This window comes from Pinus tabuliformis, chromosome 7 (genome assembly GCF_031772625.1).
Source record: "Pinus tabuliformis cultivar Carrire ecotype Pingquan chromosome 7, CPIR1, whole genome shotgun sequence".
Classification (NCBI taxonomy): Eukaryota; Viridiplantae; Streptophyta; class Pinopsida; order Pinales; family Pinaceae; genus Pinus; species Pinus tabuliformis.
The window spans coordinates 1,293,298,980-1,293,443,158 of NC_142293.1; positions in this window are offsets into that span (position 1 = coordinate 1,293,298,980).

The window sequence follows — 144,179 nt, forward strand, 5'->3', positions numbered from 1 at the left end:
TCCATTTACTTTACAATTTTCTTTCTACAATTATGATTCTACATAGCAATTTTCTCTTTGAAGAGCATGTTTTGAATATTCTCTAGTATAAATATGAGTTATGGCCACACTCGTTGACATTTTATTCTGACATAGTGCTTTCTATAAATTTCCAAAAATATTCTTTCAACTTTTCTATTACATTTAGTGTTGTGTTGTTGCTTTAAGCGAAATTTAATATTTGGCAATGATTTGACATTCTAGACATATATCTCTTAATAATAGAATACTACAATGCAAAGTTTCACTCAACACAACAACTTGCTTCCACACAGTTAAAGCTTTAGATAAGGAATATCATACTTAAAAAAAAAACTATAAATTAAATTAAATTAAATAAGTTCTAATATTGTTGAGTAAATTTGTTTTTAATGCCTATCTCTTGAATCTAAACATTTTGTGAACTAGTTGCTATTTACAAATTGAACTACAAGAAATATTTTGAATTCAAAACCACTTGACTATATCGATATTATGATAAAGATTTTATTTGTATTCAACCATATTCTTTGATACTTTGTTTAATATCTCATATTGCGTTATTGATCAAAATAAAAATTAACATCATTGTTAACTGCAATTCATTTGAGTTAAGATTTGATTAAATCATTTAAGCGTGAATTGTGAATGCATCCAATGATGCGAAAATTGAATTTTCCAATTTAGAACATTCCCAATAGTATTAGCAATAAAAGATTTTAGTACGAGGTGCGGATTTACAGATAAAAAATATTTCTATGTACAATGAACTTCCTTCGTACAAACAAAGCTTTTGTTTAATGAAATGTGGTTTTGTACATAGTTTTTTATTCATTTTGCATAACTTTTACTCAATTGACTACTGATATGCATTATATATAACTAAATTATTAGAAGTAATACTAGTAACAAAAATGTTTTGTATGATGTTTATGCGCTCAAAGATATATGAAGGTGTCTTTTTTGTTCTAAAATTACATGATGACCTACGTTTTACTAAATTGAGTGTTGATATGCATTATTTTTAACTGAAATATTAGCTTTAATATTAGTGGTTAGTGAAAAATGTACAAATCCGTACAAAGAGCTTCCATAAGAGCCTAAACAAAAAAATATTCAAAAATAAGCATTATTTACACTTCAAAATATTAGAGAGAACTTCACATGCGCATCCATATATAGCGTGTTCGAAGGAAGCTATAAAACCATCGTTTGGCAGAGCAAGCATGGGATAAGAGAATTATGCACCTTCAAATAATGTAAACCTATGCACAATGAAACTTGAATGACATAAAGCACTTACATGTTAATTGGTGGAGACATGTTAATTGATGGAGTAACCGTTAAAATCTCCTAGTCGAGGCATGACATTTATATAAATCCTTATTTTCAAATGAAAATCTAAATTTAACTTCCTAAAAAAAACCACATGCACGCTAAAACAGAATTTTGCATTATGTTATGCCTTGTTCTACTAAAGAATAAAATCTAGCAATATAATTACAAACTGTGACATGCCACCTAGGCGCTTCTCCTTTTTGGAATTATTTTCGAGTTTTATTTTACATGCAAGTTTCCAAAGTTATATTCTGTTGTGCAGAGGAAGCATGTGTGGAGAAATTTTTGTAGAGGTTGTTATTCAAAGGAAGTGTGTGCAAAGAACAAATTCTCACTATGTGGAAATATTTTTGTCAAGAGAATCAATTAATAAGCGGTAGAGGTAAGGACTATGTTGTATCATATCTCATCATTATATTTATTATCTTTTTAATGTTATTATTAGTAGCATGTGTAAAATCGAATGTTAATGACTATTAAAGGGTTTCATAGAGTGTTGTTTTCATTGTTGTTCTAATAGTGTGAAGTGTGAGGACATGCGAACCCCATTTAATTAGTTGTAGAGACATGGGGATATGAATCATTTATTGCTAAAATGTTAGGAACAATATCATATAAGTTCAAGAGTTTCCTTGGTCTTATTCCGAACACCAAATATATATTGTTTAATACTAAAATATTAGTAATAGAAACCTTTAGTGCGAAGTGCATCATTCTGCACATTTAAATCTTCCTCCACACAATGGCCTTCTTATGAACTTCAAGGCAAATTCCTTATTTGAAACATATTTAAAGATCCCAACATAAGCATAAATATATATCATGTGCAGATGAAGCTTTGGAGAGATCATTATGATGAACAAGAAGAGTGGAACAAACATATTCTGACACATAAATGTGGACAAAATATGCATTCACAATCCCACCCACATTCAACATTAATTCTATTTTTGTACATACTCTTAAATAGAAGTAGTTATAACTAAAATATGAGCAATAATATTATTAGTTAGTACAATGTGCAAATATCCACCCGTACAAAAGTTTGAAGAAACAAATATTCAAAATATTTACAATCAAAATATTGGCAATAACTTTGCATATGTCAATGGTTTACTAAAATAGCTACTTGTTCTAGTATACTCTATTCATGCGTTGAGACGAAAATGTGGGAAAAATGTGGATCCCACATAATTATTTGTATACACAAACAAATACACAATATTTATTGTACATTCAACGCTTCCTTCGCATAATGAAATTTATTTGTGCTTCCATACAAATTAAAATATTATTAATAAGATAAGCGGGGGTGGGGGGGTAACGATAGACTACAGAAGTCATTTTGCAGAGATACTATTACAAATTTCTAGATCTCATATTGTATGAATGTTTACAGAGGATGGGGTATGTGCAGGAGAATGAAGAATATTATCATGTTTCGTTGTACAGATATTTTACTGTGCGGATTACGAAGTTTGTGTGGACGAGCAGTTGCGTATGGCTTTTGATTTTAGAGCTGTGTATCTTTGAAGAATGATTGATATTGTTAGTTTCCATTGTGTGGGGTGGTCCATAGGTTATTTTTCCAACGTTCTAATTTTCGTAGGCCATGCATCGTTGATCTGCCTTATTAGATATAATCAATTAATTAAAAATCTAAGGATAGACAATGCTATTGAGAAAATATGTCTTATTTCATAGTGATTAAATTATTAAAAATAATAAAACTTTTGTGCTAGGTGAGGCAATCTACACATTGAAATTTTCCTCCACACAATACAACTCATCCTCACTTCCACTCATATGAATAATGATTTACAATTAAACTATTATCAACAATATAAGCATGAAGTATCCATTTTAATAAAAAAACCTTTAATGCGAACATAGGCTGCAAATATTTATGCAAACAAAATAAATTAAATAGAAATAGAGACAGTAATAATTATACAATGAAAGCTTGAAAGCTTCTTTTGCATGATGGGGTTTATAATTATTATATAGGGAAGGAGTTGTGTGGGGATCGTTATTCATGTGTGGAGGTTATGTAGAGAAAAAATTCATGTGCGGGAATTGTGCGAGATCAGGAAAATGTAGACGATCCTTTTAATTATAATGTGTTTTGATATTGGTTTTAGTTCAGTTGGTTGAATGTAGAAGTGCATATAATGGAAGATTGAGAATTTAAACAACAAAATGACTAGTTGTGTGGACAAAGCTTTGCAGATCCAAAATAAGATGTTGCAAGGTCATTTTTGTTGTGCATCACTAAGAAGCTCATATACAAATTAATAAATGTATGCTAATATGTTATGTTTGTATTTGATGTCACACCAAAGCATTACACAAATATCTTAAGCACAAGATCCATGGTAGAGTTATCCTCTTCTATTCACAATGTTGATTCACTAATCCACCTGTGTTGACTAATGGTAGATGATGTAGCATAATATGCTATAGATTATAGTATATGTTATATTGTTAGATGTGATTAAAATCAAGTGTGAATCTTGCATTAACGATTAATCTTTGTCAATTTCTGATTCCCATTTTCTAGTTTCTTACCTCATGAACTTGTTTTGTAAGGCTCATTATGAGGAAAAGTGCATATTCTCCTCATTGTTATCCTTTAACAATAAATAATTTCAATTTAATTTATTTTAACTAAAACAAATAATAATATTGGACACGAGAGAAAATGGTTACTAATTGTGTGAAATAAGTTGTGTGGAAATGACAATAACGAGAAAATGCAAGTGAGAAAACATTCTTGAATAAGGATTTAATAACGTATATACAAGAAAACAAAGGCAAAAAGAATAAGAAAATGAAAGTGTGAAAAACACTCTCTAATAAGGATTACATTCTTGAAAAAGTATTTAATAACGTATATACAAGAAAACAAAGGAAAAAGTAATGAGAAAATGAAAGTGTGATAAAAACTCTCGAATAAGGATTTAGTAACGTTTATACGAGAAAACGACTAGTTGTACAAAGAAAGCTAACAGAAACACATCTTCCTCTGCACAATACAACTCATTGACTCTTCTGCACATATGCCTAACTATTTACAATTGAAATATAATGAATAATTGTTTGAAGCTATTCATATTATTTTATTATTGGAAACTGAATACATCATTACTGAGAAAACAACTAATAACTTCTATGCAAGATATCTAGCCTATTTTGCGGAAGCGAGAAACTTGGCCTATTGTGTGGAACTTACAACATTCTGCGAAGCTTATACTCCCTATTGTGCGGAACGTAGGTCATTATGCGAAGTATTATCCTATTGTGAAGAACTTAGTTCATTGTGCAGAGCTTATAGCCTATTGTGTGGAACTTAGCTGGTTGTGCAAAGCTATTATTTTATTTTATTATTGGAAAAAGAATAGGTCATTACTTTCATTATTGAAAAACAAATACATCATTACCAAGAAAACAACTAATAACTTTTGTGTGGGAAACTTAGCCTATTGTGGGAAACTTAGCTCATTGTGCAAAGATTATAGCCTATTTCCTATTGAGGGGAACTTATCTCATTGTGCAAATATTATAGTCCATTGCATGGAACTTATCTCATTGTATGGAGCTATTTATTTTGTTTTATTATTAGAAAATGAATATGTGATTACCAAGAAAATATTATGCAAAAAAAACAATTAAATAATAGTAGAGGCAGGGACTATGCAATAGATCAATTAAATCTTATACCTTGTTAAATTATTTTCATATACATCAGAAAATAAACCCTAGAAAATAAGAAACACGTATAAAACATCTATACAATTTACATATAAAAAAATAAATGTTTTAGTATTAATATTTTAAACTTTTTAATATAAAATTATAAAATTTAAATGGAAAAATAATTATTTGAATACATTTTTTTTCCTATTTAAAGTGATAGGGTGAATTTCGAAGATAGAGTGATTTAGGGTGATACCAATTGGGTGAATGGACGCCTACTAGGTGGTAATTAATAGAAGGAATGGTTGCAGAGGGAGAAGGAATAGTGAATTACATTATCACTCATCTGCTTTATCTTGTGGACATTTCTTCACCATGATTGAGAAATAATTGATATCCTAGGTGAATTATGAGATTGCATGGGCGTGGTGTTTAAAAATATATGCAAACAGTGTGAAAAGTTGAACTAAACCAGAATTCATGAGATATGTGGGAAGTTTTCGTTTCTTGTGTTACTTCTTTTTTTTTCTTTCTATAGGATGGGCTTCCATAATGTTACACATTGTCAAGTGGGGAGAGACATATTTTCTTTTTCTTAGATGGGATGGTCATTGGTAAGGAGAAAGATCATTTTAATTTATTTAGTACTTAGTGGTGTCTATGTATTATGTGGTATTCGGATTGTAGTATTGATAGCTATCAAATTATAGATCTTGATTTGATTTAAGGCAATTAGATTTGAAGGGAGGGGTTTGTTAGTGTAAGTAAATGAAAATGTAAAAAAGAAACAAAAAAAAAATGTACTTAGGATCAATGTGAATAAAGGTGAATGCCTTAGGCTAGTAGAAATGCAAATTAGAAAGTTCCTCAACAAAAAAAATAGAGCTAAAGTAGAGGCCATGATTTAAGAGAAAGTCCATTGTAGTTTTTATAGATTAACTAAGTTGAAAGTGGAAACAATTGAAAAATTGCTTAAAAACATTATGATAACCTGTGCATTGAAAATTATGATAGCATTTCCATTAACATTGTTTATGCTAGCTTCTCCAGTTAGAATCCAAATAAAAGCTTTCCCAAAACATAAAACATTAATACTTCAAAATAATAAAACCTTTATAATATAATAAAAAAAATTATTTTGCTAGTAGTACTAGAGAATTAAACACAAATAAATTGAACTTTATAAAGAAAAAATATAAATCCTCTAAATAATATAAAGACTAATTAAATTTAAAAATCAAATTAAAACTCAGTGACCACTCAATTATTCTACCTTTTAATAACATAACAATAAGGAAATGAAAACTCACAACCCAATACTGATCTATTTTTTTATTCCTATCTTGAAATATTTTTAAATTAAATAATTATTTTGCACGTTATCATGGTATTAATAATATATTTTATAAATTATTTTTATTATTTTATATAATAATAAATTGTAATATAGATAATTATATTAATAATTTTGATGTTAAATATTTTTAATAAAATTACATATTAAAACTACCTATTATATATATTATTAATAAATAAAAATAATAATAATATATATAACTAATATCAAAATCCACATAAGATTCTATCTAATTTAATCCGAAGTTATGTGAAGTCAAAGTTACCCTTCACATATCTTCCAAACAATTTACATGAAAAGGTAAAAGAAAATACAATAGTGATACCTTGATTACAAACCTGATTACATATGAAAACATTGAGGTTGCACAGTATGGAAAAGGAGTTAAAAAATATTTAAACATAACATAAACCTCATAATGGTGAACATGTAACTAAACCATCAAGAAAAATACATCACCATAGCGTGTAAAACAACCCTGAAGAACATTACAGGAAGAAAACTACTAGTCAAAGCATGACATTTATATAGATTCTTATTTTCAAATGAAAAACTAAATTTAACTTCCTATAAAAAACCACATGGACGTTAAAACATAATTTTGCATTATGTTATCCCTTGTTCTACTAAACAATAAAATCCAACGATATAATAACAAACTGTGACATGCCAACTAGGCGCTTCTCCTTTTCTGTTGTGCAGAGGAAGCATGTGTGGAGGAATTTGTGGAGAGGTGACTATTCAAAGGAAGTGTGTGCAGAGAACAAATTATCACTGTGTGGAAATATTTGCGCCAAGAGAATCAATTAATAAGTAGTAGAGGTAGGGAGTATGTTGTATCATATCTCATCATTATATTTATTATCTTTTTAATGTTATTATCAGTAGTGTGTGTAAAATCGAATGTTAATGACTATTAAAGGGTTTCATAGAGTGTGGTTTTCATTGTTGTTCTAATAGTGTGATGTGCGAGGACATGCGAACCCCACTTAATTAGTTGTAGAGACATGGGGACATGCATTATTTATTACTAAAATGTTAGCAACAATATTGTATAAGTTCAAGAGTTTCATCGGTATTATTGCGAACACCAAATATATATTGTTTAATACAAAAATATTAGCAATAGAAACCTTTAGTGCGAAGCGCATCATTCTGCACATTTAAGTCTTCCTCCACATGATAGCCTTCTTATGAACTTCAAGGCAAATTCCTTATTTGAAACATATTTAAAGATCCCAACATAAGCATAAAGATATATCATGTGCACACGAAGCTTTGGAGACATCATTATGATGAACAACAAGAGTGGAACAGACATAGTCTAACACATAAATGTGGGCAGAATATGCATTCACAATCCCGCACACATTAAATATTAATTCTATTTTTGTACATACTCTTAAATAGAAGTAGTTATAACTAAAATATGAGCAATAATATTATTAGTTAGTACAACGTGCAAATATCCGCCTATACAAAATCTTGAAGAAACAAATATTCGAAATATTTACAATCAAAATATTAGCAATAACTTTGTATGTGTCAATGGGTTACTAAAAAAGCTACTTGTTCTAGCATACTATATCCATGCGTTGAGACAAAAATGTGGGCAAAATGTGAATCCCACTTAATTAGTTGTAGACACAAACAAATACACAGTATTTATTGTACATTGAACGCTTCCTCTGCATAATGAATTTTCTTTGCACTTCCACATAAATTAAAATATTATTAATAAGATAAGCGAGGGTGGGGGGGCAGGGGGAGCGCGACGACAGACTATACAAGTCATTTTGCAGAGATACTATTACAAATTTCTAGATCGCATATTGTATGAATGTTTATAGAGGACGGGGTATGTGTAGGAGAACGAACAATATTATCATGTTTCATTGTGGAGATATTTTAGTGTACGGATTACAAACTTTGTGTGGAAGAGCAGTTGCATAGGGCATTTGATTTTAGAGCTATGTACCTTTGAAGAACGATTAATATTGTTAGTTTCCATTGTGTGCGGTGGTCCATAGGTGATTGTTCCAATGTTCTAATTTTCTTAGGCCATGCAGCCTTGATCTGCCTTATCAGATATAATCAATTAAATAAAAATCTAAGGATAGACAATGCTATTGAGAAAATATGTCTTATTTAATAGTGATTAAAATATTAAAAATAATAAGCCTTTTGTGCTAAGTGAGGCAATCTACACATTGAAAGTTTCCTCCACACAATACAACTCATCCTCACTTCCACTCATATGACTAATGATTTTCAATTAAACTATTATCACTAATATAAGCATAAAGTATCCATTTCAATAAAAAACATTTAATGCAAACATAGGCTGCAAATATTTAGGCAAATAGAATCAATTAAATAGAAATAGAGACAATAATAATTATACGATGAAAACTTGAAAGCTTCTTCTGCATGATGGGTATTTTAATTATTATAGAGGGAAGGAGTTGTGTGGGGATCATTATTCATGTGTGGAGGTTATGTAGAGAAAAAATTCATATGTGGGATTTCTGCGGGATCAGGAAAATGCAGACGATCCTTTTAATTATAATGTGCTTTGATATTGGTTTTAATTCAGTTGGTTGAATGCAGAAGTGCATATAATGGAATATTGAGAACTTAAAAAAAATTGACTAGTTGTGCAGACAAAGCTTTGCAGACCCGAAATAAGATGTTGCAAGGTCATTTTTGTTGTGCATCACTAAGAAGCTCATATACAAATTAATAAATGTATGCTAATCTATTATGTTTGTATTTTATGTCACAACAAAGAAATACACAAATAGCTTAACTACAAGATCCATGGTAGAGTTATCCTCTTCTATTCATAGTGTTGATTCACTAATCCACATGTGTTGACTAATGGTAGATGATGTAACAGGATATGCTATAGATTATAGTACATGTTATACTGCTAGATATGATTAAAATGAAATGTGAATCTTGCATTAATGATTCACCTTTGTCGATTTTTTATTCGCATTTTCTAGTTTCTTACCTCATGAACTTGTTTTGTAAGGCTCATTATGAGGACAAGTGCATATGCTCCTCATTGTTATCCTTTAAGAATAAATAATTTCACTTTAATTTATTTTAAGTACAACAGATTATAATTATGGACACAAGAGAAAACAATTACTAATTGTGCGAAAGAAGTTGTGCGGAAATGACAATAACGAGAAAATGCAAGTGAAAAAAACATTCTTGAATAAGGATTTAATAACGTATAGACAAGAAAACAAAGGAAAAAATAATAAGAAAATAAAAGTGAGAAAAACACTCTCGAATAAGGGTTACATTCTTGAATAAGGATTCAATAACGTGTATACAAAAAAACAAAGGAAAAAATAATGAGAAAATGAAAGTGCGATAAACACTCTCGAATAAGGATTTACTAGCATTTATATGAGAAAACGACTAGTTGTATGGAGAAGGCTATCCATAAACACATCTTCCTCTGCACAATGCAACTCATTGACTCTTTTGCACACATGCCTAATTATTTACAATTGAAATATAATCAATAATTGTGCGAAGCTATTTATATTATTTTATTATTGGAAAATGAATACATCATTACTGAGAAAACAACTAATAACTTCTATGCGAGATATTTAGCCTATTTTGCAGAAGCGAGAAACTTGGCCTATTGTGTGGAACTTAGCTCATTGTGTAAAGCTATTATTTTATTTTATTATTGGAAAAAGAATAGGTCATTACTTTTATTATTGAAAAAGGAATACATCATTACCAAGAAAGCAACTAATAACTTTTGTGCGAGAAACTAAGCCTATTGTGGGAAACTTAGCTCATTTTGCAGAGATTATAGCCTATTGAGGGGAACTTATCTCATTTTGCAAAGCTTATAGCCCATTGCATGGAACTTAGCTCATTGTATGGAGCTATTTATTTTGTTTTATTATTGGAAAATTAATATGTGATTACAGAGAAAATATTATGCAAAAAAATCAATTAAAGTAGTAGAGGCATGGACTATGCAATAAATCAATTAAATCTTATACCTTGTTAAATTATTTTCTTATACATAAGAAAATAAATCCCTAAAAAATGAGAAACACTTATAAAACATCTACACAATTTACATATTAAAAAATAAATATTTTAATATTAATATTTTAAACTTTTTAATATAAAATTATAAAATTTAAATGAAAAATTAATTATCTGAATACATTTTTTTCCCATTTAAAGTGATAGGGTGAATTTCAAAGATAGAGTGATTTAGGGTGATACCGATTGGGTGAATGGACATCTCCTAGGTGGTAATTAATAGAAAGAATGGTTGCAGAGGGAGAAGGAATAATGAATTACATTATCACTCATCTCTTTCATCTTGTGTACATTTCTTCACCATGCTTGAGAAATAATTGATATCCTAGGTGAATTATGAGATTGCATGGACATGGTGTTTAAAAAACTATGCAAACAATGTGAAAAGTTGAAGTAAACCAAAATTCATGAGATATGTGGGAAGTGTTTGTTTCTTGTGTTAATTCTTTTTTTTCTCTCTCTCTAGGATGGGCTTCCATAATGTTGGACATTGTCAAGTGAGGAGAGACATATTTTTTTTTCTTAGATGGGATACTAATGTCAAGTGGGGAGGGACATATTTTCTTTTTCTTAGATGGAATGGTCATTAGTAAGGAGAAACATCATTTTAAATTATTTAGTACTTAGTGGTGTCTATGTGTTATGTGGTATTTGGATTGTAGTATTGATAACTATCAAACTATAGATCTTGATTTGATTTAAGGCAATTAGATTTGGACGGAGCGGTTTGTTAGTGTAAGTAAATGAAAATCTAGTTAAAAAAGCATAAATTATATGTACTTAGTATCAATGTGAATAAAGGTGAATGTCTTAGGTGGGTAGAAATGCAAATTAGAAAGTTCCTCAACAAAAAAAATATAGCTAAAGTAGAGGCCATGATTTAGGAGAAAGTCCATAGTAGTTTTTATAGATTAACTAAATTCAAAGTGGAAACAATTGAAAAATTGCTTAAAAAAATTATGATGACCTCTGCATTGAAACTTATGATAGCATTTCCATTAACATTGTTTATGCTAACTTCTCCAATTAAAATCCAGATAAAACTTTCCCAAAATATAAAACATTAATACTTCAAAATAATAAAACCTTTATAATATAATAAAAAAATTTATTTAATTAAATTTAAAAATCAAATTAAAACTCAATGACCACTCAACTATTCTACCTTTTAATAACATAACAGTAAGGAAATGAAAACTCACAACGCAATACTAATCTATTTGAAATATTTTCAAATTAAATAATGATTTCGCAAGTTATCATTGTATTAATAATATATTTTATAAATTATTTTTATTATTTTATATAATAATAAATTATAATATAGATAATTATATACCTCATGGCCCACTGAACTGGGATGAAGACGAACGGAGGGTATCACATTATTGTCAATTGCTCGAGCACATATTAAATCTTAGTTATTTTGTTCACTTTCGGCCATTGGTCCATCGCCACGTTCAATTTTAAAGGACATGTTACAGTTATGGTATATTTCTAATGTTAAGAGGCTGAAACGTTTTAAACATCTCGGTTTTCGTTCACTTTCAAATGATTTATCGCATTCAATTTAGACCTAGCTTGACACTCGATGCCATTTTTGATATATTTTTTAATACGACGGGTATACGGTTTATTTTAATATATTTGTAGCAATTAAAAATAATGTATATAGTTAGACTGCTGAAATAAAAATAATGAATATATTTTCTACGCAACACGTTAACAAGTTATATGGTACTATGTGGTTTTAGATAAGGGATTTTTAGTCATGATTATAATGGGAATTGATTTGATTTCCAATATTATTTTAGTTGAATAAGATTTTAATATATATTTTTTTCTAAAGTTGTCAAACTAGTTGTTAAGAGTTCTTCTGATTAGTTAAAAATCTAATTTTCTCAAATATAAGGAAATAAATGAATGATCCAATACTTTGGAGGCATCGTCTAGAAGTGAAAGTACATTTTTTATGGACCAATTAATTTTTTTTTTTTGGTATTTTTTTTTTAAATAAAGTTAAAATTCACTAGTAAGAATTAATGATAATTACTTTTATTCTTCATTAATTGTTAAATTATGACAAATTTTAATACTATATAAATTAGATATATAAAAATGCTCAAGGAGAACTTTTGATGCAGGAGCATCTGGTTAACAGGGCAATGGTTTCCGAAAAGGACAGAGGACACGGTTTGATGGATCGGCAGTAGAACTGCCTTGGTTATTTCTTTTTTTTTACTGTTGTTACTATTAACTATGTAATGTACTTTTTAAATTGCCAGAACCAAAGAAAAACAATATTGTTATAGTTTTACTTTTAATTAGGAACAATAGCGACTAGGTAGCATTCCTTTGTTTGAAAACAACCATATTACGGTTGAAAAATACAAAGAAAGACAGAATGTATCAATTAACTGTAGGCAACCGCAAAAGGACCAACTATAGAGACTAACGATATAACTGAAAACAGTTACCAAATGAACAACTGTTTTGTAGACAGAATTACAAAAGGGTGGAAGGAACCATTATGAGGGTTCGACTTCGTGTAAACAAACAGGAGCAGAGATAACAAAGAAATAAACATTCTGTGCATCTATTTACTTTGTGTTCAAACTGTGTAATCGTGCAAACAAACATAATAAACAAGACTGTCAAGTAAAGTGTGTTACAGGTGTCGCATTCAGGAAAGTGATAACGCACTGGAGGAAGAACCGAAGTCGAGTTCACACAACCGAAACCATAGGTATGTGAGATAAAACACAGGCCTTGTCGTTTTACAAAGCAACAAAATCATATAAATAAGCCATATAGCCGAACAAGCAAATTATACATACAAAACCCTTGTTACAAGTTTTCATTACATACTGTCTACAATAGAAAAACGATTTAGGACCACAGACAGGTCGCTAACCTACAGTGAATAAGAACCAATCTACACCAAGGCTCAATATTATAATTACAGCGAGAAAATAACGAAAGGAAGACTTAAGAAAAGAACAGTCTAAGGTCTGCACACAAGTCCGACATTGGAAGTCGAAGCAACCTAAGAAGCAGCTACCAAACACCAAGGGGAAAGAACTACCCGGGTTTGCATACTGTCGAGAGCATGATAATGGTAGCCATGCATAGCCCCACCTGCAAGAAGATGTGCAGAGAAGATTAGTCAGGGTGGCATCATAATCAGTGAAAGAAAGACAAGGGAAATTCTTCAGGAAGGAAAAAGAAAACAAAACCGAAATCGAGCTTACCTGCTCATGGCACCAGAACCTCCAGCCAACCTAGAAGGAATACCTACCCACGATGGAACCGTGACATTAGCAAGAGAAAAAGGAGAATACAAAGGAATCTGGCATAGAACTCCACCTTACCAAGTTTGCATGCGGAGTTTCCAGCTGAGGACGCCGCCACCGAACCATCAAGAATAGAGAGGAGGAGTCAAACCAGTTTCAAAGGAGCACGACAGTTCCAGGAGAACCCATTGACAACAGAAAGGAAGCAAAAACCAATCATATACAGGCGCCAATAAATTGTGTAGAGACAGAACCCTGAAGAGCTAAAAACGACTAAAGCCAAACCAGAACAATCTTTGAAAATCTAACTGAGCAGCAACGTTTTCGAAACTCACCAGCACAAGCATAAGACGCCGGAAGAATAGGAAATGTCAGGCATATAGCCGCAACCATAGTTGGAAGAGCGACTGGGCATTGAAATAGCAGACCATACAGCCTAGGGACGGAGAGAATCGCACCCCAAAGGCATCGACTGAAGGTCGCAGAGCTCGTAGAGCAAAGGAGGAACAACATCAACCGTAAATAGCAAAAGTGAGGGGGCGTGAAGGGTCGAGAACCCTAAAACCCAAAACCTTGCGGATTTTCCGAGGCGGACAGCTGTTGAGCGGATGGAGAGTTGAGGTACTGCCTCATTAAATGGGATCTACAAAGTACCGATCTCGAATTGAATTGCACAGATAAACAATCAACCAACACATTATTACATTTCGCCACCTATTATTACACCTCAGCTGACAGATAGCGGGACCACGTGGGCTGGCCCCATCAAGTGGTATCAGAGCAACTTTGTTGAGAAGCAATGGAAGCGCCAAGACGTGGACGTGGGAGAGGTGTACGCCGAGGAGCAGATGAAGGATTGAGAGAACAGATCAGAGTTCTTAGAGCTCATTTGGAAGCAGTGGAGGCGGGCAGGCGAAGAGACCCGGAACTTGGAGATGATAGTGAGGAGGGAGCAGTAACTGCTACAGACGGGTCAGAGGAAGAAGCCCCAGAATTGAGGCTGCTGCGGTCAGTTTTATTAGCTAGCAGCAAACCCAAAACAGAGATCTCCAACTACAATGGCAGTCTGTCCGCAGATGTCCTGTTGGACTGGATCAGCGAACTAGATAAGTATTTCGAAAATGAGGAAGTCAGTGAGGATAAAAGAGTTAGATTCACTGCAACTAAATTAAAAGGGCACTCCCTCTTATGGTGGGATAGTGTCCAAGCGGACAGAAAACGAATGAACAAACTGCCGATACGAAAATGGCCATGGATGGTGGCAAAACTGAAGGGCAGATTCCTGCCGAAAGACTACCAGGTTGAACTTTATCGGCGAGTACAGAATCTAAGGCAGAAAGGTATGACTATCAAAGAGTACACAGAGGAGTTTTACCGAGTAAATCTACGTGCTGGTTATACAGATGACACTCGAGAAAAAACAGCGAGGTATGTGAATGGCCTGAGGATGGAAATATTGGACCAAATCAACATTCTCTCTCCCCGGAATATTGAAGAAGCCTTTCAGAGTGTTGTAAAGGCTGAGGAGAAAATCAACAGAAAACAGAACAATAGGAGAGGGAGATGAAACGGCAGAGGACGAGGACAGTCCTATGGCAGAGGAAGAACTGCCGTGAATAGTGAGGAAGGCAGCAGTTCCAGAGCTTCTGGGGCAGCAGAGAAAGGAGAAAGCACCAGGGGAGGTCGGTCATATCAGCGAGGATGAGGGAATGGCCACTGAAGAGGGACTAATGTCCAGTGCTATAGGTGCCATAAGTGGGGTCACAAATCCTTTGAATCCCCAGAGATGGAACAGACTGGCCAGAGGGGAACACTTGTTGCGCAGACTGAGGAAGCTGAAGCACAACCCCGGGAAGTAGAAAACATGGCGGAAATAGGGGAAGCTTTGAAACCAGCTAAGGAGGTGGCTGAACAGACTCAACGAAAAGCACTATTCCAGACAGTTTGTAAATCACATGGAAAGTGCTGTAAATTGATAATAGACATCGGAAGTACGGATAATTTGGTTGCCACCGAAATGGTGGAAAAGCTGGGACTGAAGCGACTCAAACACCCTACACCATACAGGGTGTCGTGGCTGCAGAAAGGCCACCAGCTATTAGTAGATGAACAGTGTGAAGTCGAATTTTGCATTGGCAAATACCACGACAAGGTGGTCTGTGATATTATGCCAATGGATGTGTGCCATATACTGCTGGGAATACCATGGCAGTATGACCGAAAATTGACACACGATGGAAAGACAAATTGCTATAAATTTACAAAGGATGGGATCAAACACATGCGTGTACCTATCAAAGAGGAGGATGTAGTGGAACCGAGGGGAACAAAGGCATTGTTAATTGAAGGAAAACAGTTTGTGAAACAGATTGAGGAAAATGAGGTCAATTTTGCAGTTGTGAGGAGGATGAAGCCAGTGTTGCTGAACTTGGAAAAATCAGAACTGCCTAAAGAAATACAGGAGCTGTTGGAAGAATTCCAAGACATTGTGGTTGATGAGTTACCTGATAAATTGCCTCCCAAAAGGAGTATCAGCCATCACATTGATTTTATACCAGGAGCAAGCTTGCCAAACAAGGGAGCGTACAAGATGAGTCCAAAGGATAATGAAGAAGTACGCAAACAAGTGCAGGAGTTGTTGGATAAGGGACTGATCAGAGAAAGTTTGATCCCCTGTGCAGTACCAACAGTACTTGCACCTAAGAAGGGTGGAGAATGGCGAATGTGTACAGATTCACGGGCCATTAACAAAATCACGATTCGGTATAGATTTCCCTTACCCAGGATGGATGACATGATGGATTGTCTTAGTGGAGCAGCTTATTTTACAAAGATCGATCTGAAGAGTGGTTATCATCAGATCAGAATTAGGGAAGGAGATGAGTGGAAAACAACATTCAAGACCAATGAAGGACTGTATGAATGGCTGGTCATGCCATTCGGGTTGAGTAATGCTCCCAGTACTTTTATGAGGCTGATGAATGAGATGTTGAAAGAATTTATTGGTAAGTTCGTGATAGTTTATCTGGACGATATTTTAATTTTTAGCAAAATTAAAAGAGAGCATCTTCAGCATATTCGAAGGGTGTTCGAGAAGTTGCAGCAGAACAAGCTGCTAATAAATTTGAAGAAATGCACTTTCCTGCAGAAGGAGCTGATTTATCTGGGATCTGTAGTAGCAGAAAATTAATTGAAGATGGACCCAGAAAAGATTGCAGCAATTATAAGTTGGCCGTCACTGAAAAGTTTATTTGAGGTACGTAGTTTTCACGGTCTAGCAAGTTTTATCGAAAATTTATTAAAAATTTCAGTGAAATCTGCGCACCAATGTTGGAAACCATCAAAAAGGCCAGCCAACCTTTTTGTTGGACCAAGGCAGCAGAAAATAGCTTCCAACTTTTGAGGCGGAAGATAACGGAGAGGTCGATCTTGAGACTGCCCGACTTTAATAAACCTTTTCAGGTTCGATGTGATGCAAGTGGAACAGCTATTGGCGCTGTGCTCAGCCAAGAGGACAGACTAGTGGCATTTTTTAGTGAAAAACTAAATGAGAGTCGGCAGAAGTATTCCTCATATGACAAGGAATTTTATGCAGTGGTCCAAGCCTTAAAACACTGGAGACACTACCTACTAGGCAATGAGTTCGTCTTGTTTTCCGATAATTCAGCATGTAATATGTAATGTAGCAACACAAGCTAAACCATAAGCATGCCAAGTGGGTAGAATACCTGCAGAGTTTTACTTTTGTGCTAAAACACATAAGTGGGCAAGCCGAAAAAGTGGCAGATGCTTTGAGCCGAAGAGCCTTGCTCTTACAGGAAAGTAGCATAAAGGTGATGGGATTTGAATATCTGAAGGATTTGTACCAGATGGACATGGATTTCAAGGAAGCTTTGGAAGCTTGCCAAAATCCCGTATTGAGGAACACAAGCCCATGGCTAGATTATAATTTACAGGAGGGATTATTGTTTCGAGGTGGGCAACTATGTATTCCGGACTGTTCGATGAGGGAAAATCTAGTAAGGGAAAAACATAGTGGTGGACTGGCGGGACATTTTGGCATCAACAAAACTTTGGACCAGCTCGGGCATTTCTATTATTGGCCTAAAATGAACCGGGACGTGCAGAGATATGTAACCAGGTGTAAAGTCTGCCAACTGTCGAAAGGACACAGCCAAAATACTGGACTTTACGCACCCCTACCTGTTCCAAGCAGGCTGTGGGATTCAGTCAGCATTGACTTTGTCCTAGGATTGCCTAGAACGCAGCAGGGATATGATTCAGTGATGGTGGTGGTAGAGAGATTTTCAAAGATGGCTCATTTCATTCCTTGCCGAAAAACTAGTGACGCCATGTATGTGGCACATCTGTTTTTCACAGAAGTTGTTAGATTACATGGCTTACCCAATACTATTGTTTCAGACAGGGATGTGAAGTTCACAGAATATTTTTGGCGCACCCTGTGGAAAAGGTTGGGCACGCAATTAAATTTCAGCTCTGCGTATCATCCGCAGACTGATGGACAAACGGAAGTGGTGAACAGGAGCTTGGGAAATTTATTACGAAGTTTGACTGGCAAAAATTCACGATTATGGGATAGAGCTCTTGCCCAGGCAGAATTCGCTTATAACGATTCGCCCAATCGTAGCACCAGATTTAGCCCATTTCAGATTTTGTATGGGATGCATCCTCGGGGAATACATGAATTGCGAGATTTTGGAAATCTGGAGCGGAGAAGCGCGGATGGGGAAGATTTTGCTGAAGCAATGAGCGAGCTCCATGAAAAAGTTAAATTGAGATTGCAGGACAGCACACAGAAATACAAACAGCAAGCAGACACAAAGCGACGAGAGGTGCATTTTGAAGTTGGGGACGAGGTCCTTGTGCACTTGCGCCGGGAACGGTTTCCTAAGGGCACATACAACAAATTGGAGTATAAGAAAATCGGTCCATGCAAAATTTTGCGAAAGTTTTCAGCCAACGCTTATGAAATTCAGTTGCCACCTGACATAGGCATATCACCTATATTCAACGTGGCAGACCTGTTCCCATATCATGCCCAAGCGGAAGATGATGGTATGGTACAGCCAGAACGGGACACCCAGTTGGAGAGCAGTCCTTGGAAGAAGCAGTTACCTTCGGCCCGGACCCATGAAATTGAGGGAATCCTCAGCACCCAGGTAGCCAAGAAAATGCGCAGGAAAGAATATTTGCGTTACCTCGTCAAGTGGAGAGACCGTCCAATAGAGGATAGCTCATGGCTCGACGCGACGCAGATACAAAAGGATAGCTATTCGGTGGAGGAACTCATGGAACGGAGCCATGAACTTCTTTTACCCCGGGAGCCTGATGCAGGAGCATCTGGTTAACAGGGCAGTGGTTTCCGAAAAGGACAGAGGACACGGTTTGATGGATCGGCAGTAGAACTGCCTTGGTTATTTCTATTTTTTACTGTTTTTATTATTAACTATGTAATGTACTTTTTAAATTGCCAGAACCAAAGAAAAACAATAATGTTATAGTTTTACTTTTAATTAGGAACAATAGCGACTAGGTAGCATTCCTGTGTTTGAAAACAACCATATTACGGTTGAAAAATACAAAGAAAGACAGAATGTATCAATTAACTGTAGGCAACCACAAAAGGACCAACTGTAGAGACTAACGATATAACTGACAACAGTTAGCAAATGAACAACTGTTTTGTAGATAGAATTACAAAAGGGCGGAAGGAACCATTATGAGGGTTCGACTTCGTGTAAACAAACAAGAGCAGAGATAATAAAGAAATAAACATTCTATGCATCTATTTACTTTGTGTTCAAACTATGTAATCGTGCAAACAAACATAATAAGCAAGACTGTCAAGTAAAGTGTGTTACAGGTGTCGCATTCAGGAAAGTGATAACGCGCTGGAGGAAGAACCGAAGTCGAGTTCACACAACCGAAACCACATGTATGTGAGATAAAACACAGGCCTTGTTGTTTTACAAAGCAACAAAATCATATAAATAAGCCATATAGCCGAACAAGCAAATTATACATACAAAACCCCTGTTACAAGTTTCCATTACATACTCTCTGCAATAGAAAAACGATTTAGGACCACAGACAGGTCGCTAACCTACAGTGAATAAGAACCAATCTACACCAAGGCTCAATATTATAATTACAGCCAGAAAATAACGAAAGGCCGACTTAAGAAAAGAACAGTCTAAGGTCTGCACGCAAGTCCGACATTGGAAGTCGAAGCAACCTAAGAAGCAGCTACCAAACACCAAGGGGAAAGAACTCCCAGGTTTGCAGACTGCTGAGAGCATGATAATGGTAGCCATGCATAGCCCCACCTGCAAGAAGATGTGCAGAGAAGATTAGTCAGGGTGGCATCATAATCAGTGAAAGAAAGACAAGGGAATTTCTTTAGGAAGGAAAAAGAAAACAAAACCGAAATCGAGCTTACCTGCTCATGGCACCAGAACCTCCAGCCAACCCAGAAGGAATACCTGCCCACGAAGGAATCGTGACATTAGCAAGAGAAAAAGGAGAATACAAAGGAATCTGGCATAGAACTCCAACTTACCAAGTTTGCATGCGGAGTTTCCAGCTGAGGACGCCGCCACCGAACCATCAAGAACAGAGAGGAGGAGTCGAACCAGTTTTAGAGGAGCACGACAGTTCCAGGAGAACCCATTGAGAACAGAAAGGAAGCGAAAACCAATCATATACAGGCGCCAATAAATTGTGTAGAGACAGAACCCTGAAGAGCTAAAAACGACTAAAGCCAAACCAGAACAATCTTTGAAAATCTAACCGAGCAGCAACGTTTTCGAAACTCACCAGCACAAGCATAAGACGCCGGAAGAACAGGCAATGTCAGGCATATAGCCGCAACCATAGTTGGAAGAGCAACTGGGCATCGAAACAGCAGACCATACAGCCTAGGGACGGAGAGAATCGCACCCCAAAGGCATCGACTGAAGGTCGCAGGCTCGTAGAGCAAAGGAGGAACAACATCAACCGTAAACAGCAAAAGTGAGGGGGCGCGAAGGGTCGAGAACACTAAAACCCAAAACCTTGTGGATTTTCCGAGGCGGACAGCTGTTGAGCGGATGGAGAGTTGAGGTACTGCCTCATTAAACCAAATCTACAAAGTACCGATCCCGAATTGAATTGCACAGATAAACAATCAACCAACACATTATTACATTTCGCCACCTATTATTACACCTCAGCTGACAGATAGCCAGACCACGTGGGTTGGCCCCATCAACTTTCATGCTACAACCGTAGCCACCAACTGAAATGCTTTCACCATGAAACCACACTCTGCCAACAGTTTAGTTGGCATATCATATTGTGTAATGCCCCTCCCCAGCATAATTATTCCTTGACTTTATTATCACAAATTTGATAATTTTGTTTACTATGAGACCCACGAAATTTTGGTCTAAGACTCAGGAAAAGGGAGGCCGAAAATCGTTTTGACGATGGGCGTGGGGGCCACACTCACTTGAAATATGCATTACCTTAGAAGGGAGGTTTATCAACCATTTACCTTGAAATATTCATTACCTTATAAGGGAGGTTTCTCAACCATTTCCCCTTTTACCTGACTATCACAAGATATTTATCCAAAGAATTAAATGGAGGATAAGAAACCTATTTACCCATATATTAACCCATTTACATTTACATTTGAACTTTTACATTCATCAACTTTCACCTTTTGACTTTTACAAAATTCAAACTAGAAACTCTAAAAAATTACACAGTGAAAATTTTAATTAAAATCTCAAAAAATTGCAAAATTGTGGCGCCGAGTTTGAGGCCATGTTTAGGTGCCATTCTGAAGTCAATACTGAAATATGAAAGAACGGTAAACTATAACTATCTATCTGGTTTCCATAACATCTTGAATTTTTTAAAATGACCCATGGGATGGCCTCCAAAAACTCATTCTCCCGATGTGTCTCGAGAAGGGTCGCACCAAGCCCAGAATGGTAGCACCAACTAGCAAAAGGGTCCAATTTGTGCAATTTTATTCCTTCTTTGATAGTGGTGGGCCATGTGCCTCAACATTTGATTTTCCATGTTAGCCTTGTCAAGAAACTTCTCTAGATGGCCATTGACTTTTCCTTAGCCAATATTCCCTGTCTTCATTGATTTCCATAGAAATTCTACCTTCAATACTCAAATACTCGTTCAGTAGGTTCTGGTCTCTTTCTTTTTGTAATTCCATTTTGGGATTTTGAAATACTTATTACATATAAAAACATAAAATTACATTTGAAATCAAAATTTATTGAAGAAAATTGCTTATTACCACTCCTCCTTTGTGGATTTTATACATGAATTGATAATTTTAGTGACCTTGAATCCCTAATGACCTAATCGAGACACTGAACTGAATGAGATCATGATGGTGATGACTGAAACGATGATGATAGTCTCTTAATGATGTTACACTTAGCTGAGTGATGAAAGTGAGCAGCATGTGAAATTATTGAGAGAGTAGAAATAACGCTAAACACACTAACCTGTGACCAAATTTTATTTTGAAAACCTAGTGACATGATACAATTTGACTTTGAGACCCCTAAGAAAACATGGTAAAAGCATATTTGGTCATTAGTGACAGGAAGAACTCAATGAAACTAAGAAGGGGGAGGGATTGCAATGGGGTTTTTAGAGACCTCGTGCTCTGGTGTACGAGTGGGATGAGAATCCACAGGTAGAGGCGCGGTGGACTAAGTACGAGAAGCTTATAGTTCGCAAAGCACTTGAAGTGTATCACGAAAATATTCGAGACAGGAACAATTATGAGAATGATGTTCATAATTACCACAGAAAGGATAGGGGTGATCTATGCATATTTATCAATTCTTCTTGGCTCTCTAGTAAGGTGGAATGGAGGCATGACCAACAACATCACATAAAGTGAATTGAGGAATAGACTTTGACAACTTAGGAGGAGCTAGACTTGTTGAGGCTCTAGCATGTATGATTTCTTAAGACATTCAATTAGTGATGGCAAGCTCCCAACTTGCTTCCTCCTCAATATCACTGAAAAACGATTGAAAATCTGATCAATATGGTCATGAGTGTACCCAACAAGAAGAAAACCAACTTTTACCTTTTGAAAAATTCTCAATTCAACAAGCATGTTTAGATATCCAAAAAAAACCTGATTTTTGTTTTCACGGCAAGTGTTGTCCAATTGTAGATACAGAACTTCAGAAAGATTACTATACCAATGAGAAATCACATCATGAATTATGATTATGGTCAAATTTGCATCATTATGAATATTTGGAGCTATGAACTACTCCCTTGGCAACATTTTCCCATTGAAGACCATACAACCGACCAAGTGAAACTGAATAAAATTTTCCTCCTGTAAATTTTTGGGTGTGCAAACAAAATGCGGTAAAAGTGTTTTTTTCTGGTCCATACCATCAATTATCAAAACCAAATATTTATTTGGATTGTCATAACACTTCTTTCGATGCTTGTACAACAGCGCAAATATTTATTAGGATTATCATAACACTTCTTTCGATTCTTTTACAACTTCTTCCTTTCGTTTGTTTGTTGTTCGCGATGCTCCTGAAGTTCTTTGACAATTAAATCTACAGAACATAAAAAAAATTCATTAAGAAATAATTTTTTATAGTTGATGACTTACAATTTTAAAAGTTAAAGCTATGAATGCTTACCTCTTCCCTAAGAAAACAATGGTAATGGTGAATGTGTGGGCTATAGGAAGGGATCCCAGTGTGTGGGAAGATGCTTCGGAATTCGAGCCAGAGAGATTCATGGAGGAGGAACATGTGAATTTAGTAGATCAATCAGACTTCCATACGATACCGTTTGGGGCATGAAGGAGAGGAGGCCCAGGGGTCCCCATGGCTATTCCCACAATTGAACTCGAAGTGGCTCAGCTGATGCACATTTTTGACTCGACAGTTGAAGGTGATCCATTGCTGTTGGATATGATGGAATTGTGTGGGCTGATGATTCGAAGGCAAGTTCCGCTGTGTGCATATCCAGGATTAAGGGTCGGCTTTCCACTATAGTCCAACGATGAAGTCTAAGAAGAGGTGAGGTACTGTGCAGCTTCCTATGGAGCGAGTTTCCTATTTTCGCTAGTACGCTACAACCTATTTAGGTTCGCTAGTTATATTATTTTCGTTGCATGTTATCCTAATTTAGTGATATTCTACTTTCACTAGCAATGCTTTCGCTACATGTTACTCTACTTTACCTTATGGTAATTACATTATAATCATGGTAATTATGGTACTTTACCTTATTTGGTGATTGAGATTGTTAGCATAGAATTTGGAAGGTTAATAATATACCTAGCTATCGGTAATTTTTTAATTTTTTTTAATTATGGTGAATCACTAATTTTTTGGATTAATCTAAAGGAAGGCCAGGATCCATTTTTTTTGTTTACTAATCTAAAGGAAGTCCAGAATCCAATTTTCTTTTTCTTTTTTGAAATGAAGAGTATATTTCTTGAACCAAAATCATAACAAATAATATACTTAATATACTCCAATGAGATTTAAACAACAATTTATTAATTTTACTTATCACCTAACTAAACTTACCCTTAAACTAGATATCACCGTTAAGCCACGTATCACATAATGGGTGTGTATTTGTGGCATACCAATGTACTTCAACACTTGTAACATCCTCATTTTCTGTAAAGACCTTAATATCCTTAGCAACCCAGAATGGATGGCCATTAGGATCTCCATCATCTAGCACTGCAATCATGCAACCCTCCTTAATATCTTGTAATGAACTGCTGTAAAGGTCTTCCATGGCTTCACGTTGTGCACGAGATCTTTTGGAACCAATATACATCTCTCTTTCCTCTGCCTGTGAAGAATTAATACCTTGAGCTTGTTGTTGTTCAACAATGTTTATTTCCTCATGTTCATTCAACAAATTTTATGTCCAAATAAATGGATTTTTCAAAGGTATATCTTCATTTGTTGTTGTTGAAATCATATCACTTTGATTATTGAAAAATGACTCCCACCAAACTGAATCAGCAATGTCAAAGTACTCATATGTATATCTAATACACTTTTTAATTTCTTCTAGTCAATCAAAATAATTTATATCTCTATTTTGTCTCTGTGCATTCTGAACTTCACCAACTGATTGTAATAACAATATTTTTGATGCAAATATTGGATGATCTGGAATGAACTTCAAAAATTTCAAACCTGATGATGGTGCCCATTCTGCGGTAGTTGAATACTTCTTGCCCCATATTAGTGTTTTCCCATCAATTCTTTTGATACGAAATTGATGTTTGAAGCTAATGTCATTAAGTTGTTCAATGAATTCCCCTCACCATATGATCCCAGAATAAACCTTCGCATGTCAACAATTTCTTCTAACACTTCAAACGTAGGCTCTAGCATGTATGATTTCTTAAGACATTCAATTAGTGATGGCAAGCTCCCAACTTTCTTCCTCCTCAATATCACTGAAAAACGACTGAACATCTGATCAATATGGTCATGACTGTGCCCAACAAGAAGGAAACCAGCCTTTACCTTTTGAAAAATTCTCAATTCAACAAGCATGTTTAGATATCCAAAAACAACCTGATTTTTGTTTTCACGGCAACTTTTTTCCAATTGTAGATACAGAACTTCAGGAAGATTACCATACCAATGAGAAATCACATCATGAATTTTGCATGCTTTTATTCATTGACAAATATCTCTTCCTTCTTTCTAATGCGAATTTGAAATCCATATGTTTCAAGCAATTTTTTTGGAAACATTCACTTGAAATGAGAGCGCTGATAGAACTTCTTCTCGTCAGATATTTTTCTCTACCCCTTGTATAACTAGAACATCTTGCATTGATACGAAAAGGTCTGCTCCTACTCCTCGATACAATATTTCTTGGCAACATCTCCATCATTGGATCATCATTTGTATAAGGATTTTCATCATCATTAAGTGGAATGTTATCCACACTATGATCAGCTCTCCTTTTCAAATATTGACTTGGAGGATATTCTTCATCTTCCCCTTCTTGAGTGCTACTGTCATAGTCCTTAGAATTGAGATTGAATGGAAAATTTGACTCGATGTTTAATGGATATTCTTCCTTATGTGCATTGTCAGTGCTGCTCTCATAGTCCATAGAATTAGGACTACGTCGAAAATGTGACTGTTTACTTATTGAAGATGCTACATCATGTCCTTTGTCACTGCTACCTTTATACTCATTAGTATGAGGACTAAGTGCATCATCCTGTCCTTCATCACTGCTGCTCTCATAGTCCTTAGAATTAGGTCTAAGAGGACACTGTGACACTCCATTCTTTTGAAATTCATCATCACACTCTTCATGAATGTTGCTCTCATAGTCCTTATAATTAGGACTAAGTGGACACCGTGACACTCCAATATTTTGAAATTCATCCTGCTCTTCATCACTGTTGCTTTCGTAGTCCTTAGAATTAGGACTAACTGGACAGCGTGACACTCCATACTTTTGAAAATCATCATCATGCTCGTCATCACTACTGCTCTCATAGTCCTTATAATTAGGACTAAGTGGACACTTTGACACTCCATTCTTTTGAAATTCATTATCACGTTCTTCATCACTGCTGCTCTCATAGTCCTTAGAATTAGGACTAAGTGGACACCGTGACACTCCATTATTTTGAAATTTTCCATCATGCTCTTCAAAGTTGCTGCTCTCATAGTCCTCATAATTAGGACTAAGTGGACACTGTGACACTCCATTCTTTTAAACTTTCTTAGCATCTAAATCTACCCTAGGCTGAAGGAAGGCAAAATTCAGGGTAACCACAAACCACGCTCAGTCTGGTAGCTAGCCCTACCAGAAGAGGAGAGGGCTCTCTCCGAGTCACGCTCAGTGAATAGATAAGAAAAAACGGTTTGAGATGACTTACAATGAAATATTGATCTTAGGCTAGTAAGTGAATATGGATACAAGAAATGATTTTTATGAATGACTGAGCTTCTGGGATGGTATGGGACCAACGGTTACCAATGAACAGAGAATTTAATACAAAGGCACAGATTACTTCGTGAGGCAAGGCAGGTAGAAAGTGTAGCAATTTAGTTTGGAATAACGTGGAATGGAGAGATTTCCGAGGAGTGTGAAAATGTCATAGGAACATGAATCCTTTTCAACAAAAGAAGAACATTGAACATGAAATTTTCCCACGGGCAGAGCAATAAAATTGAATTCTACCTAATCTCACTCAGAAAATTTCACTGGAAATGAACATGAATTGAATTATGAAACATAACGAAATACATATGAAAACATAAGAGACACATTTGCTACACTCACAACCATAAGAAGCTCATGAAACAGATCCGCTGCCTTTCATTAATTCTCTGTCAAAAATACACAGTGAAGAAACATAGTTTCTTTCCCACAGTCTCCCAGAAGTTACCAACTAACCAACCCTTTGCAAATAGCTTACATAAATTATATAGAATGTGCCATGAATAGATAGAACACCCAAGGGTTGGGGAGTTACTCGAATCATTACAAACTGGAGATGAAGATCGAACCATCAGCTATAGGTGCAGTGCTACAAACATGACATTTGGCTTAGGTGACCGTTTTCCTTCCTTCGCCAATTGGATAGAAGTCCATCTAAAAATAAAATGTTTTAAATGCCACCTTTGGTGCCAAGAAACCGAAGTGTAGATGAGTGGGCCCACTTGGAGAAGTCGCGAATCAGAATTTCGCGAAACGGAAGCAAATTTAGCAATTTTTCCTCTCTGCCCTGCGCCATTTTCTCTGTACGCCGCGCTACTTTGGGTCCTGTTTTGGGGCACTTGCAGGTGTAAAAAATGTGCTCAAGTGGGATTTTTGGAAAGGCTTTCCTATATAGTTTCTAACCCAACTAGAATTTATGAATTTGGTGCTCATTTTCCCCTCCAAATCTTCATTCTCCCAAGACTGCTTCATGTGTGTCAAAAAAGGGGCAGAGAAGCAATTTTTGGGTGTTTTTGACCTCTTGGAGACTCAAATCTTGCCCAAATTTCTTGTCTGGGCACCAGTAGTCGTGATTTTCCATGCTGAATCAAAAAATGCAAACCATTCCTCATTTGGAGCTCTAGATTTTTAGCACCCCGCCATAAGGAGAAAAACCCTGTATTTTGCCCAAAAATTTGTCATGTGACCAAAAGTTCCCCAAATTTCTTGAAATTTGGGCTGGAGGTTCTCTATGGGGTGTTATGATGGGCCAAGGAAGCCTCAGCCAAGATTTGAAGCTGATCTTGCTCTTTTTCCTCTTTTTCCTTTCTTGTTGCTTTTCCCAATTTCGCCTTCAAACTCTTTATTCCGGCCTTGGCGCTCATGCTTCGTGTCCTGTAATGATGAGCCATGTGTCTCAAAAAGGAAAGGTCATGATCAGCGTTGTCTAGCAGCCTCTCCAAGTGCATGTTCACTCTCTCGAGATGGGCCTCCCGATCCTCATTTATTTCTTGCTCTAATGATGTGAGCTCAACTCTTCTCCTTCTAGCAGCTTGGCAATGCTCACGAATGTTTTGCAGCTCCATAATCACCTGCCGATCCTCTAGCTATCTATTTCTCTACTCAAGGTACTTCATGTTCCACTTGGTCCTCTCCAAGTCAAGGGATAATGCCTCAAACTCTGATTGCTGCTCCTGGATGATCTTTGTAAGCTCTACATTTGTTGGTTCTGTATCTGTCTCATCATCATGGAGGAGAACAAATTCGGTATGTCGTTCACGTGATGGCCCTTCCTCCTGCACTAGCTACCTACCCTTGCCCTGCTCTTATGATGTCGATGTCGGAAGCGAGGCCCCTTCCACCCCGGGTGGAGATAACACTTGCTTTTCCGCTGCAAACAAATGTCTACTACTTCTCTGATAGGTGATGAATACTGGCATAGTAGCAGTCTCGTGGTGCTCATACTGATGTGAGGGACCACCTATCTCATGCTCTGCCTCTGATACTACCTGTGGAGTGCTGAAGAGGTCATGGGAGATGAAGTCGTCCCAAGCAATACCCTGCAATCCCAATTGATGATCCACCAAAATTGATATAAGAGCAAAGTGATATGCATTGTGGAGCTGCTGCTAAGGGGTCTTATGCTGCATGAAATTTTTCATCCTCTCTATGTTCCCGAAAATGAAAAATGGGAGGTTCATCATCCGCACCCTGGTAAAGTGCATGAGCAACCTAATGTGATAAGCATAAAGATGAGAAAACCTCCCCTCACAACTGAAGTACTTCATGATCAATTTCATGAGTGGAGCATACTCATCTCTCAAAAACCTGAATGGGAAAACTCTCGTGAGCTGACTCAAACAACTGGCCTTAATGGAAGGCTCATAATGATGCCTCTCCACCTTCTTCTTCTTATGCCACTATTCTCCAACATTTTGTATGCCTGTTGCCACTGATATGGCTTCGGGTGTTAATTTGAATGTGACCCCAGCCAAGATAGACTGGCCTCCATGTAGGTGAAGTGAAAAAAGACGGGCCAACTCATGATGAACTCTGACATTTGCCACCGTTTGACAAAATTCAAAACATGCTAGGTGTTGGAAACATGACATAGAAAGAGGGCATGCCTGCAACTCAGTGAGGGTGTTTGGCTCATCTCTAACATGCTTTCCACTCCTATGATGTCTCATAGGGGCCTGTTCTCCTGAAGCTGTATCACTGTGGGTATCCACCTCATACTCTGATGAAACCTCAGATGCCATGACTGTTGTTTATAAACTGAATTTAGGCTGCCCTTTTGATGATGGTGAAAGCTAGGCTGTTTTGATAATATGCCACCAATGGGACAATGAAACAAGGGAATATTAGGAGGGGAATAATATAATGGGAACAGGGGTTATAGGGAGAATTTTATTTACGGACATGTAGGGGGTTTGGGTATTTTTGATAGGGTAGGGTTTGGTTTTTTTGGCAAGGTAGGGTTTTAGGGTTTGTATTGAGTAATGGGAGGAGGGATAAGGGAATATGAGTTTGGTAGTGTTAGGGTAGTGATAGTAGGAAGAATGCAATAGGGGAATAAGGAACATGCGTAGGGAAGGGAAAATACCTTGGCAGCAATAACACTGTTATACAACCCTAGCAAGATGATTCCTTGGTGTGTTTTTGTGGTTGCTTTGAGAAATTTTTGCATTCAATCACAGGCATGAAACCATCATATCTTTACCAAATTTGATTCACAAGTGAGTTTAGGTATCCTACCTTGCAATTAGAGTGTCTTCACAAAAAAATTGGGTGAGTTTGGAAATTTCTGGGCGCTTTGTCTCTGTGTGCCACGCGCAAAGCCCAGTGTGTCGCGCTCCGGGTGTGCGCCACGCTAGTTATAATTTAACACTATAGGCGGGCTCTGTGTGTGGTGTGCCCTTGCCTGTGTGCGTCGTGCACACTGAAACCTCCTCAAACTGCTCCAAATCACGCAATTTCTCACTCAAACAGTTTGAAATGTTCTCCCAAGCACTTGTTTGCACAATGACTTGGATTCATGATGGAATTTGTGTATATAGGCTTGGAGGTCATGTTTTAAATTTGCTTTTTTAAAAATCCCACTTTCTAATGTCCTGTTTGGCACCTTTTTCACTGATTTTAATACAACACTGATTTTCACTTTTTCTCTGAATTTTTGGCTCAAACGATGAAATTTTCGACACTTTTTGCGAGGATTGCATGACAGAGAATTTGGACACCGAAACCATGACTGCACCTGAAGAAATCAACTGTATACCCCTTTTGAAATTTTTTTCACCAATAGCACTGTTGGACTTTTCCTCAAAATAGAGTTTTGAAGAAAAGTCGAAGTTTATCAATATGATGATGAAACTCTGCAGATCATTACTTTGCAAGAACATCACTCTGGCCTGCATGGCTTTACTGGACATATTTAAAGATCAAATTGATCAATCCCTAGACCTAATGACCAAAAATGACTTTTTTCCATTAAAGGACCAGACCTTGACTGTTATGGACTTTTTTTATTATTTGACACAAAGACATAAGCCAGCAGGAGACAGACATGAGGGGAGATGACTAGCATGACCTTCTCCGTCAGATCATGGCATGCCCCTAGCGGAATGCAGCTGAGTGAATGGAGCGAGACACCTAAAAATGAAATGCATAAAGAGTTTTGATTTTTAATGGAGGACTGACCAGACCGACTCTAACAAACTTCACCATCATGCTCTTCAAAACTGTTGTTGTCATAGTCGTTAGAATTGGGACTAAGTGGACATCGTGACACTCCATTCTTTTGAACTTCACCATCATCCTCTTCATCATTGCTGCTTTCATAGTCCTTAGAATTAGGACTAAGTGGAACCTGTGACTCTTTATTTATTTGAAATTCTCCATCCCTTCTTTCATCAGTGTTGCTCTCATAGTCCTTAGAATTAGGACTAAGTGGAAGAATTGACTTTCTATTCATAGTGAAAGAATTCCTGCTATATTCATCAATATGAATAGAGTTGTTACGCGATGAAGATGTTGATGGTGTATAAATCGAAACTTCACTATCAGAGCAATCCATCCCTTTCAAATAGAAGATGTTGAATGATACAAATGGAGAGTCTCCTAAAGATATTATATAGCTTAAAGAATGAAATTTTCCCTCCAAAAAGTTTCACGAAAACGTTTCCTTCCAAAAATTTTCGTGAAAATATTTCCGTCGAAAAAGTTTGTTGGATTTATTTACTTTCATTATTTTATTCCACAATTTATTGAAAAATGTAAACTAAATTTTTTTATGAAATAAATCATTAAAATTAAAACTATAAACTACAACTTCTACATTAATTATTTTAATAGTTAAAGTATATAATATTTAGTAAACAATTGATTTTTTTTATATATAATATATTCTAGAATAAATTAATCCAACATTCAACCCATTGTAAAAAAATTCTACAATATTCGCTTTATATAATTTTAAAACAAATTATCCCACATTAACCGTACGATAAAACATCTCCGTAATTTCACTTATATATTAAATTTCATTATTACTATTACTCACATCACATCCACATTTTCTGAAGTTCGTTGAAAGACTCAAGAATTTGTGGAACACCTACATTGCTATCAACAACATATTCAATGAAGAATTCTCGCAATTGAAAGGTAAGTTAAATTTTTTCCTTGAAAATTTTCATGTTAAATTACTTTAATGAAGAAGAATTTTTTTTTAAATTAATAATTTTTCTGAGCCAAAATAACATTCACGTCCATCGTAAGAATGGTGGGCGCGATCAAACTCAATCGCCCAATAGTCGTGGGTGGGCCGCTGTGGTGTTGCAGGGTAGGCAGGGAGGTTGGGCGAACGAGTGGGGTGTGAGGGCGGTGGGGGCTTTGGGGGCGGCTCGACGGCTTGCCTATCTGTCGTGGGGATTGGGTGATTCTGATAATCGCCCAACCCCCGTGATGGGTGGGCGAGCTGCCGGGTTGGGCAGCGCAACCCGACTAGGCCCCTATCAAGTTCCCCCCTTCCTGACAACCTCACCCTCTTCACCCACACCCTAGCCCCCTAACCCACTCCCTTACCCCTCACACCTCACCACCCTCCCCTACCCTTCCTACCCGCCCCCCCTTCACCTCTCCCGCTACCCAGTTCCCCTTCACCCTCCCTCACTACCCTACCTGCCCCCTCTCACCTCACCACCCTCCCCGCTCCCACTAACCGCCCCCTCACCATCCCACCCCCTCACCATCCCACCCCCACACCTCACCTTACCTAACCCCACACCCTCAGTAGCCTACCCGCCCTCCCTCACCTCTCCCACTACCCTCCACTCCCCTATCCGCCCCCTCACCTCAACACCCTACCCACCCCTCACCTCCCCCCACCCCACCCTCTCACCACCCTACCTACCCCCCCCCACCTCTCCCCCTACCCTTCACCCCCTCACCACCCTCCCTCCCCCCCGGCCTCACCTTACGTCACCGCCCCCCCTCACCTCACCCTCGTCCCTACCCACTCCCCCTCACCTCTCCCCCTACCCATGCACCCCCCCACCTTTGCCCCCATCCAGCACTCGCCTACGGGGCTCCCTGCCTAGCGCCTGTGCCTGCCCACAGGCCTCCCTCACCTGGCGCCTGTGCCTACACACGGGCCTCCCCCACCTGGCACCTATGCCAGCCCACGGGCCTCCCCTACCTGGCGCTCGCCCACAGGCCTACGCCACCTAGCGCTTGTGCCTACACACGGGTCTCCCCACCTGGTGCCCACCCATGGGCCTCCCCCACCCAACGCTCGCGCTCGGGCCCACCCACCACCCGGCACTAGCCCCTCTGCTCCACACCCAGCGCCCACGCCAGGCCCCCACCTGGCACCCGCGCCTGTGCCCGCTCCACACCCAGAGCCCTCCCTTCTGCTCCCCACCCGTGCCTGCCCCACACTTGGCGCCCGCACCACACTAGGTGCCCACGCCCGCTCCCGACCCGACACCCTCCTCTCCGCTCCCCACCTGGCCCCCACTGCCCCTGCCCATGGCCTCTGCCTCTACCCCCATCCATGGCCCGCCTCCCCGCGGTCGAGCGGGCAGGCGAGCCACCAGGGTGGCGGGCCGAGGCTAGTGCCACCCTGACAGCCGCCCCCCTTCCTGACTGGTGGCCGGGTGATCGCAGGAATCACCCGGGCACCAGTCAGGCGGGGGGCGGGCCACCGTGGTGGCGCCGGCCTCGGGAATTGCCCAGCCACTAGTTGGGTGGGGGAGTGGGCCGTCCAGGTAGTGCCGACAACTAGTTAGGCAAGGGGGCGGGCCGCCAGGGTGCAGCGGCGAAGGTGGGAAGCCAGGGTGGCGCCAACCTCATAATCGGCCGACCACCAGTTAGGCGGGGGGTCGGGTCACTGGGGTGGCACCGGCCTCGGCCAGGCGATTCCATGTTATAGAAGAGCTCCCTAAGTTTACTTGTCCTTTCCTTGCCACAAAGAATTCGTTTATGTCACTCTAATGCATGGAATAATAACGCTCAAAGAAATAGCATGAGGGTAGAATCAATCTCCAAAAGCCAATCCCTTGCTCACGGATGACTCCAAATATATAGATGTGAGAGGTAATTCATGAATTCTCATCCATTTACCAATCTAGGATTGAGATAAAAAAGTGATGGGAGGATGAGCTCAAGGGATAGGATGGCGATTTATACGAGGTGGAATCAAATATTATTTGAATTTTTATCCAAGGTAAATGGTTGAAACAACCTTAGGAAGCTTTTGGAAGAGGAAGCTTTGAGATTCTTTTTATTTTTCCCAAATTTTTAGAATCAGTGCAACCCAAGAATGAGCAACATACTATTGGTTAGCACCGCTGTAGAGAGAGTCAAACTAGTAGTCAACTTTGGTCCCTAAAGTGCCAAGGTGCGTTGGGACTTAAAAGATGAGGAATTAAGCAGTTATGAGCAGAAACTAGGAATTTAGCAGAGTCATGCATAGGGATTTGAGTAGGGATGATGACAATACTGTGAAGGATATGAATTAATCCCATTTAAAGGCCTATTGACCAGATGTGACAAAATAGCCTATAACACCTGGTATATTGGAAGACATTGACAATAACGAAGAAGTTCTACTATTGGCTGAATATGAAGATAGAGGTGGAATATTTTTTCGTTAGATGTTTGGATTGTCAATAGGTAAAGGCAGAGTGTAAGCATCTAAGTGGGTTACGACAACTGATTTTGATTCTAGAGTGGAAATGGGACATCATTTCTATGGATTTCAACATAGCTTTTCGAAGGACATCTAGAAAAGAGGATTCTATCATGGTTGTATTGGACATCTTTACTAAGGTGGCTCACTTCATTCTAATAAAGTCTACTCATTTAGCCAGTGACATATCATAGGTCATCATCACGATGATAATGATGTTTCACGGTACTCCAACAAAGTTTATGTCAGCGAAATATGCTAAGTTCACTTATAGTTTATGGAAAGAGTTGTTTGCAGCTTTGGGTACAAAGTTGGCCTTCAAAAAAACTCATCATTTGCTAGAAAATGGACAGATAGAGAGGGTCAACGTGATTTTAGATGACATGTTTAGAATGTATGTTATGCATCAACAGTGGAAGTGGAAAGAGTATCTTCCACTGGTTAAGTTTTCTTACAATAATGTGTATAATGAGTCACTGAGGATGAGTTTATTTGAGACACTTTATGGGCGGAGTTGTAATACTCCCATAAGTTAAAGTGATGTAGTGAACCAAGTGTTGATAGGATCAGACATGTTGGCAGAGATGGAACATGAAATTCAAGTTATAAAGAAGAATTTAAAGGTGGCATAGGACAAGTAGAAGAGCTATGCAAATATCACAGGGTATTTAAGGATTTTCAGGTTGGGGAAAAGATGTACTTGCGTAGCAAGCCCAAAAAAATCCCCTTGAGGATCGGGTCATGTGCGATTTTTTTACCTAAATATTATGGGAATTTTGAGATCCCTGAGACGATTGGACAAGTGGCCCTCTAACTTGGACTAACTCTGATAGTGAAATTCAATGGTGTTTTCCATGTTTCATTGCTTAAAATATATGTGAAAGATGTTGATCATGTGATTTATTTTTCTATATTACATGTGGATCCATAAGGATAATTCCATCTGTGACCTCTGTCGATTTTGCAATGAAAACAACTCATACTCCAAAATCGAGCAAGTTAAAGTGCATTGGAAGCACTTTCGCCTTGATGAAGCTACATGGGAGATGGTTGATCAAATGCAGGCTATGTATCCTTCTCTCTTCACTGGTTGAGTGGATGTCTTTTGGTAGATGTTTTGGTGTTGGGTTCTAGTGATGTGTATATATGCATATGTTTGATGTAAATATTGCATTGAGCTTGGTTAAAAAGCTCTAATAAGTGGTATGGTTGTAATGTTGTCATGTTGGTTATGCTGGTTTGCTTTTCAGGAGATGGTTCATTGTAAATATTGCATCAATCTAAGTTATAAAGCTCCATGGGTAGTATGTTTTTGTTTTTTTGTGGCCTTGTAGGTTATAGGTGTCACTGAACACTGAGGATGGTGTTCCCCCAAAGGGGAGGGTTCTATAACAACCCTAGTTAAAAATCCATGTAATAAAGTTAATAAAGAAAAAATAAGACCAAGGTCATGGGATAGAGATTTGAAGTTGAATTTGGGTAAAAACATTCTAGAGGGGTGTTCATTTGGTTTATTATGGCTAAGGAAATTGACAAAGGAAATGGAAAAGGCTTTGAAAAGGAAAAGAGGAATTTATTGACATTTTATTTATGAAAATAAAGGAAATTGGGCGAAAAGGAAGGTGAAAGTTAACATGTTGTATATGAATATGAAATTTAAGAAAATGATGAAAATTGAAGAAAATAGAGTCCTCATTAATGAAAAGGCTTATGAGGTCTAGTTCACAACATTTTTCAGCACAACCTTTTCTTAGTTAGTTTTGGGATCTCTCTCTCTCATACTCTTGCACACATAGAGCCTTCTTGGAACACTATAACATTGGACAAAGGAAGGCAAATGAAGGAAAATAAGGAAAAATAAAGAAAGGATCAAGAAAGGAAGAGTTGGATCAAGTGGCTACAATGGATTACTTTGCAAGTATTGAGTTCCATGTATGATTTCCTTGCTAGTTTTGGCATGCATGGTATATGCATGTGTGTATTTGGTTATCTTGTTTTCATTGACATGGGTTTATCTAGGTGTGACAATATTTTTTACCCTTGCCTTTCCATTTCCTAATATCCATAGTGTGATGGTGTTATTTCATTTGGTTGAGCTAGATTTCTGAATGGTTTTGGAACTGGGTGAGGTGATATCAGGAAAATTCCCAACAGCCTAAGAATCCCTTGACTGATAATGTTGGGATACACAGTAAAGCATGAGGGTCAAGACAGGACAATTCCTCAAGGTATTGGTGAATAAATATGGATACATTCATGCTTTTTTAGGTCCTAGTGATCCCTTAACCGATAATGGCGGGATTGCGGTAAATCTTGGTAGTGTATGTCTATTGTTTGCACTAGGAATCCCTTGACCAACAATGGAGGGGTTGTAGTAAATCTTAGTTGTATAGATGAGGATTTCATTCCTAGGAATCCCTTGTCAAGTAATGGACGGATAAATGGTAAAGCCTAAGGAAGCCCTGGTTTTTCTGTTGTGAGTCCCATATTCACGCTTAGAATATAGCACGCGTGTGATTAGCTGAAAGAAATATTTGGTTCAGCCGAATCTATGGTCAGGTGGTATGTGGAAGTCCTTTACTTGGTCGAAATTTTCATATGTTAATAAAAACTATTTTCCTCTTGTATTTAATGAATATTTATACTTGTTATTATGTGTCTTTGATTATTGTTATATAACTGTTATTATTCTGGTTATATGTTGGTTGTAAGCACAACTTTATGGCAGGCTTTATTTATGAATCTCATCATGTTTGGATTAGTAAATGAATGTATGACCTAATAGATGATAATGCGACCATTGTGAGAGGGTATCAGACATTCTTGATGATTCTTAGATAATAATGAGATCCCTATGTTCAGATATGTAATTATGACATGTAGATTACATGTTCATAATGTGTATGACCGAATGAATCTCATGGTTAGGGATGATTAGGGAAGCTTATAATCTAAGTTTTGTATGGAAATCATTTTCCCTGTGTCATTTCACATTTCTCATAGTTTCATTAAGTTTTGGGCAGTGGTCTAGAGACTAGCGGTGAAAACATGGCACAAATCCTGTGGTTGCAAGCACAGAATTAGATGAAAAAGACAGAAGTATCTCCCTTCTAGTCTTATTCATGTTATTTTAGGGACACAATCAAATTTATTCAATGTTGTGCCAACATTTGGGAGTCTAATACATTAAAAAAGAGGATTAAATCAATGTTTGGGCACCTAGGAGGGTGGTTTAGCCCTTGGGGGTCGTGTAGCACCTGATGGAAGTTAGTCAGGTTTTGGTTTTGTCGATTCCACTTCCTTAAGGTGATATAGTAGGTTTATTCATGTCATAGAAAACCTTCATCACATATTTACCCCAGTGGACAAGTGAACTTGGGTAAGTGTGGGAGGAGGGTCTTACATAGGTTGTAACGAATATCTAGAAGAATTCACTTGATATCCTCCTGAACTGCAAAAAATGTGTAGTTATCAACCCACTTGTCACGGATAACCATACTTAGTAGTGTTTCCGTTTTTCAATTTAGAGAGATGGAATGAAGGAAGTGAAGCCTATGCTTCCAAAATTTCCCTAGATCAGGAACTAACTTGAGGTTGCTTCCATCAATCTCAAAATCATAAAAATATATGTGATCCTCAAATTCCTTTGCCTCTAGATGGAGAATTTCACTCCTCACTTCAGGAGGAATTTATTCAAATTGGTTCGCCACTGACTCCAATCGAAACAAACGCCAACGATGACAAGAAGATTAACCAAGTGCACCACCATGCTGACTGGGCAATATTTGCCAAGGGGCCATGATTAAATAGGAAATAGGGTAATGGAGGAGATAGACTGAGGTCGAAGGTAAGAAGTTAGGGATATGTCATATTAAGTGTGAAGAAAAATCCTGAATAGAGAGATCATCATCCACTACGTGAAGTAAAAAGGATAGCATATTCAGTTGAGGGGAGGGATATAAAGAGATGGCACCAGATTTGAACAAAAATACAAACCCTAACTCCCAGTAAACCAAAATTTTTGAGAGACGGAGACAAATGGATCCTAGATACCTCGAGCCTACTTTGAAAGTAAACAAACAATGAAAAATATCAAAAACAGATGGAAAAGTTACCTAGTTAACAGATTCTAGAAACCAAAACTAGAAAATTGAAATACATTCCAGCAGAATCAGAGAGTTGAGGTGACGAGATGGGTAACACAACCACCACTTTGAAAGAAGGACCATAACTCATCTTATGTAGAAAGAGAATGAAAAACGTTGGCCACTATGTAATCTCACATAACTATGGAGAAGACTCTGTATTATGGAGAAAGAGCACGAAAAAATTGACCCTTGTGTAATCATAGAGAACTATTGAGAAGGTACCAGACAAGTAAGTACTTAGACAGTGATCAAGAGTGAAAATAAGAAAGAGAATTTCGAGGAAATGAATCTCCCACTATGTCTGAAAAGACTAGCCCATGCATCTAGGAACAACGTGACAGTTTGAAGCCCTCCTCAAGAATACAGAGAGCGTAGCAATGCTTCCACCCTAAGAAGTTTCCCATGCATTTGTAATCAGGCATGGACATGATAGGACGAATCCTTTAAGTGATAAAACCAGAGTATTTGAGATCCATGGAGGGATAGGTGTATGGCCATACACACTATTTAACAAGCACAAGGTACCCAAAAATCATAGGCTCGTGAATGAGATTTTTAAATCTTGTGTTAGGAACTCCTCCATGCACAACCAATCTGCCATAAGAAAGCCAAGCCATTGCAACTTCTAAGGGATGAAACCTCATGGAGAAAACAATATCGTACTCAACAATATATGTGACCACCTATGCACATTTAAACCGACGATATCGAGGTAGGTGATCCCAAGTCTATGAACAATAAATTTTCCATGCAAGGACTAAGCTGTGACACGTGGATAACATGGCTCTCATTCCCAGTGTCACTAACCCTTTCACAATTAACATCCACATCATACATCCCCATTATATTCTCATTTGGGTTCATGGCTCAACTCTGGCAATGGTACCTCCTTGCAACTTTACCTCTCTAACACTTGCATGAAAACCAATATTTATAGCCAAAGAGACATAAGTTAAAGAAATATTTAATGCCCTATCCAAATCCTCTTTACTCCTCCAATGATAGCTTTTGAATTTAAAAAAGCTTGCAATATTTCACGCTCATTTTTTGAATTTGAAAAAACTTTCAACCTTCATAAATAATTTTTGAATTTGTAGGCCAACATTTATTATGAGCTCTGTAATATCTTTATGGATGAATGGGAGGGAATTTGGGGATGGTGTTACTCATCACTGGTTGATAACATGAAAGGATTTTTTGATGGGTGTGTTTTAGGTATTTTTTGTTCTCTATGTTGCTCAGCCATGTGTTATGTGTATTATGTTCTCTCCATTGCACAATGGTGTAAACAATGACATAACTATCTCACTCTGATGGATGATATTTGGCGTGTTTTATTTTGGTGATGGAAGGATTCAGTGACAAGGTCATGATAATTTACTGCTAGGTTTAAGCTCATACTAAATAAGGATAAAATGTGATTAATAATTCATGGGTAGGAGGTTTATTGATCGGTATGGTATATAATTGTCAAAAAAATTTACTGAAAGAGTAAAGAGGGTTGGGATAGGGCATTAAATATTTCTTTATGTCTCTTCACTTGTAAATATTGGTTGTCGTGCAACTGCGAGTGTGAGAGCAGTAAATTTGCAAGGAGCTTCCGCTGCCAAAGTTGATCTATGAACCTAGCCAGGAATACAATGGAGATGTATGGATGTGGATGTTAATCATTCCATTTACTAATATAATGATTGGCTTAGTGCATGGTTGTTAAGAATTTTCATGTTTTCTATGCAAGGCTTTGGGATTCTAACCATCGGTGTAGTGGCCATTATCGTTTGGAAATTCTTAACAACCATGCACTAACACAATCATTGGATTATTGCATGGCACGATTAACATCGACATCAATACATCTCCATTATATTCCGTATTAGGTTCATGACTTGACTTCGACAATGGCAGCTCCTTACAAATTTACCGCTTTGACACCCGCAGTTGCACGAAAATTGATATTTACATCCAAAGAGACATAAGTTAAAGAAATATGTAATGCTTGACCCCAACCCTCTTTAACCCTTCAGGGATAATGTTTGAATTTGAAAAAGCTTTCAATCTTTAGCGCTCACTTTTTGAATTTGAATAAACTTTCAACATTCCTCACTCATTTTTGAACTTGCAGGCTAGAAGTGACTATGAGCTCTGTAATATACTTATGGATGAATGCGAATGAATTTGGGGATGGTGTTACTCAGCACTGGTTGATAACATGGAAGGTGTTAGGGTCCAACCCTAACCCCCTTATTTATTGTAATAGGATCGAGTCATAGCTATAGTTAACTAAAGAGTCAATAAAACCCATATTAATAATTGTAAGTGGTTAACCCGCATTTAATGAAGGGACCACAGTTAGTTGTAAATGGGCCATGGTATTAGATATATGGTATTAATAAGAACCATGGTAATGCCCCATGGTATTGCATGTATGAATCATATATAAAGGATAGAGACTCCCCTCGAGGAGCACCATGTCCTATTTTGTCATTGAGCTCAGCTCTATTAGAGTTTGCCCCCTCGAAGAGGAAAGTAACATTGCTTTCTGAATAATAAAATACTTGCTGTTATTTCTCATTGTTCTATGTTTTGGGTATATTTCTTTGCATATTTAGTATTCTGGTATCGTCTTGTAGGTTAATAAAGTGGTATCAGAGTGCTTTCTAGGGCAGGTGGGATCTCCAATTTTTAGCAATTTTTTTTTTTGGAAAGTGACGTGTTCCAACGTCTTTAAACCACAGGATCAGTCGTTCAATGCATAAACCTATGGATTTGGGGAGGCATGCACGCAGGAAATACAAGAGGTCGTCACGCTTGTTGGACTCCCTTGTAACCCCTATGGGTACCCCTTTGAGTAGTAGCAAATTAGACATAACTACGCACTGACTATCTTCCAAGTACCTTCTGGGTATATCGAAAACCCCCTAGCTCCCTTGAAACCTCGCCATAGATAAACCGTCGGCCATCTTACTATTACAGTACATTGAGAACAACACTTGGATAGATTTCTCGCACGTACAATAGGGTAGTCGGGTTGTACGGCTAAGGGTATGGTTGATCCTCCTTCGTTACTGCCCTGAAAAATTGGGCCGAGTACTATTGTCAAACCCTTATGTATATTGCGATCTGTAGCACCTGACACACTTGGAGACCATAGTTCCCTTCTCTATCTCTGGATCACACATAATATTTAGCAGAACATATCTTTCAAGTGGGGTTTTGTCGCAGCAGCAGCAATCAGTTCTGCCATTAATATCTATTAGATTAGCCATTCAGATCTATCAGATCCATCAGATTTGCAGTAGTAATCAGTTCCACCATCCAAATCTATCAAATCAGCCTTTCAGGTCTCTTAGATCCATCAGATCTGCCATTCATATATGACTAATTGTGTGGGTTCCTATACCTAGGCATGATTTTCGCAGGACTTTGGGTAGCATTTACATTTCTAGGATTCAACTACTACAGTATTCCTAAGCAAGGAGTAAAACTTCGTTTGGAGTAAAAAAAAAGAAAATGAGTTTGATACCCCCTGGGGCGCTCATTTGTGACTTAGCCCTTAAGAATTAGGTTGACGAGCTGAGCAAGGAGGTACCATTCAACAACTGCCAAAAATTTCGGGCGGTCCCAAATTTCAAGCACATCGAATTGGTGCATGGTACAAACTAGAGCTCAAGCTATGGCCAATGAGAGGATTGACAACCTTGAATCACAATTGCAAGATGTCATCTTCTAGCTGAAGACCTTAAATGAAACACTCTCTAAGGGTAAGGTGGAGGAATGCACAGAGGCAGCTATTTGCAATGTAAACATTGATGGCGAGTCTAGCTAGTCTCTTCACCTCTTTGGCATGCACCAACACTCCCATCCATGACCACCCAAGCTGGACATGTATAAATTTGATGGCTCTCACCTACCCACATGGATAGCACAAATGGAGCAATATTTCACACTTAATTACATCCTGGATGATGCGACTCAACTTAGTGTGGGTATCATGTACTTTGACAATGAAAGATGGCAATGGTGGCAATGGCATCAACGTTGCTATGGAAGGCTAGACAAGAACAATGAATGAATATATTGTAGCCTTTGAACCCTTATCTTTCCGCACTGGAGGTCTACACGATGAGCTCTACGTGGAATGTTTTATCAGTGGTCTCAAAGAAGGCATACAAGCCCACGTCCAACTACACCACCCTAGCTCATGGTTTCATGCTTGTAGGATAGCTTGTGAAGTAGAACGTGCATTAGCGTCCCAGTCCAATCGCCCAAATTTCATCGCCAAGGGTCACCCCACACAGGCTCAAAGCACTGCCCAAACTCTCAAGGTTCAAAAGGTGTCACCAGTAGAAATGGCGGAAAGGAGAAAGCAAGGTTTGTGTTAGTACTGTGATGAGAAATACTGCTCCGGTCATAAGTGCAAGGAGCCCAAATTATTTCAAATTGATGCTATTGATCACAGTTCATCAGAGGAAGCCCCACCACTCGAGGAACTAGAGGAGGAAGAAGAGCACATCCAACAGGACAATGTACCTGAAGAACCAGTTATCTCGTTGCATGCTTTAGCAAGGATTTCTTCTCCCCAAATTCTCAAAATCAGAGGTTTTATTAAGCATCGCCCAGTAGTACTCTTGATTGATAGTGGCAGTACACATAATTTTATCCATCAAAGAGTTGCAGAAGCAGTGCATTGTTTTTTCTGAGCAGTTTCTAACTTCCAGGTCCAAATTGCTAATGGGGGGACAATGAAATGTGAAGGCCATTGTGAAAATGTCAAACCTAAAATGGGGGATTATCAGTTAAATTCCCACATGTTTGCCATACACATCAGAGGGTGCAACATCGTCCTAGGTGCTGAATGGCTTCGCACACTTGGCCCAATCACAATGGATTTCTAGGAGTTCTATATGAGCTTTAAGCACAACAACCACACACATACCCTCCGCGGACTCCAGGCGGGATCTCCCTCTATCATCAGCTCACATCGGATGGAAAAATTGTTAAAAAATGGCCACCATCAAGTTATAGCCCAACTTAATGCCATCCAAGCCTTCGAGCCCAATTCTCTTCATATTCATCCTGAGATGCAACAGATCTTAAACAACCATCTGCTAGTCTTTGACAAGCCTCATGAGCTTCCACCCTCGAGAGGGGAACATGATCATAGCATTACTTTGGTCCCAGGGGCCCAACCACCAAATGTGCACCCATATAAATATTTTTTCACCCAAAAGAATGAAATTGAAAAAATAATCAAGGAACTCTTGGAAGAAGGCATCATTCATCCCGGCATTTGTCCTTATTCATCACTGGTGGTAATGGTGCTCAAAAAAGATGGGGAATGGTGTATGTGTCCAGACTTCAGGGCCCTCAATAAGTTTACGGTCAAAGATAAATTTACCATCTCAGTTGTCGATGATTTGCTGGATGAACTAAATGGGGCTCAATTCTTTTCTAAGCTTGACCTTCGTTGAGGCTACCACCAAATTCGTATGAAATAAGTAGACATTCCAAAGACTACTTTCCGAACTCATGAAGGCCATTATGATTTCCTGGTCATGCCATTTGGTCTTTGTAATGCCCCATCCACTTTTCAGAGCCTTATGAACCACCTGCTCAAACCATATCTCAGAAAATTTGTCCTTGTTTTCTTTGATCACATCCTCATCTACAGTCGCACATGGGCTACACATCTTCAGCATGTAGATCTGCTCTTGCAACTGCTCCACCAACATATATTATTGGTCAAGATGTCCAAGTGCTCTATTGGCATGGAAGAAGTTGAGTATTTGGGCCACATTGTGGGGCGTGAAGGTGTCAGGGTGGACCCCAAAAAGATCCAGGAAATGCACGACTGGCCTCAACCAAAGACCTTGAAGAGCTTGAGAGGATTTTTGGCTCTCATAGGCTACTATCACAAATTTGTCCGCAATTATGGTCGCATTGCTAGGCCCCTCACTCAACTCCTCAAGAAAAATTCATTCCTTTGGAATGATGAAGCACAAAAAGCCTTTATAGCTCTCAAACATGCCATGTGTTCCACTCTAGTCTTAGCACTACCCGACTTCACCAAATCTTTTGTGATTGAATGTGATGCTTCTGGTATGGGTATTTGGGTGGTCTTAATGCAGGAAGGTCGACCCTTGGCCTTCACGAGCCAACAACTAAGTGGGAAGAATCTAGGACAATCTACCTATGAGAAGGAGATGATGGCCATCTTACATGCAATAGATACCTGGCGACAATACTTATTGGGGTGACGTTTCCAAATCCGCATAGACCATCAAAGCCTTAAATATTTTTTGGAGGAACACCTATCCTCACCACAACAAGATAAATGGCTCGCCAAAATGCTGGGATATGATTATGAGATAATTTACAAGAAAGGGCATGAAAATATTGTAGCAGATGCGTTATCCCGCCAATTTGAGGAGGAAAGTACCCTGCTCGCAATTTCCCTTCCCATTCCAGAATGGATTGAAGAGGCTCGCAAGGAATGGTTTTCACATCCCCAACTCTCCCAACTCATTAATCATTGCAGGCGAATCCAGATTCCATAGAGGGTTGCTCGTGGAAGGATGAGATTCTTTGCTACAAGGACAGAGTCGTAATATCACCAACATCCACCCTCAAAAGCCGCATTTTGGTGGAGTTGCACTCATCTCCCACTACAGGACATTCAGGCTTTCAGAAGACATATGATTGCACTCGAAGATCATTTTTTTGGATGGGAATGAAAAAGGACATTCTTAATTTTTTAGCTGAATGCGACGTCTTTTTGCACCATAAAGGAGAAACAGTCAAATCCCTAGGCACCTTACAACCATTGCCCATTCCGACCTTAATCTGGACGAAGGTTTCTATGGAGGTCTTCCAAAGTCAGGAAATAGGTCATTCATCATGGTGGTTGTGGACTCACTTTCTAAGTATGGTCATTTTTGTGCCCTACCCCACCCTTTTACACTTTCTAAGTATGGTCAATCCTTCATGGATTAGATCTTCAAATTGCATGGCATGCCCACTTCCATTGTGTCTGATCGTGACCTGATCTTCACCAGTAACTTTTGGCATGAAATCTTCCGGCTACGAGGTACCCAACTACAACTTAGTACTACATATCATCCACAAACTGATGGTCAAACTAAAGCAACTAGCAAATGTCTAGAGACCTATCTTAGGTGTTTCACCTCAGAAAGACAACATCTCTAGGTACAGTGGTTACCTCTAGCTGAATGGTTGTATAACACCAACTATCATGCCACCACCAAAATGACTCCATATGAAGCAGTTTATGGTCAACTCCCTCCTTCCCCTACCTCTTATATCAAGGGATACTCGAAGGTACAAGCAGTGGATCAACTCCTATAGAACTGCACAACCATGTTGGCCCACCTTAGAGAGAATCTTCATCAAGCCCAAAACCGCATGAAGCAACAGGTAGTTCAAAATCACTTAGAATGCCAATTTCAAGAAGGGGATCAGGTATTGTTTAGGCTGAACCATATAAGCAAACATCACTCAAAGACAACGTTTGTCAGAAATTATCTCCAAAATTCTATGGACCATATCAACTACTTCAGCGCATTGGAGAAGTCGCCTACAAGCTAGCTTTGCCACCCACTGCAAAAATCCATCCAGTCTTCCATGTCTCATGCCTCAAGAAAGTGATTGGGAACAATTGCAGAATTCAAACCAGTCTTCTTGAAGTGGATGAAGAAGGGTCAATCTAGCTCCAACTTGAATAGGTTCTTGACACACGAGAATGACACCTGCGTGGCCACATAATCAAGGAAGTCCTCGTCAAGTGGAAAGACACCTCTCTGGAAGATGCAACTTGGGAACCAGCCACTATCCTTCAGCAGTTTCCACAACTTCAGCCTTGAGGACAAGGTTATTCTTACGGGGGAGGGCATGCTACAGTCCAACCCTAATCCCGTTATTTATTGTAATAAGATCGAGTCATAGTTATAGTTAAGTAAAGAGTCAATAAAGCCCATATTAATAATTGTAAGTGGTTAACCCACATTTAATGAAGAGACCACAATTAGTTGCAAATGGGCCATGGTATTAGATAGATGGTATTAATAAGAACCATGGTATTGCCCCATGGTATTGCATGTATGAATCATATATAAAGGATAGAGACTCCCCTCGAGGAGCATCGTGTCTTATTTTGTCATTGAGCTCAACTCTATTAGAGGTTTCCCCCTCGAAAAGGCAAGTGAACATTGCTTTCTGAATAATAAAATACTTGCTATTATTTCTCATTGTTCTATGTTCTGGGTATATTTCTTCGCATATTTGGTATTCTGGTATCATCTTGCAGGTTAAGAGCATAACAGAAGGATTTTATGATGGGCATCTTTTAGGTGCTTTCTGTTCTCTTCGTTGCTCACTCATGTGTTGTGTGTATTCTATTCTCTCCTTTGCTCAATGTTGTAAACAATGACATGACTAGTTCACTTTGGTGGATGACCTTTTGCCTGATTAATTATGGTGATGGAAGGATTTAGTGACAAAGTCATGGTAATTTACTTCTAGGTTTAAGCTCATACTTAACTAGGGAAAAAAATGTGATTAACAATTCATGGGTAGTAGTTTTATTTATCAGTATGGTATATAATTTTCATTTTGTGAGTGAGATACTTATTCAATTTCTAAATAGAATATCATTTCCATTTTGTTCCACAAGTTGTTTCCATTTTTATAAATTATTTGGTAAGATATTAACTTTCTCAGATTTATCAATCTGCCCCTGAAAACAAGTTGTTATCAACATATTATTTAGATAAGTTCATGGTCATTACATAAATGAATATTTTTTATATATTTTTTATAATTTTTTTTCATATTATATTTTTCCTAATTTATTTATTCGAGATAAAAGTTGTTATGGCCGATCAATCAAGCTCATAACCAATTTAGTGTATGAGCAATTATATATTTTAAAATACTTGATTTGATTCATGCATAGTAACTTGTATCAGAACCATGGACGACGATGGTCTAAGTTTTATTTTCTCATATAAAAGGATATGCTAAATGAAAATCAATTTAAGCAATCAAATTTGGAATTAATACCTTGTCTTTATTGGTTGTGCTATTTCTTGATACAAACTGTGCAAAAAAAAGACACATCAAACATTTTAAGTATGCACTTTGGTCAAAGACAATGGAGATTAAAAGGAAAATGGCCGAAAAGAGTGAAAAAAGGAAGAATATTTCTTATATGTGTGTGGGGTTGATAGAAGAATGAAAAAAAAAGAGTGAAATAATTTGAATAATATGGTTTGGAAATTTGACTATATATATATATATATATATATATATATATAAAATAATAAATATAAAAACAAAATAAATTCTTAAAACATATAAGAAGAAATGAATTAAAAGATAATTCTAACATCTCACCTCAAATAGAGTGAAAAGTCAAGGAAAGATAATTAATGACATAAAATTTACTTAAATCTAAAATTAAGAAAGTAAAGAATAATAAGGATAAAGAATTAAAAGTAGTAAAAGTGAAAATAATAAGTAATAAAAAAATAAGAAGGAGATATAAAATAGTTTAGATTTAATAAATTAAAGGATAATAAGCTGATAAAGAATTAAAAATAGTGAGAGTGAAGATAATAAGTAATAGAAAAATAAAAAGGAGATATACAATAGTCAAAAAATAAGGGAAAGGGGATCGAAAAGGGAGGATAAAGGAGAATAAAATTAAAGAAACATTAAGAGAATAAAGAGAAAAGAAAGAAGAAAAAAGAAAAAAAAGAAATGAAAAAAGAAAGATTAAAAAAGAAGGAATATTATTGAAAATTTAATTAATAATAGTTTTTCCAAATTGATTTAGTTTTTAAGTATTTTTAAAACAACTAAAATTTAAAGATATTTTCAATTTAAATCACTTTCAATATAATATGAATGGGAACATAGAATTAAAAAGCTAAAATTTTAATTTTTAAGTAGATATGACAATTAGATTTAATTTACATTTATGAATATTATATTAGATTGTAGTGTATTTATTTGTATTTTAAGATATTTTTTATTTTATTTTATATGTATGATATTTTTCAAAATAATTGTTGACATTAAGTGGAGTAGGTAAAAGTGTAATTTCAATTTAATAACAAATCATAAATTAAGAATTAAGTTTAATATTATTGTCAAGCAAATGATTTAAAATGTCATGATTTTGAAAAAGTTTAGATTAGTATAAGAAAATAAGAGTGAAATTTAATTTTAATGTGTAAAAGGTTTATGTAGTCGAAAATAATTGGTAAATCGATGTCTTGTTAAGGAACCTTTTGTGTGATGGTGAACATTCAAAATTATGTGGTAGTGCCAAGTTTTTGATGAAACAAAGTAGTCCTATTATTTTCATGTAACAGACCATAAAACCATCCTACTTAGGCTTGTAAGAAAAAGTAAAATATTCCCTAAAGTTCAAGAATGTATAACAAATAAAGATAATAATAATTCTTTCTAAATACTCTAAATAACTCAATTAGTAATAATACAATTCAATATATAATAAAAAAATAGAATAATTAAATATATATTTACATTTTTTAAATAATACACAAACCATTGAAATAAATAAATATTATTAAATTGATTGAAAGAAGTATGAGATAAGATTTTATACAAAAGTCATGAATGAGTAATAAACGATTTTCTTACACCACTCCATATGCTTAACATTGTCTAAGGTATAGAAATAAATTTATATAAGTTTAAATGGTTTTTTAAAATTTGTATAATTTTTAAGGGGCTTTAAAATCTATATTCTTTTGGATTTTTATAAAACATTCAATCAGGCATAGAAAAATAAACGTTTTATAGTAATTTATTCTAATTCCATATTTATCTTAAAATTTAATTTTTAGATTTATTAATATTGAAGGTTATCTTTTTATGTCAATGGTGATCTTATGATTAAGTTTTGTTTTTCTCTCTACAATTGATATAGAAGGGTGAGGAATCATTATTGAAGCAAAGGTCTTTTGTTGCCTAGTGCATGAGATAGAGACTAAAACTATTTTGTTGAGGTTACATGGCATAGTAGTAAATGAGCACTAAAATACTAGTATTTATTGAAAGGTATGATATCTAAAAATCTTAGAAATGTATTACAAGAAAATTGCACAAAAAAACCATGCAAATAATTAAAATGGAGTTAAATACAAATGTATTGATATATTCTTGGCTCCACTTCTACCTGAACTCAAGTTTTATAAACCATGACCCCATGCATTCTTATTAAAATAGAAATTAAACTTATTGCTTGACATTTAAGTTGACTTGTGAAGAATACAATTTTGTAGTAAATATCTATTTCAATTCCAAATCACTCTTCCTAAATTATACATTAATAGAGGTACAATGGTAAGAAATACAAAGACATATAACCTTAAACTATTTAATTTTGTAATTTCAAGTGCTTGAAAGAAACGAGGGCCTTGATTTTATTGCAGATGAATCAATGATTTTTTTTTCTAATATGTTTTAAGGTCTAAACAATTTTTCAAAGTGACCTTGATTCATAAATTTCCATAGATATTTCACTAGATAGTTCATCACAATAGATCCAATAAAATTATACTTAAAAATCTGAAATCTATACTACGAAGGTCATTTTATTTAGACTTCTAAATTTATTTATTGTTTTCATACATCCAATATGTAAAATATATAAAATAGGGAACATGTAAAAATACAATCCCTTAGCACCATAATAGCACAAGATGTTATCACCAAAAAATGATCACCTAGCCATTTCTAACTAGGTTGATCGAAATACACCATGTAGGATTAATTTTACCATAGTAAAATCACTTCTAGTGTGAAAAATAAATTAGTAGACCACTTTTATTAAATTATTTTTGGATGAAAAAAAAAACATGAGAATGATTAGATAAATCCTTATTTTTTAATTTTTCTCTAAGAATAATTATTAGACCATTGTTTAAATAATTATTCCTTGTCACATTTGACGAAATCCCCTAAGAATCATTAAATAAAACATTCAACAAGGCATAGAAAAATAAAGGTTTTATATTAATTTATTCTAATTCCATATTTATCTTAAAATTAAATTTTTAGATTTATTAATATTGAAGGTTATCTTTTAATGTAAATGGTGATCTTATGATTAAGTTTTGTTTTTCCCTCTACAATTGATATAGAAGGGTGAGGAATCATTATTGGAGAAAAAGTTTTTTGTTGCCAAGTGCATGAGATAGAGACTAAAACTATTTTGTTGAGGTTACATGGCATAGTAGTAAATGAGCACTAAAATACTAGTATTTATTAAAAAGTATGATATCAAAAAATTTAGAAATGTATTACAAGAAAATTACATAGAGAAACCATGCAAATAATTAAAATGGATTTGAATACAAATGTATTGATATATTCTTGGCTCCACTTCTACTTGAACTCAAGTTTTAGAAACCATGACCCCATGCACTCTTATTATAATAGAAATTAAAATTATTGCTTCATGTTGAAATCGACTTGTGAAGAATACAATTTTGTAGTAAATATCTATGTCAATTCCAATCACTCTTCCTAAATTATACATTAGTAGAAGTACAATGGTAAGAAATAGAAAGACATATTATGTTAAACTATTTAATTTTGTAAATTTAAGTGCTTGAAAGAAACGAAGGTCTTAATTTTATTGCAGATGAATCAATGATTTTTTTTTCCTAATATGTTTTAAGGTCTAAACCATTTTTCAAAGTGACCTTGATCCATAAATTTCCATAGATATTTCACTAGATAGTTCATCACAATAGATCCGAGAAAATTATACTTAAAAATTTGAAATCTATACTATGAGGGTTATTATATTTAGACTTCTAAATTTATTCATTGTTTTCATACATCCAATATGTAAAATATATAAAAAAAGGGAACATGTAAAAATACAATCCCTTAGCACAATAATAGCACAAGATGTTATCACCAAAAAATGATCACCTAGCCATTTCTAACTAGGTGGATCGAAATACACCATGTAGGATTAATTTTACCATAGTAAAATCACTTCCATTGTGAAAAATAAATTAGTAGACCACTTTTATTAAATTATTTTCAGATGAAAAAAAAACCATGAGAATGATTAGAGAAATCCTTATTTATTTAATTTTCTCTAAGAATAATTATTAAATCATCGTTTAAATAATTATTCCTTGTCACATTTGATGAAATCCCCTAGGAATAGTTAAATAAATCACTATTTATTTATTATTCATTATTTCTATCATTGGAATAATTGTTAAATCACTATTTAATAAGTGTTTCAATTTCACACCATTCTTAATCCTCACGAAATAATTAATAAATTATTTTATTTGTTTATTATTTCTAAATAAAGATATTTGACAATTTTAAATATCTTTACCCTCTCCAAAAAATACAATAAAGTATTAGTAATGGTTACATCTTGATTTGGTCAATATTTTTTTATTATTCTCCCTTTTTTAGATTAATTCAATACTTTGTTATAAATAGGAGGGTTTTCCATTCATTTTTCACCATGATCATTATTGTTGTCACCATTATCGTCTCTTTTCTTTTAAGCTCCCATTTGAGTTCTCCACATTGTCTTGGGTTTTTCACACATTGATAGGGAACGTTGATTACTGAAGCATCAAGGACATCAAAGGACCCATCCCACGAAGGGGGATTTGCAGACCCTTTTTGTAGATATCCTTCACAAGGTGTTATCAATAAAGATATATTCAATTAGAAGTCTTTCTATTTGGGTTATTACATTGGATAAATATTGACTACTTTTTGATATTGTGGATTGTAGATTTTTTTTTGGTAGGTTTTACACTTTTTCTTGCAGTTCTGAATCATAAGAAGCCACAAATTTTTGTTAGGGTCATTTCTAACCTAGTGACTTAAGTGAAGTGTTTTTGGTAGACCTTCCAAGAAACTTCACACTAAAAAATGGCGACTCCAGTGATGTAATAATAATGTTGTCTGGTGATTGAAGTTTCAGTAAATTTCAGGGTTCTCTAAAACTATTTTTAGCCTCTCAATTTCTATTTATAGTATTATTTCCCATTTTGTCAAATTTTTCGATTCTGGTGCTTTAAGTTTCTTTCCACAAGTCACATGTACCAATCAAGCAGTAGATGGAAAAATTTGTGCGAGATCTACTGACCGAGGGACTAGGGAGAAAAACACATTTTTGAGCCCCTGATCTACATTCCAGAGCACACTATTTGGCCCAAAAGCTTTGTTTTATAGTGTTTCAGGTGAGTACTTGCATTTTGGTATTTTTCTTGAAATTTTTTAGATTTTTTTTCAAATTTGCTGAGAGTGTTGTCTGTAAACTGGGAAGGGTACTTCACCTCTATTTTTAGTCTCCCCTAGGCCTAGATACACTCATTTTTCTCTTTGAGGAAGGAAAAATCTGCTTAGGGTTTAGACTACACCTCCACATTGTTACGAAGATATTGCCTGAGTGAGGAGTCTAGGGTTTCAACATTTTCAACCACTAATTTTTAGAGTCTGATCCATTACTTTTCAAAACTTTTGGATAGGTTTATTTCACCTTTTATCCCTTTATATTTTTGCTTTTTACTTTCCCCCTTAGGATCCCCTTGAGCATCCTAGGTTTTAAGAGTTTCACACCTATCCTTGCAACATTTTTCACCTCTGATTTTTGTTGTTTGTTTGCACCATTTACAACATATTAGTGCCTCTAGATCTTAGTCCCTTGACATTAGATATTTTAGGCCTTTTAATGTGTCTTTGAGTAGATTGTTTCCCTCTCTTTCTTATCTACTTGATAGACTTTGTGTGTGGCGTTTTGTGTTCTTGATTGGTTTTTTTATTTTTTGTGATTTTCAGATTTATTTATAGTATTTCAGCAACACATGGCATCATAAAACTTTCTCAATTAACTCATACAATTGACACATTATTTTCACACACTCACACCCTAAGTGAATGTGAGCTTGGTTAACACTGCCAAGTCTGGATTTGAAACTCAACAAAAATAGATTAAGCCCACTTGGGCACCAGGGAAAAACAATATTTCTAGTGTACATGTAGGATTGGTGGGATAGGTTTCCAACAACATCCATCGATCTCTTACATTGAGACATAGATGTTAGCATATTAGGGAGCTCAAAATTAGTCACCATCCCATGGTCCAAAGCCATAGTTCATCAGAAACCTGATTTAGAGTGGGTTAGGCTAGGTCATTGTGTGAGCAATTCTCCTCTAGACTACCCAACCTTTAGTAGGGAATCCCATGCGTTGGTTGACTACGAAGAAGCTCAAGAATCAACCACCCCTATGGAACAAAGGTAACCGTAGTGACCAATCTAAGGAAAATACCTTATAGGACTAGTTGTGGGAAGCAGTTAGTTCTCTACCTTACCTTTCTTTAGACAACCCTGCTTACGAGGATGAGATTCTATCAAGTAAGAAGTTCTTTGGAAGGTCATCTAAAATAATAAATTTTGGATTGTTTGAGGATTTAAACCACCTATAGGCTAGAGGTATTTTTATTTGATAGGACGCGTTTTCTTGTATTAGAGTAACATCATTAATATAGTTAGTTTAAACTTGGAACCATTGCACTAGGAGTTTGATTGTTTTGTGTTGCTCTTTTATTCCTATCATCACCCTTTAGTCCTTAGATCCATAATTTTCTTGACATCATTATGCTCCCTAGGCATTTTTCAGGGTGACTTCGATGTCTTCACTCTCAGTTCTCGTTAGGACATATTACTCCTCCTCATTGAGTTAAAGCACATCGTCCTAGTCCTTCATTGATTAATGATTGTGATGTCAATTCTACTAATTCGTCCAATTCCTCCTTTAATTTAGAATATGATCAACCTCATACCACCACCATGTTAGGCACCAACATGGGTGTGGGAAACCAGGGGGTAACCTATGTACCAACCAATGTAACCCCACCAGCGGAACCCCCACCAATGTGGTCACTCCTACTCCAATGCTTCATTTTACGACTAGTTTGAGTCTCCCTAATTTCAGCCAGCTCATTAGTGATCCCCTTCTCTATGATCCCACTTGGACAATTATTCTTACTAAACTTCCTTATTACATCTCTAATTTTGAATGTAATCATAGAGAACATCCCATTAATTAGGTTCTCTCATTCCACATGTCCATCCATCTTCATTTTTTCCAATGCATGCTTACTAGAGGAGCTACTAAGTGGTATGTTGATCAATCCAGAGCGACTCATTCCACTTTTGCAACTGTTGCCAAATATTTTCTTGCCTATTTCCAGTCACCCCTCTGTTATGACACTGGTACCAAATTTTTTACTTTTTTCCTTCAAACTTCTGCCATTCACCTATGCCACCATTCTCAAGAATGTCGTAGAAGGAGGAGCATTTGTAGAGCTCCTACATTCGAAGACCGTGTCTATATGAATTAGTTCCTTAGATCACTTTTAGCCCCCATTTCTAAAGATATCAAGTCACACTTCCCCTAGTCTGAGGAAGAAGTGTTGAAATGTGGCAACAAGAATATTCCAATTTAATTTGTCCTTGAATTAAATTGTGAATTAAAATCGAATTTAGTCTTAACAACTACTTGGAATTAATTAATTAATTTATTTTAAATTAATTAGTTGGAGAAATTCAAGTTAGAAGTCTTTTTGAAGTCATGCAAGAGTTATCCCTTAAATTAAGGAGATAAGATTGAGTTATATTTGAGTTGTAATAAGTTAACTCAGTTTATTGAGTTAAGTCCAGTTAAATTAGTTCCAAACTGTTTGAGGAACTAATAGTGAGTTAATAGTCAGTTGATGCATTAATGCACTAAAATAGTGCTACTCCAGTTAATTGAAGATTCCCTCATTAGAAACTCATCCATTTCTATTATGAGAAAGACCTAGTTGATATTAATGTTCAAGGATAGTGTACTATCAGTTGCATGTGTTTTCTCATGGTGGAAACTCATGCATGCAGTCAAGGATTCATCCTTGAGTACTGCACTATTTTGGAGGCTTGTTTTTCCACCTGTTAATAGGCCAATCATCCACAAGGAACAACGCAAGGAAATAGGAGCTTGGAGGGTAGAGAGGAAGGCTTTAGAGAAGCCAAGATTGCCTATGAGCATATGTGAGGACTGTACTGAGAGCTGGCTAGCTGTGAGAGCTAAGGCTTTGTATAATTCTTATGTATTTCCACCATGTATGATAGTAAAATAGTGTGGGGTTTTATCTAAGACTTTGCCCAAAGTATTTTCATGTGTATTGTGCCATTGATTCTTATTCTTCTAGTTATATTGTTCAGCTCGATATTTAAGCTTCTGCAAATTGATAGTAGAAGTAGGCTATAGTAATCTACTTTGATTTATATTGCATTATCGGGTTAACCTATCATAGATTTTATACATGGTATCAAAGTTGTGAATAGTATACTAAGAAGAGAATTCAAAGTTTGAAGTTTGGGGTTGTAGGTGTAAATCGTATTCATAGCATAATTCAAGGTTGGCCAATGGCATTCTGTGGCTTGAGACTCAAGTATTCCTTGGAAGGTAGCTTGAATTACATAGCATGGAAAGGTAGAATGGAGGTTGTATTAGAAGAAAATGTCTTGAAGGAATTCATTGCTCAAGAAATCCCAAAGCCAGCTTCAACTAATGCACAATAGTTGGTTGAGTGGAAGAAGTGTGTGGCAAAGGCGAGACAGATCATCCTTAAGGGAATCCAAAACCATATTGTCATGAGTCTCCATGGGAATGATACACCATTTTGGATGTGGAAGACATTGAAGAACCGCTACCAAAATAATAGTGACCAGAGGAAATTGGCACTCAAGGATAAGCTTCGAAGAATCAAGATGGAGAAGGGCGATACTATTTCCACATATCTGAACAAGCTCACCACCTAAAGAGATGAGCTTGGTAGTGTGGGAATAACTACTGCCAATGATGATATGGTGAGCCTCGCTCTCCTTGGCCTTCCAAAGAGTTGGAATAGCTACCGGGACTCTGTGAATGGAAGGGAGAAACTGGCGGATTGGGAATGACAGTGGTTGGATCTTATGCAGGAGGAGATCAGTAGGAGCACACGAGATGGTTCTTCATCCAAGTATGATGATGAATAAAATTTGGCCTTAGCAAGTAAGGCAAGGAAAGGGAAGGGGAAGGCTTCCCATTTCAAATCTAATTCTTCTCATGGAAGGAAGAAGGGTGACATGTCTAAAGTAACATGATTTAATTGTCACAAGATGGGACATTATATGACTAATTGCCCATCGAAGAAGTCCAAGAAGGGATCCTCGCCAAGATCGGAAGGTGAGGCATTAGCCTCTCAGTGATGGGTTGTGTCTGGTATCTTGGCAGTGGAGCCTCATTCCACATGATCGGTGATAAAAAAAATATTCAGTGCCTTAGAGGAGAAAGACCTCAAGATGAGTATAGAGATGGGTGACGACGGAAGGTATAGTGTTTCAGGAGTGGGCACAATTTCTTTTTAGATGGAGCATGGAGCTCCTCTCACCTTGACAAATGTGATGTATGTGCTTCGACTGAAGAAGAATATGGTATCAGTTGCGATGTTGGAGGAGAAAGGCTGCGATGTTGTCTTCAATAAAGGAAAGGCATTCCTAAGAGACATAGCCACGAATCTGACCAAGAGGATAGGGATTCAGGTGAAGAATCTCTATAAACTAGAGGTAGATGATTGTGCAACATTGAGTACGAAAATAGAACTGGTGCAAAGCTAAGACATTGGTAAGTTTTGGCACAGGCGGTTGGGGAATTTGCATCATGGGGTTTTGAAGATAATGCAACAGATATCTACAGGACATTCCAAGGATAAAATTCAGCAAGTTGACACATGTAAAGGTTGTACCTTGAGAAAGTACACCAAGTATTACTTTCATGATCGAGACAGTCAAGTAGAGGCTATGTTAGATCAAGTTCATACAAATTTGTGTGGACCATTCTCGACGACATCCACAGTGAAGAAAAGGTATTATGTGAACTTCATTGATGGCTATTCCCGTAAATGCTGGATTTATTTCATGTAGAAGGAGGACAAAACTTTCACAAAGTTTTGTGAGTTCAAAGCTTTGGTCGAGAAAGAGTCAGGGAAGAAGATCAAGGCCTTAAGAAGTGACAATGGTGGAGAATATGTCCCTCAAGAGTTTAAGGACTTTTGTGTAGTGGAAGGAATTAAAAGAGAGTTGACGACACCTCATAACCCACAACAGAAAGGCATGGCCCAGAGGAAGAATAGAACTATTGTAGGGGCAACATAGGCAATGTAGCATGACCAAGGCCTACCACTTCACTTGTGGACTGAGGCATGCAACACAATGGTCTATTTGCCAAACAGAAGCCCACATAGCATACTTGGGATGAAGAAACTAGAGGAAGCTTTCTCTAGTAAGAGACCAAATGTGGGTAACTTCAGGATCTTTGGCTCATCGGTATATTTCCATGTGACAAAGGATGCGCGGAAGGAGCTTGAGCCAACAACAAAGTTGGGGATATTACTGGGGAACACTGATAAACCTCACTACTATCGGGTGTAGTTGCCTACCTGTCAGAGGATAGTGGTTCACAGAGATCTCAAGTTTGATGAGTAGAAGGCCATGTGAGTTTCCCTTGAGATGGATCTCCAACTACATGTTGTGGAGGATCTATTGGTTCCTAAGGAGGAGGAGCCTTAGACTGATGCAGAGCAGCTGCAGGTAGAGTTTCTAGGAGTGGAGACATCTACTCAAGTAGGGTCTTCCAGAGTTCGATGGAAGCGCACAAGAGAAGCTAACAGATTGTAGGAGGATGCGAGAGAGAATGTGGTACCACCATCTTCTCAGCGCAGATAGAGGAGGTCACCTGAGAAGTACAATGGATACATGGCCCTTTCCAGGGAATGTGTTGAGAATGAGCCATCTTATTTTGAGGAAGCAGTGCAACTGCTGATTTGGGTTGATGCTATGATGGAGGAGTATGACTCCATAGTTTGTAATAGTGTTTGGGACGTCTTTCTGAGACCAGAGAACAAGTAAGTTGTGAGTTCCCATTGGCTTTACAAGGTAAAGAAAGCTATTGATGGTAGTGTGGAGAAGCATAAGGCAAGATTTGTTACCTTTGGATTTTCACAAGTCGACATGATTGCCTATGATGAGACCTTTTCTCCTCTCACAAGGTGCTCATCTATCAAATCTATGTTGGCACTATCATCACAGATGAGTTGGAAGATCCATTAGATGGATGTGAAGACTGCATTCCTCAATGGCCAGATTGAAGAAGAGGTGTACATAGAGCAGCCGGAAGGTTTTGAGACCTTCGATCGTGAGTCACATGTGTGCCTACTGAAGAGAGCATTATATGGGCTGAAGCAAGCACCTTGTGTTTGGTACACCATGATAGACAACTACTTCACCAGGTTGGGCTTCACAAAGAGTGAAGTGGATGCAAACCTGTACCACATCGTGGTGAAACGTAAGATGTTGATCATTGTAACTTATGTTGATGATCTCATATTGACTGGTGATGATCAATTGATCGTGTCTTGTAAGAAGGACCTTACAAGAGAATTCAAGATGAAAGACATGGGTTTCATGCATTACATCCTTGGCATGGAAGTGTGGAAGAAGGATGGGGAGTTGTTTGTGTCTCAGGGCAAGTATGCCAACGAGATACTTAGGAGATTCCACATGGAGAAGTGCAAGCCCATGTAGACTCCTCTAGTAGGTAACTACAGGAAGGAGGTTGCTACTTCAAGGTAAGTCATAGAGGCTACTATGTACAGGCAACTTGTGGGTTCACTGATGTACTTAATGAACACACGACCAGATTTATGCTATGCAGTGAACCAACTGAGTCAAGTGATGGTTCAACCTACCAAGATGTTTTGGAAGGTGGCAAACCATGTATTGCGATACCTCAAAGGCACATCTCAGTATGGAAAAAGGTACAGATGGACAAAGGGAATGAAGCTACAGGGATTCACTGATGTAGGTTGGGCAAGGAGTCCATCAGATGAGAAGAGCACATCAGGAGGGATTTTCAACCTTAGGTCAGCGGCAGTTTCTTAGTACAACAGGAAACAGAGGCTGGTTGCACTCAGCTCGGCAGAGGCAGAATACATGGATGCAAGTGAGGCAACATGTGAGGCCATTTGGATGTGGAAAATCCTAGTTGGTTTGGTTGTTCAGAGGATGGATCCAACTGTGATCTATTGTGATAATCGGAGTTGTATCAAACTCTCTGAGAAACCAACATTTCATGATAGGGCCAAGCACATCGACATCTAGTATCATCATCTCAACAATTGTGTAGCAAGGAGGATCATGTTGCTACAACATATTTTGACAGAGGAGCAAGATGCTGACATTTTGACAAAGGAATTGTCAAAGTGTAAATTCAAGTTCCATAGAGACAAGAGTGGGGTGGCAGATAATCCCTTTCTTGTTGAGAGGGAGTGTTGAAATATGGCAACAAGAATATTCCAATTTAATTTATCCTTGAATTAAATTGTGAATTAAAATAGAATTTAGTCTTAACAACTAGTTAGAAATAATTAATTAATTTATTTTAAATTAATTAGTTGGAGAAATTCAAGTTAGAGGTCTTTCTGAAGTCATGCAAGAGTTATCCCTTAAATTAAGGAGACAAGATTGAGTTATATTTGAGTTGCAATTAGTTAAATTAGTTTACTCGGTTAATTCTAGTTAAATTAGTTCCAAACTACTTGAGGAACTAATAGTGAGTTAATAGTAAGTTGATGCATTAATTCTCTCAACTAGTGCTACTCCAGTTAACTGAAGATTCCCTCATCAGAAACTCATCCATGTCTATTGTGAGAAAGACCTAGTTGAGATTAATGTTCAAGGACATTGTACTATCAGTTGCACGTGTTTTGTCATGGAGAAAACTCATGCATGCAGTCAAGGATTCATCCTTGAGGATTGTGCAGTTTTGAAGGCTTGTGTTTCCTCTTGGTAATAGGCTAATCATCCACAAGGAACAACGCAAGGAAATATGATCTTGGAGGGCGTAGAGGAAGGCTAGAGAGAAGCCAAGTTTACCTGTGAGCATCTGTGAGGATTGTAATGAGATCTGGCTAGTTGTGAGAGCTAAGGCTTTGTATAATTCATATGTATTTCCACCATGTATGATAATACAATAGTGTGGGATTTTATCTGAGACTTTCCCCAAAGTATTTTCATGTGTATTGTGCCATTGATTCTTCTTCTTCTAGTTATATTGTTCAACTCGGTCTTTAAGTTTCTGCAAATTGATAGTAAAAGTAGGTTATAGTATTCTTCTTTGATTTATATTGGATTATCAAGTTAACCTATCATACATTTTCTACAAGATGTGATCCAAGTAGACTTAAAACTTTATGTGATATATACCCAAACAGATTATGGTTTTATTATCATCCTTGATATGCCTCGACCTAGTGTTGTTGATGCACTGAGAGCATCTCTTTCCATTGATGGCATAATTGGAACCATTTCACACCCTCAACCATATTCTCCATCTCTGATCAGTTATGCTCCATATCAAGGAGGGATGAGTTCCTCTTACATTTATCCCTCCCCCAATCCTCCACATGGAAACTCTTATCCAGGTCCAAACATGGCATATGCATATCCCCATCCACATCAATAGAGACCAGGGCCAATTGTTGCATCACCTATTTATCCCAATGTTCCCCATATCCTTATTACCTGTATGCACCATCTAGTGCTCCAGTCCCTCAGGCACAAGCGCCACATCCCCCCATGCATGCTCCCCCTCTTCCACAACCAAAAATGCCTCCACAAGTTTAAGCATATGCTCATTAGAGTAGACCCAATCCCCCTAACCCCAAGAAAAGAACAAGGGGAAGGGTAATAGAAACCAACAATCTCAAGTAATCAAGGTAGCCAAGGTCCTCTACCCAATGCACCTCAAGGTCCTTAGCTCAATCCTACAACTCAGCAATAGCGAAAACACCCAAGAAAAACAAGGGCCCTCGTATGGATAAACCTTGTTCTTGTTGCGATGTATATGGCCATTATACTCATGAGTGTCCCACTTTACCTCAGATGTTTCAACTATGGGAAGGTCAACCAGCTACTTTTCAAGGACCACATCCCATCGCTCCTCCTCCCCCTCCTGCTTCATTTCAAAGGGTAGTGCTTACCAATACTTTTCCTCACCAAGGATACATTGTTTCCCAACCTATGACAAGTTGGGTTTCTCAACCCACTCCACCACCTGGTGGTATCTCAACCCACTCCACCACCTGGTAACCATGATTATTAGATAATTATGATGAATTATGATGAGGTTAATACTGAGCAAGTCAACCTTCAGACTCAATCGTGCCAATACAATAAGCCATCTGAAAAGTAAGCAACTGAGTTCCAACCGAACGTTTACACTAATCCTCTATCATCATCCACTGGTACCTTATAGATCCCTCAACATAAATTTGACATTATTCCCAAGATCCCCAAAGGTCCATTATGTCGAAATGCTTCTTCTACTAAAGGTTCCCATACCTATAGCATAGTAGATGACTTGGCACAGTCTATTCTTGCCATATCAACACTAGAGGTTCTCAAGATGTGACCATCCCAACGGAGAGCTCCACTCTCTACTTTGGGTGTCATGGATCCCCAAGACGATTATATGATTATCTTTCATGTTGACAAGTTGGAAAATTCTACACTACCTTCATCTATTGCTTTTCAAATACCAATCTCCATTGAAAATGCCACTATTCAATGTTGTATCATAGATGAAGGTGCCTCCACCTTTGTGATGGCTGCTAGTGTTTGGAAGAAACTTGGCTTCCCCAGACCTTTCGCCATCCACCATCACTCTGCGTGCTTGGGACAATAATCCTTCACAACCCCTTGGCTTATATCACAATAGTCCAATCACAGTTGTTGGGAAGACCATCTCTATTGACATTGAAGTCATCAATGCTCCCTTATATTATAAGATTCTTTTGGTTCATAGTTATACCTATGCTATGTTAGAGATAACATCTGTGGTTCACCATAAGATGTCATTCCCCATACTGGAAATATCGTCACCGTTTATTAGTTGACGTATTATGATCCCAAAGCCCAGACATCACCTTAGTCCAACATCTCTTCTGTGATAGATAATAAGACTATCTCATCCCTCATTAATGTCTATCTGGAGTCTACACAGATTCCACTTTGCTTGGTGCTTATCATGGTCCAAAACTACTCCTTTTGAGCCTATCTCATCCAGTTCTTTCATGCTCCAATCATCACAGTCTGCCCATAAATGGTCTGTTATTCCTTCATAGTGACCAACGCCTCCACAACCTATTATTCCTAAATCAACCCAAACTTCTAGTAATACTCCTCAAGGGTCATTTCCTTCTACTAGTATCTCTCCTAATCCTCCCCCTCCCACCTTGGAACCATTCCCCCAAGCCTTAACCAACTCTAGGATATTATCCTTCTAGTCAGATATTGTTCTTATTCCCCCTTGGAGTTTATTCTAGACCTGTCATGGCCACGTTAAGTTTTCCTAACATTACCTTGGGTATCCCACAAACACTCCCCCAAATCAAGTCAAACCTGACACTACTTTGACCACGGTCCAAACTATTGTTCCTACCCATTTCTTTGCTTCAGTTCCACACCAACCTCAACTAGAACCTACTGTTGTTGCGAAAGCAATAAGCAAGTGGGACAAAGTCGAGAAAAAGGAAACCAAAGAAAATATCAATGTAAACTTTGAAACGGGAACTGATACTGTTACTCGTTTCGTAGAGATAGCAAACAAGTGACCTGATTTTGAAAAGGGGTGATGCAGAACACACATGTTTTTGTTAGAACATAGTTTTTGACACTTTAATATTTTTTATGTACATTACGTTTTAGAATGGTAGTGATTTTCATCCTGATTTGAAAAAGAGGGTATTCTACATCAGATCCTTTTTTTAAAAGACCTGTTTTTTGGCTTTAGATTTTCTAATGTATAGAATGTAAATAATTATTTTGTAAATTTGATAATTTTTGAAGTGGTCGTTTTTTTCATATTTTATTTTTTTTATTTTATTTTTTTTATTTTTTTTGTAGTGAGGTTTTTATTGTTTTGTATTTTTAAATTATAAGGTCGATATTTTGAATTTTCAATATTCTACATATTTATACATCCTTCATTAATTTTTCAATCCACATGAAATAATTGTTTCTAAAAAACAATATTTTTTAACAATGGATATAAAAATAACTATTTTTAACATAAATATAACAAAAGGACTACACATTTGGATAACTTTTTGCTAGAATTGACATGTCAAAACCACAATTTTTATCGGAAAATTTTAACTAAAAATGGTTAAGTAAAGTTTTTTTATGAATTTCTTGTCAAAAAAATAATAATAATCACCTTTTTTTCAAAAATTAATGATTAAATTAAAAATCAATGAGAAAATCACATATTACAAATATTGAACGCATAACAACCCTAATTGAGTGTTTATTCTTCCCATAAAATGTCAAAGTCAAAACATTGCAAAGCTTGATTTCCAAGCATAGCTTAAATTTAATCAACAATGTCACTTAATCCAAACTCTTCGTGCTCTAGAGTTTCATCATTGTCTTCTTCCACAATATTTTCTGCTTCCTTTTTCTCATCTTCCTCTTCTAATGGATCTTTGATGTCTGTGAATCTCCCAATGTATGTCTTTCCAAACATTCCATGTAATGGTGGTTGGGGTTCCTTTGCCTTTTTTGCCACATGTGATTCACTAAAGTCCCCTTTCTTCAACCCAATTTCTTGCATTGCATCTGCAAGAAATTGAAGAGAATTAATTATTTTCTGAATGAAATTGCACTGTACTGGATCTTTTTCAATTGCAATGCAATTTATTCCCTTTTTAGGGCAACATTCTAGTGTTGTACCTAATTATCGAGCACAAAAGAAATATTGAACTAAATTAGTACAATGACATATTAATTGAAAAATAACATGTTGAAATTCAATTCCATATAATAAAACTTACCTGAACCAGAAAATAAATCCAGAACCTAATCTCCTTCATTTGAACATATGTCTATAAGATAGTTAATCAATAATTGTGGTTTTTGATAAATGTTAACTATCTCTTCTTTTGCTTCTTTGTCTTCATATTTTAGTTTTCTCACAATAGCATCATAATTCAGTATTTGGCTATGACTCTTTCCGTCTACCCGATTAAAAATCATGGACATATGGCTATCATCTTTTGCCCAACTATCAATATGAATGAACTCACAATCATTTATGAATTGTTCATCTTCATTGTTAAGAATATTTGACTTTTTCGTATAACATGAAACAGTAAAAGTTCAATTAACTTGAACATAAATTAATTTTTCAACATTAATCAAATATACATTTTAAACGTCTTACCATGTAAGCTACATCCTTGAATTTGTTTTCCCTTTGAAGCTTGACAATATCATTGCCAATTGTGTGTCTAAATGAAATGTCACAAATCTCCATAATGGTGATGAAATGACTTCTACAAATCCGTCAACCACTTTACTAAGAGCTTGATAAGTATAAGGGTCACTATCATAGTCAATGTTTGGAATATTGAAACCATGGGGAATATCTGCAATGACTAGGGCATAATCCCTTTTAGGTATGAGTTTAACAATGTCTTCACAGTCGCCTTGTATTACTTGATATTGAATGGTGTCCAGCCCATTCCAAATGAAATGATTAAGAGTTGGATCAAGTTCAACATTCTTAATACATTGCTTCCTCCGTCTTTCGATCTTTATTTTTTCAATAAAGGTTTTGAAACTATCTAGCATTCCATTATCATCCTTCCTCATCTTTTATAAAATAAACAAATATATGTGTAAGTTATAAATTAAAAATAGTACACAAATGAATAAAAATGAATGTATAAATCAAGGTACCTTTTTAAATGCAAGATAAAAAGCTTTTAATGTTGATCTAGAACTTGAATCTGGATAGTTGCGTACAACATCATCCCAACTATCTTCATTCAACAATCTAACCACTTGTTGTTGAATTTTCCTGTAAACTTTGTTACTGCATAGATAAAGTAACAAAAAGTTATTTGTATAACAAATATTGCTAAGAGCAACATGTTTTATTTAAAAGATAAATATAATCTAGAAATAAATAAAAATAATTCAACAAACTTACTTTTGAAATTCTTCAGACATTTCCTCCAATGATAATTCCCCTGACTTCGCACAAGATAATATTGCTTTGATAATTTTCTCATCTTCAACTCCTTGCATCGCACTCCAAGGTGTGATAGTCATATCATCTGGAAGCTGCTTCATTTCAGGAGATGATTTATTTTTGCTACATATCAATGGCTTAGACTTTTTGACCCTCTGGTTTTTAATTGCAATGTCTTCCCACATGCTAAAAATCTCATCAATCAACTTCCAAACATCTCCAGTTATAAATGCCAATTGGAAAATTTTATCAACGCCTCTGAATAAATCACTATTTTTGTTGCTGTTTCCACCATTTGAATTGGTTTGCTCTTCAATTTGATAGCCTATTTCCATACAACATTCCTTTCAGAAATCTGCAATAACATTTATCCTATCCCCACTACATTTTTCTTGAAATTCACTATGAATAAGTCTAACCCTTTGGATGAAAGTCATAGACATCCTATATTCATTATCTGAATTATGATCCCATGCCACTAACTTTGCTTATGTATCTGATAAACCAACATGAATGATACGTTTCATTGTTTCAAAACATGGGTTATTAGGATATTCCTCCACCAATTGTCTTTGAGCTTCTACAAAATGTTTCCCCCCAAGCACATAATATTTTATTCAAAACATTTTGACTTATCAAATGCTTCCTTGTTGGGAACTTGAAGTGGATCAACAAGAAGCACATAACTAACCACATGAGCATATGGATTGTACCTCATCAATGTCTTCAAGTTTTGAACATGCAGATGATGTGGATTTCTGACTTGATATTGACATTGTTCTTCACTTGCCTTATAGGTTTGTCTGACATTAAGCTAAAATGTACAACCACAATCAATTAAATTTCTCTTTGTCAAATTCTCTCGAATGGAATTTTGTTTTGTTTTGATAATGCTATCATCTAAATCATCTCTTGGTGTAATGATTTCTCTGCTTTATTTTGAAGATTCACTAGGTTCTTGACTACTGGTAATGACTACATCAAAATCTTCAACTTTACTTTTCTTCGTCATAAAATTCTAAACAAATTTATTCTTGGGAATTTTTACTTTTGGTCCTTTACAGCTGTTCTTAGTTCCAATGTCATCTTCAGTAATGGCAACATATGCTTCACTGTTAGTTTCAACTTCATTGTCCCCAAAAGTAACTTGTTTACCCTTGCTAGATTTATCCACCAGAGGCCTTTTTTTCTGATTCTTTGGATGTAGTTTTGTAGCATCATAAATTACTACAGTTTGCTTGTTTTCCATATCTTCTTCTGACACTAAGTAAAAATAGCTAACAACTTTCATGATATCATGCTCTATGAAATGAATGCCTCCCAACCTAATTGAACAACTTTCAACAAAATTCTGCTAAACAAAATATCATATGTCAATAAAAACAAAGCTAAAAAAAATATAGCGAGACACTTTCAAGAACGCAAAATACAAATATAAATAACAATACTTACAATGTTTTGTGTTATCTCATTTACGATTTGTTTACACAACTTTGTAGATACCTCTCTCGTGTCATACAATGAATCTGATAGTCGGTATTTAATCCTTTCATGTGACTTGGGAGCTTTTCTAAGTATGTAAACAACTTCAGTGTCCGATACCGAATACATATCTATGACTCTTCCCATCACCTCAAAAATTCCACATAGATACATCAATATATAGATACATATTCACATTTCTTCTTTCTCTTTCTTTCACATACTAGATTCTTGATGGAAATTTCACCTCTTTTGAATTCTTCCAGTCTAAAATTATCCTCTTATCACTTGAGGAACTTGAAATATTTGTAGTCATGAGCTTAGGTGGAGTTCGTTCGCCAATGTTTCTTGAAGATGCACCTTTAAGTGTCTTTGGTCTAGAAAGATTCACTGGAATTTTCTTTGATGCCATTTTCCTGAAAAATAGAAACACATAAATTAATAAATAACAAAAACATAATAACTTAAATTAACAACAAAAACATATCATAAACTTCTTATTTGTATAATCAGAATCCCCCAGCTACCCCTAACGGGTGGGTGGGCAGGTCGGTTGGCGAACGGGAGGTCGGGTGAGGGACGGTGGGGTGGGGTGGCCAGCCAAGCAGGTGAGGGTGGGCAGGGTCGACAGCCAGGCTAGGTGGGTGTAGGTGAGAGGGGCGCGATTGTGTGGGTGCGTAGGCAGTGGGTGGAGGCGAGTGTGTGGGGGGCGGCCCCCAACCTCCCCATCCTCAGTCACACCCTCACTCACCCTCCCCACACCTTTCTCCACCTTCCTCAACCCCTCCGCCTCCCCCTCCCCCTAACCCACACTCCCCTCCCTCACCTACCCATCTCCCACACCCCCTTCCCCACCCTCTTCTCCCATCCCTATCCCACCCACACCCCCTTCCTCTCCCTACTCGCCCTACCTTCCCCTCACCCACAACCCCTTCCTTCCCCTACGCCCCCTAACCCCATCTCCTTCCCCTCCCCCCTCACTTACGCCCCCTAACCCTCCCTTCCCCTTCCCACCCCCTTCCTCTCCCTACTCGCCCTACCTTCCCCTCACCCACACCCCCTTCCTACGTCCCTCCCCCTCCCCTACGCCCCCTAACCCCATCCCCTTCCCCTTCCCACCCCCCTAACCACCCCCCCTCTACCCTCGCCCCTAACCCTTCCCCCTACGCTAGCCCCTCCCCTCTACCCTTGTCCCTAACCCTTCCCCCTACCCTAGCCCCTCCCTCCCCTGCCCGTCTCCCCAACCTAACCCACCCCTCCCCCTAACCCCCCCTACATTAACTCCCCACTCGCCCTAACCCCCCCTCCCCTCTACCCTTGCCCTACAGTAACCCCCCTAACCCTCCCCTCCCCTTAACCCCCCTAACCCTTTACCCATGCCCTACCCTAACCCCCCTCCCCCTAACCCTCCTCTATCCTCCCCTCGCCCTCCCCTAACCCCCCTAACCCTCCCCTCCCCTTAACCCCCCTAACCCTCTACCCTCCCCCTACCCTAACCCCCTCCCCAACCCCCCTAGCCCTACCCTAACCTCCCCCTTCCCTCCCCTTACCCTCACCCTACCCTAATCCCCCCCTCCCCCTAACCCTCCCCTCCCCATAACCCCCCTAACCCTCTACCCTCGTCCTACCCTAACCCCCCCTCCCCCTAACCCTCCCCTCCTCATAACCCCCTTAACCCTCTACCCTCGTCCTACCCTAACCCCCCCGTCCCCCTAAACCCCCTAACCCCCCCTCCTCTTAACCGCCTAACCCTCTACCCTCGCCCTACCCTAACTCCCCCCTCCCCCTAACCCTCCCCTCCCCTTACCCCCATAACCCTTCCATAACCCCCCGCCCCAAACCTCCCATCCCCTCCACTAACCCCCCTAACGCCCCCCTCCCCTAACCCCCCTAACCCTCCCATTGCCTTAACCCCACTAAACTTCTATCCTCGGCCTACCCTAACCCTCCCCTTCCCCTCCCCCTAACCCTCTACCCTCGGCCTATCATAACCCTCCCCTCCTCCTCCCCCTTACCCTCCCCTCCCATTACCCCCATAACCCTACCCTAACCCCCCCCCTTCGCCCTCCCCTAACCCCCCCCTCACGCCTCCCCTCTACCCTCCCCCTCACCCCTACCTGCCCTACCCTAAACCCGCCCTCCCCTCTACCCTCCCCATGCCCTACCCTAAGCCCCCACTAATCCCCCACCTACACCCACCCGGTTCCTGTACCCACCCACGGGCCTCCCCACTCGGCACTTGCCCATGGGCCTCCCCCACTCGGCGCTCGCGCCCGCCCACGGGCCTCCCCCACCCGGTGACCATGCTCGTGCCTGCCCCTCCTCCCCTTACCCCCATAACCCTACCCTAATCCCCCCCTTGACCCTCCCCTAACCCCCCCCATGCCTCCCCTCTACCCTCCCCCTCACCCCTACTTGCCCTACCCTAACCCCCCCCTCATCCCCTACATGCGCCCACCCATGGGCGTCCCCCACCCTGTTCATGTGCCCACCCATGGGCCTCCCCACCCATCACCTACCCACGGGCCTCCCCCACCCGGCGCCCACGCCCGTGCCTGCCCCGCACCCGACGCCTACGCCCACACCCGCTCCCCACCCGACGCCCTCCCCTCCGCTCCCCACTTAGCGCTCGCACCCACCCCCCACCCAGCACCCGCGCCTGCACCCGCTCCGCACCCGGTTCCCGTGCCCGCACATGCGCCCGCTCCCCACTCGGCACCCTCCCCTTCGTTCCTCGCCCGCGCCTACCCCCCACCCGGCACCCGCGCCCGTGCCCACTCCCCACCCGGTGCCCTCCCCTCCGCTGCCCACTCGGCCCCCACCCACGGACCTCCCCCACCCTAGCGCTCGCCACCAGTCGGGCGGGGGGGGGCGTTGGGGTGGCGTGGCTCTCGGCTGGTGCCACCCTGGCGGCAGGAGCCCCCGCCCGACTAGTGGCCGGGTGATTCCGAGAATTGAGGCTCTAACATTTATCCCTCCATTACTAGACAAGGGATTCGTAGGCATGAAATCCTCATCTATACAACTAAGATTTACCACAATCCCTCAAGTGTTGGTCAAGGGATTCCTAGTGCAAACAATAAACATACACTACCAAGATTTACGGCAATCCCGCCATTACCGGTCAAGGGATCACTAGGACCTAAAGAAGCATGAGTGTATCCATATTTATTCACCAATACCTTAAGGAATTGTCTTGTCTTGACCCTCATGCTTTATTGTGTATCCCAACATTATCGGTCAAGGGATTCTTAGGTTGTTGGGAATTTTCCTGAGACCACCTCACCCAGTTCCAAAACCATCCAAAAATCTAGCTCAACCAAATGAAAGAACCCCATCACACTATGGATATTAGGAAATTGAAAGGTAAGGTTAAAAACAATTGTCACGCCTAGATAAACCCATGTTAATGAAAACAAGATAACCAAATACACACATGCATATACCATGCATGCCAAAACTAGCAAGGAAATCATACATGGAACTCAATACTTGCAAAGTAATCCCATTGTAGCCACTTGATCCAACTCTTCCTTTCTTGATCCTTTCTTTATTTTGCCTTCTTGCCCTTCATTTGCCTTCCTTTTTCAAATGTTAGAGTGTTCCAAGAATGCTCTAAGTGTGCAAGAGTATGAGAGAGAGAGATCCCAAAACTAACTAAGAAAAGATTGTGCTGAAAAATGTTGTGAACTAGTCGTCATAAGAATTTTCATTAATGAGGACCCTATTTTCTTCAATTTTCATTATTTTCTTAAATTTCATATTCATATACAACATGTTACCTTTCACCTTCCTTTTCTCCCAATTTCCTTTATTTTCATAAATAAAATGTCATTAAATTCCTCTTTTCCTTTTCAAAGCATTTTCGATTTCCTTTACCAATTTCCTTAGCCATAATAAACCAAATGAACACCCCTCTAGAATGTTTTTACCAACATTCAACTTCAAATCTCTGTCCCATGACCTTGGTCTTATTTTTCCTTTATTAACGTTATTACATGAATTTTTAACTAGGGTTGTTATAGAACCATCCCCTTTGGGGGAACACCATCCTCAGTGTTCAATGACACCTATAACCTGCAAGACCACTGAAAAACCAAAACATACCACCCATGGAGCTTTGTAATTTAGATTGATGCAATATTTACAATGAACCATCTCTTGAAAAGCAAACTAGCATAACCAACATGACAACATTACAACCATACCACGTATTAGAGCTTTATAACAAAACTCGACACAATATTTACATCAAACATATGCATATATACACATAACCAAAACAAAACACCAAAACATCTACCAAAAGACATCCACTCAACCAGTGAATAGAGAAGGATACATAGCCTGCATTTTATCAGCCATCTCCCATGTAGCTTCATCAGGGCCAAAGTGCTTCCAATGCACTTTAACTTGCTTGATTTTGGAGTATGAGTTGTTTTCATTGCAAAATCCACAGAGGTTCCAGCTGGAATTATCCTTATGGATCCACATGCAATATAGAAAGATAAATCACATCATCAACATCTTTCACATATATTTTAAGCAATGAAACATGGAAAACATCACTGACTTTCACTATCGGAGTTAGTCCAAGTTAGTAGTCCACTTGTCCAATCCTCTGAGGGATCTCAAAATGGCCATAATATTTAGGTAAAAAAATCGCACATGACCCAATCCTCAAGGGGATTATTTTGGGCTTGATACGCAAGTACATCTTTTCCCCAACCTGAAAATCCTTAAATACCCTACGATGATCTGCATAGATCTTCTACTTTCCATATGCAACCTTTAGATTATTCCTTATAACTTGCATTTCATGTTCTATCTCTACCAACATGTCTGATCCTATCAACACCTTGTTCACTACATCACTTTAACTTATGGGAGTATTACAACTCCACCCATAAAGTGTCTCAAACAAGCTCATCCTCAGGGACTCCTAATACCCATTATTGTAAGAAAACTTAACCAGTGGAAGATACTCTCTCCACTTCCGTTGTTGATGAATAACATACATTCTAAACATGTCATCTAAAATCATGTTGACCCTCCCTATTTGTCCATTTTCTAGCAAATGATGAGTTTTTTTGAAGGCCAACTTTGTACCCAAACCTGCAAAAATCTCTTTCCATAACCTATAAGTGAACTTAGCATATTTCGCTAACATAAACTTTGTCAGAATACCATGAAACATCATTATCACCCTGATGATGACCTATGCTACCTCACTGGTTAAATGAGTAGACTTTACTGGAATGAAGTGAGCTACCTTAGTAAAGATGTCCAATACAACCATGATAGAATCGACTTTTCTAGATGTCCTCGGAAAAGCTATGTTGAAATCCATAGAAATGACCTCCCATTTCCAATCTATAATCAAAATCAGTTGTAGTAACCCACTTAGATGTTTACACTCTACCTTTACCTATTGACAATCCAAACATCTAATGTCACAATATTCCACCTCTTTCTTCAGATTCAACCAATAGTAGAACTTCTTCGCTACTGTCAATGTCTTCCAATATACCAGGTGTTATAGGCCATTTTGCCACATCTGGTCAATAGGCCTTTAAATGGGATTAATTCATATCCTTCACAATATTGTCATCATCCCTACTAAAATCCCTATGCATGACTCTGCTAAATCCCTTAGTTTCTTCTCATAACTACTTAGTTCCTCATCTTTTAAGTCCCAACGGACCCTAGCCCTTTAGGGACCAATGTTGACTACTAGCTTGACTCTCTCTACAGTAGCGCTGACCACCAGTAGGTTGCTTAGTCTTGGGGTTGCACTGATTCTAAAAATTTGGGAAAAATAAAAAGAATCTCAAAGCTTCCTCTTCTAGAAGCTTCCTAAGGTTGTTTCAACCATTTACCTTGGATAAAAATTCAAACCATATTTGATTCCACCTTGTATAAATTGCCATCCTATCCCTTGAGCTCATCCTCCCATCAATTTTTTATCTCAATCCTCGATTGGTAAATGGATAAGAATTCATGGACTACCTCTCACATCTATATATTTAGAGTCATCCATGAGCAAGGGATTGGCTTTTGGAGATTGATTCTACCCTCACGCTATTGCTTTGAGAGTCATTATTACGGTGACATAAAGGCATGCTTTGTGGCAAGGAAAGGAGAAGTAAACTTAGGGAGCTCTTCTATAATATCAACTCCTAGTACCTTCTCCTCCAACTACATGTACAGTTGAACAACAGGTTGGCCCTTATGTTAGTGGTATTGCTTACCTTCAAAAGCCTAACTCTCCTAATGTTACGTACACTCCGCAAGAGTGGCAGTTTCCTCTATCATCCCCTCCTCCTTTAGTAGGGGGCAACCTATTATTGGTATACCTCAAATTGTTGCTCAACCTTATCTAAATCCTCCTTATCCTAGAATGGCTGCTAATTTTTAGAAACCCACTTTTACCTTACAACCTAGTTTGATTGTGGATCCATTTTGAATTATCAAGTTGCGTTGTCCATATATCAAAATATTACTTATCAATGCACACCTCTATAAGCTAGAATTCATGTAAGAAAACCTTTACAAGTTGTAACTGTGACTCAATCTATTTTCTTGGTATCTGGTACCCTCCAAGTTCCACTTACCCAGCCTTTACAAGGTATCTTAAAGTCTTAATCAATTGGACAAGGTGTTCCTCAAATTCTGGTAGGAAAGATTACTTATAGTATGGCACAACCACCACTGAATCCACCTTATGTTAAGATGATGTAAATCCCATGGGGCAATAGTATCAACCTTATCAGGGTATTCTTCAAGTTCCCTATGAAGGCTAGCATGTCCAAACCCATCCTCTCCAGCATTTGCAACATCATATTGGAGTTGGAGAACAAGGTTATGTGTATGTTGGTCATTATAATCCTCCTTATTATTGTGCCTAGGTTCCTCTTTATCATAACCCTCCCACTCATGGAGCGTAGATACCTATTGATAAGGTTATTCCATCTTATTCAGGTTATCGTCCACCAGATTTTAACAGGCAATTACCATTTTTGGCGACTCTCGAATTTCCTTATTTGACTCATCTCACCAATGATCCTATTGTTCATTCATGTTGGTGGCCGATTACTCCTACAAAATTTCCTTTTGATATCCCAGAATTCAATGGGAACCCTAGAGAAGACCCATCGATGCATGTCATGACTTATCATATGTGGTGTTCATCAAACTCCCTTAACGATGATTCGATAAAGTTACGTATTTTCCAACGTACTCTTACCAGTACAATAGTTAAATGGTATAATGAATTACCAAGAGATTCGTTTAACAATTTTAGTGTCCCGGCTACCACCTTCCTCACACATTTCCAATTTTCCATCATATACAAAAGTGGAGCAAAAATTATGACCAACTTCAAACAATTTGATTCCACTAACATCTCTGATCATATTCATGAGTGGAGATGTCACTGTCGGTTGGTTAAGACACACGTTCTAAATAAATTGCTAGCGTAATTGTTTACTAAGTCTTTGTTGGCTCCTATAACATGAGACATAGGAAAGGGTGGAGTTTTAATCGAAGAGAAAGTAATTGCTTGTACCACTACTTGGATCTTGTTTATACCTAATCTGGCATGATTTATGATAAGATACCAAACTCTCTTCGACCTTTCAATATTATTCCTCGAGCTCCTAGCAAATAATCTCATGTTTTTTATGGCATGATTGGTTCTACCAGTTCGCAATCAATGAGTAAACCATCTGGTACTGCTCTTGCTGAAACTACCCAAATCCCTTCGTCCAATACTCCTGCAACTTCTTCTTCTAAGATCAATGTCATTCATTCTAATAAAGGTAAATCTCAACAGCAACTAGGAAGTAAGAAGAAAGGAAAAGGTAACAAGAAGAAAGATTCTCCTCCACAAGATAAACAAAAAAATCAATCTTCTAATGAGAAACAAAAACCTCATTACGCATTCCTGATTTATAATGAGGAACACTTCACTCGTGATTGTCCTCACCAAGTAGAATGAACCAATTTCTGAAGTCTTCTACTTCACTTGACATGTTGAAAGATTCGTTTCCAAATTAGGAAACTCATTTGGTTGCTCGGGAACCTACGTCCTCTAACTCAATTTCGATGCTTTCTTCTGATAAATCAAAAACTGATGTTATGGTGGCTACCCATAATAAATACTATGGTGATTTGAATCCCTCAAACGGTTAGGCTACTGATCAACCTACTAATTTGGCCACAACTACTTCGGATCCTGATCTTCTTATGATCCCTACGTAATTGACTATTAAGTTTTTGAACATTGTTATTCATAAATATGTTTTCAACCCTCGCGTGAGAGTTTCTTAGAATTATAGCGTAGTTGAGGAATTGGCTTAGTCCCCATCATCAATGTCTACTCCTAAGGTGTTGCAAAATTTCCCCACCTAGAAAAAAAGGATTTTCTTTCCACGATTAGTTGCATCAATCCTTCGAATTCCAACCTAGTCGTTTTCAATCATGAGAACTATACACCTATACTTATAGCTCAATTAGCATTTATGATGTAGGTTGTCATCCACGGTAAGAACATTCATCATTCTATTATGGATGATGGAGCCTCTACTTACATCATATCTTTGTCTTGCTAGAATGAAATTAGTTCTCCTCAATTGAGACAATCGCCCGCCACCTTGACAGATTTTGACGGAAGAATGTATAAACCTTGTGGGATTTTGACTTCTTTAAAGTAGAATTGGAACATAAATATGTATCCATAGAATTTTAAGTTATTGATGGACCACTAGATTATAATCTTCTAGTGGGTTGCACCTAGGTTTATGCCATGGCTACTATCATTTCAACTTATTTCTAGATGATTGTCTTTCCTCATAAAGGCGACATAGTAGCCATCGATCAACTGATTTTTTTTCCTCCAATTCTCCTATGACTGGAAGTGTCCATCTAGTAGGGTAAACTCTATGCCCATATCAGCATGTCGGGTTTCTATTTCTTAAGGATTCCTCTCTCATGGGAACCTTTTCTCTTTCACCTTCTCTAATTCTTGATAGCTCCTCTTTGGTTGCATATATCAATATGATATCCTCTTCTACTATTCCAACTGATCCTTGAATAGTACCAGATGAAACTAACATCAATACTTTTGGTGACTGTATGCCTCTTAGCCGCATCGAGCTTGATTATGAAGCCATTCATTTAGCTTGTATGACTCATTTTTATTTAGTCTCTTTAATCAATTAGGTCAATTGCTCATTGGATTACGGCACGTCTTCCTATTCTTTCTCTCATGAATTCCCTACAGATGAGAGCATCATGGAGATCATGATGCCAGACGATGCATCATGGGATGATCATCACCATTGTTCCTCCTTGTTAGATCCCATAAAGGATAATCCTTATGACTTTTATCAACCTAATATCGCTGAGCTCACTACGAATTATGCTTCCATTCAAGAAGTTAATTTAGAGAAGAACCTATCGAATACTGAAGAAACCATCCCTCTTGACATCTCAATTAAAATTGGCATAGTCAAGAATTTACATATAGATGTGTCTTTCTCCCCGAATGAGATTAAGACTTACAAAGGTCTATTTCAGGAGTTTCAAGATGTATTTTCCTAGTCTTACGAGGAAATGTCACGGATCGATCCAAAAATTGAGGTTCAGGAAATAAAAATGTATCTCGATGCTAAACCATTCTGATAGTGCCTTCGTCTGATCTATCTTAAGAAGGATATTGCTATTAAGTCTAAGATTGAAAAAATTCTATGTGTTGCTTTCATTTATCTAGTTCCTTTGACTAATTGGGTGTCAAATATTGTTCTTGTCATGAATAAATAGGGAAAAATTCGCGTATGTGTCGATTATCGAGACATAAATCATGCTTGTATTAAGGATAACTATCCCAACCCATTCATTAGCAATATTGTTGAGGACTGTGCTGGTTGTGAAATCTATTCATTCATGGTTGGATTTTCTAGCTATAATCAGATAAAAATTCTCCCAGCGGATCAACATAAACTACATTTATTTGTCCTTCCGGTTGAAGAATGTTCGGGCCACATTTTAGAGGGTGATGGAATGCACCTTCCATGATATCAAATATATCATGCAACCTTATCTAGACGATCTTTGTGGTCACTCAAAACAATAGGTTGATCACCCAATGCAACTTAGAGCCATTTTATTATGATGTATACATTACAATATTCGATCAAATTGTCACAAATGTGTATTTTATGTTATCTCTCATTGAGTTCTCAGATTTGTGCTTTCAAAACTTGAAATAGATATCAATCCTTTGAAATTTTAGGCGATCATATATCTGCCTACATCTTATTCCCTCCTTCAGCTCGAAGGACTCCAAGGGAAGGCTAACATTCTAAGGAGGTTTGTCCCTATCTATGCTGAGTTGAAAAATGATTCACTTGCTTGTTAAAGAAAGCGGTTCCCTTACATTGGGACGATGATGATCAAATGACATTTGATGCCTTGAAATATGTACTGATTCGAGCATCTCTCTTATATCTCCTGGATGACCAGCACAATTATTTCCTATATTTGTCCATTGTAGTTACAACCATCATCATGGTATTGGTCCAAGAGGATGATATAAGGATTGAACATCCCATTACTACTTGATTCAGAATATCAATGATATCGAAATTAATTACACTCATGTTGAGAAGTTAGCTTTCGAGGATGTTAAATTTTTTCAAAGATTCTACCATTATATATTGCTCAAAAAAACTATGGTCATTTTGGGTTTCAACCCTATGACATACATTTTTTCATGTAAATTTCTATGGGGAAAGTACTCCGAATGTATCTTCATCCTAGAAGTGTTTGAATTGGAAATAATCAAATCCAAGTCAAAGAAATCATTAGTTTGCGCTGAGATGATCTGTGACCTTCCCACTGGTTGTTCTGAATCCATGTCCGAAAATTCAATCTGAGAGGAGTCATTGTTTTCTATTTCATCATCTGACCCTTGATATGGATATATCCTTGTGTGCCTCTAGAGCCAGACTTTCTGGTCTAATACCTCTCACTCTGAGCATGGACATATTAAATATCAAGACAAACATTATATAATCATTGGCAACACCCTCTATCATCATGGTATCAATACAATTTTCTGAAGGTTCCTAACCCATGAGGAGGCCAAGAAAGCCCTTAATGAATGCCACTCAGGGGAATTTGGTGGTAATTTATTTGGTTATGCTACCACACAGAAGATCCTATGTGATGGTTACTTTTGGCCTACCATTTTCACAATTGTAATCTCATTGTCCAAAGTTTCATTCATGCCAGATGTTCTAAGGCAAGACCCATGCTCCACCCTAATCTGAATTTAACTAGGAATGCAAGAAATGATAGATACAACCATAAATATAGCGATGCAGAAGAAATAAACTTCCTTTAATTAATATCCAATAATGAAATATGCTTATAAACAGTATGTAAATGATACTAGCTCGGCGATGGTAGCTTATATTTGAGAATAGATGTGGTGGCTACATGGCTCGAAACTACATCACAATAAGGCTCAAGGGCCTTTTTATTATTGAACAATAAGATCAAATCCTAAACAACCAAAACCCTAATCCGAGGATGTGTAACACCAAGATTTTATGGGCCCCGTTGGGGTTAGTTGGGCAGCTAACTTCCCAGGGTCGTAACTTGGTCATATTATGTCCATTTGATGCTCATGATACCCCATTGGAACGATTCCTCCGAGGAATAAGGTGAAAAAAATGATTAATTAAAATACGTTGGCAGTATATTGCAAAAAAAATGTTGTTTAGGGCCTCAAAATAGCCGCAGAAGTTTAGGACCCGAAAAACTGCTAAAAATAGTAAACTATGCTACAATTAAGGGAACTGAAAAACTAAAAGAAACAATGGTGGGGGTCCAGGTGGAATTGGAGGGTGGCCACCAATATCCACCTAGATCGCGCCCTTACCTATGCATAATGTTATTGTTTTAGGTCATTTTTCGAAATGGGGCATTGATTTCATGACATGTAACCCTCACTCAATTGCGGGGTATGGCTATATCATTGCAACGATTGATTACTTTACCAAATGGGTTGAGTCGATGCCTACATTTGACAATACCAACAAAACATCTGCATATTTCTTTCTCAACCATGTCATCACATGGTTTGGTGTTACACAAGCCATAATTACAGATCATCGAAATAATTTTAGGAATCATATGATGACCAAACTGACTTCTAATATGGGACTTTCCCATGGAATTGGAGGGTGGCCACCAATATCCACCTAGATCACGCCCTTACCTATGCATAATGTTATTGTTTTAGGTCATTTTTCGAAATGGGGTATTGATTTCATGACATGTAACCCTCACTCGATTGCGGGGTATGGCTATATCATTGCAACGATTGATTACTTTACCAAATGGGTTGAGTTGATGCCTACATTTGACAATACCAACAAAACATCTGCATATTTCTTTCTCAACCATGTCATCACATGGTTTGGTGTTACACAAGCCATAATTACAGATCATCGAAATAATTTTAGGAATCATATGATGACCAAACTGACTTCTAATATGGGACTTTCCCATGAAGGTTCCACTCCCTACTATCCACAAGTAGATGGACAAGTTAAGGCTATTAATAAGGTTCTTAAAACTATGATTCAATGCATGATAGGGGTCCATGAATCAGACTCAAATTTGCTTATTTTTTTTGCCTTCTGGGCATATCGAACCTACGTTAGGACTACTACTAGATTTACAATGTCTTAGATCGTTTATGGTGTGGAAGATATCCTTATATAATGTGAGATTATGTCATTGAAACCGGGTATACAACTTCTTCCTGCCACTTATCTAGAAGAGGAATTTCTTTTACACCTCATGCACTTAGATGAGAGATGGCATGATGTCACTTTAGCTAATGAAGCTCATAAGATATGTATCAAGGCACAATATGACAAGAGTGTCAAGCCTCACATCTTCTTAGATGGAGACCTTGTGTTGCTTTATGAACAAGAGTATGATAAATTAGGTTTAGGAAATTTCGAGCCAATGTGGATAGGCCCATATAGTTTCAAATGTATTCTTGCGAAATGGGCCCATGAGATAATATATTTTTATGGAGTTCCACTAGCATAGCCTAGAAATGGCTTGTACCTTAAAAAATACTATGCTTTATTTTTCATAGTACAATGTGTACATGATAAATATAGGTGTGTTGAGTGTGTTTACAGTGTTTCCCTTCAGAATTTCCTTTGGCTTCGTTTAATCCCGTTTACATTTGGGTTTCATATTTCAGCATCCTTGGAGCCATTTGTTAGTTATGCTGAGGATGCTACTCATAGTACTCAGAACCTATCTTTCACAGCATGGACCATATTCACTCGAGAGGATGAGTTAGTGAGTATATAAGGTATTTTCTCACTCACTTTACCAATAACATCATTGAGTATAGTGTGGTGATTAAACTACTACCTAATGATATTTCACATGGTATATGTCATATAGTCATCTGGTTGAACTCACAAATTGTAGTACTACATTTCAATAATGTCTACTCAATTAGAAGTCCAACTATGCTTTGCATGTTCTTCAGGGTTCACCTTCTAGAAATACACATTGATTACATCCATTATCAACACATTTCTAGAAATCTAAATACATTGGCAAATGCATTAGCTAATCATGTTTTAAATAGACATTTCTGACACATGTAAATAATTTCAATACACATCACATCAATTTAAAATAATAATAGGAATGTAGGAAACACTAAAGATAGATACATGTTTATATATAATGTTTGATTTTACAAAATTTGTGCCCGAAACAAATATGGCCACATGAACTACCGTATCTAAAATTATACATGCAAATATGGAAGTATACCTCCTAGTAGACTAATCATAGTGCTCATGATAACATGCCACTGCATGAGCTATCTTGCATCGTAGTTGATTGATACACCCTAGCACTCCAATAGTATGTCAGTGTAATCACATAAGAAGTTTTTTGACCAAGGTTTCATCTATACCATGTGTCAATCCCTCCATATGATGTTCTACCTCTGCGAGGGTATTTGATATGTTGAGATCTTGTAGGACTTCCCATCCTACTACAACAACTTGTACTGGTGTTGGTGCCAATTGTAGGTCTCCTACTTGTTGGATATATGACATACCTATAGGTCCAATATTTGCATGTACAAATCAATGTTTGTCTCATAAACAAAAAAAATAAAAATACATTGTAAATATTAAAATAAAAAATTTGTCAAAATATCTTACCTATAACACCCCATTTCTCCCCCTCAAGAAGTGCGAAAAGGTAAAAGAAAATACAATATTGGTACCTTAATTACAAATGTGATTACATATCGAAACATTGTGGCTGTAGAGTGTGGATTCTCACTTAGTGAAAATTAATTCAAAAATATTTAAACATAACGCAAATCTTATAATGGCAAACATGTAACAAAATCGTGAAGCAAAATACATAGCCGTAACATGTAAAACAACCCTCAAGAACATCACAGGAAGAAAACTACCACCCAACAGTAAAGTTGGTGAACCTTGTAATCTATACAATTTATTTAAACATAATTAAAATCTCAGAATGACCATAATGTTTAACATAACCAGCCAACACAAACATTTCCACAACACATCATTAAGAAAAGAAAAAAAATTGATGTTAGCCAACAATGAAGCTGGCAGATAATCACGAAATCTAGTTGCTAAATTTCTATCGCCCAAGCAATAGGGTCCCTCCCTATCACCCACACATTCACCGTTAACATTGATTTCTTTGGTATATGATATCCATGGTTCCTCATCAAAAGTTCCTTGCAGGCTGTTTGTCTGTGTCAGGTGACGTCATCACTAAAGCATCCATTCACAATGCATTGTTTCTATGACGATTCCGTTTGGATTTTTTCAAATATTCCATGGTCGTCCTTACCAACGCACAAGAACTAACGTTCACGTCCTATCTTTGAATATGATCTCATAATTAATCTTTAAAAAAAATTGTTTGGACTACTAGCGCAGATTGTTGGTGTAAATCCACACGTTTTAGATTAAATTGGAGCTTGAGATAATTACAAATGAGATCTATTATTGTAAATAGTCAATAAGAGCTAGAGTATTTTTGATTTTTTTTTGAAATCCAGTTGTATCAAATCAGATATATTAACTTTTAGAGTCAATAAGAGCTATATCTGGTGAAACTGTGGAATCCATTGTTTCCAAATGAGGTTTTACTCACCAGCTATAAAAAATTGAATCCTTTCGAAATTATATAACACATTTGAATTTTAATTACACAATTTTAAAAATATAGTACCATTTGAGTCAATGTGTCATATGCATTGTTGTTACCACCCTTATTAATGTGCAAGTTACAATTTTATATAAATTTGAAGTCATGGGTTGTTAGAATTTAAAAGAAGTGATGTGTTTGGCTTTTTTTCATTGTCTTTAATATCATTTGTTTTTATGAAGATATTTACAACTAAGTGTTTTGTTTATAGGTAGAATTTTATAGACTAGTTTGAAGGGGTGTTGTATGCAATTTTTTCAAGAGGATGTTTATAATTTATAGGAATAGAAAATATTCAATTAAGTGTTTCATTTATATTTAGAATTTAAATGAGTTTGAAGGAGTGTTGAATGTAATTTTTTAAAGACGGTTTGAAATTCTAAATAATTTATATTATGTGAAAAATGAAACAAAAAGATAGATAAAGAAATGCACTATACAAATTACTAATATGATAAAATCCCAACTCTTTATAAAATAGTTAAATATTGTAAAAGTTGAAAAGAAGCTGAAAAATGGTTTTTTTAATGCAAAGAAAAATCCCTTAAGATCCAAAACCCTAACCTTATGAGGCAATTCATTAAAAACTTATAAGCATAAATCAAGCACTCTTATTAATCAAATTCCTAATGCTCTTAGGTAAATATTTGATGTTTAAGTATATATGAATAAAAAAATCTTATTAATCAAATTCCCAACACTCTTAGGAAAATATTTAATGTTTAAACCATGTAGGAATAGATATGGTCATTTACAAATGAGAGTGACGAAAGCCCCTCTTGTGGCCTTCTTATTTTTCCCAAGATCCTTCTTCCACTACATGAATTTGATTTAAGTGAAAACCTCTTGTACCATCACCTCTAAGTCAACATACCTATCCTTAAATCTACCTCCCCCAGATGATGGGACACCTCTTCCATATTCTTTTCTTTAACCCAAATTATTTATCTCTATCTCGTTTATGATATAAACATACACAATTAAAAAGACAATAAGCTATCACCACAAGGGATTTTGCTTGAACTAAGGCTGGTCGGGAGGCAAACCCCAACTCGAGGTCAAAGGTCGAGCCATTTGATGGAAAGGAAGAGGAGGAAAGACACAAAAAACACACACACATTGTGACTCTTTTATTTATCACACAAAACTTGATGTTAAACTTTTTCAATTAGCAACTTGCCCAAAATAACTTAACATGCACACACACTAAATTTGGACTTCTCCAAATATAACCTAAACTCTACCCAACTAACAGTTAACTAATTTAAGTCACACTCTAAATATGGACCGCTCTTAACTCACCTTATCTCTTCATGCATCACTCAACTTGGATCATGCATTATTTTCTTTGGTATGTCATATCTTGTCGCAACTTCGATAGATTCATGAGGAACTGATGACATCCCTACTAGATATAATCGTAGCATCTCTCTCACCACATTGTGAAGGTACTTCAAGATTGTCACATCAGAATAGTTCACTTTGCATTGTTTTCCAATGACCGATTCGATTTCTTCCTGCAATCTCTTCATTACATGTGGATGTCTAAGAAACTCGTTCATTGCCAATTCTAACATAGTGGCCATTGACTTAGTTCTAGTGGTGAACATATCCTGACAAATTCATACAAATTCAATTCATTTTCATATCAGTAAAAGGAAATTATGTGGATTGATTGAATCTTAGGAATTGGAAAAATGAAAGAGGGAATGAGACCCCAAAGACTTACAAAAATAAATTTCTTGATGGTTTCCCTTATCAGTTTTGCATCTCTGTTATCACTTTGAATTTGAAGAAGGATGTCAACGAAGCCTTCACTATTATTTCCTGCTTTTGTACCCTCCACCTGGTCATCTGAGGTCGAGTCCATGCAATGGTTCTCTATCACTTTCTCAGTGAATGCATTGAATATTTTTTTGGCCTCCTTCATGCATCAATTCATACCTTGAAAATCAATCCAATCCAAATAACGAATAAATTCTCCAATGTTAAAAGCTCCAACTGCATCTTCCACTTCTAACAAAAAATCTCTAAATCCTTTTCCATTTCTACCCAGATCATCATTAGAAAATTTCTTCCTCACCATTATTCACCAAATTATGTTGGTGGTGAGTGTAAAGAAAGCCTTCCCGACATTCACGCCAATTGCGCCACTCTGAATCTCCTCCCAAATGGAATGGATCATGACTAATACTTCTTCCTCTCACACTCCCTCGAAGGAGTCAACTCTTTTGGCACTCAACAATTCTATTAGGTACATTTCTTTCATTTGTTTCCAATAATCTCCATACGGAGTCAATATGACACCCTTGAATTGTACGATAAGTATTTTCTAGCTATTGCTAGTAGCCGACTGGGAAAGACCAAATCATGTGTTTTATAAAACTTCTTAGTCATCTTAGAAGATGAAGGGACTATGGCCCAGAAAGAACCTAGGAAGAGAGACATGATGGGGCCATAATTGTCCATGTAATTTTTGAGAGCACGCGGAGGAGGTAGACCCAATTAATTAATATTCCCAATTATTGGCTAAGGATAGGGCATTGTAGGAAACTTACTGCCCTTTCTTCCTCTCTTGTGCTGCAAGATCCATTAGAAGGAAACAAGAGTTGTGAATCCAATCATTTTTCCGTTTAATATTGTAGATAGAGTCAGATTTTGAACCAACTCGTTAGGAAACGTGTCGAACCGTCTGGAATGAATATTGATATAAGGAAATATTAGCATTCTTCAAATCTAATAAAATCTCAATAAAACACAAAGCTTGTGATGAAGGGTAACACAAATTTCAAAACTCTTTCATGCTTCATGCACCCAACACGCTACTTTCACAAATAAAAAACGACTGAGATGACCTGCACCATCAGTTGAAAGAAAAAAATAATTTTCTAGTATAAATTGGAGAAGTGCACTGAGCATGACTATATCCACAGAGCGGCTATCCTGAAATGCTTGTGCATATTCGGAAACAAAAGCATGCTCTTTGGTTGTTCCCAAAGCTTTATCGATAATTTATCCAAATAAGAAATATATTGATTATGCAAAGGAAGCTATATGTCAATGTTTAGCAACATGCTTTACTGTCAATAAAACAATTAATTAAAGGACTTTATTACTAGATTAAATGTAGAAGGTTTTGGCATTTTTTGAGTGATTGATTTGCATTGTGCTTGAACATGATATTTATGTATTGAATCGTAAATAAAAAATCAAATTATCAAATTAAGAAAGTAAATAATTTTCCAAATTGGAGAAATAATGTTTAAATTTCGAGATTTATTTCACCATCTACCTCTAACATTTACTTTGAAAATTTCAGTTGATATTTATTCAAAGTGTCAAATGTGTCAATAAATCAGATCTAAATCCGGTAACGACTAGGAAAGAATCACGGTGATGACTTCTGGAATCATACTATTAATCATCATTAATGGTTTTAGTAAGAGAAAACCCTTGTTAGAGCTGAAAAACTCACTCAGAAGATTGTGGAAATTCTATTAGGATTTTTGCCAAATCCTACAGAAACTAATTTTTTTGGAAACTTTGTGGCCTCAATAGACAATTAGCGTTGTTAGTATCAAAATAAAACAAATCCTCAATGATTTACCAATGGGGGTAGCTCAATAACTAATTTAATATGATATAGAAATAGTGAAACATGTCTACACATGATATTCATTTATCTATTAACAATTACCGTTGGCAGTTCCAAAGCTAATTGTCACAATTGTCATGAATTTTTTCTATTATTATTGCATATATGCATCTAGCCATTTTGACAACATTTATGAGTATCAAGAAATTGTTGGCAGATTCTGGGAAATTGAAGCAAAATAATGCATTAGAAAACCTTTTAGAATGTAGTATTCGTACACAATGGTCTTATATTGTATTTCAATTTATGTTTGCATGACATGTATTTCGATGATATTAAATCAACAAAAATATGTGTAGTTAGTGGAGGAGATGGTTTTGCAATATCGATATTTATTTCTATTTTTTCCCATAAATATTGGATTTGATATTTTCAATTGCTATTTATTAGGTGTCATATTTGGTAGTTGACACATGAAAAATAGCAACAACTGTTAAGTATTGGAAACGAATATAAGTAGAATTTAAATGAATCAAGCTATTTGCAATTGTACAATCAACGAAGTGATATTCGAATCCGACAATGAGAAGGAACAAATACATCAAAATTTTCTTTAGCAAATATTTTCTTGGTCTCAGTTCTCAACGGATTTAGCAGTATTCAACAATTCATTTTCTCAATTACCCAGGTTATTTCACAATTCTCTCTATAAAACATTTCTTTTTGTGCATAATTGTTTTCGGGATTTATATTTTCTCATTATGCATTTTACGAACATAGGAACTCTATCATTTGTCTATAAATTTTTTAGGGGTTTTCATTTTCTCTTTTCATCTTATCAATTCACTATTGCTTTCTCTTTCTCCTCTGGTATGTGCATTTTCTTTTCCCTAACAACTTAAATTGCATGTGAAGAAAGAACCAGTGCATTTTTGCATGTCATAATCTATAAGAAAATATGTTTACACAACACATGGTTTATTAAATTTGTAGGAAACCAAGTATTAAATATCAACAACGGACGCCCAAATAACTGTTGAGACAAAACAAAAACAAAAAACACAAAATATTGCACAACAATTTTCACCTTCCACACCCAATGTTGTCCATGACTCAAGCAAAAAATAAACTTGGTTCTAGAAAATTGGTTATTGGTAAGTGAGCAAGTAATCAATAGGAGCAAGATTATTTTCACAAATTATTTCCAAAAAAAACAAGTATAGTTCAAACACTAAACTCCGAAAGTGTCATCAATAGAGAAAGCATTGAATAGGCTATAGATGTAAAAAGTTGATAGTAGTGAACAACCTAACTAGATTGTTATTTTTTTAGTGGAAAATAAAAAGATAATGGAGCAAATTTTAGAAGAGGAAATTATTTTCAATGAACATCCCATCACATTGAAAAATGCAAAGTATGACAACACGAGTAAAAAATTGATAGTTGAAAAGGTAAATCTTGAAAATGAAAAGGTTATTATTCAGGAACATGTGGATATTGATCTGTCTGAAATTGATATGATAGGGCTCATGGTATTGCAACATTTTACCAATGATGTAACTACTCAAAGTGTTACCAATGTTCTTGGAGAAAGTCATATGTTGAAAAAGAAATTAAAAAAACAAAAACACATTGAAAATCCAACTCCTCAGTTAATGACTCCACTGGAAATATGATCACCCTGATCATCAAGTCATGTTGTTGCAACACCACAAACATTCCACAAGGCTATGAATATGTGTAATGTAGTGGACACATATATCCTTGAGAATATAAGTGAAATATTAGAAATTATTGAAGATTCCTAGCAAGAAGTTCTCGATTTAATGCATTTCCAAGAGAAAATAACGAAATTTATGGACTAATTTAATAGTAATATTAGAGAAAATAGGCAATTCGTTGACAATGAATTAAATAATTTTAAGCATAGGCTAGCAATACTCTCTGATTTTGAAAAGCAAAACCAACAGTTACCAAGTGTTGAACAAGTGAAGCAGTTGGAAACTCAATGGGCGGGAAGGGTCACTACACTTGAGAATTTCAAATATAATTGTAGTGAGATATCCAAAAGGATATATGATGCTTATTTAAAGGAAATGAACATTATAAAAGGCTTAAAGGGCCTGGGCATGCTACATGATTCTAAGTATGATTTCAATTTTAGGAGAAAAAATAGACAATGGTAGCAGAGTCTAATAACATCATTTATTTAAATTAAAAAAATTGGCACCTGGCTAATTACCTTTTCCATCTTCAATAAGTAGAATACTAAGTTGGGTGTCAACATGTAGGAAGAAACTAGAGAAATTGAAAAATAGATTTTCACCAAAAACCTGAAGATGGAAGTCATAGTTTCCCTAGATGAGGACTACATTAAAACAATGATCACCATATTTCTTCAATGAGTTGTTGACTCGTAATACATCTTACAAATTATTTTCCTGTAGCTATAGATATTGTTCAAGGAAACATAAAACCAATTTCTGCTATGACAAATCCATTTACTTTACAATTTTCTTTCGACAATTATGATTCTACATAGCAATTTTGTCTTTGAAGAGCATGTTTTGAATATTCTCTAGTATAAATATGAGTTATGGCCACACTCGTTGACATTTCATTCTGACATAGTGCTTTCTATAAATTTCCAAAAATATGCTTTCAACTTTTCTATTACATTTAGTGTTGTGTTGTTGCTTTAAACGAAATTTAACATTTGGCAATGATTTGACATTCTAGACATATATCTCTTAATAATAGAATACTACAATGAAAAGTTTCACTCAACATAACAACTTGATTCCGCACAGTTAAAGCTTTACATAAGGAATATCGTACTTAAAAAAAAACTATAAACAAAAAAATCATAGATATAAATTAAATTAAATAAGTTCTAATATTGTTGAGAAAAATTGTTTTTAATGCCTATCTCTTGAATTTAAACATTTTGTGAACTAGTTGTTATTTACAAATTGAACTGCAAGAAATATTTTGAATTCAAAAACACTTTACTATATCAATTTTATGATAAAGATTTTATTTGTATTCAACCATATGCTTTGATACTTTGTTTTATATCTCATATTGCGTTATTGATCAAAATAAAAATTAACATCATTGTTAACTGCAATTCGTTTGAGTTAAGATTTGATTAAATCATTTAAGTGTGAATTGTGAATGCATCCAATGATGTGAAAATTGAATTTTCCAATTTAGAATATTACCAATAGTATTAGCAATAAAAGATTTTAGTGCGAGGTGCGGATTTTCACATAAAAAATATTTCTATGTACAATGAACTTCCTTCGTACAAACAAAGCTTTTGCTTAATGAAATGTGGTTTTGTACATAATTTTTTATGCCTTTTGCATAACTTTTACTCAATTGACTACTAATATGCATTATATATAACTAAAGTATTAGAAGTAATACTAGTAACAAAAATGTTTTGTATGATGTTTATGCACTCAAAGATATATGAAGGTGTCTTTTTTGTTCTAAAATTACTTGACGACCTATGTTTTACTCAATTGAGTGTTGATATGCATTATTTTTAACTGAAATATTAGATGTAATATTAGCGGTTAGTGCAAAATGTAAAAATCCGCACAAAGAGCTTCCATAAGAGCCTAAACAAAAAAATATTCAAAAATAAGCATTATTTACACTTAAAAATATTAGCGAGAACTTCACATGCACATCCATATATAGCGTGTTTGAAGGAAGATATACAACCATCGTTTGGCGGAGCAAGCATGGGATAAGAGAATTATGCACCTTCAAATAATATAAACCTATGCAGAATGAAACTTGAATGACATGATGTTATGAAACCAGCTCAAGAAAAGATAGAAAAGATAGATCAACGCCTTAGAATTCAGCCTCTTCGAGGGGGCAACCTCCTTTACATTACATAAATGAACAATTCTTGGATGATACAAATGACAAAACCTCCTTTCTATATATAGGAGTCTAAGGAGTCACAATATAATCCAGCCGACCTAACAATAATAATATAAAGCCACAAAAATAACAATAGAGGGATTCTATGGGGCAGAGAAATAACAATATGGGGGTAATAGGGGCACAACAATATAAATAAGGGGTATAACTACAATAGTAATGGGGTAATCACTAGTATTATAGGGACCCAACATGCCCCTCTCCTTCAAAAAAGTGTTGTCCTCAACGCTTGAGTAGTTCTGGATACTTCTGCATAAAATTCTCATCCTCCCATGTGGAATCTTCAACGGATAAGTTCTTCCACTTGATAAGATACTCTGAAATTGATCGATTTCGTAGATGTCGAGTTCTTGTTTCTGTGACTGCTTCTGGTTCCAATATAATTTTTCCTTCCTCATCAAGTTCTGGCAATATTGTTTGAATTGGGAGCTTGTCACCTATAACCTTCTTTAAACATGAAACATGGAAGACTGGGTGCAATCGAGAAGCTACAGGAAGCTCCAATTTGTATGCCATAGTACCAATTTTTTGCAACACCTTGTACGGACCATAATATTTTGGTGATAATTTGTTATCCTTCTTAGCTTGCTTTAGGGACATTTGCTTATATGGTTGTAGCCGTAGGAATACCCAATCACCTACATCAAAACTTCTTTCACTGCAATGTTGATCTACCTGTTGTTTCATTCTATTTTGTGCCAACACGAGGTTATCCTTTAAGAGTTGGAGGAGTTGTTGTTGATGTTTGATGTGATGTTCCACTGCCTGAACCTTAGAATTTTCTCTTAAATATGATGTGACGGATGGTGGTTGATACCCATAAAGTGCCATAAATTGGGTCATTTTTGTTGCTGTATGGAAGGAAGTGTTATACCACCATTCAGCCAGAGGCAACCATTTGACCCATTGTGCATATTTATCAGATACAAAGCAACGAAGATATCCTTCCAAACATTTGTTTACTATCTCAGTTTGCCCATCAGATTGAGGATGATAAGATGAGCTATGAGCTAACTAAGTACCAAGACAAGCAAATAATTTTGTCCAAAAATTTCCAATGAAAATGGGATCTCTGTCACTTACAATAATCTTTGGGTTTCCATGTAGCTTTTGAATTGTTTCCATAAATGCAGTAGAAACTGTACTGGCTTTAAATGGATGTGATAATGCACAAAAGTGTGCATACTTGGTAAGTCTGTCAACTACCACCATCATGACACTCTTTCCCTCAGACTTGGGTAAACCTGTGATAAAATCCATTGAAACCTCCTCCCAATGTTGGCTTGGAATGGATAAAGGTTGTAATAGACCCGATGTCTTAATTGTTTCAACTTTATTTTGCTGGCAAACCAAACATTCCGCCACAAACTTTTGAATATCTGATTTAAGGCCATCCCAAAAAAATTCCTTCTTAACCCTGTGGTAGGTTTTTAAAAATCCTGAGTACCCTCCTAAGGGAGGAGTGTGCAATTCCATAAGAATCTTTTGTTTTAGCTGGTAATTATTACAGAGGTATAAGCAATCTTTGTACCATAACGAATCATTTTTCCAGCTAAATGTATCAGAAGTACTGGAATCTTGTTGTAGCTTTCAAATAAGTTCCCACACTTCTTCGTCATTCTTCCATTCCTTCCTTGCTTCATTTATCCAATCTGGTTGGATAATAGAAATTGCACACAACAATGCTTCCACATCCTGTTCCTTTGTTGAGAGTGCATCTGCCACCACATTTTGCTTCCCCTTTTTGTAGATGATTTCAAAGTCATAACCCAACATCTTTGTGACCCACTTTTGTTGCTCTTCAGAGGATAATCTTTGTTCTAAAAAGTATTTAAGGCTATCATGATCCGTTTTTACCTTGAAGTGTCTTCCCATTAGGTAGGGTCGTCATTTCTTAAGTGCATGGAGTATTGCCAACATTTCCTTCTCATAAATAGCTTTTCTTAAAAACTTTCCCTTGATTGGATGACTTTCAAAAGCAATGGGTCTTTCATCTTGCATTAGAACAACACCAATTCCATTTCCTGAAGCATCACATTCCACAATAAAAGTTTTTGTGAAGTCCAGTGTAGCTAAGACCGGTGCTTGGCACATTGCCTCTTTAAGATGTTCAAAGGCCTTTGTTGCTTCCGGAGTCAATGAAAATGAATCTTTCTTCAATAATGTTGTTAGAGGTGCTGCTATTCTCCCATAATTCTTAACAAACTTGCGATAATACCCTGTCAACCCAAGAAATCCTCGTAGATGCTTTATGGATGTGGGGATTTTCCATTCCTTAATGGCTTTAGTTTTGCTAGGGTCTACCTTAACTCCTTCATGAGATACAATATGACCCAAATATTCCACCTCCTGGACTCCAAAGAAACATTTGGATCTTTTTGCATATAATTGTTTCTCCTCCAATAGTTGTAGCACCCTGTCAACATGTTCAACATGATCCTTCCAAGACTTGTTGTAGATTAGTATATCATCAAAAAATACTAACACAAATTTTCTAAGGAATGGTTTGAAAATTGAATTCATCAAACCTTGAAATGTTGAAGGTGCATTGGTAAGGCCAAAAGGCATGACCAAAAATTCATAATGACCCTCATGAGTTCTAAATGTCATTTTTGGAATGTATTCAATCTTCATTCTGATTTGATGGTATCCCGAACGAAGATCCAACTGGGTGAAGTAAATTGATCCATGCAATTCATCCAGTAATTCATCAATAAGAGGAATGGGGAACTTATCTTTAATAGTGAGCTTGTTGAGCTCCCTATAATCTGGACACATGCGCCATGATCCATCCTTCTTGTGCACCAATACTACTGGAGCTGAGAAAGAACTTTGACTCGGTTGAATTATACTAGCCTCTAGCATTTCTACAACCATACATTCAATTTCACTTTTTTGGACATAGGGATATCTGTACGGCCTAATGTTTTGAGGAACACTTCCTGGAATCAGATGAATAGCATGATCATGATCACGCATAGGTGTGAGACCCTTGGGAGTCTCAAATACCTTGGAATGATTGTCCAAGAATTTTTGGAGATCTGGAGAAATAGATGATTCCAATGTGGAAACATCTAGCGAGCATAATTGTGCAATTATACCTCTTTGCTCCTTTTTTAGAAGCTTTGTCATACCATGAGAGCTGATTATCTTTCCTGGTTTCCCTGCAATACCCCTTAATTCAACTTCCTTTCCTTACGTAGAAAATTTGATGAAAAGTTCTTGAAAATTAAAAGCTATTGTACCCAAGGATTGTAGCCATTGGACTCTTAGTACAACATCCGCACCTCCCATTGCAATGGAAAGCATTGGGCTAGTCAATACATATTCTCCCATGGATAGCTTGATATTATGGCACTTTCCAGAGAAATTTATTGTTCCTCCATTTGCAATCATCACTTGACACTCTGGTGCTGGATATAGGAAGAAATTCAATTCTTTTGCTACCCTACAATGAATAAAATTGTGGGTGCTTCCTGAATCAATCAACACTATTACCTTTTTCTTCTTGATTTGTCCTTCTATCTTGATGGTTTGAGGAGTGGTAATTCCCGCCAATGCATTACAAGATATGGTCGGATTTATTTTTTCTTCATCTAGGCTTTGTTCCTGGACTATATCTTCTTCTTTTGACCTTTCTTGCTCCTTTTCTTCTTCCTCTTCACAATCTATGTAGAATAATTTCTTCTCAGCACACTTATGACCTTTAGTGTATTTTCTATCACAACTGTAACAAAGCCCTTTTGCTCTTTTTTCTTCCAATTGTTGTGGTGTCAACCTTATAGGTTGTGGAAGACTAGGGGCAACAACACTTCCGTCTTTATAGTTGTGAGTGGTATGCTTCCTGGTTGCCATAATTTTTCTTTCCATTTTTCTTGCTAACCTGAATGAATTCTCTAATGAATCAGGTTCCCAAAGGCGAACATCATGTTGGATATTATCCTTTAAAGACCCTATGAACACATCAATCCTATGCTCCTCTAGAATATCTTTTACCCTTATGTTCAATTTTTGGAACTCCTCAATGTGCTCCATTACTGAACCCTTTTGTTTGAGACTTATCAATTGGCTAAAAAAAGTGTTGCTTTTTGTATCTTCATAATGTGCTATCAATTCTTCCGTAAAAATTGCCCAAGTGATAAATTGTTTACGAGAGCAAAGCCATTGATACCATACAAACTGATTTGGTTCCAAATATACAGTTGCCATACGTATCTTTTGTGTGTTTTGCACATTATTGAGATTGAAGAATTGCTCCATCTGTAATATCGATGTAGCGGGATCCTTGCCATCAAACTTCCTCATATCGATTTTTGGAATATGGTGATTCTTCGATCCAACATTAGCGTCTATGGTATCATGATTAACATTTCTTTTGTTCTCATCATGAGTTTCCTTTACTACCTTTTCACCAATAGTGACCCTTTCTTGTAGCAACTTCTTCAATTCTTCCATATCTGTCTTCAAATCTATCTTCAAATCTGCCATGTCTCTCTTCAAATCTGTCTTCGAATCATCCATCTTAGCTTCCATGCCGTTTATCTTAGATTCCACACCATTTATCTTAGCTTCTGTTAGCTTTTGTGAGCGTGACATTTGTTGCACTTGTTCTTGTAATTTTGATATATCATGTAGCATTTCTTCTTCTTCTTCATGAGTCATGCTAGAGCTTTCAGGTTCCTTACTAGGTGTTTGCATTTTCTTTCCTCGGGGCATCAGTTACCGATAATAACGCTTTACTATGCCCTTTGAATTCCGTTAAACCAAGCTTACACAAAAATTTAAAAAAAAACTACACACCTATTTTCACTTTATAGAAGCCTGATATTGAATCTGATGTATCTCTGCAATTTCGGATCATCTGGTTCTGAAATTGCTACCTGTAGTAGCCTTATGCTTCCTCTTTCCAATGCCACAAGTCTGAGCCAAATTGGATTCTCCAAGGAAGAGTTATGTGAAATCTCCCACAGTGACTTGCTTTTAGACTGGTTCAGTAGAGCGAACTTGTACGACGTGCCACGAGTCACTGTTTCAACCTTTATATCTGAAACACACACACAAGAAACTACATTCCATCCTCTTTCTGTACCTTTTTACGAAATTTCAATCTGATCCTCAGAGGGAGAGTTATGACGAGTTTCCCCAGGTCACCTGTTTTGAATGTAATTCGAGAGTCTGCAAAAAGGCCAACTTCCTCAGACCATATCTCCGAAAATATCGTGCAAAAAGCTCTGAAATTCGGGCCCAAGGTTCAGTGCCAATTCTTCTCAAATGGGGTTTTTTTGTGACTTCTGAAATGTCACAGAAAAAAGGTTATAGCGAAAATGCCACGATGACCTGTTTGGAGCAGCGAAACCCTAGAATCCAAAGCTCTGATACCAAATGTTATGAAACCAGCTCAAGAAAAGATAGAAAAGATAGATCAACGCCTTAGAATTCAACCTCTTTGAGGGGGAAACCTCCTTTACATTACATAAATGAAAAATTCTTGGATGATACAAATGACAAAACCTCCTTTCTATATATAGGAGTCTAAGGAGTCACAATATAATCCACCCGACCTAACAATAATAATATAAAGGCACAAAAATAACAATAGAGGGATTCTATGGGGCACAGAAATAACAATATGGGGGTAATAGGGGCACAACAATATAAATAAGGGGTATAACTACAATAGTAATGGGGTAATCACTAGTATTATAGGGGCCCAACGCATGAAGCACTTACATGTTAATTGACGGAGACATGTTAATTGATGGAGTAACCGTTAAAATCTCCTAGTCGAGGCATGACATTTATATAAATCTTTATTTTCAAATGAAAAACTAAATTTAACTTCCTAAAAAAAACCACGTGCACGCTAAAACAGAATTTTGCATTATGTTATGCCTTGTTCTACTAAACAATAAAATCTAGCAATATAATCACAAACCGTGACATGCCAACTAGGCACTTCTCCTTTCTAGTGTTATTTTCGAGGTTTATTTTACATGCAAGTTTCCAAAGTTATATTCTGTTGTGCAAAGGAAGCACGTGTGGAGAAATTTGTGCAGAGGTGGCTATTCAAAGGAAGTGTGTGCAGAGAACAAATTCTCACTGTGTGGAAATATTTGTGTCAAGAGAATCAATTAATAAGCGGTAGAGGTAAGGAATATGTTGTATCATATCTCATCATTATATTTATTATCTTTTTAATGTTATTATCCGTAGTGTGTGTAAAATCGAATGTTAATGACTATTAAAGGGTTTCATAGAGTGTGGTTTTCATTGTTGTTCTAATAGTGTGAAGTGTGAGGACATGCGAACCCCGTTTAATTAGTTGTAGAGACATGGGGATATGAATCATTTGTTGCTAAAATGTTAGCAACAATATCGTATAAGTTCAAGAGTTTCCTCAGTCTTATTCCGAACACCAAATATATGTTGTTTAATACTAAAATATTAGTAATAGAAACCTTTAGTGCGAAGTGCATCATTTTGCACATTTAAATCTTCCTCCACACAATAGCCTTCTTATGAACTTCAAGGCAAGTTCCTTATTTGAAACATATTTAAAGATCCCAACATAAGCATAAAGATATATCATGTGCAGATGAAGCTTTGGAGACATCATTATGATGAACAAGAAGAGTGGAACAAACATATTCTGACACATAAATGTGGACAAAATATGCATTGACAATCCCACCCACATTCAACATTAATTCTATTTTTATACATACTCTTAAATAGAAGTAGTTATAACTAAAATATGAGCAATAATATTAATAGTTAGTACAATGTGCAAATATCCGCCCGTACAAAAGTTTGAAGAAACAAATATTCAAAATATTTACAATCAAAATATTTGCAATAACTTTGTATATGTCAATGGTTTACTGAAATAGCTACTTGTTCTAGTATACTTTATCCATGCATTGAGACAAAAATGTGGGCAAAATGTGGATCCCACTTAATTATTTGTATACACAAACAAATACACAGTATTTATTGTACATTGAACGCTTCCTCCGTATAACGAAATTTCTTTTTGCTTCCATATAAATTAAAATACTATTAATAAGATAAGCGGAGGGGGTGACGACAGACTACAAAAGTCATTTTGCAGAGATAATCTTACAAATTTCCAGATCTCATATTGTATGAATGCTTACAGAGGACGGGGTATGTGCACGAGAACGAAGAATATTATCATGTTTCGTTGTACAGATATTTTACTGTGCGTATTACGAAGTTTGTGTGGAAGATCAAGTGCGTATGCCTTTTGATTTTAGAGCTATGTATCTTTGAAGAATGATTGATATTGTTAGTTTCCATTGTGTCCGGTGGTCCATAGGTTATTGTTCCAATGTTCTAATTTTCTTAGGCCATGCAGCGTTGATCTGCCTTATCCGATATAATCAATTAAATAAAAATCTAAGGATAGACAATGCTATTGAGAAAATATGTATTATTTAATAGAGATTAAATTGTTAAAAATAGTAAGCCTTTTGTGCTAAGTGAGGCGATCTACACATTGAAAGTTTCCTCCACAATACAACTCATCCTCACTTCCGCTCATATGAATAATGATTTACAATTAAACTATTATCAATAATATAAGCATGAAGTATCCATTTCAATAAAAAACCTTTAATGCAAACATAGGCTGTAAATATTTATGCAAACAAAATCAATTAAATAGAAATAGAGACAATAATAATTATACAATGAAAGCTTGAAAGCTTCTTTTGCATGATGGGGTTTTTAATTATTATATAGGGAAGGAGTTGTGTGGGGATCGTTATTCATGTGTGGAGGTTATGTAGAGAAAAAATTCATGTGCGGGAATTGTGCGAGATCATGAAAATGCAGATGATCCTTTTAATTATAATGCGTTTTGATATTGGTTTTAATTTAGTTGGTTGAATGTAGAAGTGCATATAATGGAAGATTGAGAACATAAACAACAAAATGACTAGTTGTGTGGACAAAGATTTGCAGATCCAAAATACGATGTTGCAAGGTCATTTTTTTTGTGCATCACTAAGAAGCTCATATACAAATTAATAAATGTATGCTAATATGTTATGTTTGTATTTGATGTCACACCAAAGCATTACACAAATAGCTTAAGCACAAGATCCATGGTAGAGTTATCCTCTTCTATTCACAATGTTGATTCACTAATCCACCTGTGTTGACTAATGGTAGATGATGTAGCATAATATGCTATAGATTATAGTATATGTTATACTGCTAGATATGATTGAAACTAAATGTGAATCTTGCATTAACGATTAAACTTTGTCAATTTCTGATTCGCATTTTCTAGTTTCTTACCTCATGAACTTGTTTTGTAAGGCTCATTATGAGGATAAGTGCATATTCTCCTCATTGTTATCCTTTAACAATAAATAATTTCACTTTAATTTATTTTAACTAAAACAATTAATAATATTGGACACGAGAGAAAATTGTTACTAATTGTGTGAAAGAAGTTGTGTGGAAATGACAATAACGAGAAAATGCAAGTGAGAAAAACATTCTTGAATAAGGATTTAATAACGTATATACAAGAAAAGAAAGGCAAAAAGAATAAGAAAATGAAAGTGTGAAAAGAAAGGCAAAAAGAATAAGAAAATGAAAGTGTGAAAAACACTCTCAAATAAGGATTACATTCTTGAATAAGTATTTAATAACGTATATACAAGAAAACAAAGGAAAAAGTAATGAGAAAATGAAAGTGTGATAAACACTCTCGAATAAGGATTTAGTAATGTTTGTACGAGAAAACGACTAGTTGTACAGAGAAAGCTATCCAGAAACACATCTTCCTTTGCACAATACAATTCATTGATTCTTCTGCACATATGCCTAATTATTTACAATTGAAATATAATCAATAATTGTGTGAAGCTATTTATATTATTTTATTATTGGAAATTGAATACATCATTACTGAGAAAACAACTAATAACTTCTATGCGAGATATTTAGCCTATTATTATTTTATTATTGGAAACTAAATACATCATTACTGAGAAAACAACTAATAACTTCTATGCGAGATATTTAGCCTATTTTGCGGAAGCGAGAAACTTGGCCTATTGTGTGGAACTTACAACATTCTACGAAGCTTATACTCCCTATTGTGCAGAACCTAGGTCATTATGTGAAGTATTATCCTATTGTGAAGAAGTTAGTTCATTGTGCAGAGCCTATAGCCTATTGTGTGGAACTTAGCTCATTGTGAAAAGCTATTATTTTATTTTATTATTGGAAAAAGAATAGGTCATTACTTTTATTATTGAAAAACAAATACATCATTACCAAGAAAACAACTAATAACTTTTGTGCGGGAAACTTAGCCTATTGTGGGAAACTTAGCTCATTGTGCAGAGATTATAGCATATTTCCTATTGAGGGGAACTTATCTCATTGTGCAAAGATTATAGCCCATTGCATGGAGCTTATCTGATTGTACGGAGCTATTTATTTTGTTTTATTATTGGAAAATTAATATGTGATTACCAAGAAAATATTATGCAAAAAAAACAATTAAATAATAGTAGAGGCATGGACTATGCAATAAATCAATTAAATCTTATACCTTGTTAAATTATTTTCTTATACATAAGAAAATAAACCCTAGAAAATAAGAAACACGTATAAAACATCTATACAATTTATATATAAAAAAATAAATATTTTAATATTAATATTTTAAACTTTTTAATATAAAATTATAAAATTTAAATGGAAAAATAATTATTTGAATACATTTTTTTTCCTATTTAAAGTGATAGGGTGAATTTCGAAGATAGAGTGATTTAAGGTGATACCGATTGGGTGAATGGACGCCTGCTAGGTGGTAATTAATAGAAAGTATGGTTGCAGAGGGAGAAGGAATAGTGAATTACATTATCACTCATCTCTTTTATCTTGTGCACATTTCTTCACCATGCTTGAGAAATAATTGATATCCTAGGTGAATTATGAGATTGCATGAGCATGGTGTTTAAAAATATATGTAAACAATGTGAAAAGTAGAAATGCAAATTAGAAAGTTCCTCAACAAAAAAAATAGAGCTAAAGTAGAGGCCATGATTTAAGAGAAAGTCCATAGTAGTTTTTATAGATTAACTAAGTTGAAAGTGGAAACAATTGAAAAATTGCTTTAAAAAATTATGATAACCTATGCATTGAAAATTATGATAGCATTTCCATTAACATTGTTTATGCTAGCTTCTCCAATTAGAATCCAAATAAAAACTTTCCCAAAACATAAAACATTAATACTCCAAAATAATAAAACCGTTATAATATAATAAAAAAAAATATTTTGCTAGTAGTACTAGAGAATTAAACACAAATAAATTGAAATTTATAAATAAAAAATATAAATCCTCTAAATAATATAAAGACTAATTAAATTTAAAAATCAAATTAAAACTCAGTCGATTATTCTACCTTTTAATAACATAACAATAAGGAAATGAAAACTCACAACCCAATACTGATCTATTTTTTTATTCCTATCTTGAAATATTTTTAAATTAAATAATTATTTTGCAGGTTATCATGGTATTAATAATATATTTTATAAATTATTTTCATTATTTTATGTAATAATAAATTATAATATAGATAATTATATTAATAACTTTTATGTTAAATATTTTTAATAAAATTACATATTAGAACTACCTATTATATATATTATTAATAAATAAAAATAATAATAATATATATAACTAATCCCGGATGCGGGTGATTTCGTTGTGCGATAGGCAGGTGGCTCGTCACATGGGCAGGTGTCAGCCCGGACGAGCCACGATTAACCAGGACGCTGGCACAGTAAATACGCCGGAAGGTGAAGTAATTTGGGTTTTAAGGCCTTTCTATTCGGCATTCAATGCGCAGCAGAGAGCGAGGAGGATGGCACTCCATAAACTCGAACCCCATGCCGCTTTCCTGCATTCCTTCAAGCCGTCCGAGCAAGCGCTGGCAGAGACGAAACATTCTCTGGTTCAGTGTAAGATTTCTCAGAGGAATTCTTGTCTGGAGAAAAATCGAGAGATGCAGAGAGAAAGGCCCAGAATGAGCAGTGGTCGTGGTGGTTCCAGGGGTCGTGCTCCTACTCAGAGGCCAGTCATTTCGCCTTCCTCATCGGTGGAGATCACTTCTGAGCAGAATAGGAACCCGAGCAGACTTGCAGGCCACAGCAATGTGCGTGGGCGGGGAGAAATCATGGATTGTGGTCATGTGGAGCATCCGACTGTTCGCTACGGAATCCCCTGCACTCTGGAGAAAAACACTCTCATTGTATCAGTCTCGGTGGAACATTGCAGCAGTCTCAGGGGGCAATTGGAAGACCTGAATGTGCCAGTGGTTGACATGCAAGTTCCTATGGTAGATATGAGGCGGCAGAGCAGACATACCCCCCGCCACACAAGCAGCTGATGCAGGCCCTAGTGAGCCGGTACAGAGGTCTTTGCTCTCGGACACGGAGGAATCCCAGAAGCTCAAAGGTAAAATGAAGGATGAGCCATACACAACTGATGAGGAATAGCTCAGCCTTCATTCTGATCTTCACTGCCGGGATAGGAACGCAACTCTCTGTTCGTCTCTTCTGCTCTCTTTGTTTGTTTGTCATTCAGTCGGTTTATGTGTCCACTATGTCGGTTTATATGTCCACTGTGTCGATTTATATGTTGTCTATGTCGGAACTTTGCACCGTCAAAGGTCGCAATGCTAGTCAGGGTGGTAAGCTGATCCAATTTTTGTAACTGTGTTGCTCTGAAAGGTCCATTATGGGGAAAATGCCAATCTCTCTGGAGATGCAGGGCCATGGCCCTGATGTAACAAATGCTGTAATTTTTGATATTTTGTAATATAAATAGCATAGTCTTACGTAGAATATATATATATATATATATAACTAATATCAAAATCCACATAATATTCTATCTAATTGAATAATGTGAAATCAAAGTTATCCTTCACATATCTTCCAATTTACATGAAAAGGTAAAAGAAAATACAATAGTGATACCTTGATTACAAACCTGATTACATATGAAAACATTGAGGCTGCACGGAAAAGGAGTTTAAAATACATAAACCTCATAATGGCGAACATGTAACTAAACAACCCTGAAGAACATTACAGGAAGAAAACTACTGCCCAACAATTTATACAATTTATTTAAACATAAAGCAAATCTCAGAATGGCCATAACGTTTAACATAACCGGCCAGCACAAACATTGCTACAACACACCATTAAGAAAAGAAATGCTGCTGGCCAACAGTGAAGTTGGCGGACAATCACGAAATCTAGTTACCCAATTTCTAAAGTCAATTCAAGGCAACCCATAGAGAGGCATTTCTCTTGACATATTCACTTGGAATAATGCGGCCACTTCATACACCAGATCATCGTTAGAAAATTTCTTGCCTTGCTGAATTTCACCCCGAATTGAGCAGCTATCACTCTCCTCCCAAATGGAACGGATCATGACAGATACCTCATGGCCCACTGAACTGGGATGAAGACGAACGGAGGGTATCACATTATTGTCAATTTCTCGAGCACATATTAAATCTTAGTTATTTTGTTCACTTTCAGCCATTGGTCCATGGCCACGTTCAATTTTAAAGGACATGTTACAGTTACGGTATATTTCTAATGTTAAGAGGCTGAAACGTTTTAAACATCTCGGTTTTCGTTCACTTTCAAACGATTTATCGCGTTCACTTTTAATATATTTGTGGCAATTAAAAATAATGTACATAGTTAGACTGCTGAAATAAAAATAATGAATATATTTTCTACGCCACACATTAACAAGTTATATGGTACTATGTGGTTTTAGAGAAGGGATTTTTACTCATGATTATAATGGGAATTGATTTGATTTTCAATATTATTTTACTTGAATAAGATTTTAATATATATTTTTTTCTAAAGTTATCAAACTAGTTGTTAAGAGTTCTTCTGATTAGTTAAGAGTCTAGTTTTTTCAAACATAAAGAAATAAATGAATGATCCAATACTTTGGAGGCATCGTCTAGAAGTGAAAGTACATTTTTTATGGACTAATTACAAACTCTTTTTTGGGTATTTTTTTTAAATAAAGTTAAAATTCACTGATAGGAATTAATGATAATTATTTTTATTCTTCATTAATTGTTAAATTATGACAAATTTTAATACTATATAAATTAGATATATAAAAATGCTCAAGGAGAACTTTCATGCTACAACCATAGCCACCAACTGAAATGCTTTCACCATGAACCCACACTCCGCCAACAGTTTAGTTGGCATATCATATTGTGTAATGCCCCTTCCTAGCATAATTTTTCCTTGAGTTTATTATCACAAACTTGATAACTTTGTTTACTATGGGACCCATGAAATTTGGGGCTAAGACTCAGGAAAAGGGAGGCCGAAAATCGTTTTGACGATGGGCGTGGGGGGCACACTCACTTGAAATATGCATTACCTTAGAAGGGAGGTTTCTCACCCATTTCCCTTGAAATATGCATTACCTTAGAAGGGAGGCTTCTCAACCATTTCTCCTTTTACCTGACTATCACAAGATACTTATCCAAAGAATTAAATGGAGGATAAGGCACCTATTTACCCATTTACATTTACATTTGAACATTTACATTCATCCACTTTCACCTTTTGACTTTTGCAAAATTCAAACTAGAAACTCTAAAAAATTACAGAGTGAAAATTTTAATTAAAATCTCAAAAAATTGCAAAAGTGTAGCGCCGAGTTTGAGACCATGTTTAGGTGCCTTTCTGAAGTCAATACTGAAATATGAAAGAACGGTAAGCTATAACTATCTTTCTAGTTTCCATAACATCTTGAATTTTTTAAAATGACCCATGGCAAGGCCTCCAAAAACTCATTCTCCCGATGTGTCTATGGAAGAGTCGCACCAAGCCCAGAATAGTAGCACCATCTAGCAAAAGGGTCCAATTTGTGCAATTTTATTCCTTCTTTGATAGTGGTGGGCCATGTGCCTCATCATTTGATTGTCCATGTTTTCCTTTTCAAGGAGCTTCTCTAGATGGCCATTGACTTTTCCTTAGCCAATATTCCCTGTCTTCATTGATATCCATAGAAATTCTATCTTCAATACTCAAATACTCGTTTAGTAGGTTCTGGTCTCTTTCTTTTTGTAATTCCCTTTTGGGATTTTGAAATACTTATTACATATAAAAACATAAAAGTACATCTGAAATCAAAATTGATTGAAGAAAATTGCTTATTACCACTCCTCCTTTGCTAGATTTTATGCATGAATTGATAATTTTAGTGACCTTGAATCCCTAATGACCTAATCGAGACACTGAATTGAATGAAATCATGATGGTGATGACTGGAATGATGATGATAGTCTCTTAATGATGTTACACTTAGCTGAGTGATGAAAGTGAGAAGCATGTAAAATTCTTGAGAGAGTAGAAATAACCCTAAACACACTAACCTGTGACCAAATTTTATTTTGAAAACCTAGTGACATGATAAAATTTGACTTTGAGACCCCTAAGAAAACTGGTAAAAGCATATTTGATCATTAGTGACGGGAAGAACTCAATGAAACTAACAAGGGGGAGGGATTGCAATGGGGTTTTTAGAGACCTCGTGCTCTGGTGTACGAGTGGGATGAGAATCCACAGGTAGAGGCGAGGTGGACTCAGTATGAGAAGCCTATAGTTCGCAAAGCACTTGAAGTGTATCACGAAAATATTCGAGACGGGAACAATTATGAGAATGATGTTCATAATTATCAAAGAAAGGATAGGGGTGATCTGTGCGTAATTATCAATTCTTCTTGGCTCTCTAGTAAGATGGAATGGAGCTTGAGAATGCTATAATCAGGGAAGGTATCAGAGACCACATTCTTGACATGAGGGAGTTTAGGATAATTATTGGTGGCATGACAAACAACATCACCTAAAGTGAATGAAGGAATAGACTTTGGAAACTTAGGAGGAGCTAGACTTGTTGAACGGCATTGAACTACGTAAACTTTGAAACGGGAACTATAAAGTGAACATGGGAACTCTGGCCAAAAATCCCCCAAAAAACATCAAAAACAGTGCTAAAAGTGAAAAGTGTGTATACTGGAACGATGATTTTATTTTTTAGGGGTCAATTTTGAACATGTTCTAAAAATGGCAGTAACTATGAAATTTACTACGAATTTTTTGTGCAAAATATAGCTTCAAAACGAAAGTGATAATAGTGGAACAATGATTTTTTTTTTTAGGGTCAATTTTCAAACTTTTTAAAAAATTCTAGTAAAACCAAATTTTTATGTGCCAAACAAAGTTGTTTATGAGGAAAAAAACACATTAATGTTTTTGGTAGAGTACCATTTTTCTTTCCTAAGTATAAATTCAACATGTTTTCAACCATAACATGCTAGATACAAAAGAAATTGAAATCTTTTCAACTATAAAATTAAAAAACCATGACATTATGAACAAATTACATCACTAAATGAATTCAAAAGTCATTATTTGTATATTGAATAAAACATAAATTATATCTCCAATTTAATATTGCATTTTAGATATTTTAAACAATAAAAATTACCATAATTAAGACATATAATCCAACAACATAAAAATGCCTCACAACCTCTCATTTAGCACCATATGGAAATCATCAATTTTATTTCAAGATATGATGCATACAGCAGTTATATAAATTGTCTTAAACAATTATTCAAAATCACTCATATTTTCTTGCACACCATCAGAATTCACATTATCAGATGAGTGATTGGATGTTGACGAATATGTTCCATACTCTTCTCTTTCATCAACTAGTTCCTCATCTGAGTCCACACGCATGCCCAACATTTCAGGTTGCAAAATTCTTCTAGATCTACGACTGGTTTCAATAGACTCCCATCTCAACATTGTTCCTTCTGGTAAAAACCTTTTCAGAATCTCTATCGTCTTGAAGGGAAGCGTTCCTGTCTTTGTTAAATTGAAGTCATAAGCAAGTATATGTCAACATCCTCCAATTTTAATATGTCTTTGCGGCGGCGATTTATATTTGTACCCTTTCCTTTTCTCTTTCCACCATATTTTGTGTCAGCTACCATCTCTGGCTTATACAAACCATTGAATGGGTGTGTATTTGTGGCATACCAATGTACAACACTTGTAACATCCTCATTTTCTATAAAGACCTTTATAACCTTAGCAACCCAAAATGGATAGCCATTGGGATCTCCATCTGCTAGCACTGCAATCATGCGACCCTCCTTAATATCTTGTACTGAACCCCTGTAAAGGTCTTCCATGGCTTCTTGTTGTGTACGAGACCTTCTGGAACCAATATACATCTCTCTTTCCTCTGCCTGTCAAGAATTAATAATACCTTGAGCTTGTTGTTGTTCAACAATGTTTATTTCCTCATGTTCATTCAACACATTTTGTGCCCAAATAAATGGATTTTTCAAAGGTATATCTTCTTTTGTTATTGTTGAAATGATATCACTTCGATTATTGAAAGATGACTCCCACCAAACTGAATGAGTGATGTCAAAGTACTCATATGTATGTCTAATACAATTTTTAATTTCTTCTACGCAATCAGAATAATTTATATCTCTATTTTTTCTGTGTGCATTCTGAACTTCACCAACTGATTGTAATAACAATATTTTTGATGCAAATATTGGATGATCTGGAATGAACTTCAAAAATTGCAAACCTGATGATGGTGCCCATTCTGCAGTAGTTGAATACTTCTTGCCCCATATTAGTGTTTTCCCATCAATTTTTTTGATACGAAATTGATTTTTGAAGCTAATGTCATTAAGTTGTTCAATGAATTTCCCCTCACCATATGATACCATAATAAACCTTCGCATGTCAACAATTTCTTCCAACACTTCAAAAGTAGGCTCTAGCATGTATGATTTCTTAAGACATTCAATTAGTGATGGAAAGCTCCCAACTTGCTTCCTCCTCAATATGGCTGAAAAACCAGTAAACATCTAATCAATATGGTCATAGGAAACCAACCTTTACCTTTTGAAAAATTCTCAATTCAATAAGAATGTTTAGATATCCAAAAACAACCTTATTTTTGTTTTCATGGCAAGTGTTGTCCAATTGTAGATACAGAACTTTAGGAAGATCACCATACCAATGAGAAATCACATCATGAATTATGGTTATTGTCAGATTTGCATCATTATGAATATTTGGTGCTATGAAGTACACCCTTGGCAACATTTTCCCATTGAAGACCATACAACCAACCAAGTGAAACTGAATAAAATTTCCATCCCATAAATTTTTGGGTGTGAGAACAAAATGTGGTAAAAGTGTTTTCTTCTGGTCCATACCATCAATTATCAAACCCAAATATTTATTTGGATTATCATAACAGTTCTTTCAATTCTTGTACAACTTCTTCCTTTCATTTGTTTGTTGTTCGCAATGCTGCTGAAGTTCTTTGACAATTAAATCTACACAACATAAAAAAAAATCATTAAGAAATATGTTTTTATAGTTGATGACTTACAATTTTAAAAGTTAAAGAATGCTTACCTCTTTCTGACCCTTCAAATTTGTCCCTTTTTTATTTAAGAGAAGCACATGTACTGCAATTCCCCATCCTTGTCTTCTTAGGAATACGGACATTGTTGAATTCTTTCTTCCATACTTTCACAAAATATTGATATGTAATAAACCTGCTATGTCCCTCAGTAGCTTCTGCATATTCTTTGTGTAAATTGTAGATTTCTCATCTTGAAAAGTTATCTGTAATATGTATTGTCTCTCTATTTGGCATACACTCTCCATGCTTTTGAAAGAAATCTTTTATCCATGACATTGCAGTATTTGATAATGGCCCAAACTATCTTTTATGACGTACTTTTGAATAAAATGTGCGATCCTTTTCCAAATTTTCTTGAATTCTCGAGAGACAAAAATTCCCAATCGAATGAAACATTTTGAAAGCTTTTCTACAGATAAATAAAGTCCTAATATGATAATCATAACTAACAATGTAGATTGCATGCACCCAACTAAATATGAATTTTGCATGCTCTTATTCATTGACAAATATCTCTTCCTTCTTTCTAATGCGAATTTGAAATCCATATGTTTCAAGCAATTTTTTTGGAAACATTCACTTGAAATGAGAGCGCTGATAGAACTTCTTCTCGTCAGATATTTTTCTCTACCCCTTGTATAACTAGAACATCTTGCATTGATACGAAAAGGTCTGCTCCTACTCCTCGATACAATATTTCTTGGAAACATCTCCATCATTGGATCATCATTTGTATAAAGATTTTCATCATCATTAAGTGGAATGTTATCCACACTATGATCAGCTCTGCTTTTCAAATATTGACTTGGAGGATATTCTTCATATTACCCTTCTTGAGTGCTACTGTCATAGTCCTTAGAATTTGGATTGAATGGAAAATTTGACACGATGTTTAATGGATATTCTTCCTCATGTGCATTGTCAATGCTACTCTCATAGCCCATAGAATTAGGACTACGTCGAAAATGTGACTGTTTACTTATTGAAGATGCTACATCATGTCCTTTGTCACTGCTACCTTTATACTCATTAGAATTAGGACTAAGTGCATCATCCTGTCCTTCATCATTGCTGCTCTCATAGTCCTTAGAATTAGGACTAAGAGGACACTATGACACTCCATTCTTTTGAAATTCATCATCACACTCTTCATGAATATTTCTCTCATAGTCCTTAGAATTAGGATTAAGTGGACACCGTGACACTCCAATCTTTTGAAATTCATCCTGCTCTTCAGCATTGTTGCTCTCATAGTCCTTATAATTAGGACTAACTAGACACCGTGACACTCCATACTTTTGAAACTCATCATCATGCTCTTCATCACTACTGCTCTAATAGTCCTTATAACTAGGACTAAGTGGACACTTTGACACTCCATTCTTTTGAAATTCATTGTCATGCTCTTCATCACTTCTGCTCTCATTGTCCTTAGAATTAGGACTAAGTGGACACCATGACACTCCATTATTTTGAAATTACCCATCATGCTCTTCAAAGTTTCTGCTCTCATAGTCCTCATAATTAGGACTAAGTGGACACTGTGACACTCCATTCTTTTGAACTTTGTTAGCATCTAAATCTACCCCAGGCTGAAGGAGGCAAAATTCAGGGTAACCACAAACCACGCCCTGTCTGGTAGCTAGCCCTACCAGAACAGGAGAGGGCTCTCTCTGAGTCATGCTCAATGAATAGATAAGAAAAAAATGGTCTGAGATGACCTACAATGAAATATTGATCTTAGGCTAGTAAGTGAATATGGATACAAGAAACGATTTTTATGAATGACTAAGCTTCTGGGGTGGTATGGGACCAGCGGTTAGCAATGAACAGAGAATTTAATACAAAGGCACAGATTACTTCGTGAGGCAAGGCAGGCGGAAAGTGTAGCAATTTAGTTTGGAATAATTTGAAATGGAGAGATTGCTGAGGAGTGTCAAAAGGTCATAGGAACATGAATCCTTTTCAACAGAAGAAGAACATTGAACATGAAATTTTCCCACGGGCAGAGAAATAAAACTGAATTCTACCTAATCTCACTCAGAAAATTTCACTGGAAATGAACATGAATTGAATTATGAAACATAACGAAATACATATGAAAACATAAGAGACACATTTGCTACACTCACAACCACAAGAAGCTCATGAAACAGAGCTGTTGCCTTTCATTAATTCTCTGTCAAAAATACACAGTGAAGAAACATAGTTTCTTTCCCACAGTCTCCCAGAAGTTACCAACTAACCAACACTTTGAAAATAGCTTACATACAATATATAGAATGTGCCATGAAGAGATAGAATGCCCAAGGGTTGGGGAGTTACTTGAATCATTACAAAATGGAGATGAAGAGCCAACCATCAGCTATAGGTGCAGCGCTACAAACATGACATTTGGCTTAGGTGACCATTTTCCTTCCTTCTCCACTTGGATAGAAGTCCATCTGAAAATAAAATGCTTTAAATGCCACCTTTGGTGCCAAAAAATAGAAGTGTAGATGAGTGGGCCCACTTGGAGAAGTCGCAAATCGAAATTTCGCAAAACGGAAGCAAATTTGGCAATTTTTTCTCTGTGCCCTCCGCCATTTTCTCTGTACGCCGCGCTACTTTGGGTGCTGTTTTGGGGCACTTGTAGGTGTCAAAAATGTGTCCAAGTGGTCTTTTTGGAAAGCCTGTCCTATATACTTTCTAACCTAACTGGAATTTCTGAATTTGGTGCTAATTTGCCCCTCCAAATCTTCATTCTCCCAAGACTGCTTCCTATGTGTCAAAAAAGGGGCAGAGAGGCCATTTTTTGGGTGTTTTTGACCTCCTGGAGACTCAGATCTTGCCCAAATTTCTTGTCTGGGCACAAGTAGTCGTGATTTTCCATGTTGAATCCAAAAATGCAAACCATTCCTCATTTGTAGCTCTAGATTTTTAGCGTCGCGCCACAGGGAGAAAAACCCTGCGTTTTGCCCAAAAAAATTTCATGTGACCAAAAATTCCCCAAATTTCTTGAAATTTGGGCTGGAGGTTCTCTATGGGGTGTTATGATCAGCCAAGGAAGCCTCAGCGAAGATTCAAAGCTGATCTTGCTCTTTTTCCTCTTTTGACTTTCTTGTTGCTTTCCTCAATTTCGCCTTCAAACTCTTTATTCGGGCCTTGGCACTCATGTTTTGTGTCCTGTAATGATGAGCCCTGTGTCTCAACAAGGCAAGGTCATGATCTGCCTTGTCCAGCAGCCTCTCCAAGTGCATGTTCACTATCTCGAGATGGGCCTCCCGATCCTCATTGATTTCTTGCTCTAATGATGTGAGCTCAACTCTTCTCCTTTGAGCAGCTTGGCGATGATCACGAATGTTTTGCAGCTCCATAATCACCTGCCGATCCTCTAGCTATTCATTTCTCTGCTCCAGGTACTTCATGTTCCACTTGGCCCTCTCCAAGTCAAGGGATAAGGCCTCAATCTCTGATTGCTACTCCTGGATGAACTTTGTAAGCTCTGCATTTGTTGGTTCTGTATCTGTCTCATCATCATGGAGGAGAACGAATTCGGTCTGTCGTTGACCTGATGGCCCTTCCTCCTGCACTGGCTACTTACGCTTTCCCTACTCTTGTGATGCTGATGTCAGAAGTGAGGCCCCTTCCACCCCGGGTGGAGATAACACTCGCTTTGTCGCTGCAAACAAATGTCTACTGCCTCTCTGATAGGTGATGAATATTGGCATAGTAGCAGTCTCGTGGTGCTCATACTAATGTGAAGGACCACCTATCTCATGCTCTACCTCTGATACTACCTGTGGAGTGTTGAAGACGTCACGGCAGATGAAGTCCTCCCAAGCAATACCCTGCAATCCCAACTGATGATCCACCAAAATCCAGATAAGAGCAAAGTGATAAACACTGTTGAGCTGCTGCTGAGGGGTCTTATGCTGCATGAAATTTTTCATCCTCTCTATTTTCCCGCAAATGAAAACTGGGAGGTTCATCATCCACACCCTGGTAAAGTGCATGAGCAACCTAATGTGATAGGCATAAAGACGAGAAAACATCCCCTCACAACTAAAGTACTTCATGATCAATTTCATGAGCGGATCATACTCATCTCTCAAAAATCCGAATGGGAAAACTCTCGTGAGCTAACTCAAACAACTGGCCTTAATGGAAGGCTCATAATGATGCCTCTCCACCTTCTTCTTCTTACGCCACTGTTCTCCAACATTTGGTATGCGTGTTGCCACTGATATGGCTTCGGGTGTCAATGTGAAAGTGACCCCAGCCAAGATAGACTGAGCTCCATGTAGGTGAAGTGAAAAAAGACGGGCCAACTCATGATGAACTCTGACATTTGCGACCCTTTGACAAAATTCAAAACATGTTAGGTGCTGGAAACATGACATAGTAAGAGGGCATGCCTGCAACTCAGTGAGGGTGTTTGGCTCATCTCTAACATGTTTGCCACTCCTGTGATGTCTCCTGGGGGCCTGTTCTCCTGAAGCTGTATCACTGTGGGTCTCCACCTCATACTTTGATGAAATCTCAGATGCCATGACTGTTGTTTATAAACTGAATTTAGGCTGCCCTTTTGATGATGGTGAAAGCTAGGTTGTTTTGATAATCCTCCACGCAGGGGACAACGAAACAAGGGAATATTAGGAGGGTAATAATATAATGGGAACAGGGGTTATAGGGAGAATTTTGTTTAGGGACATGTAGGGGGTTTGGGTATTTTTGATAGGGTAGGATTTGGATTTTTTGGCAAGGTAGGGTTTTAGGGTTTTTATTGAGTAATGGGAGGAGGGGTAAGGGAATATGAGTTTGGTAGTGTTAGGGTAGTGATAGTAGGAAGAATGCAATAGGGGAATAAGGAACAGGGGTAGGGAAGGGAAAATACCTTGGCAGCAATAACACTGTTATACAACCCTAGCAAGATGATTTCTTGGTGTCTTTTTGTGGTTGCTTTCAGAAATTTTTGAATTCAATCACGGGCATGAAACCATCATATATTTACCAAATTTGATTCACAAGTGAGTTTAGGTAGCCTACCTTTCAATTAGAGTGTCTTCACAAAGCATTTGGGTGAGTTTGGCAATTTTTGGGCACTTTGTCTCTCTGCGCCACACGCAAAGCCCAGTGCGCCACGCTCCAGGTGTGCACCACGCTAGTTGTAATTTAACACTGCAGGCGGGCTCTGTGTCCACCGCACCCCTGCCTGTGTGTGCCGTGCACCATTAAACCTCCTCAAACTGCTACAAATTGCGCGATTTCTCACTCAAACAGTTTGAAATGTTCTCCCAAGCACTTGTTTGCACAATGACTTGGATTCAAGATGGAATTTGTGTATATAGGCTTGGAGGTCATGTTTTGAATTTGCTTTTTTAAAAAACCCACTTTCTAATGTCCTGTTTGGCACCTTTTCCATTGATTTTAATATAACACTGATTTTCACTTTTTCTATGAATTTTGGGCTCAAACGATGAAATTTTCGACACTTTTTGCGGGGATTACATGACAAAGCATTTGGCCATGGAAACCATGACTGGACCTGAAGAAATAAATTGTAGACCCCTTTTGAAATTTTTCTCACCAATAGCACTGTTTGACTTTTCTTCAAGATAGAGTTTTGAAGAAAAGCCGAAGTTTATCAATATGATGATGAAACTCTGCGGATCATTACTTTGGAAGAACATCACTCTGGCTTGCATGGCTTTACTGGACATATTTAAACATCAAATTGATCAATCCCTAGACCTAATGACCAAAAATGACTTTTGTCCATTAAAGGACCAGACCTTGACTGTTATGGACTTTTTTTATTATTTGACACAAAGACATAAGCCAACAGGAGCCAGACATCAGGGGAGATGAGTAGCATGACCTTCTCCGTCAGATCATGGCATGCCCCTAGCGGAATGCAGTTGAGTGAATGGAGCGGGACACCTAAAAATGAAATGCATAAAGAGTTTTGATCTCTAACAGAGGACTGACCAGACCGACTCTAACAAACTTCACCATCATGATCTCAAAACTGTTGTTGTCATAGTCTTCAGAATTGGGACTAAGTGGACATCGTGACACTCCATTCTTTTGAACTTCACCATCATCCTGTTCATCATCGCTGCTTTCATAGTCCTTAGAATTAGGGCTAAGTGGAATCTATGACTCTTTATTTATTTGAAATTCTTCATCCCTTCTTTCATCAGTGCTGCTCTCATAGTCCTTAGAATTAGGACTAAGTGGAAGAATTGACTTTCTATTCATAGTGGAAGAATTCCTGCTATATTCATCAATATGAATAGAGTTGTTACACGATGAAGATGTTGATGGTGTATAAATCGAAACATCACTATCAGAGCAATCCATCCCTTTCAAATAGAAGATGTTGAATGATACAAATCGAGAGTCTCCTAAAGATATTATATAGCTTAAAGAAAGAAATTTTCCCTCCAAAAAGTTTTGCGAAAATATTTCCTTCCAAAAATTTTCGTGAAAATATTTCCCTCCAAAAAGTTTGTTGGATTTATTTACTTTCATTATTTTATTCCACAATTTATTGAAAAATGTAAACTAAATTTTTTTATGAAATAAATCATTAAAATTAAAACTGTAAACTACAACTTCTACATTAATTATTTTAATAGTTAAAGTATATAATATTTAGTAAACAATTGATTCTTTTTTTTTAATTTTTATAATATATTCTAAAATAAATTAATCCAACATTCAACCCATTGTAAAAAAGTTCTACAATATTCGCTTTATATAATTTTAAAACAAATTATCCCACATTAACCGTACAATAAAACATCTCCGTAATTTCACTTATATATTAAATTTCATTATCACTATTACTCACATCACATCCACATTTTCTGAAGTTCGTTGAAGGACTAGTGAAGTTCGTAAGAATGGTGGGCCCGATCAAACTCAATCGCCCAATAGTCATGGGTGGGCCGCTATGGTGTCGCAGGGTAGGCAGGGAGGTCGGGCGAGCGGGTGGGGTGTGAGGGCGGTAGGGGCTGTGGGGGCAGCTCGATGGCTCGCCTGTCTGTCGTGGGGGTTGGATGATTCTGAGAATCGCCCAACCCCCGTGATGGGTGGATAAGCTGCTGGGATGGGCGGCGCAACCCGACTCGCCCCTATCACCTTCCCCCCTTCCCGACAACCTCACCCTCTTCACCCACACCCTACCCCCTTAACCCAGTCCCTTCCCCCTCATGCCTCACCACCCTCCCCTACCCTTCCTACCCGCCCCCCCTCACCTCTCCCCCTACCCAGCCCCCCTTCACCCCCTCACTACCCTACCTCCCCCCCCCTCTCACCTCACCACCCTCCCTGCTCCCCCTACCTGCCGCCTCACCATCCCCCCCCCACCTCACCTCACCTGACCCCACACCCTCACTAGCCTACCTACCCTCCCTCACCTTTCACCCTACCTTCCACCTCCCTATCTGCCCCCTCACCTCACCCCCCTCACTTCAACACACTACCCACCCCTCACCTCCCCCCACCCCACCCCCTCACCACCCTACCTACCCCGCCCACCTCTCCCCCTACCCTTCACCCCCTCACCACCCTCCCCCCCCTAGCCTCACCTTACCTCACCGCCCCCTCACTCCACACCCCTACCCGCCTCGCCTCACCTCTCCCCCTACCCATGGCCCCTCACCTGACCCTCCCTCGTACCCGCCCCCCTCACCTCTCACCCTACCCATGCCCCCTCACCTCACCATTGTCCCTACCCGCCCCCCCTCACCTCTCCCCCTACCCATGCCCCCCTCACCTATCCCCCCACCCAGCACCTGCCCACGGGCCTCCCCCACCCGGCGCCTGTGCCTGCCCACGGGCCTCCCCCACCTCGCGCCCACCCACAGGCCTCTGCCACCCAACTCTTGCGCCTCCAAACGGGCCTCCCAACCTGGCGCCCGCCCATGGGCCTCCCCCACCCAACGCTCGCGCTCGTGCCCACCCACCACTCGGTGCTAACCCCTCTGCTCCACACCCAGCGCCCACGCCCACCCCCCACGTGGCGCTCGGCACCCGCTCCCCACCCGGAGCCCTCCCGTCTGCTCCCAACCCGCGCCCACCCTCCACTTAGTGCCCGCACCCCACTTGGCGCCCATGCCTGCTCCCGACCTGGCACCGTCCTCTACGGTCCCCACCTGGCCCCCACCCACGGGCCTCCCCCACTGCCCCCGCCCATGGCCTCTACCTCCGCCCCCATCCATGGCCCGCCTCCCCACGGTCGAGCGGGCAGGGGAGCCACCAGGGTGGCGTGGCCGAGGCCAGCGCCACCCCGAAGGCCCACCCCCCTGCCTGACTGGTGGTCGGGTGATTGGAGGAATCATCCGGCCACCAGTCGGGCGGGGCTGCGGGCCGTCGTGGTGGCGCCGGCCTCGGGAAACTCCTAGCCACCAGTCGGGAAGGGGGGTGGATCGTCCGGGTGGTGCCGGCCTCGGAATTTCCCGGCCACCAGTGGGGCGGGGTGGCGGGCCACCGAGGTGTGGCAGCCAAGGTGGGCTGCCAGGGTGGCGTCGACCTCAGAATCGCCCGGCCACCAGTCGGGTGGGGGGTCGGGCCACTAGGGTGGCACCGGCCTCGGCCAGGAGACTCCATGTTATAGAAGAGCTCCCTAAGTTTACTTGTCCTTTCCTTGCCACAAAGCATTCCTTTATGTCACCCTAATGCATGGAATAATGACTCTCAAAGAAATAGCATGAGGGTAGAATCAATCTCCAAAAGCCAATCCCTTGCTCATGGATAACTCTAAATATATAGATGTGAGAGATAGTTCATGAATTCTTATCCATTTACCAATCTAGGATTGGGATAAAAAAGTGATGGGAGGATGAGCTCAAGGGATAGGATGGCGATTTATACAAGGTGGAATCAAATATGATTTGAATTTTTATCCAAGGTAAATGGTTGAAACAACCTTAGGAAGCTTCTGGAAGAGGAAGTTTTGAGATTCTTTTTATTTTTCCCAAATTTTTAGAATCAGTGCAACCCCAAGACTGAGCAACCAACTAGTGATTAGCACCGATGTAGAGAGAGTCAAACTAGTAGTCAACTTTGGTCCCTAAAAGGCCAGGTTGCGTTGGGACTTAAAAGATGAGGAACTAAGCAGTTATGAGCAGAAACTAAGGAATTTAGCAGAGTCATGCATAGGGATTTGAGTAGGGATGATGACAATATTGTGAAGGATATGAATTAATCCCATTTAAAGGCATATTGACCAGATGTGACAAAATAGCCTATAACACCTGGTATATTGGAAGACATTGACAATAGCGAAGAAGTTCTACTATTGGCTGAATCTGAAGAAAGAGGTGGAATATTTTGTCGTTAGATGTTTGGATTGTCAATAGGTAAAGGCAAAGTGTAAGCATCTAAGTGGCTTACTACAACTGATTTTGATTCTAGAGTGGAAATGGGACGTCATTTCTATGGATTTCAACATAGCTTTTCCAAGGACATCTAGAAAAGAGGATTCTATCATGGTTGCATTGGAAATATTTACTAAGGTAGCTCACTTCATTCCAGTAAAGTCTACTCATTTAGCCAGTGACGTAGCATAGGTCATCATCCCGATGATAATGATGTTTCATGGTACTCCAACAAAGTTTATGTCAGCAAAATATTCTAAGTTCACTTATAGTTTATGGAAAGAGTTGTTTGCAGGTTTGGGTACAAAGTTGGCATTCAAAAAAACTCATCATTTGCTAGAAAATGGACAGATAGAGAGGGTCAACGTGATTTTAGATGACATGTTTAAAATGTATGTCATGCATCAACAGTGGAAGTGGAAAGAGTATCTTCCACTGCTTAAGTTTTCTTACAATAATGGGTATTATGAGTCACTAAGGATGAGTTTGTTTGAGACACTTTATGGGCGGAGTTGTAATACTCCCATAAGTTAAAGTGATGTAGTGAACAAGGTGTTGATAGGATCAGACATGTTGGCAGAGATGGAACATGAAATGCAAGTTATAAAGAAGAATTTAAAGGTGGCATAGGACAAGTAGAAGAGTTATGCAGATATCACAGGATATTTAAGGATTTTCAGGTTGGGGAAAAGATGTACTTTCGTATCAAGCCCAAAACAATCCCCTTGAGGATCGGGTCATGTGCAATTTTTTTACCTAAATATTATGGGAATTTTGAGATCCCTGAGAGGATTGGACAAGTGGCCCTCTAACTTGGACTAACTCCGATAGTGAAATTCAATGATGTTTTCCATGTTTCATTGCTTAAAATATATGTGAAAGATGTTGATCATGTGATTTATTTTTCTATATTGCATGTGGATCTATAAGGATATTTCCATCTGTAACCTCTATGGATTTTTCAATGAAAGCAAATCATACTCCAAAATCGAGCAAGTTAAAGTGCATTGGAAGCACTTTGGCCTTGATGAAGCTACATGGGAGATGGTTGATCAAATGCAGTCTATGTATCCTTCTCTCTTCATTGGTTGAGTGGGTATCTTTTGGTAGATGTTTTGGTGTTCTATTCTGGTTATGTGTATATATGCATATGTTTGATGTAAATATTGCATTGATCTTTGTTATAAAGCTCTAATAAGTGGTATGGTTATAATGTTGTCATTTTGGTTATGCTGGTTTACTTTTCAGGAGATGGTTCATTGTAAATATTGCATCAATCTAAGTTATAAAGCTCCATGGGTAGTATGTTTTGGTTTTTTAGCGGTCTTGCAGGTTATAGGTGTCACTACACACTGAGAATGGTGTTCCCCCAAAGGGCAGGGTTCTATAGCAACCCTAGTTAAAAATCCATGTAATAAAGTTAATAAAGGAAAAATAAGACCAAGGTCATGAGATAGAGGTTTGAAGTTGAATGTTGGTAAAAACATTCTAGAGGGGTGTTCATTTGGTTTATTATGGCTAAGGAAATTGGCAAAGGAAATGGAAAATGCTTTGAAAAGGAAAAGAGGAATTTATTGGCATTTTATTTATGAAAATAAAGGAAATTGGGCGAAAAGGAAGGTGAAAGGTAACATGTTGTATATGAATATGAAATTTAAGAAAATAATGAAAATTGAATAAAATAGAGTCCTCATTAATGAAAAGGTTTATGAGGACTAGTTCACAACATTTTTCAGCACAACCTTTTCTTAGTTAGTTTTGGGATCTCTCTCTCTCATACTCTTGCACACATAGAGCATTCTTGGAACACTCTAACATTTGACAAAGGAAGGCAAATGAAGGAAAAGAAGGAAAAATAAAGAAAGGATCAAGAAAGGAAGAGTTGGATCAAGTGACTACAATGGATTACTTTGCAAGTACTGAGTTCCATGTATGATTTCCTTGCTAGTTTTGGCATGCATGGTATATGCATGTGTGTATTTGGTTATCTTGTTTTCATTGACATGGGTTTATCTAGGTGTGACAATAGTTTTTAACCTTGCCTTTCCATTTCCTAATTTCCATAGTGTGATGGTGTTCTTTCATTTGGTTGAGCTAGATTTCCGAATGGTTTTGGAACTGGGTGAGGTGGTCTCAGGAAAATTCCCAACAGCCTAAGAATCCCTTGACCGATAATGTTGGGATACACAGTAAAGCATGAGGGTCAAGACAGGACAATTCCTCAAGGTATTGGTGAATAAATATGGATACATTCATGCTTTTTTAGGTCCTAGTGATCCCTTGACCAATAATGGCGGGATTGTTGTAAATCTTGGTAGTGTATGTCTATTGTTTGCACTAGGAATCCCTTAACCAATAATGGAGGGGTTGTGGTAAATATTAGTTGTATAGATGAGGATTTCATGCCTAGGAATCCCTTGTCAAGTAATGGAGGGATAAATGGTAGAGCCTGAGGAAGCCCTGGTTTTTCTGTTGTGAGTCCCATATTCACGCTTAGAATATAGCACGTGTGTGATTAGCTGAAAGAAATATTTGGTTCAGCCCAATCTATGGTCAGGTGGTATGTGGAAGTCCTTTACTTGGTCGAACTTTTCATATGTTAATAAAAACTATTTTCCTCTTGTATTTAATGAATATTTATACTTGTTATTATGTGTCTTTGATTGTTGTTATATAACCGTTATTATTCTGGTTATATGTTGGTTGTAAGCACAACTTTATGGCAGGCTTTGTTTATGAATATCATCATGTTTGGATTAGTAAATGAATGTATGACCTAATAGATGATAATGCGACCATTGTGAGAGGGTATCAGGCATTATTGATGATTCTTAGATAATAATGAGATCCCTATGTTAAGATATGTAATTATGACCTGTAGATTACATGTTCATGATGTGTATGACCGAATGAATCTCATGGTTAGGGATGATTAGGGAAGCTTCTAGTCTAAGTTTTGTATGGAAATCATTTTCCCTGTGTCATTTCACATTTCTCAGAGTTTCATTACGTTTTGGGTAGTGGTCTAGAGACTAGCGGTGAAAACATGGCATAAATCCTGCGGTTGCGAACATAGATTTAGATGAAAAAGACAGAAGTATCTCCCTTATAGTATTATGCATGTTATTTTAGGGATACAATCAAATTTCTGCAATGTTGTGCCAACATTTGGGAGTCTAGTACATTGAAAAAGAGGATTAAATCAAGGTTTGGGCACCTAGGAGGGTGGTTTAGCCCTTGGGGGTCGTGTAGCACCTGATGGAAGTTAGTTAGGTTTTGGTTTTGTCGATTCCGCTTCCTTAAGGCGATATAGTAGGTTTATTCATGTCATAGAAAACCTTCATCACATATTTACCCTAGTGGACCAGTGAACTTGGTTAAGTGTGGGAGGAGGGTCTTACATAGGTTGTAACGAATATCTAGAAGAATTCACTTGATATCCTCCTGAACTACAAAAAATTTGTAGTTATCAACCCACTTGTCATGGATAACCATACTTAGTAGTGTTTCCATTTTTCAATTTAGAGAGATGGAATGAAGGAAGTGAAGCCTATGCTTCCGAAATTTCCCTAGATCAGGAACTAACTTGAGGTTGTTTCCATGAATCTCAAAATCATAAAAATATATGTGATCCTCAAATTCCTTTGCCTCTAGATGGAGAATTTCACTCCTCACTTCAGGAGGAATTTAGTCAAATTGGTTCGCCACTAACTCCAATCGAAACAAATGCCAACGATGACAGGAAGATTAACCAAGTGCACCACCATGATGACTAGGAAATATTTGCCAAGGGGCCATGATTAAATAGGAAATAGGGTAATGGAGGAGATAGACTGAGGTCGAAGGTAAGCAGTTAGGGATATGTCATATTAAGTGTGAAGAAAAATCCTGAATAGAGAGATCATCATCCACTACGTGAAGTAAAAAGGATAGCATATTCAGTTGAGAGGAGGGATATAAAGAGATGGCACCAGATTTGAACAAAAATAAAAACCCTAACTCCCAGTAAACCAATTTTTTTGAGAGACGGAGACAAAGGGATCCTAGATACCTTGAGGCTACTTTGAAAGTAAACAAACAATGAAAAATATAAAAAACAAATGGAAAAGTTACCTAGTTAACAAATTCTAGAAACCAAAACTAGAAAATTGAAATACATTCCAGCAGAATCAGAGAGTTGAGGTGACGAGGTGGGTAACACAACCACCAGTTTGAAAGAAGGACCGTAACTCATCTTATGTAGAAAGAGCATGAAAAACATTGGCCCCTATGTAATCTCACATAACTAAGGAGAAGACTATGTATTATGGAGAAAGAGCATGAAAAAATTGACCCTTGTGTAATCATAGAGAACTATTGAGAAGGTACCAGACAAGTAAGTACTTAGACAGTGATCGACAGTGACAATAAGAAAGAGAATGTCGAGGAAATGAACCTCCCACTATCTCTGAAAAGACTAGCCCATGCATCTAGGAACAATGTGACAGTTTTAAGCCCTCCTCAAGAATACAGAGAGCGTAGCAATGCTTCCACCCTAAGAAGTTTCCAATGCATTTGTAATCAGGCATGGACATGATAGGACGAATCCATTGAGTGATAAAACCAGAGTATTTGAGATCCATGGAGGGATAGGTGTATGGCCATACACACTATTTAACAAGCACAAGGTACCCAAAAATCATAGGCTCATGAATGAGATTTTTAAATTGTATGTTAGGAACTCCTCCACGCACAACCAATCTGCCATAAGAAAGCCTAGCCGTTGCAACTTCTACGGGATGAACCCTCATGGAGAAAACAATATCGTACTCAACAATATATGTGACCACCTATGTGCATTTAAACCGACGAGATCGAGGTAGGTGATCCCAAGTCTATGAACAATAGATTTTCCATGCAAGGACTAAGCTATGACACGTGGATAACATGGCTCTCATTCCCAGTGTCGCTAACCCTTTCACGATTAACATCCGCATAATATTCCCATTTGGGTCCACACCTCGACTCTGGGAATGGTACCTCCTTGCAACTTTACCTCTCTGACACTTGCATTAAAACCAATATTTACAGCCAAAGAGACGTAAGTTAAGGAAATATTTAATGCCCTATCCAAACCCTCTTTACTCCTCCAATGATAGCTTTTGAATTTAAACAAGCTTGCAATATTTCATGCTCATTTTTTGAATTTGAATAAAATTTCAACCTTCATAAATATTTTTTGAATTTGTAGGCCAACATTTATTATGATCTCTGTAATATCTTTATGGATGAATGTGAGGGAATTTGGGGATGGTGTTACTCATCACTGGTTGATAACATGGAAGGATTTTCTGATGGGTGTGTTTTAGGTATTTTTTGTTCTCTATGTTGCTCACTCATGTGTTATGTGTATTATGTTCTCTCCATTGCACAATGGTGTAAACAATGACATAACTATCTCACTCTGATGGATGATATTTGGCGTGTTTTATTTTGGTGATGGAAGGATTCAGTGACAAGGTCATGATAATTTACTGCTAGGTTTAAGCTCATACTAAATAAGGATAAAATGTGATTATTAATTCATGGGTAGGAGGTTTATTGATTGGTATGGTATACAATTGTCAAAAAAAATTACTGAAAGAGTAAATAGGGTTGGGATAGGGCATTAAATATTTATTTATGTCTCTTCACTTGTAAATAATGGTTGTCGTGCAACTGCGAGTGTGAGAGCAGTAAACTTGCAAGGAGCTTCCGCTACCAAAGTTGATCTATGAACTAGCGAGGAATACAATGGAGATGTATGGATGTGGATGTTAATCATGCCATGCACTAATAGAAAGATTGGCTTAGTGCATGGTTTTTAAGAATTGTCATGTTTTCTATGCAAGGCTTTGGGATTCTAACCGTCGGTGTAGTGGCCATTGTCGTTTGGAAATTCTTAACAACCATGCACTAACACAATCATTGGCTTAGTGCATTGCACGATTAACATCCACATCCATACATCTCCATTATATTCCCTATTAGGTTCATGACTTGACTTCGACAATGGCAGCTCCTTACAAATTTACCGCTTTGACACCCGCAGTTGCACGAAAATTGATATTTACATCCGAAGAGACATAAGTTAAAGAAATATTTAATGCCTGACCCCAACCCTCTTTACCCCTTCAGGGATAATGTCTGAATTTGAAAGAGCTTGCAATCTTTAGCACTCACTTTTTGAATTTGAATAAACTTTCAACATTTGTCACTCATTTTTGAATTTGCAGGCTAGAAGTGATTATGAGCTCTGTAATATATTTATGGATGAATGCGAAGGAATTTGGGGATGGTGTTACTCAGCGCTGGTTGATAACATGGAAGGTGTTAGGGTCCAACCCTAACCCCCTTATTTATTGTAATAGGATCGAGTCATAGTTATAGTTAACTAAAGAGTCAATAAAACCCATATTAATAATTGTAAGTGGTTAACCCGCATTTAATGAAGGGACCACAGTTAGTTGTAAATGGGCCATGGTATTAGATATATGGTATTAATAATAACCATGGTAGTGCCCCATGGTATTGCATGTATGAATCATATATAAAGGATAGAGACTCCCCTCGAGGAGCATCATGTCTTATTTTGTCATTGAGCTCAGCTCTATTAGAGTTTGCCCCCTTGAAGAGGAAAGTGAACATTGCTTTCTAAATAATAAAATAATTGCGGTTATTTATCATTGTTCTATGTTCTGGGTATATTTCTTTGCATATTTGGTATTCTGGTATCGTCTTGTAGGTTAATAGAATCACAAAGTGGTATCAGAGTGCTTTCTAGGGCAGGTGGGATCTCCAATTTTTAGCAAATTTTTATTTTTTGGCAAGAGATGTGTTCCAACGTCTTTAAACCATAGGATCAGTCATTGAACACATAAACCTACGGATTTTGGGAGGCATGAACGTAGGAAATACAAGAGGTGGTCACGCTTGTTGGACTCCCTTGTAACCCCTGTGGGTAACCCTTCAAGTAGTAGCACATTAGACATAACTGCGCACTGACTGTCTTCCAAGTACCTTTTGGGTATATCGAAAGCCCCCTAGCTCCCATGAAACCTTTCCATAGATAAACTGTCGGTCGTCTTACTGTTACAGTACACTGAGAACAACACGCTGATAGATTGCTCACGTGTACGATAGGGTAGTTGAGTTGTACGACTAAGGGTATGGTCGATCCTCCTTGGTTAGTGCCCTAAAAAATTGGGCTGAGTACTACTATCAGACCCTTATGTATATTGCGATCTGTAGCACCTGACACTCTTGGAGACCATAGTTCCCTTCTCTATCTCTGGATCACGCATAATCTTTACCAGAACATATCTTTCAAGTGGGGTTTTGTCACAGCAGCAACAATCAGTTCCATTATTAAGATCCATTAGATTAGCCATTCAGATCTATCAGATCCATCAGATCTGCAGTAGTAATCAGTTCCACCATCCAAATATATCAAATCACCCATTCAGATCTCTTAGATCCATTAGATCTGACTAATTGTGTGGGTTCTTATACCTGTGCATGATTTTCGCAGGACTTTGGGTAGCATTTACATTTCTAGGATTCGGCTACTATAGTATTCCTAAGCAAGGAGTAAAACTCTGTTCGGAGTAAAAAAAAAAAACGAGTCTGATACCCCCCAGGGCGCTCATTTGTGACTTAGACCATAAGAATCAGGTTGACGAGCTGAGCAAGGAGGTACCATTCAACAAGTGCCAAAAATTTCGGGCGGTCCCAAATTTCAAGCACATGGGATCGGTGCATGATACAAACTAGAGCTCAAGCTATGGCTAATGAGAGGATTAACAACCTTGAATCACAATTGCAAGATGTCATCTTCTAGCTGAAGACCTTAAATGACACACTCTCTAAGGGTAAGGTGGAGGAATGCACGGAGGTAGCTATTGGCAATGTAAACATTGATGGCGAGTCTAGCTAGTCTCTTCACCTCTTTAGCACCCACCAACACTCCCATCCGTGACCACCCAAGCTGGACATGTATAAATTTGATGGCTCTCACCTACCCGCATCGATAGAACAAATGGAGCAATATTTCACACTGAATTACATCCTGGATGATGCGACTCAGCTTAGTGTGGGTATCATGTACTTCGACAATGAAAGATGGCAATGGTGGCAATGGCATCAACGTTGGTATGGAAGGCTAGACAAGAACAGTGAATGAATATATTGTAGCCTTTGAAGCCTTATCTTTCCGCACTAGAGGTCTACACGATGAGCTCTACGTGGAGAGTTTTGTCAATGGTCTCAAAGAAGCCATAAAAGCCCACGTCCAACTGCACCCCCCTAGCTCATGACTACATGCTTGTAGGATAGCTCGTGAAGTAGAACATGGATTAGCGGCCCAGTCCAATCGCCAAAATTTCATCGCCAAGGGTCGCCCCACACAGGCTCAAAGTACTACCCAAACTCTCAAGGTTCAAAAGGTGTCACCAGTAGAAATGGCGAAAAGGAGAAAGCAAGGTTTGTGTTAGTATTGTGATGAGAAATACTCCCCCAGGCATAAGTGCAAGGAGCCCAAATTCTTTCAAATTCATGCTACTGATCACAGTTCATCGGAGGAAGCCCCACCACTTGAGGAACTAGAGGAGGAAGAAGAGGACAACCAATAGGACAATGCACCTAAATAACCAGTTATCTCACTGCACGCTTTGGCAAGGATTTCTTCTCCCCAAAGTCTCAAAATCAGAGGTTTTATTAAGCATCGCCCAGTATTAGTCTTGATTGATAGTGGCAGTACACATAATTTTATCCATCAAAGAGTTGCAAAAGCAGTGCATTGATTTTTCTAAGTAGTTTCTAACTTCCAGGTCCAAATTGCTAATGGGGGGATAATGAAATGTGAAGGCCGTTGTGAAAATGTCAAACTTAAAATGGGGGATTATCAGTTAAATTCCCACATGTTTGCCATACACATCAGAGGGTGCAACATCCTCTTAGGTGCTGAAAGGCTTCGCACACTTGGACCAATCACAATGGATTTCTAGGAGTTCTATATGAGTTTTAAGCAGAACAACCACACACATACCCTCCGCGGACTCCAGGCAGGATCTCCCTCTATCATCAGCTCTCATCGGATGGAAAAAATGTTAAAAAATGGCCACCATCAAGTTATAGCCCAACTTAATGTCATCCAAGCCTTCGAGCCGAATTCTCTTCATATTCACCCTGAGATGCAACAGATCTTAAACAACCATCTGCCAGTCTTTGACAAGCCTCATGAGCTTCCACCCTCGATAGGGGAACATGATCATAGCATTACTTTGGTCCCAGGGACCCAACCACCAAATGTGCACCCATATAAACATTTGTTCACCCAAAAGAATGAAATTGAAAAAATAATCAAGGAACTCTTGGAAGCAGGCATCATTCATCCCAGCATTAGTCCTTATTCATCACCGGTGGTAATGGTGCTCAAAAAAGATGGGGAATGGTGTATGTGTCCAAACTTCAGGGCCCTCAATAAGCTGACGGTCAAAGATAAATTTACCATATCGGTTTTCGATGATTTGCTGGATGAACTAAATGGGGCTCAATTCTTTCCTAAGCTTGACCTTCGCTGAGGCTACCACCAAATTTGTATGAAATAAGTAGACATTCCAAAGACTACTTTCCAAACTCATGAAGGCGATTATGAGTTCCTGGTCATGCCATTTGGTCGTTTTAATGCCACATCCACTTTTCAGACCCTTATGAACCACCTGCGCAAACCATATCTCAGAAAATTTGTCCTTGTTTTCTTTGATCACATCCTCATCTACAGTCACACTTGGGCTACACATCTTCAGCATGTAGATTTTCTCTTGCAACTGCTCTGCCAACATAAATTATTGGTCAAGATGTCCAAGTGCACTATTGGCATGGAATAAGTTGAGTATTTGGGCCACATTGTGGGGCATGAAGGTGTCGGGGTGGACCCCAAAAAGATCCAAGAAATGCACGATTGGCCTCAACCAAAGACCTGGAAGAGCTTGAGAGTATTTTTGGGTCTCACATGCTACTATCACAAATTTGTCCGCAATTATGGTTGCATTGCTAGGCCCCTCACTCAACTGCTCAAGAAAAATTCATTCCTCTGGAATGATGAAGCACAACAAGGCTTTATAGCTCTCAAACATGCCATGTGTTCCACTCTAGTCTTAGCACTACCCGACTTCACCAAATCTTTTGTGATTGAATGTGATGCTTCGGGTATGGGTATTGGGGTAGTCTTAATGCAGGAAGGTCGACCCTTGGCCTTCACGAGCCAACAACTAAGTGGGAAGAATCTAAGACAATCTACCTATGAGAAGGAGATTATGGCCATCTTACATGCAGTAGATACCTGGCGACCATACTTATTGGGGCGACGTTTCCAAATCCGCATAGACCATCAAAGCCTTAAATATTTCTTGGAGGAACACCTATCCTCACCACAACAAGATAAATGGCTTGCCAAAATGTTGGGATACGATTATGAGATAATTTACAAGAAAGGGCGTGAAAATATTGTAGCAGATGCGTTATCCCGCCAATTTGAGGAGGAAAGTACCCTGCTCGCAATTTCCCTTCCCATTCGAGAATGGATTGAAGAGGCTCGCAAGGAATGGTTTTCACATCCCCGACTCTCCCAACTCATTAATCATTGCAGGCGGATCCAAATTCCATAGAGGGCTGCTCGTGGAAGGATGAGATTCTTTGCTACAAGGATAGAGTCGTAATATCACCAACATCCACCCTCAAAAGCCGCATTTTGGTGGAGTTGCACTCATCTCCCACTGCAGGACATTCAGGCTTTCAGAAGACATATGCTCGCACTCGAAGATCATTTTTTTGGATAGGAATGAAAAATGACATTCTTACTTTTTTAGCTGAATGGAACGTCTGTCAGCACCATAAAGGAGAAACAGTCAAATCCCTAGGCACCTTACATCCATTGCCCATTCCGTCCTTAATCTGGATTAAGGCTTCTATGGATTTCATTACAGGTCTTCCAAATTCAGGAAACAAGTCAGTCATCATGGTGGTTGTGGACAGACTTTCTAAGTATGGTCATTTTTGTGCCCTACCCCACCCTTTTACACTGACTTTGGTTGCTTAATCCTTCATGGATTAGATCTTCAAATTGCATTGCATGCCCACTTCCACACTGTCTGATCATGACCCGATCTTCACCAGTAGCGTTTGGCATGAAATCTTCCAGCTACAAGGTACCCAACTACAACTTAGTACTTCCTATCATTTACAATCTAATGGTCAAACTAAAGCAACCAACAAATGTCTGGAGACCTGTCTTAGCTGTTTCACCTCAGAAAAGCAACATCTCTAGGTACAGTGGTTACCTCTAGCCGAATGGTTGTATAACACCAACTATCATGCCACCACAAAAATGACTCCATTTGAAGCAGCTTATGGTCAACTCCCTCCTTCCCCTACTTCTTATATCAAGGGATGCTCGAAGTTACAAGCAGTGGATTAACTCCTATAGAACTACACAACCATGCTAGCCCACCTTAGAGAGAATCTTCATCAAGCCCAAAACCGCATGAAGCAATAGGCAGTTCAACATCACTCAGAACGACAATTTCAAGAAGGGGATCAGGTATTGTTTAGGCTAAACCATATAAGCAAACATCACTCAAAGACAATGTTTGTCAGAAATTATCTCCAAAATTCTATGGACCATATCAACTACTTCAGTGCATTGGAGAAGTCACCTACAAGCTAGCTTTGCCACCCACTACAAAAATCCATCCAGTCTTCCATGTCTCATGCCTCAAGAAGGTGATTGGGAACAATTGCAGAATTCAAACCAGTCTCCTTGAAGTGGATGAAGAAGGGTCAATCTAGCTCCAACCTGAATAGGTTCTTGACACACGAGAATGACACCTGCGTGACCACATGATCAAGGAAGTCCTCGTCAAGTGGGAAGACACCTCTCTAGAAGATGCAACTTGGGAACCAGCAACTATCCTTCAGCAGTTTCCGCAGCTTCAACCTTGAGGACAAGGCTATTCTTATGGGGGAGGGCATGCTAGGGTCCAACCCTAACCCCCTTATTTATTGTAAGAAGATCGAGTCATAGTTATATTTAAGTAAAGAGTCAATCAAGCCCATATTAATAATTGTAAGTGGTTAACCCGCATTTAATGAAGAGACCACAGTTAGTTGCAAATGGGCCATGGTATTAGATAGATGGTACTAATAAGAACCATGGTATTTCCCCATGGTATTGCATGTATGAATCATATATAAAGGAGAGGGACTCCCCTCGAGGAGCATCGTGTCTTATTTTGTCATTGAGCTCAGCTCTATTAGAGGTTGCCCCCTCGAAAAGGCAAGTGACCATTGCTTTCTGAATAATAAAATACTTGATGTTATTTCTCATTGTTCTGTGTTCTAGGTATATTTCTTCGCATATTTGGTATTCTGGTATCATCTTGCAGGTTAAGAGCATAACAGAAGGATTTTCTGATGGGAATCTTTTAGGTGCTTTCTGTTCTCTCCGTTCCTCACTCATGTGTTGTGTGTATTCTATTCTCTCCTTTGCTTAATGGTGTAAACAATGACATGACTAGTTAACTTTGGTGGATGACCTTTTGCTTGATTAATTATGGTGATGGAAGGATTTAGTGACAAAGTCATGGTAATTTACTTCTAGGTTTAAGCTCATACTTAACTAGGGAAAAAATGTGATTAACAATTCATGGGTAGTAGTTTTATTTATCAGTATGGTATATAATTTTCATTTTGTGAGTGAGATACTTATTCAATTTGGCGGCTAAATGCCTACAGGCAGGAACGCCCATAAGCAAAGCCACCAAGCATTGGAGGCTCGCCAAAGCTACGGAAAACATAGCAGGGCTCATTACGGAGATGAAAGGTTTAACCTTCCAGACAATCAGGAGAAAGGCGAATGGTCTAGCTGACCATTTGGCAAACTATGGAGCAGACAACCCAAACATTACCATGGACAGGTGCTGGCCGGAGATCGACGACTCAATCATAAAGGAAGCATGCGAACAGCTGGCAGCGAAGGATTTAATCCAGGCTACCAAACCTTAATCGGGGAAGGCACTTGGCCCCGGTCTCGGAATCGCAAGGAAATCGGTAGGGATTATCAGCCCAAGTCTCTCTATGGGTTGATTGGACATATGAAAAGGTGGAGCTCCTGGCGGCAGCTGCTCTCGCAGATGGGCGATCATCACGATTCAAGAGACGGGATCCATTACATCAGATACCGTCCTATCAGTACGTATGGTGAGGGTCCGTATAGCAAGATTTCATTGCCATTAATGGCAATTCTGAGTGGGAGGAGGTGGAACAAGGCTCGAAGGAACAGAACCAAGCATGCCAGCATACGGGGCATATCAATCTTCACGCACCACCACCCCATCAGAAGGAACTCACCACACACCTGGCGCCTGGCTCGTCAGCCTGGAAGTAACATCATGTGCTCCGATTCGACCAGCGACAACCTCGCTTGTGCGATTCTCCAGCACAATCAACAGCAAAGTACCTCCACCTTCAAAGGCACTTACTCCATTCTCATGAGGAAGCATCAAGGTTTTCATTATAAAGGCTTGGGCTATTGCCCTGTTCCCCTCATTGCTCTACGAGTGTGCGTTGAGAGTGGTTCTGTTTACAAGTTTGGCTTAATTCGGGCAAGTTACAAGAGGTTGGCTATGGAAGCGGGAGGCAGTCGCTGCGAGGCAGCAAAACGTGACCTTCAGGAAGCCAGAGGTGGTTACGAGACTAGGACTGCTACCAAATTAAAACGGAATATGGCGAAATTAGAAGCTCAGGCTAAGCATGAGGAGGGTGGCAAAACGGACATGGAGATTGCTGCAGAGGTCGACTGGTTGACTGACCCCGGCACACCCTCGAAGAGGGCTACTCAATTCGTGAGAACCCAAGCAGAGAGCTGGCGCACTAAAACCCTGATTGCAAAGGCTCTGGACTCCATTGACAAGGAAAGGCAACATATCGTTACAGAGGTAAATCTCACTAAAGAACAAATGGCTAAGATTATAGACTACAATAGTGCCCTGGACAGCAAGATTACTTCTGTGAATGAGGCTGTCAAAACCCTCAACCGAATGCTAATGCTGCTCATCCGGCTACTAAAAGACTCCATCAACACAGCTCCTACTGCTCAGCCAACCACTTCTGCTGCGAACCAACCTGCTTCCCTGGAAGAAATGCAGGCGAAGGTTGATCGCCACGTCCAGGACATAGGATTGGATACCATCGGCCTGATGGGAAAATACATCTAAGGACATGCGGGTGGCTCTCTTACTATCTCGGTTTTTGCTATCCCTGTTTCTTTTTTCGCTATGCTATCTCGGCCTTAGTGTTTGTCTGTTGGCTTGGTGTTACTTCTCTTGTCTAGTTTCGGTAGTACCAGTGTTATAGTAATGTCTTGCTCTGCTCCTCGCCACCCTGCGTGGTGGGCTTTCTTTTGGTCCATATGTATCACTTCCTCTGAGCAGGCGATTCGCCCAGGAATATTGTACATCCCTGCTCGCACTGCTTCGGCAGTTTTTTGTATTATACTTGTTATATAATATAATCTTCTCACTTACACAAAAAAAAAGAGATACTTATTCAATTTCTAAATAGAATATCATTTCCATTTTGTTCCACGAGTTGTTTCCATTTTTATAAATTATTGGTATGATACTAACTTTCTCAGATTTATCAATCTGCCCCTGAAAACAAGTTGTTATCAACATATTATTTAGATAAGTTCATGGTCATTACACATATGAATATTTTTTATAATTTCTTTTTCATATTATATTTTTCCTAATTTATTTATTCGAGATAAAAGTTGTTATGACCGATCAATAACCGATTTAGTGTATGAGCAATTATATATTTTAATATATTTGATTTGATTCATGCAGAGTAACTTGTATCAGAACCATGGACAGCGATGGTCTAAGTTTTATTTTCTCATATAAAAGGATATGCTAAATGAAAATCAATTTAAGCAATCAAATTCAGAATTAATACCTTGTCTTTATTTGTTGTGATATTACTGTGCAAGAAAAAGACACATCAAACATTTTAAGTATGCACTTCGGTCAAAGACAATGGAAATTAAAAGGAAAATGGCCGAAAAGAGTGAAAAAAAGAAGAATATTTTTTATATGTGTGTGGGGTTGATAGAAGAATGAAAAAAAAAAGAGTGAAATAATTTGAATAATATGGTTTGGAAATTTGACAATTTTTTTTTTTTTGTAGGCTAAGGTGTTGCTCTCTTTTTTCTATTACTTCAAATCAAAATACATATCAAAACAAGGTTGCCTTCCACTCGCCCTCTTGGGGAAACCGAGTGTTTAAGCCACTTGAAGTTCTTAATAACCGCCCAAAAATAAAAGATCCAAAGACTAGTTGTCCAAGCTAAATACACTAAGCAGTATTTCTGATTTCTAATCCTACTAACTTGTATATAACAGTTTTCAACATCTAATACTTGGAACCCACTAGAATTATCTATACTATGAATTTTCATCAAAATTTAAAAAACATATGTGAAATTACTCAGCTTCTAACTCTGGACGCTGGGTAGTCTCCTTGTTTGCATTCTGATTTCCTTCCTTTATCAGTTGCTGGATCTCATCCAGCTTCTTCTCCTGCATCTCCAAGGAAATCTGGATAATTCGGAGCTCCCTCCTCAGGTTGGGAACCCCGTGTGCAAGTTCAGCCATCTCTGTTGCAGCTTGCTCCAGAGCTTTGGCCAGCAATCTTTTCATTACCCAGTATATATGAAGTGACTATTTAAATAAAGACATTCTGCCCCTAGTGTTACCAGGGTCATGGAGAAGGAACTCCCAATCCTCCATTTCAGAATCCGATTGAGCTTGAATGGCATCTTCCTCCATATTCTGTATAATTCTTCTAATTCTAGGGCTGGTGTTCTGGTTATATGCCTTCTCTGCTTGCTGGATTTTCCTGTCCAGCGACCGGCTTGTTGTCTTGCCCGGTCTCCCCCTCTGCCCACGTTGACCTCCCCTTGCTCCTCGGTATCTTCTCGCTCCTCTGCCTCCCGTGTTGCTCAGATCCACCCCGCTTCCAGCCTGTCTGCTTCCCCTTCGTCTGCCACTCTGTCTTGCCCTTCCTCCCCATTGTCCCGGCTGCTCATTGCTGTTTTGCTGGTCCTCCCATCCTTCTACCGTTCTGCTACGCTCCTTAACCCGTCTGCATTTATCTTGCCAGTCCTCCTCCTCCTCAGAATCATCGTAAACTTCATATATTTCTTCGATTGTCTCTTCCTTCGCAATCGCCTTGCATTTTCTATCCCTTACCCTGCCTTCCTCGACTTCCATTCCTTCTGGGAACCGTGCTCTTTTTCTCGTTTCCATGGCAGTCTCAGTAGGTTTTCGACGTGACCTCTCTCTGTAACTGCTCACCACCTCCGTTCCTCTCTTCGCTCTCAGGGTTCCAATGCAATTCTCTTGTTGTTGAATCCCTTGTTGCCGCTCATTTATAAGCCTTCTTTCCCTACTCGTCTTGCTTATCAACTTGGCCTTTCGATGCCACCTGTTGATTTGCCCTCTGCCTTTCCTATCAACTGTCCGACTTGCTTCATTTCCATTTATGGGTTCTGACATACCTCTTTTTCCTCCACTCCAATCACTTGTGTTGATTATCTTGCTGCGCAGTGATTTCTTCATTCCTGTCACCACACACTCCTGTTGTACTACATCATGTCTGGTTTGGAAATTTGACAATTAATATATATATATATATATATATATATATATATATATATATATATATAAAAATAATAAATATAAAAACAAAATAAATTCCTAACACATATAAAAAGAAATGAATTAAAAGATAATTCGAACATGTCACCTCAAATAGAGTGAAAAGTCAAAGAAAGGTAATTAATGCCATAAAATTTACTTAAATCTAAAATTAAGAAATTAAAGAATAATAAGGATAAAGAATTAAATGTAGTAAAAGTGAAAATAATAAGTAATAAAAAAATAAGAAGGAGATATAAAATAGTTTAGATTTAATAAATTAAAGGATAATAAGCTGATAAAGAATTAAGAATAGTGAGAGTGAAAATAATAAGTAATAAAAAAATAAAAAGGAGATATACAATAGTAAAAAAAAATAAGGGAAAGGGGATAAAAAGAGAGGATAAAGGAGAATGAAATTAAAGAAATATTAAGAGAATAAAGAGAAAAGAAAAAATAAAAAAATAAAAAAAATGAAAAAAGAAAGATTAAAAAAAGAAGGAATATTATTGAAAAGTTAATTAATAATAGTTTTTCCAAATTGATATAGCTTGTAAGTATTTTTAAAACAACTAAAATTATTAAAGATCTTTTCAATTTCAATCACTTTCAATATAATATGAATAGGAACATTTCAATATAATATGAATGGGAACATAGAATTAAAAAGCTAAAATTTTAATTTTTAAGTAGATAGGACAATTAGATTTATTTTACATTTATCAATATTATATTAGATTGTAGTGTATTTATTTTTATTTTAAGATATTTTTTTTATTTTATATGTATGATATTGCTCAAAATAATTGTTGACATTAAGTGGAGTAGGTAAAATTGTAATTTCAATTTAATTCCAAATCATAAATTAACAATTAAGTTTAATATTATTGTCAAGCAAAAGATTTAAAATGTCATGATTTTGAAAAATTTTAGATTAGTATAAGAAAATAAGAGTGAAATTTAATTTTAATGTGTAAAAAGTTTATGTAGTCGAAAATAATTGGTAAATGGATGTCTTGTTAAGGAACTTTTTGTGTGATGGTGAACATTAAAAATTATGCGGTAGTGCCAAGTTTTTGATGAAACAAAGTAGTCCTATTCTTTTCATGTAACAAATAATAAAACCATCCTACTTAGTCTTGTAAGAAAAAGTAAAATATTCCTTAAGGTTCAAGAATAAATAACAAATAAAGATAATAATAATTATTTCTAATTACTCTAAATAACTCAATTAGTAATAATACAATTCAATATATAATAAAAAATAGAATAATTAAATATATATTTACATTGTTTAAATAATACACAAACCATTCAAATAAGTAAATATTATTAAATTGATAGAAAGAAGTACGAGATAAGATTTTATACAAAATTCATGAATGAGTAATAAACGATTTTCTTACACCACTCCATATGCTTAATATTGTCTAAGGTATAGAAATAAATTTATATAAGTTTAAAGGGTTTTTTAAAATTTGTATAATTTTTAAGGGGCTTTAAAATCTATATTCTTTTGGAATTTTATAAAACATTCAATCAGGCATAGAAAAATAAAGGTTTTATATTAATTTATTCTAATTCCATATTTATCTTAAAATTTAATGTTTAGATTTATTAATATTGAAGGTTATCCTTTTATGTAAATGGTGATCTTATGATTAAGTTTTGTTTTTCTCTCTACAATTGATGAAAAGAGATCTGGTACAAGCCCAAAATATCCTTTCTTAAATAAAAACTCAGCCCTTGGACTTGTGGTTATGGCCACAAAGTCCTATCAGAAGCTCCATCTTAGGCTATAAGCCTATTATAAACCATGGACTTACTAGGAATCAAAGCCACCTTTTATCGACACTTTATAATCAACCTTCGGAAGCCACCATCCGAGCCTTTAATCAACCTTCACACAGGCTTTATATATATATATATATATATATATATATATATATATATATATATATATATATATATATATATACCTTAACCCCCGCAGCTATATATCATATAATATATGTCAATACACAGAACTAACCATAAAACCCGCTCTAACTCCAACACTCGGACTTCAACCCTTATATATCCGCCTTCAGAAATTTCGGCGGGTCCGGATTTCGGCGGTCTTCAATAAACACTTAAGGCCTGATCTCCAACGAGGTGCAGACCCGACATAATCTTCAGCTAGTCTATATAATATTTCGGCTCCTGATTTCAGAGCTTGCCGCTTAACCGTGCCGAGGTTCCTTCCGGATCCGAAAGGTTATGTGTTGCACTCTATATATTTTGGCGGGTCCATCTATCGGCGGTCGCTACAAACCATAACCCTTCCACCTCCGAAACGACGGACCCGACAGCCCTTCTGCTTGAGCTTATAATAATTTCGGCTCCGGCTATCGGAGCTTACACTTCGGCAGTCTCAAGCCTCCCCTCCGATGCGATGCTGGCTTCGGACCCGATATAGGTTTATATTCAACTTTATAATATTTTGGCTCCGATATATGTCGGAGCTTCTACAAGACTGTTCTAAGCCCTTCTCCGATGCGATATTGGGTTCGGACCCGATATGGGTCTGGACCAATTTTAGTAAGTCTTCAGTTCCGCCAATGTTCTGCTTAAGGGAATTATGCGTAATTCCTCTGGGTAAACAGAATTATATGCTAGCTTATAAAACTAAGATAGGCCGGCGGAAGCAGCAGTTAAAGGGAAACAACATTTGGTTCCGATCAACCATTATGCAGGAAATTAAACAATTCCATACTTTCAATACACATTAACAGACTCCCTCTGTTTGACATAGTCAGAAAACACTACATATATCAATATAAAAGCATGAATTTACATTGAGACTTCGGTCTCGTATCCATGCACACAAATACATAGGCACGCAGGCCTAACAATCAATACTGCACTCTCTCACAGGCCCGATTATCAATTCTGGTGCCTCTCCTCTCACAAGCCAAATTCTCTCCTCTGGTGGCTCCCCTCCCCTTGCCCGTAGGCTTACATTCATATATATAATAAACATTGGTATCAAAAGCCTAAAGCTTTTACATGCATGCATATATGGTAAAAATCCTCTTGAAGCTTTATTCTATCTTTTCTCTGTTTTAAAACAGAAAAGCCTCCTTATCCACATCTATTTCTTTTATGCCTAAAAGCTCTCCCTTACTTCTAGAATCATGGGAATACTCATGCTCTTATTCATTTATTTTGATAATATCTAATTTAAATCACACTTAAAATACTACTTAGAAAATTAATTCCTAAAATGCATGACCCCCCTATGTCTATTATTTACAATAATTTCCCTTGGCTGACTGCTCCCGCATCAGACTCCCAAGGTAGAAAAAATTCATGATCTCCTGATCATGTGTCTTGTGGTCTTGGTATTCCTGGATCCCATATCTTGTGTTGTAGCTTCTCATTTGTCGCTGCTTCTGTCTGTTGTTCTTCTCCAGGTCTCCACACTTTATGCTGTCTTGCTCCACTTGCTGCACTTTCCCAATCTGTCTCTGTCTTTATTTTGCTACTACTTCTGCTACTTCTCTTCCTTGCTGATGTCTTTTTCTGGGACACTTTCAACATGATTCTTCTGATTAATTCAATTTCCTTGTCCAATAAATCTTCAAGCTGCTGATTTTTTACTGCCACCCAATCATCCATGCCCTCTTGTTTTCTACAACGGAAAACTTCTTCCTTACCTTCACCTATCAGCAACTTACTGGACTGGTGCATTATGTACTCATTTATGCTATCTTCATCTCTATGCATATGCAACTCCCAATTCTGGAATTGAGATTCTTTTTGTACTAAATTCTGATCATTCAGCATCCTTTCCAGCAACATAACGTCCTTATCCCATGGATTAGAAATTTCCATAGAATTCTTGTCTTTCTCCTTCATTTGACTTCTCAACTGAGTAAAATGTCTTTCAACAGTTGCGATAATACCATCTGTTTCCATGGTGTCGTTCTCCTCTGGTTCACTATACTGAACTCTTTCTTCTGCAATCTCCATGTCATACTCTGGATTCTCCAACCAGTATTCCAACAATGCAATTTCTTTGTGGCATTGTTGCAGTATTTCATCATCACTTATAGTCCCTGCGTTCACACACAAGCTTTCAGTTTGAAAATCATAGAGTTCGACAGTCTCAACTGTTGGTTTATATACCAGCTCTTTAAGTTGATCCTCTTCCTTATTCACAAGAACTTCCTCTTGTACTGTAAGAGCTTCACAAGATTGCACATCCTTCTCAGTAAAACATGTGATCACATCACAATTGTCATCTATAAAGACACAAGAGTTCACATTATCCAGCTGATCTGGATCTGCCCAATAGTTCAAGAAATCATCAATGATCTTCTCTTCTATTTCACCAATGGAAACCTCCACTTTCAATTCTTCTTGGACAAACTCTAAAGCTTGTTGATCTTCTTGTTCTGCACCTGCAAACATTCGCAACTCATTAGTTTTAAAACCACAAGGTTTTTCAGTCTTGACTGCTTCCTCCATTGCTTCTTTCTGAACAAATCTGCATTTGGAATCTTCAATTCCCATCTCTGGCACAAGAACTCTAAGATCCTTTTTTAGCAAGGCAATCACAGTTTTCCTCAACCTCCTCTATAATTATCGCCAAATCACTCTCTTCCCCTTCAGTGGAACGATCCATTTTCTATTTTGATTTTTCTGCTCTTGCAGCCATTTTTCCAGTACCTGCAATTGTACCTTCATTACTGCAATCTCTCTTTCTCAAACTTCTGCAGTCATCTCATCTCTGTGGCATTTCTCTAGACCTCTTCTCTGATTCTCCATGATCAACTTCTCCAACTGTATATAAGGCCTATCTACCTTATGCTCTTCCAGAATATAATTTTTATTCTGCTAGTCTCTTTCCTTCTTCATGACAATATTAGCCAATTGTCTTTCACCTGCAAACATCCACAAATTGTCAGTTTTAAAATCATGTGACCCTTTGGTCTTACTTGAAGGTTCAGTCTTCAAGTCTTCATCTTCACTATCTCCCAGAAATTCTCCTTGTTCTGGTTCACAAATGTATTCTTCCATTTCAACTTCCTCTGGACTTATCTTCTTTCCATTTACCTTGTTATCCTCTTTCTTATGTCCTCTACTGTGGCTTTTTCCTGAACCTTGGCTATGACTTTCAGTAGTCATCTTCTTTGCCATGAGTTTCTCACCCATGAGTTGCATCAATCCTCTACAACAGCAAACTCTTTTGCTGCCACTTACCTAACCAATCCTTCCCTCCAGATCTGGTCTTTTGATAATCACCAGTCCTCTGCTGGAACCTTTCGAGCATTCTCCACTGCTCTTTCAGGCTTCTCTCATCTGCAACTTTCTTCAACCTCTGTTGAATCTTCCAGGTTCTTTCTTCCTAAGCTCCTTTGCAACAAGCCTCTGCAACAACTAGTCCTCATGGCTGCAATCTTACCTCACTAAGCTCTCCTCACTTAGTCTTTTGGTAAGCACGGGTCCTCTGTCTGGAACCTCCTCCTGAGAAACACCTTTGCTCCTTCTAGGCTTTTGCAATCCTCTCACTCTCTCCTGAGAACACTTCAGTTGTCCTCTCTATCCAATTTCTTATTGGATTCTTCAGGTTCACTGCCACTTCTCTATAAGAGTATTCTCCTTACTCTGTCTTCAAGAAGTCACTTGGTTCTTCTCTCACAGCTTCTCTTGCTATCACCTGTGCATTAACATAAAACATACTCTTAATTTAAAACAGAGCATAACATATTACCTCTCTTCTTATACACCTTGAATGGCGTGTCCTCTGCTTGAGAAACCAACCAGAACTTACTCCAATCCTCTGCTGGACTACTACATCTCCCACTGTAGTCTTCCATCATTCAGCTCATTGCCTTTTCCTATGTACATGTTCCTCTTCACAGAAATCTTCCTTAATTTATTTCTGTTCTAACAGTAGTGCTGCTTTTACCTCAATCCTTCTCTGATATCAACTTTTCCTTTTTCTGGAATTCTTTCCCTGCTCTGATACCACCTGATGAAAAGAGATCTGGTACAAGCCCAAAATTTCCTTTCTTAAATAAAAACTCAGCCCTTGGACCTATGGTTATTGCCACAAAGTCCAATCAGAAGCTCCATCTTAGGCTATAAGCCTATTATAAACCATGGACTTACTAGGAATCAAAGCCACCTTTTATCGATGCCTTATAATCAACCTTCAGAAGCCACCATTCGAGCCTTTAATCAACCTTCACATAGGCTTTATATATATATCTTAACCCCCGCGGCTATATATCATATAATATATGTCAATACACAGAACTAACCATAAAACCCGCTCTAACTCCAACGCTCGGACTTCTACCCTTATATATCCGCCTTCAGAAATTTCGGCGGGTCCGGATTTCAGCGGTCTTCAATAAACACTTAAGGCCTGATCTACGACGAGGTGCGGACCCGACATAATCTTCAGCTAGTCTATATAATATTTCGGCACCAGATTTCGGAGCTCGCCACTTAACCGTGCCGAGGTTCCTTCCGGATTCGAAAGGTTATGTATTGCGCTCTATATATTTCGGCGGGTCCGTCTATCGGCGGCCGCTACAAACCATAACCCTTCCACCTCCGAAACGACTGACCCGACAGCCCTCCTGCTTGAGCTTATAATAATTTCGGCTCTGGCTATCGGCGCTTACACTTCGGCAGTCTCAAGCCTCCCCTCCGATGCGATGTTGGCTTCGGACCCGATATAGGTTTATATTCAAATTTATAAGATTTCGGCTCTGATATATGTCGAAGCTTCTACAAGACTGTTCTAAGCCCTTCTCTGATGCGATATTGTGTTCGGACCCGATATGGGTCTGGACCAATTTTAATAAGTCTTCAGTTCCGCCAATATTCTGCTTAAGGGAATTATGCGTAATTCCTCTGGGTAAACATAATTATATGCTAGCTTATAAAACTCAGACAGGCCGGCGGAAGCAGCAGTTAAAGGGAAACAACATGTGGTTCCGATCAACCATTATGCAGGAAATAAAACAATTCCATACTTCCAATACACATTAACAGACTCCCTTTGTTTGACATAGTCAGAAAACACTACATATATCAATATAAAAGCATGAATTTACATTGAGACTTCGGTCTCGTATGCATGCACACAAATACATAGGCACGCAGACCTAACAGTCAATACTGGACTCTCTCACAGGCCCGATTATCAATTTTGGTGCCTCTCCTCTCACAAGCCAAAGTCTCTCCTCTGGTGGCTCCCCTCCCCTTGCCCGTAGGCTTACATTCATATATATAATAAACATTGGTATCAGAAACCTAAAGCTTTTACATGCATGCATATATGGTAAAATGCCTCTTGAAGCTTTATTCTATCTTTTCTCTATTTTAAAACAGAAAAGCCTCCTTATCCACATCTATTTCTTTTATGCCTAAAATCTCTCCCTTACTTCTAGAATCATGGGAATACTCATGCTCTTATTTATTTATTTTGATAATATCTAACTTAAATCACACTTAAAATACTACTTAGGAAATTAATTCCTAAAATGCATGACCCCCCTATGTCTATTATTTACAATAATTTCCCTTGGCTGACTGCTCCAACATCAACAATTGATATAGAAGGGCGAGGAATCATTATTAAAGCAAAGGTTTTTTGTTTCCTAGTGCATGAGATAGAGACTAAAACTATTTTGTTGAGGTTACATGGCATAGTAGTAAATGAGCACTAAAATACTAGTATTTATTAGAAGTTATGATATCTAAAAATCTTAGAAATGTATTACAAGAAAATTGCACAAAAAAACCATGCAAATAATTAAAATGGAGTTAAATACAAATGTATTGATATATTCTTGGCTCCGCTTCTACCTGAACTCAAGTTTTATAAACCATGACCCCATGCATTCTTATTAAAATAGAAATTAAACTTATTGCTTGATGTTGAAATCGACTTGTGAAGAATACAATTTTGTAGTAAATATCTATTTCAATTCCAAATCACTCTTCCTAAATTATACATTAGTAGAGGTACAATGGTAAGAAATACAAAGAAATATTACCTTAAACTATTTAATTTTGTAATTTCAAGTGCTTGAAAGAAACGAGGACCTTGATTTTATTGCAGATGAATCATTGATTTTTTTTTCTAATATGTTTTAAGGTCTAAACCATTTTTCAAAGTGACCTTGATTCATAAATTTCCATAGATATTTCACTAGATAGTTCATCACAATAGATCCAATAAAATTATACTTCAAAATCTAAAATCTATACGAGGAAGGTCATTTTATTTAGACTTCTAAATTTATTAGTGTTTTCATACATCCAATATGTAAAATATATAAAATAGGGAACATGTAAAAATACAATCCCTTAGCACCATAATAGCACAAGATGTTGTCACCAAAAAATGATCACCTAGCCATTTCTAACTAGGTTGATCGAAATACACCATGTAGGATTAATTTTACCATAGTAAAATAACTTCTAGTGTGAAAAATAAATTAGTAGACCACTTTTATTAAATTATTTTTGGACGAAAAAAAAAACCATGAGAATGATTAGATAAATCCTTATTTTTTAATTTTTCTCTAAGAATAATTATTAAACCATTGTTTAAATAATTATTCCTTGTCACATTTGACGAAATCCCCTAAGAACCATTAAATAAAACATTCAACAAGGCATAGAAAAATAAAGGTTTTATAGTAATTTATTCTAATTCCATATTTATATTAAAATTTCATTTTTAGATTTATTAATATTGAAGGTTACCTTTTTATGTAAATGGTGATCTTATGATTAAGTTTTGTTTTTCCCTCTACAATTGATATAGAAGGGTGAGGAATCATTATTGGAGAAAAGGCTTTTTGTTGCCAAGTGCATGAGATAGAGACTAAAATTATTTTGTTGAGGTTACATGGCATAGTAGTAAATGAGCACTAAAATACTAGTATTTATTAAAAAGTATGATATCAAAAAATTTAGAAATGTATTACAAGAAAATTACACAGAGAAACAATGCAAATAATTAAAAGGGATTTGAATACAAATGTATTGATATATTCTTGGCTCCACTTCTACTTGAACTCAAGTTTTAGAAACCATGACCCCATGCACTCTTATTATAATAGAAATTAAAATTATTGCTTTTGAAATCGACTTGTGAAGAATACAATTTTGTAGTAAATATCTATGTCAATTCCAATCACTCTTCCTAAAATATACATTAGTAGAAGTACAATGGTAAGAAATAGAAAGACATATTATCTTAAAATATTTAATTTTGTAAATTTAAGTTCTTGAAAGAAACGAAGGTCTTAATTTTATTGATTTGCAGATGAATCAATGATTTTTTTTTTCCTAATATGTTTTAAGGTCTAAAACATTTTTCAAAGTGACCTTGATCCATAAATTTCCATAGATATTTCACTAGATAGTTCATCACAATAGATCCGAGAAAATTATACTTAAAATTTTGAAATATATACTATCAGGGTTATTATATTTAGACTTCTAAATTTATTCATTGTTTTCATACATCCAATATGTAAAATATATAAAAAAAGGGAACATGTAAAAATGTAATCCCTTAGCACAATAATAGCACAAGATGTTATCACCAAAAATTGATCACCTACCCATTTCTAACTAGCTGGATCAAAATACACCATGTAGGATTAATTTTACCATAGTAAAGTCACTTCCAGTGTGAAAAATAAATTAGTAGACCACTTTTATTAAATTATTTTCAGATGAAAAAAAATCCATGAGAATGATTAGAGACATCCTTATTATTTAATTTTCTCTAAGAATAATTATTAAATCATCGTTTAAATAATTATTCCTTGTCACATTTGATCAAATCCCCTAGGAATAGTTAAATAAATCACTATTTATTTATTATTCATTATTTCTATCATTGGAATAATTGTTAAATCACTATTTAATAAGTGTTTCAATTTCACACCATTCTTAATCCTCGCGAAATAATTAATAAATTATTTTATTTGTTAATTATTTCTAAATAAAGATATTTGACAATTTTAAATATCTTTACCCTCTCCAAAAAATACAATAAAGTATTAGTAATGGTTAGATCTTGATTTGGTCAATATTTTTTTATTATTCTCCCTTTTTTAAATTAATTCAATACTTTGTTATAAATAGGAGGGTTTTCCATTTATTCTTCACCATGATCATTATTGTTGTCACCATTATAGTCTCT